The sequence below is a fragment of the Rhinopithecus roxellana genome, chromosome 12 (assembly GCF_007565055.1).
Source record: "Rhinopithecus roxellana isolate Shanxi Qingling chromosome 12, ASM756505v1, whole genome shotgun sequence".
Taxonomy (NCBI): Eukaryota; Metazoa; Chordata; class Mammalia; order Primates; family Cercopithecidae; genus Rhinopithecus; species Rhinopithecus roxellana.
The window spans coordinates 127994432-128114149 of NC_044560.1; the positions used below are offsets into that span (position 1 = coordinate 127994432).

The following is a 119718-nucleotide window of genomic DNA, read 5'->3' on the forward strand; positions in this document are numbered from 1 at the left end:
AGGCGGGCAGATCACCTGAGGTAAGGAGTTTGAGACCAGCCTGGCCAACATGGTGAAACCCCGTCTCTACCAAAAATACAAAAAATAGCTGGGTATGGTGGTGGGTGCCTGTAATCCCAGCTACTTGGGAGGCTGAGGCAGGAGAATCACTTGAACCCAGGAGGCAGAGATTGCAGTGAGCCAAGATTGTGCCACTGCACTCCATCCTTGACGACAAGAGCAAGACTTCGTCTCAAAAAAAAAAAAGCAAAGCAAAATTAACAAAAAATGTTCCATAGCCTACCTGACTACTCACATAAGCGATTCGATTATGGAATATACATTTGTAGTTCTTCAAGAATAAAAAGTCAAATAAGTTTGTGATTAAATATATAGTATAGTAATGGACCCATAATTTCAGAAAGCTAAAAGATTGCCCTTTTTAAAAAAAAAAAAATGGTAGATTATACCCCATAAGTACTGCTTTAGTGGCATGCTGTAAATCCTGATTTACTGTGTTTTCATTTTATTTGTTGAAAATATTTTTTTATTTTCCTTTGAGACTTCCTCTTTAGAGTAATGATTATTTAGAAATGTGTTATTTAGAAGTTATGACAGTTTTCAACGATTTCTCTGTCTTAGATAATGTATCATGTGCACTTGAAAAGAATATGCATTCTGCGCTTGTTGGGTTGAATGTTCTATAAATGTCCATTAGATCCAGTTGACTGACGGTGGTAACATCAATATGTGGCTTCCAAGGTTTCCCTGGGGATCATCTCCACCCCCGTCAGCCCAAAGGGAGAAAGATCATGAAGAAAACTGCGTGGAATGTTTTTATGACATCACTTCCACTCAAATTCTATTGGTTAGAACTCAGTCATATGGCTTCACCTAAAGGTATGAGAAGCTGGATCATGTAGTCTGACTTTTTGCCTGGGAAGAAGAGGAAAATATATTTAGACGAACAACCAGAAATCTCTTTCTATTCTCTGGAAGAGCTTGTATAAGATAAGAAATACTTGAATCATGGGTATACAGTAGAAATTGTAAAGTTATTGGGGCTTTCTATTTTCTTTGGGGGAAATTTTGTAACTACTGATTCAGTTTAATGGATACCGTTCATATATGTTTTCTATTACTTCTTGAGTCACTTTTTGTTACTTTTTAGGTATACATTATTTTGTATAAGTTTTCAAATATATTAGCATAAATTCATTGAAAGTATTTTAACCTCTGCTCTATCTGTAATTATGTTCTTTCTTCATTTTTAATATTATTTATTTAGACCTTCTATTTTTTTATTTTTTAATTTTACTAGAGATTTGTCCATTTTATTAGTCTCTTTACCAAGAATCATAAATTTTATTTCATTAATTTCTGTTCTTTATTATTTTCTTCCTCTACTTTCTTTGGGTTTATTTTGCTGATCTTTTTCAATTTGTAATTTGTATGCTAAGCTCATTAGTTTTCAAACTTCTTTTCTAATATAAGCATTTAGGGCCATATATTTTCCTTAAATTTGGCTCCAGCTGTGTTCCTATGAGTATTTATGCATAGTATTTTCATTATTGTCTAGTCCTGTGTATTTTCTAGGTTCTACTGATTTCTTCTTTAATCAATGAGTTATTTACAATGTGATTTTAAACTTCCCCAAGCACGGGAGCTTTTCTTAGGGTATATTTTAGGTTATTAATGTAGAGATTAATTGCATTATTGTCAGAGAACATGGTATATATAATAATGATATTATAAAACTTGTTGAGTCTTAACCAGGTACAGTGGCTCACACTTGGAATTCCAGCACTTTGAGAGGCCGAGGTGGGAGGATCCCTTGAGGCCAGGAGCTCAAGACGAACCTGGGCAACATAGGGAGACTCCCTCTCGACAGAAAAATTAAAAATTAGCCAGGGATGGTGGCACACATGTGTAGTCCTAGATACTTAGGAGGCTGAGGTGGGAGGATGAGTTGAGCCCAGGACTTCAAGACTATAATGAGCTACGATCATGCCACCGCACTCCAGCCTGGGCAACAGAGTGAGATCTTGTCTCAAAAGAAAAAAAAAAAAACACAAAAACCACGAAACAAACAAAAACTTGTTGAGTCTTGCTTTATGGCCTGATATTATATGCATGTTAAGTTTCAGATGTCTTTCCCTTTTTTTTTTTTTGACTGAGTCTCTCTCAGTCACTCAGGCTGCAATGCAGTGGTGCAATCTCTGCTCACTGCAACCTCTGCCTCCTGGGTTCAAACAACTCTCCTGCCTCAGCTGCTCTGATAACTGGGATCACAGGTGCGCACCATCACACCTGGCTAATCTTGTGTATTTTTAGTAGAGATGGGATTTCACCATATTGGCCATGCTGGTCTTGAATTCCTGACCTCAGGTGATCTGCCTGCCTTGGCCTCCCAAACTGCTGGGATTACAGGCATGAGCCACTCTGCCCAGCCATTATGTTGTTAATTTCTTATAACGTTATCTTATTTATTCCTTCCTGTAGTTCTGTGAGATAGTATGATTCTCATTTTTCTTTTTTTCTTTTTTTTTGAGACGGAGTCTCGCTCTGTCGCCCAGGCTGGAGTGCAGTGGCCGGATCCCAGCTCACTGCAAGCTCCGCCTCCCAGGTTTACGGCCATTCTCCTGCCTCAGCCTCCCTAGTAGCCGGGACTACAGGCACCCGCCACCTCACCCGGCTAGTTTTTTGTATGTTTTTTTAGTAGAGACGAGGTTTCACCGTGTTAGCCAGGATGGTCTCGATCTCCTAACTTTGTGATCCGCCCGTCTCGGCCTCCCAAAGTGCTGGGATTACAGACTTGAGCCACCGTGCCCGGCCGATTCTCGTTTGTCAAGTGAGAGCATTAAGATCCACCCAATATCATGAGTAGCTTTTCAAAGTTCAGGAACCAGTTAGGCTTTTTTTTTTTTTTTTTTTTTTTTTGAGACGGAGTCTCGCTCTGTCACCCAGGCTGGAGTGCAGTGGCACAATCTCAGCTCACTGCAAGCTCCGCCTCCCGGGTTCACGCCATTCTCCTGCCTCAGCCTCCCGTATAGCTGGGACTACAGGCACCCGCCACCGCACCCGGCTAATTTTTTGTATTTTTAGTAGAGACAGGGTTTCACCGTGTTAGCCAGGATGGTCTTGATCTCCTGACCTCGTGATCCGCCCGTCTCGGCCTCCCAAAGTGCTGGGATTACAGGCGTGAGCCACCCCGCCCGGCCTCAGTTAGGCTTATATCAGATCAAAGCAGACACCAATTATAAACAATCAGTATGGTCCACTTTACATACTGGCTGCGTATCAGCCCAGCATATATTTCATTATAGATTTTTAAATCTCAGAGTGAGGATTATTCTTATTTTAAACAGCTTTTTATCCCCCGTTGGTCCCTCATGCAATGTTTCACATATATTTGCTGTTCAACAGGTATTTGTTGATTGGGCTAAACCACTTATATATAGCATAAACCTAAGAATGAAATCTGGCAAAACTCAAGAAGAGCAAAATAAACAGGTAGTTTGTGAATACTCAAAAATAAAAGCAGGACTTACAGTTCTGGAAACATTGCCAAAAATAATCTGAAAATACTCCTGGTACAAATACTAGGTACTTCTGATTTAATATATAGGCCTATAACATATAAATATATAACACATAATTATATAAATATGTGAATATAGATGGGCTGAGGAAGAAGGACCTACAAATGCAATTATAGACATAGAATTGGGAGGAAAACCAAGTGAATTTAAGTTATAGACATTAAGGCAAGAGAGGGAGAAAAGTCAATAGTGACCTTTGGATTTTGTGTTAATGAAGTTCTTCATCACTGTGGAAATAGAACTTGTATGGAAGTAGAAATTTTTATTTTAATAAGTTTGGCTATAAATGATAAGAAAAGGGCCATTGTAAGCTGGAGGGTGCTGTAGTGACAGAGTTTTATTTATTTTCATATGGAAAAGTCATAATCAGGTTTAAGACTTAATCCCTTTGACTAGGCTATTTCTTACAGTCTAAATCTTAAGATTCGGCTCAAGTATCATTTCTAGAAAACTGTTTTTGCATTGGGTCAAACTGCCTCTGTTGTTACAGCACTGTAAACAGGTTATTCTCATAGCACTCAGGACATTTTAAGGAACAGATACGTTTAAATTACTTGTCCCCTTCTAGAGTGTATGCTCCATAATCATGTGTTACTCCCCTTCCCCTTCCCCTTCCCCTCCCCCCCCAGCCCCCTCCTCCTCCCCCTCTCCCCCCTCCCCCTCCTTCTCCTTCTCCTTCTTCTTTTTCTCCAATGGAGTCTTGTTCTGTCACCCAGGCTGGAGTGCAGCACTGCAATCTCGGCTCACTGCAATCTCCGCCTCTCGGGTTCAAGCTATTCTCCTGTCTCAGCCTCCCAAGTAGCTGGGATTACAGATGTGCACAACAACGTCTGGCTAATTTTTTGTTTTGTTTTGTTTTTAGTAGAGATGGGGTTTCACCATGTTGGCCAGGCTGGTCTCGAACTCCTCATCTCAGATGATCTGCCTGACTCAGCCTCCCAAAGTGCTGGGATTACTGGTGTGAGCCACCATGCCCCACCTGTTACTTATCTTTGAATCACCAGTTCTTGACTAGTATTTGGCAATAGAAAATTATCAGGCAATGTTTAACTATGCAGCCTTGAAAGAAAAAAAACAACTTTCTCCTATCTTTCTGTAGATCTTCCTATGTCTTTATTTTGTATTATTCTTCCATTATAACACCCATAATACTTTTAAATTGAACTTAAAAAACATGTATGTCCTTCCTACTAAGCAGCATACTTCTTGAGGGGAAGAACCTTATATTATCCATTTTTTAATACTAGCATCTATCATTTATCCATTGAATATTTAATCATTTATTGAGTAGCCAGTCATTATTCTAAACTCTGAGAATACTATAGTGGGAAAGACTTATGTTCTATTGGCTCTGAGAAGACAAACAGTAGACAATAAACCAATAAATAAAGAATATTATTAATGATTATTATTAAAGACAAAGAAATAGAGTGATATAATAGAGTAACTATTGAAAGTGGGGAATGACTTTAGATAGGATACTTAAGAGTGGAGTCAAAAAAAGTAAAAATACTATCTTTGTATATAATATGACTTTATGATATATATTGACTAAACCTTCAGAGTAGGAGCAGAACTTAGTGATCGCACAGTCAAGCCTTCTCATTTTACAAATTGATTTAAACAGAAAGCAAGACTTGTTGAAGATATTAGCAAATATGTAATTTTTCCTTCCCATAGTAAAATGTTTTACAAACTTTCATGTTCTTTATATCTCATTGAAATTCCCCTGAGAGGTAAATGATTGATTTAAACCAGGGGCTGGAATGGTGTACTAATCACACCTATTTTCTGTCCTAATAGAGAATTTTTAAGGAGAGGAAAGGTAGGAGGGCAGAGATTCTCAGAGCTGAAAGTTAAGTGGGCTATAAACACAGCAATAAAAATATAGGTTCTACAAGGAGACTTGTAATGTCTGAATAGATGAGTCAGGAATTATATATGAAGTCTAAAAAATTTTTTTCTGATTTTTCTAAGATATTCGTGGTAGAAAATTTGATATACAGAAAGGTCTAGAGTGAAAATTGTACCTATAAGCCCTTACCCCAGGAATAATCAATGTTGATTATTTTCTTTATACAAATAATTTTTCATCTCTCTTTCCCTCTCTCTCTCTTTTTTTTTTTTTTAACAAAATTGAGATTATATTATGTCTATAGTTTTTAAATATTTGAGAAAAGGAAACCTGCCTTGGCAAAAAAAGTGAGACTCTGTCTCTAAAAAAAATTAAAAAGATTAGCCAGGAATGCTGGCATGTGCATGTAGTCCTAGTTACTTGGGAGGCCAAGGCAGGAGGATCAGAGGATCACTTGAGCCCCAGGAGTTCAAGGCTATAGTGAGCAATGATTGTGCCACTGCATTCCAGCCTGGGCAACAAAGTCAGGCCTTGTCTCCAATACATATTGGAGAAAAGCAGAAAAATGAAAAGGAAGAAGATTAGTAAACACCCATGTAATCTCCTCATAAATGAACATTTTTTTGCTCATGTAAGCTTCAGATCTGTAATTTTTTTTTTTTTTTTTTAGACAGAGTCTTGCTCTGTTGCCAGGCTGTAGTGCAATGGTGCAATCTCGGCTCACTGCAACCTCCAACTCCCTGGTTCAAGCGATTCCCCTGCCTCAGCCTCCCGAGTAGCTGGGATTACAGGCACATGCCACCACGCTCAGCTAATTTTTTGTATTTTTAGTACAGATGGGGTTTCACCGTGTCGGCCAGGATGGTTTCGATCTCCTGACCTCATGGTCCGCCCACCTCAGCCTCCCAAAATGAGCCACCGTGTCTTGCCCAGATCTGTAATTTTTTTAGAAAAATCAAATATCAGGCATGGTGGTTCATGCCTGTAATCTCAGCTACTCAGGAAGCTGAGATGGGAGAATCACTTGAGACCAGGAGTTCAAGACCAGCCTGGGCAATATAGGGAGACCCCCCCAACTTACCCACCACTCCATAAAGGCTGCTGCGAAGGTAGTGAGTCTTAATTGATTGTGCACAGTCAGTTGCAGATCAAACTCCTTGTTCAGTTCTTTCTTCTCTTATCACTACTGCACTTGGCTAGTCTAAAAAAGTGTTTAAAAAAAGAAAAAGCAATGAAATGTTATAGATAAAGTCTAAGTTTGTGTTCTATTCACAGTGCCATCCATCGCTTTTCCCACCGAAAGACAACTAATATTAAAAGTTGGTGTACTTTAATACTTTTTAAATATTTAATTGTTAAAAATACTATTATTCTGTGTTTTCTTTAAATGTGCATAAATGAAATCAGTACATAGTTGGAATCATTGAATATACATTTATAGAACTTGCCTTTTTATATTATTTTTTCAGTTTTATTCATACTGACACATATAGATCTAGTTTTTGATAAGTCATAAGTGGTAAGTTTGATGAAGTTTCAGTCAACAGACCTATAGAAGCAACACCCAGATCAAGAAACAGAACATTACCAACATCCCAGAATTCCCCCTGATGGCGGTGTTTGAACTTTATGTCTGCCTTCTTTTGCTCCACATTACGTTTATAAAATTTATCCGTTTTGTTGTGCATAGTTGTAGTTTATTCTTTCTCATTGCAGTAAATATTTTGTTTTCTTTAATTAATTCAACTTTTAAATTTATCCATTCAACTATTGATTGGCATTTGGACAGTTTCCAATTTGTGGGCTATGTCAAGTAGTGCTCCTACAAATATTTTAGTACGTGTTTTTGGGAACACATGTATGCTCCTCAGTTGGGTATTTGTCTAAGAGTTGAATTGCTGGATCATAAGTATGCATGTGTTCAGCTTTCATAATAGGCATAAACCATTTTTTAAAGTATTTTACCAAATTACATTCTCACCACCAGTGAATGAGAGTTCAGGCTACTCTGCCTCCTTGCCAGCACTTCATATTCTCTTTTTCATTTTAGGCACTGTATATAGTGGTCATAGTATCTCATTGTGGTTTAATTTTCACTTACTTAATGATTAATAACATTTTTACATGTTTATCGGCCATTTAGATTCTCTTTTATGATACTCTTAAAATTTTGGTTGTTTTGGTTTTTTTTAATTGACATAATTATGCACATTTATGGGGTACAGTGTGATATTTTGATACATGTGTACAATGTGTAATACTCAAATCAGGGTTATTGGGCTATCCCTCACCTCACACATTTATCTTTGTATTTAGAATATTACCATTCTTTTCTTCTAGCTATTTTGAAATATATAATACATTACTGTTAACTGTTGTCACCCTACTCTGCCATTAAACATTAGAGAACATATTCCTTCTAACTGTGTGTTTGTACCCATTAACCAACTTCTCATCATCCTCCCCTCCACCACTCCCTTCCCAGTCTCTGGTAACCACCATTTTACTCTCTTCTTCATGAGATCCCCTTTTTAAGCTCCTACATTTGAATGAGAATGTACAATTTTTGTCTTTCTGTTCCTGGCTTATTTCACTTATGACTTCCAGTCCCATCCATGTTGCTGCAAATGTTTTATTTGTTTTTAGGACTGAATAATATTCCATTGTGTATATATACCACATTTTCTTCATTCATTTATTGATGGACACCCTAGGTTGATTCCATATCTTGGCTATTGTGAATAATGCTGCAACAAATACAGGGGTACAGATGTCACTTTGGTATACTGATTTCCTTTCCTTTCCTTTGAATATATATGCAGAAGTGGAATTGCTGAATCATATGGTAGTTTTATTTTTAGGTTTTTGAGAAAACTCCATATTGTTTTCCATAATGGCTATAGTATTTTGCATTCTCACCAACAGTCTATAAGGGTTCCCCTTTCTCTACATCCTTGCCAGCATTTGTTATTTTTTGTCTTTTTGATAATAGCTATTGTAACTAGGGTAAGATAATATCTCATTGTGGTTTTGATTTGCATTTCCCTGACGACAGTGATGCTGAACATTTTTTCATATACCTACCTGTTGGTCATTTGTGTATCTTTTGAGAAATGTCTATTCAGATCATCTTCCCATTTTTAATCAGATTATATTTCTTTGATACTGAGTTGAGTTCCTTGTATATTTTAAATATTAATCCCTTGTCAGACTAATAGTTTGCAAATATTTTCTGCCATTCTACCGGTTGTCTCTTTGCTTTGTTGATTGTTTCCTTTGCTGTGCAGAAGCTTTTTAGTTTGATATAATCTCATTTATCTATTTTTGCTTTTGTTACTTGTGCTTTGGAGGTCTTATTCATAAAACCTTTTCTCAAACCATTGTCCTGAAGCATTTCCCCTATTTTTTTTTTCTAGTTGTTTTATAGTTTGGGCTCTTACATTTAAGTCTTTAATCCGTTTTGAGTTGATTTTTGTATATGGTGAGAGATAAGGGTCTTCTGCAGATGGAGAGCCAGTTTTCCCTGCAAGAGGTTGTTCTTTCCCCAGTGAGTGTTCCTGGCACTTTGGCAAAAATCAGTTGGCTGTAGACATGTAGATTTATTTCTGGGTTCTCTATCCTGTTCCATTGGTCTATGTTTCTGTTTTTTATGCCAATGCTATGCTGTTTTGGTTATTATAGCATTGCAGTATATTTTGAAGTCAGATAGTGTGATACCTCCAACTTTTTTTTTTTTTTTTCCTCAGGATTGCTTTAGCTATTCAGGGTGTTTTGTGGTTTCATACACATTGTATAATTTTTTCCTATTTCTGTGAAGAATTTCATTGTTATTTTGATATGGATTGTATTGAATCTGTAGATTGCTTTGGTTACCCTTAAATTTTTAACATCTATACTTAACTGTTTTTCTAAAAAACAATCTAAAGATATTCACTGCCTGTATTCCTTACCCAATCTAGATGATAAAGTACCTTAGCAACATTTAAATTACTACTATTCCCCCACTTACCAGTTCTATTCTTTTGGGAAAGTTATTTAGCCTCAATTTGCCTCATCTGTTTTCTCATATGTAAAGTGCAGAAATCATAGTATTTAACTTATAGAATTTGGAGAAGTAAATAAGTTAATGTTTATAAAGCACTTTGAATAGTGCCTGGCATATAGTATTTGCAGTGTAAATGTTAGATATATTTTTCATATATAGCATCGTTATAACTTATTTAATTGATTTCCCAATTTGGGGCGTTTGGAGTTTTTGTATTAAAAGTATCACTTTCAGAAATAATCTTATATAACCTTTTTGTACCACTAATTAATTCCTGAATGTAGACATTTCTAATCTCAAAGAAAACCAAGATTTGACAGGCACTATCTTGAAGTTGGAAATTACTTAGGAAACAAGAAAAACATAGAAACGACAAAAGACTTTATCATGTCATATTCTTAGTGGAACTTGATAATATATTCACATAAAGATCTTCAATTAGTTTTATACTCAGTCTTTTCCCAAAATAATATACTCCTCAGTTGTCTTAAGGTTCAAGTTCTATAAAGCCTCCTAAGAAAGTTTTCTTTCTCAGCTGGGCGCGATGGCTTACTCCTGTAATCCCAGCACTGTGCGAGGCCAAGGCGGGTGAATCACTTGAGGTCAGGAGTTAGAGACCAGCCTGGCCAACACAGTAAAACCCCATGTCTACTAAAAATACAAAAATTAGCCAGGCATGGTGGTGTGCACCTGTAGTCCCAGCTACTTGGGAGGGTGAGGCAGGAGAACCGCTTGAACCCGGGAGTCGGAGGTTGCAGTGAGCTGAGATCTTACCACTGTACTCCAGCCTGGGTGACAGAGTGTCTTGCTCAAAACAAAAAAACAAAAACAAAAACAGAAATCTTTCTTTCCGTCTTTCGCTTTTTGAAAGCTTTCTACGGTTTACTTTATGCAGATTTCAGAATCTTAATGAAGACTTGACCAACCTATAATTACTCCATGCCTTCTTCATTCCTAATTATTTTTAATACATACCAGAATTATGATAATTTGTAGCAGGGATAAGATAATAGGAAAAAAACAAACAAACAGAAGTCTGGCTTTAATTTGCTGCATAATCTTAATTTATTACTTTTCTTTCATGGACCTCAGTTATACCATCTGTAAAATGAAGGGTAATACCATATAATTCCTATAGGCTTTTCCAATTATAAAATTGGCGATATACTTTTACTTTATATTACTTTCATTTAGCTTTTTTTTTTTTTGAGAGACAAGTTTTGCTTTGTTGCCCAGGCTAGAGTACTGTGGGGCAATTTTAGTTCACTGTAACCTCAAATTCCTGGGCTCAAGCAATCCTCCCGCCTCAGCCTCCCAAGTAGCTGGAACTAACAGGCGAGTGCCATCACACCTGGCTATTTTTTTTTTCTTTTCTTTTTTTTTTTTTTTTTTTTTTTGAGATGGAGTCTCGCAGTGTCGCCCATGCTTGAGTGCAGTGGTACTGTCTCGGATTACTAAAACTTCCACCTCCTGGGTTCCAGTGATTCTCCTGCCTCAGCCTACTGAGTAGCTGGGACTATAGGCATGTACCACCATGCCTGGCTAATTTCTGTATTTTTAGTAGAGACGGAGTTTCACCATGTTGGCCAGGCTGGTCTCAAACTCCTGACCTCAGGTGCTCCGCTGGTCTCAGCCTCCTAAAGTGCTGGGATTACAGACTTGAACCACAGCGCCCGACCCCTGGTTAATTGTTTTTTAATTTTTTTGTAGAGATGGTGTTTCACTCTGTGGCCGGGCTTGTATCCAACTCCTGGCTTCAAGATCCTTCCACCTCAGCCTCCCAAAGTGTTGGGATTACAGGCATGAGCCGCCACACCCATCCTCATTTTACCTTTTAGACAAAACTTGTAAAGATTTCTAAGATCTTAATATTTGTTACTTTATTACCCTTATCTGCCTCCTTATAGAGATTGATAACACAAATCTTAAAATGAAAATCTTAAAAAGTCTTATGTTGGAGGGCTGCCAGTAATGATACTGGAGAAAAAAAAAAGCTAGACTGAGAAGGAAGAAAAACAGATAACAACGTGGTGGCAGCTGTACAAACACAAATGAAACCTAGGTTTCCAATACTGGCATCATCAAAGAAATGTGCCCTGGGCCATAATCATCAGGAAGCCCTGTGTAATTCTCCAGTCCAGGGTCGTGGAGTTGATTAGAATTGCACAGGACTAGAATTCCCATCTCCCAATCTCCTAGTTAATGTCTTAACACTACAACATGCTATATCATTTGAAGTATATCATTTAATTTTACCTAGAGAATAAAAACACACGTGTGAAATAATCTTTTGTAATTTATTTGTATAGGTTTTTTTCATTACTTCACCTATTTTCTGGCTGCTGGTGCTGTTACTTTGGGAATTGGTTTCTTTGCTTTGGCATCAGCTTTGTGGTTCCTGATTTGCAAACGAAGGTAAGGTTTATTCGAATATTTCTTTAACCTTTTTTTCTTTTAAAAATTCAATAAAGGACTTTTTCAAATGGTAGTAAACTTAAATAACTATGACAGTATTGATTGTGTAGTTTGGGATTTGGTTGTAGACCCTTTGGTTGGGGATGGAAGGTTTTACATTTTTTAAGTAGCCTGAAAAAAGAATTACTGGTAATAGGAATGTTCATGCATTAAAATTTTAAAGGATAACAAGATCTACTTTCTTTTTCTTTTCTTTTTTTTTTTTTTTTTCCTTTTCTTGAGACAGAGTCTTGCTCTGTCGCCCAGGCTGGAGTGCAGTGTCACAATCTTGGCTCACTGCAAACTCCACCTCCTGGGTTCAAGGGATTCTCCTGTCTTAGCCTCCTGAGTAGCTGGGATTACAGGCTCACTACACCATGCCCATCTATTTTTGTATTTTTAGTAGACACGGAGTTTCACCATGTTGGCCAGGCTGGTCTCGAACTCCTGACCTCAGATGATCCGCCCACCTGAGCCTCCCAAAGTGCTGGGATTACAGGCGTGAGCTACTGCGCCGAGCCTTTAATTTCTAGAAGACATGGGTTTGATTGTAAGGGAAGGTGAAAATGTTTTTTTAAATTGACTCCCAATTTTAGAGATTGAAAACATTACAGAAAAGGAAAGAAACTTTTTCTTTAGGAGATATTTAAGAAAAAAGCTGACAAAATGCCCTGGTATGGTCTGAAAGTAGTCTTTTGCTAGAAACAGAAAAAAGATCATTTGACACCTTAATTCCTTTCAACTGTAAAACTTGGTGTTTCTAATTATTTAATCATTTCAGGCCGGGTTCTGTGGCTCACGCCTGTAATCCCAGCACTTTGGGAGGCCAAGGTGGGCGGATCAGCTGGGGTCAGGAGTTTGAGACTAGCCTGGCCAAAATGGTGAAGCCCTGTCTCTATTAACGATAAAAAAATTAGTCAGATGTAGTGGCACACACCTGTAGTCCCAGCTGCTCAGGAGGCAAAGACAGGAGAATCGCTTGAACCCAGGAGGCAGAGGTTGCAGTGAGCCGAGATCGTGCCATTACACTCCAGCCGGGGTGAAAAGAGTGAAACTCTGTCTCAAAAATACATACATACATACATACATAAATTCAGTGTTTGAATTGTCTAATGTTTAAAATATATAAATTGTAACATAATCTTCCCACACAGTCTCCCAGTGCTCCCTGTTTCAAATGAATACACACTACCCATCTACATTCAGAAGTCAGAAACCGAGAAATTATTCAATTATTCATTCTTGCAACAAATATTTATTAGGTGCTTGCCATTGTTCCAGGTATTGAGGATACAACTGTGAACAAGTTAAACAGGTTTCTGTTTCATAGATTTGCAATGCCACTAGCAGGGGACAGATAATGAATAAATAAAGTAGTCAGGATATGTGTGTACTAAGGTAGGTTGTATTTAATCTAAGATCTGAGTTAGAAGGAACCAGACATATGAAGACTTTGTGCAAGAACTGTCTAAACTGAAAGCAGAGCAAATACAAAGACCCTAAGGAATGGTCTTTAACACACAGAAAGAAGGCCAATGTGAATAATCTGCAGTGAGAAAGGGAAACAATCATGAGACTGAAGAGACATGTAAGGGCCAGATCAGTTAAGAATTTGTAGGCTAGAATATGAAGTTTATTTGTGCCATTGGCAGTTTCTAAACAAGGGGAATAGCACTGTCATCGTAATAGCCAACACTGACTGCTTTCTACATAGGCACTGTTATAAGTGCTTCATACGTTATCTCATTCAGACTTAACCCCATGAAGTAGAAGTAATATTGTCTCCATTTTAAAGACTATTCTAGGCCAGGTGCGGTGACTCATGCCTGTAATCCCAGCACTTTGGGAGTCCAAGGCGGATGGCTCACTTGAGGCTGAGAGTTCGAGACCAGCCTGGCCATCATGGCAAAACTTTGTCTCTACTAAAAACACAAAAATTAGCCGGGTGTGGTGGTGCGTGCCTGTAACCCCAGCTACCCGGGAGGCTGAGCTATGAGAATTGCTTGAACCCTGAAGGCAGAGATTGCAGTGAACCAAGATTGCACCACTGCACTCCAGCCTGGGTGATACAGCGAGACTCTGTCTCAAAAATAAATAAGTAAATAAAGATTATCCTATAGCTGATTTACTTTTTAATAACTGTTTAAAATTGAGGTGTAGTTTACATACAAGAAACTGCATAGATTTGAAATGTACAGCTATCAGTTTCAACAAATATACACCTGTGTAACCACCACTCTATCAAGATATAGAGATTTTCATTGCCCTAGAAAGTTCCCTCATGCTCCTTTCCAGGCATGACTCCTGACCTCCTACCTCAGAGACAAGAATTATCCAGGTTTCTATCACCACAGATTAATTTTGCCTGTTCTTGGATCATATGGACTTTTTATGTCTGTTTTTTTCACTCATAATATTTTTGAGGCCGGGCACAGTGGCTCACATCTGCAATCCCAGCATTTTGGGAGGCTGAGGTGGGCAGATCTCTTGAGGTCAGGAGCTGGAGACCAGTGAACAGTGAAACCTGGTCTCTACTAAAAATACAAAAATTAATCGGGTATGGTGGCGCATGCCTGTAATCCCAACTACTTGGGAGGCTGAGGCACTAGAATCACTTAAACCCAGATGGCAGAGGTTGCAGTGAGCCGAGATTGTGCCACTGCACTCGAGCCTGGGCAACAGAGCAAGACTCTGTCTCAAAATAATAATATTTTTTAGATTCATTTATATTGCATGTACCCATCCATAGTTCATTGTTTTATTGAGTAATATTCCATCTTATGAATGTACCTTGGTTTATCTATTCTTTTGTTAATGGACATTGGGGTCATTTTGCTTTTAGCTCTTAGAAAAATGGCTGCCATAAACATTCTTGTATAAATCTTTTGTACACGTACTTTCACTTTTCTTAGGTAAATACCTAAAACTAGAATTGTTGGATCATATGATTCGCTTTATTAGAAACTGCCAAACACTTTTCCAAAGTGTATATACTCTCCCACCATAAATGTACAAGAGTTCTGATTTACACTTTTAAAGATATTTTTAAAATATGTCTCTATGAAGCCTGAATTTTAATGGAGCAAGAGTGAAAGCAGAGAGACAAGTCAGGAGACTATTGCAAAGTCCGGATGAGAGTTTACAGTGTCTTGCACTAACATGGAAGTAGAGGAGATGAAAAGATGGAGTTGGAGGATCTGGGATAGGTTTTGCAGGTAGAGTCAGCAGATCTTGTTGACAGATTGGATGAAAATGGCAGAGTTAATGCTGACACATAACTTTTTACCGTAAGCAGATACGTAGTTTATACTTTACTCAGCTCAGTTAAGCTCAGCCATTTACTGAGATAAGGAGATGATGAAAGGGAGGAGCAATTTAGGGGGCTGGTGATAAAAATGAAAGACATTCTTGAATCTCCCCACTCCCACTAAACTTGAACTATCACTAAATTCTACTTACTTTACTTCGTATGTTGCTCATATCTATTCATTTATCTCCTTTACCACTGCCACCATCCTATCCAAGTTCTCATTATCCCCCACAGAGACTACTGCAAAATGAGTTATAATTGACTCCTACCTTCAGTATCATACTCATTTAATCTTTTCTCCACATTTCTACCAGATATTCTCCAAGGGCAAATCTGATCAAGTCACCCTACCCTTTTTTTTTGGAACGGAGTCTCGCTCTGATCTGATCAAGTCACCCTACCCTTTTATTTTGTGTGTTTGGAACAGAGTCTCACTCTGATCTGACCAAGTCACCCTACCCTTTTTTGTTTTTTGGTTTTTTTTGAAAGGGAGTCTTGATCTGTTACCAGGCTGGAGTGCAGTGGCGTGATCTTGGCTCACTACAACCTCTGCCTCCCAGGTTCAAAAATTCTCCTGCCACAGCCTCCTGAGTAGCTGGGACTACAGGTTCATGCCACCACATCCAGCTAATTTTTGTATTTTTAGTAGAGACAGGGTTTCGCTATGTTGACCAGGTTGGTCTTGAACTCCTGACCTTAGGTGATCTGCCCTCCTCGGCCTCCCAAAGTGCTGGGATTACAAGCGTGAACCACTGCGCCCAGCCCAACCTATCCTTCTACCCCACGCTCACTATATTGTAAAGGACTTTTCATTGCCTTTGGGATAAATATAAAACTTTTAAGGGCTTACATGGTCTACCCCTGCACATATTCCCCAGTCCCATCTCTCATTTTCCCTCTTGCTTTCTGTGTTTCTGTTACATTGTCCTAATCTGACCAGTAGGTCTTTGTGTATGATATTCTCTCCGTCTAGAATATACTTACTTTTACATGTCCCCTCTTCCACCACATTCTACCTAATAACTACTGCTTTTTCTTCAGATGCCCAGTTAAATCATCCCTTCCTTAGTAATAAAGCCTTCCCTGACCTCTCTAACCAGGTTAATTCCCTTAGTTACATCCACAACACCAGGTAGCTTTTCTTGACAGCAATTTCCACTGTTGTAATTTTTCGTTTTCTTGTGATTACGTTATTAATGTCTGTCTTCTTTTCTAGTATTTAAGCTCGATGGAAGCAATTAAAGTTCCATGAGGGCAGGGGCTGTTCTTTTTCCTCTTACCACTATATATACAACACCCAGCATAATGCCTGGCACATAGTAAATACTCAATAAATATTTGTTGAGAATTGAATTCAATGAATAAGTGAATCCTAATTGTTAATGCCTCATTAACATAATATGATATCTTGAATTAATTTGGAAATATTCTAGTACCTCTGAAAGAAGAAATGGCAGTGAGCATTATTGTTGTTTGGGAGGACTTTACAGTTGATGAATCTACATTGACACATCACTGTCACCCATATCTTACAGTTTACATTAGGGTTCACTCTTGATGTTGTATATTCTGTGGGTTTCAATGAATGTTAATGGCATGTATCCACCATTATAGTATCATACAGAGTATTTCACTGCCCTGAAAATCCTTTGTGGTCCATCTATTCATCCCTCCCTCCCCCTAACTCCTGGCAACCAGTGATCCTTTTACTGTCTCCATAGTTTTGCCTTTTCTAGAACGTCATATAGTTGGAATCACACAGTATGTAGCTTTTAAGATTGACCTCTTCTACTTTAGTAATACATATTTAAGTTTCCTCCATGTCTTTTCCTACCTTAATAGTTCATTTCTTTCTTTTCAATGCTGAAAAATATTCCACTGTTCTTTAAATTCTTTTTTTTTTTTTTTTGAGACGGAGTCTTGCTCTGCCGCCCAGGCTGGAGTGCAGTGGCCGGATCTCCGCTCACTGCAAGCTCCGCCTCCCGGGTTTACACCATTCTCCTGCCTCAGGCTCCCGAGTAGCTGGGACTACAGGTGCCCACCACCTCGCCCAGCTAGTTTTTTGTATTTTTTAGTAGAGACGGGGTTTCACCGGGTTAGCCAGGATGGTCTCGATCTCCTGACCTCGTGATCCGCCTGTCTCGGCCTCCCAAAGTGCTGGGATTACAGGCTTGAGCCACCGCGCCCGGCCTGTTCTTTAAATTCTTAAGTTGAGAATGACTGTTTGAAACTGCATTCCCTTATACTTAACTGTCTTTGATAATCTGAGATTTTACTTGCTGCTTTCTTTTCTTTAACTCTCACTTATTTTGTGGTTGCATGGATAAGAAAAGATTACAGGTACTCTTCCATTGTGAGTCAATTCAGTTTTCTTCCTCTTATTTATTTATTTTGAGGCAGGGTCTCACCCTGTCTCCCAGGCTGGAGTGCAGTGGTGCAATCTAGGCTTACTGCAACCTCTACCTCCTGAGTTCAAGCAACTCTCCTGCCTCAGCCACCCTAGTAGCTGGGATTAGGGGCATGTGCTACCATGCCCAGCTAATTTTTGTGTGTGTGTTTTTAGTAGAGACAGGGTTTCACCATGTTGGCCAGGCTGGTCTTGAACTCTTGACCGCAAGTGATCCACCTGCCTTGACCTCCCAAAGTACTGGGATTATAGGCATAAGCTACCTCACCAGCCCCTCTTACTTTTTGCCAGAAATATGATTAAATACCAAAATTGACCAATGAGTTGCATTTTATTTAATTTTCTTCACCATTAAGGATAATTTTATGAAAAGGCTAATTAACGCTAAAGTCAACTAATTTTCTCACAACCAGAAAGAAATATATCAAAGACTCCTGGCTAGTATTCAAACTGAAAATAATAACCCTGCATACATAGCTTAATTTACATTTCATGAATAAAATAAGTGGTTTAATTTATATTCTATGAATAAAACAGATTTAATGAAATCTAACATATGAGTAGGGAGTATGTAAACTGACTTGTGCTTTTAAAAATAAACATGCTATAATGTATTTATTCTGATTTTAAAACTTTATGTATCAATAATGGAAATAATGATTTTAATTTATAATCTAGTTCAGGTTTAATAATATTCTTTATAAAATATTTTTCAGAGAAATATTTCAAAATTCCAAATTTAAAGCAATTGATGAGAGATGCAGGCAAAGACCATCAACGGCAAAGATTAAATCTCATTCTCACTGTGTTTTTATTTCTCGAAATTTTCATACTGGGAGATTCCAATTACAGGTAGGGTGTAATATTTCATAGCAACCTTTCCAAATAATTTCTTTTGATACCATGTTATTAGCATTGCTGTCTTAAAATCTGAAGGACAGAGAATCCTCTGTTATTTTTTAATTTGAGGGACAAACTAGTTAGTTTATACTATAGGAAAACTGAAAAGCTAAACAAAAATGTATCACCTTCTATGGTTGTTTCTTCATATCTCTAGCCCAACAACCTACATTCCACATACTGGGATTGCTATAGGGATAAAGATAAATGGCATAAGTAAAACTGAAAGCAAAATTATCAGGCTTTCAAAGGAAAAAGATCTGGAGATAAGAGATACTCAGATAGCCTAACCATACCAGCTAATTGAAATTAAATTCACTTTGACAAAGATGTACTAAGCCTTTACTATATTCCAAGCTCCCCTGGACCCCTTTATTGGAGATAGTAAGATATGGCACCTACCTTCAAGGTATATGTGTAGTACAAGTGAGAAAGGCAGACACCTAATTAACTTTGTGTGATATGGTGTCAACACAATGCTAAATGAACAAAGGTAAAAAAGGCAGAGACTAAAACGATAACAGCTAAGCAAAACAGTGTTTGCTTTGTAGATAGATAAATAGTGACAAACTGATAGATTGTCAAAGTTACACTATATATCTTGAGTATTCAACTCAAGTTGTACTTGGTATTCATTGATTTATCAAACATTTGTTGGCTGGCTGTGGCAGCTCACGCCTGTAATCCCAGAACTTTGGGAGGCCAAGGCAGGAGGATTGCTTGAGCCCAGGAACTGGGAACCAGCCCAGGCAACATAGCAAGACCCCATCTCCATAAAAATTTTAAAAATAAAAAAGTAGTTGGATGTAGTGGCTCACGCCTGTAGTCCTGCTTGTTCAGGAGGCTGAGGCAGGAGGATCCTTTAAGTACAGGAGTTTGAAGTTGCGGTGAGCTATGACTGCGCCACTGTACTCCAGCCTGGGTGACAGAGCAAGACCCTGTCTCAAAAACAAACACTTTTGTTGAGTACTTTGTATACGTCAGCACTAGTTTTGCCACTGAGGCTATATAAACAAATAAGATATGAACCCAGCCCTAGATGAGCTCAAAATCAGTAGAGAAGAAAAACATATAAACTAAATAAGTACAACATCATATGATAAGAGCTCACAAAGCTGAAGAAGTGCAGACAAAAGAGGCTGAATTGAGGAAGGCTTCACAGAGAAGACATTTCAAACTGGGTTTTAAGAAATGAAGAGAAGTTTGTCAGGAAGAAAGAGAACAAAGGACATCTCATGTTCAAAGACTTGTGGCTATGAAAGGAAGCAATATATTCAGTAAAAGTGTTATAATGTTTGAAGCCTAGGATTCAGAAGAGAGTGGTGGAAAAAGATGCTGGGGATGAGATCGCGATGAGCTTCATTTGCATCCTAAGGATTTTGGATTTTACCCCTTAGGCTGCACAGAACCACTGAGGATTGTAGGATTATAGGAATATGGTCAAGAGCATTGTCTGTAGAGCCAGATTACAGATTTCAATTCTGGCTGTACCACCAATAGCTGTATAATGTTAGGCGAGTTACTTAACTTCTCTGTGTCTGTTTCCTCATCTGCAAAATAAAGATAATATCACCTCCATAGAGTTGTTGTGGGATTAAAGAAATTATTATGTGAAAAGGCACTCAGAATAGTGCCTGGTCCTATAGTGAGCAGCGTACAATTCTGCTATTATTTTTACTGGAAGATTTTAAGCAGGTGGATATAAACATCGAATTAATTCTAAAGGTTATTTCCTCCGACTTTCGAATGAAGGACAGTTTGCAATAGAGATGCCATTGCAGAGAAAACTTGTTTCTGTGTATGCATTTAATATTAATTTATTCAGTACTCATCATGTACTAGGCATTTTGCTAAATACTAATGATATAATAATACCACCATACTTAACGATGTATAGACAAAAACAGACAACTACAAGTGTCATGAGTGCAATTTTAATTAGGTTGTTTATTATTCATTCAACAAATATGTAAGAAGTGCTTATATGCCAAGCATTGTATTAGGCCACTGGGAATTTGGAGGTGAACAAGGGAGATAGTAGCCCCTGCTTTTATGAAATTTTTAGTGTAGTAGGAGAGAGAAATAATGCACAAATATTATTCAGGATTCTTTTTAATTATTTATTTTTTAATTGATAAACATTGTATATATTTATCACGTACAACATGATGTTTTGAAATATATGTACTTTGTGGAATGGCTAAATCATGTTAATTAACACGTGTGTTACCTCAAATACTTGTCATTTTTTTGTGGTGAGAACGCTTAAAATCTACTCTCTTAGTGATTTTCAACACTACAATACATTATTAACTATAATCACCATGTTATACAATAGATTCCTTGAATCTGTTCCTCCTAACTAACTGAAATTTTGTATCCTTTGACCGACATCTCCTCTGTCACCCTGCCACCCCCAGCCCCTGGTATCCTGCCACCCCAGCCCACCATTCTACTGTCTGCTTCTACGAGTTCAACTTTTTTAGATTCCACATAGGAGTGAAATCATAGGGTATTTGTCTTTCTGTGCCTGGTTTCTTTCGCTTAATGTGATGTCCTCCAGGTTCATCCAGGTTGTCACAAATGACAAAGTTTCCTTCTTTCTTAAGGCTGTTATTCAGGATCCTTGATACTCAGTGACAGGGACCTCATTCAAACTACAATGAGAAAAAAAGTAGTATAAAAAGGATAAGGTAGTGTCCACCTCAGCCAGGCAATTCCAGTATGAAAGAACTCTTTCGTATTGTCCCTCTTTTTATTAATTCCTGCCTCTGTATTGGCTTCTTCCTCTTCTACTACAGGCAGACTTCTACGGGGCAGGAGGATAAAATTATAACAAAAATAGGTTTAATATAATAAAAAATTAGAGATTGATTTCTAACAAAAACTTTTATTGTGAAATATGACATACATGCAGAAGAATACATATACACATACACACATACACAGGCAATTTAAATAATACATGGATTTTTTATACTCACTACCCAGAATAAAAATAGAATATTACCAGTACCTTTGAGATATTCTGAGTCTTATGTATCTGTCACACCTCCAACTCCCACCCTCCACTAAAGGAACCACTATCCTGTAATTGCAGTTAATTATTTCCTTACTTTTCCCTATAGTTTTGCTATAAATGTTACAGAATAATATATTATTAAATTTCATGTGTTTTGAACTCCATATCTAATCTTTCCTTTTTTGTGCAGTATTGCATTTCTGAGATTCATCCAGTTGATGTACATAGCCATAGTTCATTGCTTTTACTGTTATTTGGTATCCCATTGTGTGAAAATAGCAACTTTTCTGTGATTTACATTAAGTTTGAGGTTGTTTTAAGTTGTTCCTCTATGAAATCTTTATAGGGGCTACACTTAAGAGTAGAATTGCTGCATTATGGGGTCAGTGTATATCCAACCTTATTAGATAATCTCAAATTGTTTTCCAAAGTAGCTGTGTCAATACATGTCCCCCCAACACATATGTAAGTGCACAGATTACTTCATATTTTCAACAATCTTGGCATTTTCAAGCTTCTACATTTTTGACAGTCTAATGGATGTGTAATGGTATCTGTAGCCTTCATACCTAATTTTTTTCAAGCCATTGTATATTCACAGCAAAATTGAGCAGAAAGTGCAGAGTCCCCTTGTATTCTTTCCCCCCACACAGGCACAGCCTCCCCAGCTATCCACATCCTGCACCAGAGAGGTGCATATGCTACCATTGATGAACCCACATTGATACATAATAATCCAAAATTCATAGGTTACAATAATGTTCACTTTTGATATTATGTAGTCTATGGGTTTTGACAAATGTACAATCATGTCGTTATTAGTATCATACAGAATAGTTTCATTATCCTAAAAGTCCTCTGTGCTTCTCTGATTTATCCCTCCCTCTACTCTAACCCCTGGCAACCCCTGATCCTTTTAGTGTTTCCATAGTTTTTGCCTTTCCTAGAATAAGCACATTTGTCATGTAGTTGGAATCACACAGTACATAGTCTTCATATTGGCTTCTTTCACTTAGCAATGTGCGTTTAAGCTTTCTCCATGTATTTTCATGGCTCGATGGCCTGTCTTAGTCTGTTTTCTGTTGCTTATACCAGAATACCTGAAACTGGGTAATTTGTAAAAAATGAAATGTATTTCTTACAGTCTGGAGTTTGGAAGTCTAAGGTCAAGGAGGGGCACATCTGGTGAGAGCCTTCTTGCTGGTAGGATTTCTGCAAAGTCCTGAGGTGGCATAGGGCATCACATGGTCAAGGGGCTGAGTGTGCTAGTTCGAGTCTTTGTCTTCTTAGAAAGCCACTAGTCTCACTCCTGGGATAACCCATTAATCTATTAATCCATTAAACCATTAATGGATTAATCTATTTATGACCCAATCACTTCTTAAAGTCCCCACCTTCTGAATACTGCCACATTGTGGATTAAGTTTCAACATGAGTTTTAGAAGGACAAACATTGAAACTATAGCCTAGCCTATTTCTTTTTAGCATGGAATAATATTCCATTTGTGTGGGTATGCCATAGTTTATTTATCCACTCACCTGTGGAAGGACATTTTGTTTTTTTCCAAGTTTTGGCAATTATGAATAAAGTTACTATAAACATATGTGTGGAGGTTTTTGTATAAACATAAATTTTCAACTTATTTGCATAAATACCAGGGAACACAATTATGGATCTTATGGTACGAATGTGTGTAGTTCTATAAGAAAATGCCAATTTTTCTTTTTCTCCCAAACTATATCAATCTGCATTTCTACCTGCAATGTATGAGAGTTCCCGTTGCTCCACATTCTCACCAGCATTTGTTGTCAGTGTTTTGGAGTTTCACCATTCTAACAGATGTGTAGTGGTATCTGATTTTAATTTGCAATTCCCTCGTAACATGTGATGTTGAACATCTTTTCATGTGCTTATTTGCTATCTGTATATCTTCTTTGATGAGACGTCTGTTCAGATCTTTCATTTATTTTTAATTGGGTTATTCATTTTCTTATTGCTGAATTTTAAAGAACATAAGTATATTTAAGTTATAAAGAACTTATATATAACAAGTTTAAAATATATATTTTATACACATACACACATATATACACACACGCATCATATATATATAAAGAGCAGTAATCCTTTATCGGATATGTCCTTTGCAAATATTTTTTCCCAGCCCATGGCTTGTATCTCTTGGTATTTCACTGCAGTTTGGATTTGTATTTTTCTGCTAATAAATGAGATGATTGTCTTTTCAAAAGTTCAAAAGTACATCAGGGCTAGGCGCGGTGGTTCACATCTATAATCCTAGCACTTTGGAAGGCAGAGGCAGGCAGATCCCTTGAGCTCAGGAGTTCGAGACCAGCCTAGCCAACATAGCAAGAGCCTGTCTCCAAAAAAAAAAGTGTATTGGCCATTTTGGTTGCCTCTTATGTGAAATGCTTGTTGTCTTTTATTATTAGATTATTTGCCTGTTTATTATGAAACTTTGAAAGAGTTATTTATTTGGGATATCTAATCCTCTTTCACTTATGTAAATTTAAACCTTTTCATCCATTTTTTTACTGCTCTTTGCATTTTTTTTTTTTTTTTTTTTTTTTTTTTTTTTTTTTTCCCTGAGATGGAGTTTCACTCTTTTCTCCCAGGCTGGAATGCAGTAGTGTGATCTTGGCTCACTGCAACCTCCACCTCCCGGGTTCATGCAATTCTTCTGCTTCAGCCTCCCGAGTATCTGGGATTACAGGCTCCCGCCACCACGCCCAGCTAATTTTTGTATTTTTAGTTGAGACAGAGTTTCACCATGTTGGCCAGGCTGGTCTGGAACTCCTGACCTCAGGTGATCCACCTGCCTTGGCCTCCCAAAGTCCTGGGATTGCTTACAGGTGTGAGCCACCAAGTCCAGTCAATTTTTCTTTTCTTTTCTTTTCTTTTTTTTTTTTTGAGACGGATCTCACTCTGTTGCCCAGGTAACTGCACTCCAGCCTCCAGAGTTCACATGATTCTCCTGCCTCAGCTTCTGGAGTAGCTGGGATTATAGGTGCCCACCACCATGCCCTGCTAATTTTTGTATTTTTAGTGGAGATGGGGTTTTGCCATGTTGGCCAGCCTGGTCTTGAACTCCTGGCCTCAAGTGATCCGCCCACCTTGGCCTTCCAAAGTGCTGGGATTATAGGCATGAGCCTCTGTACCTGGCCTCTTTGCACTATTTTTAAGGTGTGTTTTTGTTGCAGGGCAGCCACCTCAAAACTGGGGCTTAGCCTAGGAGGAAGCCAGGAAAGAATTCAAGGGCAAACTGGTGGTATTGGACAGTAAACTTTTGTTGAACATTACCGCTCTTTGCAGAGCAGGGCTAATTCATAGGCAGCACATCCAGAGACAGCAACCTATGGGCTCTTATCAACTGTGATTATACTCAGTAAACCGACATTCAATTACATGCAAATTAAGGGATGGATCAATGCAAATGGAAGAATGGATTACTTAGAACTTTCTAGGAAAGGGGCAGTAATATCTGAGTCATTGCCATGGAAAGTGGTGATAACTTCTGGGTCACTGCCATGGCACTGGTGGTAGTATCTTATGTTAATGAGCAATGAAGGCAGATAGGGATGGCTTTTGTCACCATCTGCTGGTTCCTGTGCATTTCTTCACTTTATTCTGTCTGGACAAGATCCTGTTTTGGTCAGCAGTATTGTGACCAGAAAACAAGTCCTGCCAGTTTCCTAACCTCATCCCACCTTAGAGATTACTCTTCCTTAATCTTAAAGGGCCTGTGGAAGGGCAGAGGCCCATCTTCTGTAACTGCTTCAATCTTGTTTTATGGGTATAGGCCCTGCCTAGCATTGGAGGAGTAAAAATCTCTGGATACCTTATCCAAGGGGCCCAACGGTAAGGTGTTTTTATTTTCCAGGTCAAAAGATGGGATGGGTTGGAAGCCTTGTGCCAGCATCATCTTTATGTGGAATCTAGAAAGTATAAACTTTACTAGGACGTTAAACAAGAAAAGAAATTGGAAGGAAGAGAAAAAATAATGCTCCTATGCCCACCCATGGCATCACATTATCTATTTATGCATTTGTGAAATAATAGTTTTCAGTCTTTTAGGGGGTTACAAACATAAGTCTGGTATCCTCCTCCTAGGCTTGTGAGGACTTATAAGAAACAGGCTTAATCCTGGACATATATCCAGGTAGTGATTCCCTTGAAGTTTAATAGCAGTAGGGTTTTTAGTTTTAAGTTTTTAGTAAGACTAAGTCTTCCAGGAGGAGGCAATACTTTATTTCTATATTCTTGAAGGGCCTTGTGAACCTATCCTAAGTTATAAAGGAGGCATAGTGCTGGATTATAGGAATGAGTCACCATGACCAGCTTATAATTAACTTTATAGAAGCCTTGCACATCTTATTTTGTTACCAATGTATGGGCATTCTGTCTGACATGAATAGAAGCCAGTACTATGGCACCAGCTTTTGAGAAAAGAAAAAGCTTCATTGCAAGATCGACTGGGCAAGGAGTTAGAAGGCAATGCTCAAATATGCCACCCTAAGCTGGGGTCTGGGAGCAGATCTGAAAGGCAGACAGTAACTATGAAGGAGATAGAAAAATGTAACAAGGCTTGATCTGATTGGGTCCCAAAGAGGAGGTGCCAGGTCCTTGGGTTTTAAATTTGTACTTCAGCAAAACAGGAGCTAGATGCAGTGGCTCATACTTGTAATCCTAGCACTTTGGGATGCTGAGGTGGGTGGATCGCTTGAGCTCAGGAGTTCAAGACCAGCCTGGACAACATAGCGAGACCTCAACTCTAAAAACAAAAAACAAAAATAGGGCACCCTTTCACTTCTTAATTGGGTCCCTGTTCCTCAACTCAAGTTACTTAGATTCTGCACGTGGTTAACTTTCCATTCTAATCAGCTCTGGGTCACCTATCAGGCATGATTGGTTCATCTAGGCATGCTCAAGTGTGACTTGCAACCTGGGCCCACTGCAACTGAGAAACTCAATTTTTTGTTATAATTGCTACTGACAAAGTTTAACCGGAGTGAACTGGCTCTATGATTACATTGTTAGTTTTTATTACTGGAATTTTTTTGAGACAGGGTCTTGCTCTGTTGCCCAGGCTGGAGTGCAGTGGCACAATCACAGGTCACTGTAATCTTGAACTCCTGGACTCAAAGGATCCTCCCACCTCAGCCTCCTGAGTAGCTGGAGCTATAGATACACACCACCATGTCCACTTTTTAAAAAAAAAAGTTGTAGAGATAGAGTCTTGCTGTGTTGCCCAGGCTAATCTCGAACTCCTGGGCTCAAGTGAGCCTCCTGCCTCAGTCTCCCAATGTGCTGATGACAGGTGTGAGCCACTGCACCCAACTCCTATTACTGAAAAATTTATATACTTGTGCTTTTGTGAAATGATTTTAAGTAAACTTTTAATTTTAGAATAATCTATGATTTATAGAAAAGTCATAAAGATAATATAAAATTTTCCTATACCCTTCACCCAGTTTTCCTCCAGTGCTAAAATCTTAAGTTACCATAGTACATTTGTCAAAACTAAGAAACCAACACTGGTACATTATTATTAACTAAACTCCAGATGTTATTTAGATTTCACCAGTTTTTACATGAATGTACTTTTGCTATTTCAGGACCTAATCCAGGATCCTACATTGCCTTTGTCTCTTTAATTTCCTCTGCTCTGTGACTGTATCTCCATCTTTCTTGTTTAATCTGACCTTTACAGTTTTGAGGAGTGCTGGTCATGTTTGTAAAATGTCCCTTAATTGGGGTTTGTTTAATTTTTTTTCGTTATTTATAACTTGGGTTATGGATTTTGTAGAAGAATACCACTAAAGTGAAATTAATGTGATTTAAAAAATATTTTATTGATACAATTTTTTAAATATTTTGAGATTAACTACCTATAATAGAATGCAAAGAATTTAGATACTCCATTTAATGAACATTGACATCTGTGTATACATTCAACCAACACCTAAAACAAACTACAGAACAATTTTATCATCTAAGAAAATTCTCTCTTGTCTCCTTTCCAGTCAATTCCTCTACCCATCCCAGGTATCAGCTTTCTGATTTTTTGTCTGTGTTTTTTTTTTTTTTTGAGATGGAGTTTTTCTCTTGTCCCCCAGGCTGGAGTGCAGTGGCGCCATCTCAGCTCACTGCAACTTCTGCCTCCTGGGTTCAAGCGATTCTCCTGCCTCAGCCTCCAGAGTAGCTAGGACTATAGACACATGTCACCAAACCCAGCTAATTTTGTATTTTTAATAGAGATGGGGTTTCACCATGTTGGCCAGGCTGGTCTCGACGACCTGACCTCAGGTGATCCACCTGCCTCGGCCTTCCAAAGTGCTGGGATTACAGGCATGAGCCACTGCACCCAGCAACTTTCTGATTTCTGACAATGTTTAGTTTTTATCTGTTCCAAAATTACATATAAACTAAATTAGATCTTTTATGTCTGACTACTCTCACTTAATAAAAGTTTTGGGGTTCACCCATGTTATTGTGTGTGTTAGAACTTCGTTCTTTCTATTGATAAGTGGTAGTTCATTATAAGAACATTTTATTTATGCATTCTCTTGTTGATGGATATTGGGTTGTTTTTAGTTTTTGACTACTATGAATAAGGCTACTCTAAACAACCACATACTTTTAGTGAACATATATTTTCATTTATTTTATTATTATTATTATTTTTATTGAGACGGAGCCTCGCTCTGTCGCCCAGGCTGGAGTGCAGTGACCTGATCTCAGCTCACTGCAAGCTCCCGGGTTCATGCCATTTTGCTGCCTCAGCCTTCTCAGTAGCTGGGACTATAGGCGCCTGCCACTGCGCCCAGCTAATTTTTTGTATTTTTAATAGAGACGGGGTTTCACTGTGTTAGCCAGGATGGTCTCGATCTCCTGACCTCGTGATCTGCCTCCCAAAGTGCTGGGATTACAGGCATGAACCATGGCGCCTGGGCCATTTCTTTCTTTCTTTCTTTCTTTCTTTCTTTCTTTCTTTCTTTCTTTCTTTCTTTCTTTCTTTCTTTCTTTCTTTCTTTCTTTCTCTCTCTCTCTCTCTCTCTCTCTCTCTCTCTCTCTCTTTCTTTCTTTCTTTCTTTCTTTCTTTTTTTATTTTCTGAGACAGAGTTTTACTCAGTCACCCAGGCTGGAATGTAGTTGCATGATATCAGCTCACTGCAACCTCCACCTCCCAGGTTCAAGCGATTCTCCTGCCTCAGCCTCCCGAGTAGCCTCCCGAGTAGCCTCCCAGGTGCGTGCCACCACGCCCGGCAAATTTTTTGTATTTTTAGTAAAGATCAGGTTTCACCATGTTGGCCAGAATGGACTAGAACTCTTGACCTCCAGTGATCTGCCCACCTTGGCCTCCCAAAGTGCTGGAATTACAGGCGTGAGCCTCTGTGCCCAGCCTATATTTTCATTTTTCATGGGAAAGTATCTGAACATGGAATTGTCAAGGCGTGGGAAGACATATGTGTAACTTTATAAAAACTGCTGAGCAGGTTTCCAAAGTGATTGTAACTTATTTCACTCCCACCAGCAATAAGTGAGAGTTTCAATTGTTCCATGTACTTGCCAACAAATGGTGTTGTTATTAGTGTTTTTAATTTTAGCTATTTTAGTGGGTATAAAATGGAATTTAAATGTGCTTTTAGGCCAGGCACAGTGGCTCACTCCTGTAATCCCTGCACTTTGGGAGGCCAAGGTGGGCAGATCACCTGAGGTCGGGAATTGAAGATCAGCCTGGCTGGTATGGCAAACTCCCATCTCTACTGAAAACAAAACAAACAAACAAAAATTATCTGAGTGTGGTGGTGCTTGCCTGTAATCCCAGCTACTTGGGAGGCTGAGGCAGGAGAATTGCTTGAATTTGGGAGGCAGAGGTTGCAGTGAGCAGAGATTGCGCCGCTGCACTCCAGCCTGGGTGACAGAGCAAGACTTCGTCTCAAAAAATTAAATTAAAATAAAATAAATAGCTTTTAATTTATATTTCCCTGATGACTAAAGACGCTGAGCTTGTTGGCTAGCTGAATATATTTGTATATATGACCTGCTTGTTTCAGTCTTTCATCCACTTTTTAAACTGGAATGTTGATTTTGTTTTGTTTGCTTTTTTTTTTTTTTTTTTTTTGAGATGAAGTCTGGCTCTGTCACCCAGGCTTGAGTGCAGTGGCACGATCTTGGCTTACTGCAACATCTGCTTTCCCAGTTCAAGTGATTCTCTTGCCTCAGCCTCTCGTGTAGCTGGAATTACAGGAGCCTACCACCACACCTTGCTAATTTTTGCATTTTTAGTAGAGGCGGGGTTTCACCATGTTGGCCAGGCTGATCTCAAACTCCTGACCTCAGTTGATCCACCTGCCTCAGCCTTCCAAAGTGCTGGGATTATAGGTGTGAGCCACTGTGACCGGCCGCACAGCAAAATTTTTAAATTTTTTGTAGAGATGGGATCTCAAACTCCTGGCCTCAAGTGATCCTCTTCAGCCTCCCAGAGCACTGGGATTGAGTGTGAGCCACTGCACCTGGCCCATGGTACTCTTTATACTCACTCTCTTCCTCCCTTTCCCTAGCTCCTGGCAACCAGTAATCTGTTGCCCATCTCTATAATTTTATCATTTCCAGAATGTTATATAAATGGAGTCATGTAGCATGTGGACTTTTGACTTTTCTTTGGAGATTGTGCAGTGGCACAATCATATGTCACTGTAACCTTGAACTCATGGACTCAAAGGATCCTTCCACCTCAGCCTCCTGAGTAGCTAGGACTGCAGACATGTGCCACCATACCCCAAGAGACCCTGTTTAATACTTGTCTTATTCATTTCAGGCTGCTATAGCAAAATTAACATAGATTGGGTGGCTTAAACAACATTTAATTCCCTCAGTTTTGGAGGCTGAGAAGTCCAAGATCAAGAAGCTGAAAGATCTGGTTCCGGTGAAGGCCCTCTTCCTGGTTTGAAGACGGCCTTTTTCTTGCTGTGTTTCCATATGGCAGGGAGCAGAGAGAGTAAGAGCACACTTTCACATCTCTTCTTATAAAGGCACGAATTCCATTCATTAGAGTCCAAGTCCTCATGTCTTAATTACTTCCCAAAGGCTCCAACTCCTAATATCATCACACTGGGGGTTAAGATTTCAGTGCATGAATTTTGAGCTGACACATACATTCAGTTCGTAATAATATCAACACAATCTCTCCAAGTTGCTGCATCAATAGTTGGTTCTTTTTCATGACTGAGTAGTGTAACATTGTGTGTTATACTAATGATTAAACCACAAAGTTTAATCATTTATGCATTGAGGGATATTTGAGATAATTCCAGTTTGGAGCTTGCAAATAAAGGTGCCACAAACATTCATGTACAGGTTTTTCTGTAGAGATAAGTTTTCATTTCTCCAGAATAAATGCCCAGGAATGCAGTTTCTGGGTCATATGGTGAGACCCAGAACCTGGCAGAGACACAAAACAAAAAGAAAACTTCAGGCCTATATCTTTGATGAACATTGATGCAAAAATCCTCAACAAAATACTGGCAAACCAAATCCAGAAGCACATGAGAAAGTTTATTCACCACAATCAAGTAGGCTTTATTCCTGGGATGCAAGGTTGGTTCACCCTATACAAATCAATAAATGTTATTCATCATATAAACAGAACTAAAGACAAAAACCACTATGCACTGAGTTTTTTAAGAAACTGTCAGCCTTTATTCCAGAATAACTGTCCCATTTTACATTTCCAACAGTAATGTATGAGAGATTCAGTTTCTTTCTTTCTTTTTTTTTAAGAGACAAGGGCCTTGCTATGTTGCCCAGGCTGGACTCTTCACTCCTGCTCTCAAGTGACCCTCCCACTTCAGTCCCCTGAGTAGCTAAGACTACAGACGTGTGCCACTACACTCCAAGATATGCAATTTCTAAGCATCCTTGCCAGCATTTGATACTATGTATATTATGTTAGTCATTTAAAAATATGTGTTTTCATGTATGGTATATGTGTCCAACTTCATTCACTTGCAATAGATATCTCATTGTCCCAACACCATTTGTAGAAAAGTCTTTTTTCCCCATTCCATTGTCTCAGCACACTTACCGAAAATCAGTTGACTGCAAGTGTGAGTGTTTATTTCTGGACTCTCAGTTCTATGTCATTGATTTATATGTCTCATACCAATACCATACTGTCTTGATTATTGTAGCTTTGTAGTAAATTTTAATATCAGGAAGTGTGAGCCTTCCAGTTTTGTTCTTTTTCAAGATTATTTTGACTATCATAGTTTTACATCTTACATTTCTATGTTTAGTCCATTTTTAGTTAATTTTTTTTTCTTTTTTGAAACGGAGTTTTACTCTTCTCGCCCAGGCTGGAGTGCAATGGTGCTCTCTTGGCTCACTGCAACCTCCGTCTCCCAGGTTCAAGTGATTCTCCTGCCTCAGCCTCCTGAGTAGCTGGGATTACAGGCATGCGCCACCATGACTGGCTAATTTTGTATTTTTAGTAGAGACGGGGCTTTCTCCATGTTGGTCAGGCTGGTCTCAAACTCCTGACCTGAGGTGATATGCCCACCTTGGCCTCCCAAAATGCTGGGATTACAGGTGTGAGCCACCAAGTCCAACCATTAATTGTTTTGAATAAGGTGTGAGGTTTAGGTCAAGGTTCATTTTTGGCAGTACCTATGTCTAATTGTTCCAGTATTATTTGTTGAAAAAGTAAACACATTGAATTGCTTTGCTTTGCATCTGTGAATTGCTTTTGCAATTCTTCTCCCATTTATGGCAGTTCCTCCTCCTCCTCCTCCTTTCTCCATTTTAGTCAGTGGTAAGAGCTACTGTAGATGTCGTCTCTCTTATGAAGGGTTTGTCACTTTCTGAAGTTTAGCTTTTTGTTTTATTTTTAAAAGATGATTATTGGCCAGGCTTGGTGGCTCACACCTGTAATCCTAGCACTGTGAGAAGCTGAGGCGGGAAGATCATTTGAGTGCAGGAGTCTGAGACCAGCCTAGACAACAAAGCAAGACATCATCTCTAGCAAAAAGAAAGAGTAAGAAAGAGGAAGAAAGGAAGGAACAAAAAAAAATTTTTTTTTTTTTTTGAGACGGAGTCTGGCTCTGTCTCCCAGGCTGGAGTGCGGTGGCCAGATCTCAGCTCACTGCAAGCTCCGCCTCCCGGGTTCACGCCATTCTCCTGCCTCAGCCTCCCGAGTAGCTGGGACTACAGGTGCCTGCCACCTCGCCCAGCTAGTTTTTTTTTTGTATTTTTTTTAGTAGAGATGGGGTTTCACTGTGTTAGCCAGGATGGTCTGGATCTCCTGACCTCGTGATCCACCTGTCTCGGCCTCCCAAAGTGCTGGGATTACAGGCTTGAGCCACCGCGCCCGGCCTAGAACAAAAAATTTTTTTAAAAGATAGTTAAGCTTATCCATATTGCTTGTGTCATTACAGTAAGAGCAATGGTCTTTTACAACTTTCTACTTTTAAACCTAAAATAAACAATGATTGGCCATGGATTGCTGGCCTGTTGAAATAGTCATTTTCTGGCTAGTTTATAGAAATGATCTCACTGCTGCCACACTACTAAATGCTTTGGTTGACACCACCCATTGGAGTGTAGTGACCAGTGGTCCAAGAGCACCTCAGTTCCCCCAGCAAAGTGAATTCCCAACCTTGAGCCAGAGAGCAAAGTCAGGGCCCAGTACAAGTCCCTTAGAGTTAGAGCACACAGTCTAGGAATTGGGAGCTGAGGATTGGCCCCTTAAAATATTCCAGAAATGAAGCCAGTTAGTTGAATCTACCTTATACCACAATCAAACCCTCAAGGTCATCAAATAGGAGAAAGGGATAAAGAAAACATCCACAGGTCAGCAACCTCAGAGATTGATGGTAGATAAACCCACAGTGCATAAACCCTGACAATTCAAAAAGCCAGAGAGCCTTCTTGCCTCCAAATGACCACATCACCTCTCCAGCAAAGGTTCTGAACCAGGCTGAGATGGCTGAGATGACAGCGATAGAATTCAGAATATGAATAGTAATGAAGATTACTGAGCTACAGAAGTGCATTGAAACCCAGTGCAAGGAAGCTAAAAGTCATGATAAAATGATGCAGGAGCTGACAGACAAAATAGCCAGTATAGAAAAGAACCTCACAAACCTGATAGAGCTGAAAAACACACTACATGAATTTCATAATGCAATCACAAGTATTAATAGCAGAATAGACTAAGCAGAGGAAAGAATCTCAGAGCTTGAAGATGGGCTTTCTGAAATTAGTCAACAAGAATAGAGAAAAAAGAATGAATAAAACTTCTGAGAAATATGGGATTATGTAAAGAGACCTAATTTATGACTCATTGGTATCCCCAAAAGAGATGGGGAGAATGGAACCAATGTGGAAAATATATTTCAAGATATCATCCATCTCTTTCAGGGAAATACAGAGAACTCTAGTAAGATACTTCACAAGAATATTATCCCTGAGACACATAATCATTGAATTCTCCAAGGTCTAAATGAAAGAAAAAATGTTAAAGGCAGCTAGAGAGAAAGGTCAAGCCACCTACAAAGGGAAGCCCATCAGACTAACTGCAGACCTCTCAAAAGAAACCCTACAAGTCAGAAGAGATTGGGAGCCAATATTCAGCATTCTCAAAGACAAGAAATTCCAACCCAGAATTTCATATCTGGCCAAATTAAGCTTCACAAGCAAAGGAGAAATAAGATCCTTTTCAGACAAGCAAATTCTGAGAGAATTTGTTACCACCATATCTGCCTTACAAAAGCTCCTGGAGGAAGCACCAAATATGGAAAGGAAAGACCCTTACCAGCCACTATAAAAACACTGAAGTATACAGACCAGTGACACTATAAAGCAACCACGTAAGCAAGTCTGCAAAATAACCAGCTAACATAATTACGACAGGACAAATCCACACATATCAATATTAACCTTGAATGCAACTTGGTTACATGTCTTAATTAGAAGACACAGTAGCAAGCGGGAAAAAGAAGCACGACCCATTGATATGCTGTCTTCAAGAGACCCATCTCACATGCAACGATACACATAGGCTCAAAATAAGAGAATGATGAAAAATCTACCAAGCAAATGGAAAACAGAAAAAGCAGGGGTTGTAATCCTAGTTTCAGACAAAACAGACTTCAAACCAGCAAATGTTTAAAAAAGACAAAGAAAGGCATTACTTAATAGTAAAGGGTTCAATTTAACAAGAAGACCTAACTATTCTAAATATCTATGCACCCAACACAAGAGCATCCAGATTCATAAAGCAAGTTCTTAGACACCTTCAAAGAGACTTAGACTCCCACACAATAGTAGTGGGAGAGTTTTACACCCCACTGACAATATTTGACAGATCAATGAGACAGAAAATTAGCAAAGATATTCGGGACCTGAACTCAGCACTGAATCAAATGGACTTGATAGACATCTGCAGAACTCTTCACCCAAAAACAACAGAATATACATTCTTCTCATTGCCACATGGCACGTATTCTAAAATCAATTACATAATCAGAAGTAAAACACTCTGGCTGGGTACAGTCGCTCATGCCTGTAATCCTAGCACTTTAGGAGGCCAAAGCAGACAGTTTGAGACCAGCCTGGCCAACATGGTGAAACCCTGTCTCTACTAAAAATACAAAAATTAGCCAGGCATGGTGGCATGTGCCTATAATCCCATCTACTCAGGAGGTTGAGGCAGAAGAATCACTTGAACCTGGGAGTCAGAGGTTACAGTGAGCTGAGATGGCACCACTGCACTCCAGCCTGGATGACACAGTAAGACTCTGTCAAAAAAAGAAAGAAAGAAAAAAAAAAGTAGAACACTCCTCAGCAAATGCAAAAGAACAGAAATCCTAACAATCTATCTCTCAGACCAAAACACAATCAGATTAGAAACAAAGACTAAGAAATTCACTCAAAACTATATAATTACATGGAGATTAAATAAACTGCTCCTGAATGTCTTTTGGGTAAACAATGAAATTAAGGTAGAAATCAAGAAGTTCTTTGAAACTAATGAGATCAAAGGTGCAACATACCAGAATCTCTGGGACATAGCTAAGGCAGTATTAAAAGGGAAACTTATAGCACTAAATGCCCACATCAGCAAGTTAGAAAGATATGAAGTTAACAACCTAACATCAAACTAAAAGAACTAGAGAACCAAGAGCAAACAAATCCCAAAGCTAGCAGAAGACAAGAAAGAACCAAAATCAGAGCTGAACTGAAGGAGAATGAGACACACACACACAAAAAAAAATTCAAAAGATCAATGAATCCAGGAGTTGGTTTTCTGAAAAAAATAATAAAATAGACTGCTAGCTAGACTAGTAGAGAAGAAAAGAGATTGTTCAAATAAATACAACCATAAATGACAAGAGGGATATTACCAATGACCCATAGAAATACAAATAACCATCAGAGAATATTATGGACACCTCTATGCACATAACTAGAAAATCTAGAAGAAATGGATAAATTCCTGGATACATACACCTTCCTAAGACAACCAAGAAGAAATTTAATCACTGAACAGACCAATAATAAGTTGTGAAATTCAGTCAGTGATAAACAGGCTACCAACCAGAAAAAAACCAGGACCAGATGGATTCATAGCTGAATTCTACCAGATGTGCAAAGAAGAGCTAGTACCATTCCTTTTAAAATTATTCCAAAAAATTAAGGAGGAGGGACTCCTCCCTAACTCATTCTATGAGGCCAGCATCATCTTGATGCCAAAACCTGGCAGAGACACAAAACAAAAAGAAAACTTCAGGCCTATATCTTTGATGAACATTGATGCAAAATCCTCAACAAAATACTGGCAAACCAAATCCAGCAGCACATAAGAAAACTTATTCACTGTGATCAAGTAGGCTTTATTCCTGGGATGCAAGGTTGGGTCAACATAAATCAATAAATGTGATTCATCATATAAACAGAACTAAAGAAAGAAAACCACATGATTGGACCGGGCACAGTGGCTCACACCTGTAATCTCAACACTTTGGGAGGCCAAGGAGGGCAGATAACCTGAGGTTGGGAGTTCGAGACCAGCCTGACCAACATGGAGAAACCCCATCTCTACTAAAAATACAAAATTAGCCGGGCGTGGTGGCATATGCCTGTAATCCCAGCTACTCGGGAGGCTGAGGCAGGAGAATCACTTGAACCTGGGAGGCGGAGGTTGTGGTGAGCCGAGATCACACCATTGCACTCCAGCCTGGGCAACGAGAGTGAAACTGTCAAAAAAACAAAACAAAACAAAACATGATTATCTCATTCAATGCAGAAAAGGCTTTAAATAAAATTCAACACAACTTCATGTTAAAAAGTCTTAATAAACTAGGAATTGAAGGAACATACTTTAAAACAATGAGAGCCATCTATGACAAACCCATACTCAGCATCATACTGAATGGGCAGAAGCTGGAAGCATTCCCCTTGAAAACAGGCACAAGACAAGAATGCCCTCTCTCACCACTGCTACTCAACATAGTACAGGAAGTCCTGGCTAGGGCAATCAGGCAAGAAAAAGAAATAAAGGGCATCCAAATAGGAAGAGAGGAAGTCAAACTATCCCTGTTTGCAGATGACATGATCCACTATCTGGAAAACCCCATTGTCTCAGCCCAAAAGCTCCTTAAGCTGATAAACAACTTTGGCAAAGTCTCAGGATACAATATTAATGTGCAAAAATTACTAACATTCCTATACGCCAACAACAGTCAAGTTGAGAACCAAATCAGGAATGCAATCCCATTCACAATTGCCACAAAAAATATAAAATACCTACAAATACAGCTAATCAGAGAGGTGAAATAACTCTATAAGAAGAACTAGAAAACACTGCTCAAAGAAATCAGAGATGACACAAACAAATGGAAAAACCTTCCATGCTCATGGATAGGAAGAATCACTATTGTTTAAATGGCCATACTGCCCAAAACAATTTATAGATTCAATGCTATTTCTATTAAACTACCATTGACATTCTTCATAAAACTAGAAAAAAATTTTTATTTTATTATTTCTATTTTGATTTTGATTTTTTTTTTTTTTTTGAGATGGAGTCTTGCTCTGTCACCCAGGCTGGAGTGCAGTGGTGTGATCTGAGCTCACTGGAACAAAAAAGAGCCTGAGTAGCCAAGGAAATCCTAAGCAAAAAGAACAAAGCTGGAAGCATCACACTACTCCACTTCAAACTATACTATAGAGTTACAGTAACCAAAACAGCATGGTACTGGTACAAAAACAGACACATAGACCAATGGAACAGAACCCAGAACCCAGAACCCAGAAGTAAGGCCACACACCTACAATGATCTGATCTTTGACAAACCTGACAAAAACAAGCAATGGGGGAAGGATTCTCTATTCAACAAATGGTGTTGGGATAACTGGCTAGCCACATGCAGAAGACTGAAACTGGACCCCTTCCTTATACCATATACAAAAATTAACTCAAGATAGATTAAAGACTTAAATGTAAATAAAACCCAAATGTATAAAAACCCTGGAAGACCACCTAGGCAATACCATTCTGGACATAGAAATGGGCAAAGATTTCATAATGAAGATGCCAATAGCAATTGCAACAAAAGCAAAAATTGACAAATGGTATCTAATTGAACGAAAGAGCTTATTCACAGCAAAGGAAATTATCAACAGAGTGAACAGACAACCTATAAATGGGAGAAAATGTTTGCAAACTATGCATCTGACAAAGGTCTAATATCCAGCATCTATCTGGAACTTAAACAAATTTACAAGAAAAAAACAAGCAACCCCATTAAAAAGTGAGCAAAGGACATGAACAGACATTTCTCAAAAGAAGACATACCTGTGGCCAAGAATCATTTGAAAAAAAGCTCAATATCACTGATTATTAGAGAAATGCAAATTAAAACCACAATGAGATACCATCTCACCAGTCAAAATGGCTATTACTAAAATGGTGGCTCATGCCTGTAATCCCATCACTTTGGGAGGTGAGGCAGGTGGATCACTTGAGGTCAGGAGTTAGAGACCAGCCTGGCCAACATGACAAAACACCATCTCTACTAAAAAATACAAAAATTAGCTGGGTGTGGTGGTGCACACATGTAATTCCAGCTACTTGGGAGGCTGAGGCAGGATAATCACTTGAACCCCAGAGGCAGTGGTTGCAGTGAGCTGAGATCATGCCACTGCACTCCAGCCTGGGCGACAGAGACTCTGTCTCAAAAAAATAAAAAACAATAAAAAAATTTAAAAACATGCTGGTGATGCTACAGAGAAAAAGGAATTCTTACACACTGTTATGAGAATGCAAATGAGTTCAATCATTGTGGAAGACAGTGTGGCAATTCCTCAATTCTTAAAAACAGAAATACCATTTGACCCCGCAATCCCATTACTGGCTATTACCCAAAGGAATATAAATTGTTCAGTTATAAAGACACATGTGTGTGTATGTTCACTGCAGCATTATTCACTATAGCAAAGACATGGAATCAACCTAAATGCCCATCAGTAGTAGACTGGATAAAGAAGATATGGTACATATACATTATGGAATACTACACAGCCATAAAAAAGAATGAGATCATACCCATTGCAGGAACATGGATGGAACTGGAGGTCATTATCTTTAGCAAATTAACACAGGAACAGAAAACCAAATACTGCATGTTCTCATTTATATGTGAGAGCCAAATGTTGAAAACACATGGACACATAGAGGGGAACAACACACACTGGGGGCTATAAGAAGGTGGAGGGTGGGAGAAGGGAGAGAATCAGGACAAAATAACTAATGGGTACTAGGCTTAATACCTGGGTGATGAAATAATCTGTACAATAAACCCCCATGACACAGGTTTACCTGTGTAACAAACCTGCACATGTACCCCTGAACCTAAAAGTTAAAAAATATATATATTTAAATCAAAAATAAATCTTATTTATGTTTGTACATAACTTATTTTTATTTTAAAAATTGTAATAAAATACACATAACAAAATTTACTGTTTTAACCATTTTGAAGTGTACAATTCAGTGGCATTAAGTGCATTCACGTTGTGCAACCATCATCACCATTCATCTTCAGAGTTCGTTTGTTTGTTTGTTTGAGACGGAGTCTCACTCTGTCACCCAGGCTGGAGTGCAGTGCTGCGATCTCGGCTCACTGCAAGCTCCGCCTCCCGGGTTCATGCCAGTCTCCTGCCTCAGCCTCCCTAGTAGCTGGGATTACAGGCGCCCGTCATCACGCCCGGCTGATTTTTTGTATTGTTAGTAGAGACGGGGTTTCACCGTATTAGCTAGGATGCTTTCAGTCTCCTGACTTCGTGATCCGCCTGCCTCCACCTCCCAAAGTGCTGGGATTACAGGCATGAGCCACCATGCCGGCCCAGAATTTTATTTTTTTAAGACAGAGTCTTGGTCTATCGCCCAGGCAGTGGTGCAATCTCGGCTCACTGCAACCTCCTCCTCCCAGGTTCAAACAAGTCTCCTGTCCCAGCCTCCCAAGCAGCTGGGATTACAGGTGTGCACCCCCATGCCCAGCTAATTTTTGTATTTTTAGCAGAGGTGGGGTTTCGCCATGTTGGCCAGGCTGATCTTGAACTCCTGACCTCAAGTGGTCCGCCTGTCTCGGCCTCCCAAAGTACTGGGATTACAGGCATGATGCACTGTGCTCAGGCCATGATGTCTTTTCTTTTACATGTGGATGATTTGATTGCTAATATTTTACTTACTTTTTTACATGTCTGTAAATGAATGAAATCAGCCTCAAATTTCCTTTCTTTCTTTCTTTCTTTTTTTTTTTTTTTTCTTTTTTTCCCAGAGACAGAGACTCACTGTTGCCAACCAGGTTACAGTGGAATGGTGTGATTATAGCTCACTATAACCTCGAGCCACACCTGGCTAATTTTTGTATTTTTAGTAGAGACGGGCTTTCACCATGTTGGCCAAGCTGGTCTCAAACGCTTGGCCTCAAATAACCCTCCCACCTTGGCCTCCCCAAAGCACTGGAATTATAGACATGAGTTACTGCAGCTGGCCAAATCTTCTTTCCTATATTGTACTGTCAGACCTTTGTATCAAGGTTATGCTAGGCTCATAAAATGATTGGGGAGGGTTTCTTCTTTTTCTATACTCTGAATAGTTTGTAAAAGAGTAACTATTTGTTTTTTGAATGTCTATTAGGCTCAAATAGTCTTGGATTTAAACTGCCCTTGCAGGAAAATATTTAACTATTAAATCTATTACTTCACAGTGTTGTGTGACAAGGATAATTATTTGTATGAAATACAATATAAATGGCGCCCCCTAGAGTTGCTATTGTTGTCTTAGATTTTCATTCATTTTTTAAAACTTGTACAAACCATTATCATCATTTTTGTATTTTTCTCAGTAACACTTCAGTAACACACAAACCCAAACTCTGAGTGTGTTATAACAACAAAGGTTTATTTCTCACATTACATATCATCTGTGGGTCAGCATTGGCTCTACTTGGCATGTTCTTTCCATTCTGGTATCCAGGCTGAAGGGATAGTCTCTATCCTAGCACATCCTTTCCTTGTGACAGAAGAGAGATGTGGAATCACAGTGTTGGCCCTTAAAGCTTCTATCTAGTCACTTCTGCTCATATTTTATTGGCCAAAGCAAATTTCTTAGTCAAGCTTGATGTCCGTGATACAAAAAAAGTATAATTAGCTCACTGAGAATGGCAAATAATTAGCAGCAGTAATGCTGTCTACTACATACAGGTACCATACAGTCAATGTTTACTTAGATTTACCAACAAATTGATCACTTTCATTGTCTTTCATGCCTTCAACATCAAACTGTTATTCTGGGATGACTTTTCTTTTTGTGCAAATTACATCCTTCAGAATTTATTTTAGTGGGTATCTTTTGTTTCCAAGCTCACTTGGTTTTGGTCATCTGAAAATGACCTTTTTTATTCTCCTTCTTTCAATGGATTCTAGGTTGACACTCCTTTTCTTTTAGTAAAGGGAAAATATGCCTTCTGGCTTTCATAGTTGCCACTGAAATAATACTAGCAGTCTAATTATAGTTCATTTTTGTTCAGTTTTTCTAATATGTATCTTAGGTTTAGATTGCTTTATTTATGTTTAATGTTGGTTGTGATTTGTTTGGCTCTTTGAATCTATGGATTTTTGCCTTTTTCAATTGTGTGGAATTGGTATCATTTATTCTCCACATGGTTGGTATAATTCACTAGTCATCTAGAGTGTCCTTTATGGAAATGTTTTTAGCCATGAATGTAAATTCTTTGGTAGACATAGGGCTATTCATGTTACTATCTCTCCTTGAATGAGTTTTAGTAATTTGTGCCTTTCGAGGGATTTTCCACTTCATCTAAGTTGTCTAATTATTGGCATAAAGTTGTTAATAATATTCCCTTATTACTTATTTAATGTATCTGGTACCTGTAGTGATATTCTCTTGCTCACTTCTGATATTTATTTGTGTTTTCTCCCTTTTTCCCCCCTAATTGTTCTGGCTAGAGTTTTATCAATTTTATTAATATTTTCAAAGAGCTATATACTTGTTTTATTGATTTTCTTTGTTGTTTTCTATTTTATTGATTTCTGCTCTAGTTGCATTATTTCTGAGCTCAGACTTTTGATAGGTTAGCCCCATCCAATTCAAAGGCATCAGTGATCAGACTCACCCAAAGTAAATTATTGTATCTCAGTAAGGAGAAATGGAGAAGAGAACACAAATATTTAAAGGAAATAAATTTTCCTCTAGGAAACTAGAGAAATGGGAAGAACTCTACTGAAGTTTTGCTATGTTCAACAGACGTGTGCAGTGATATTAAGAAGAGATAAGGCCAGGGATGGTGGCTCATGTCTATAACCCTCGTACTTTGGAAGGCCAAAACAGCAGGATCACTTAAGCCCAAGAGTTAAAGACTAGCCTTGGCAACACAGACAGACTCCATCTCTACACCTCCAAAAAAAATTAGCTGAGTGTGGAGGCACATGCCTATGGTTCTAGCCACTTGGGAGGCTGAGGTGGGAAGATCAGCTTAAGCCTAGGAGGTTGAGGCTGCCATGAACCCGTGATTGCACCACTGCATTCCAGCCTGGACGAGACAGTGAAACCCCATCTTAAAAAAAAAAAATCAAGTACTTGTAATTAGCCCTGAAGTACTCCAAACTTTAGAGGTTAAGCACTAGTCAGTGTGGTAGAAAGAGAACCAAGAGGTGTCCCAAAAGCCTAGTGAAGAAGGTGTTTAAGAGGTGGGAGTTATGAACTGCGTCAAATGGGTGTATGTGTGTGTATATTTTTTCTGAACCACTTGAAAGTAGAATGCATATTCTTTTCCTTCACTCCTTAATACTTCAGTGTACATACTAAGAATGAAGACACTCTCTCAATTATTATAGCTTAGTTTTCAAATTAGGGAAATTTAATATTGATTCAAATACTCTCATACATATATAATTTTTTTTTCTTTTGAAACGGAGTATCGCTCTGTTGCCCAGGCTGGAGTGCAGTGACGCAATCTAGGCTCACTGCAACCTCCGCCTCCCGGGTTCAAGCGATTCTCCTGCCTCAGCCTCTGAAGTAGCTGTGATTACAGGCATGTGCCACCACGCCCAGCTAATTTTTGTACTTTTAGTAGAGACAGGGTTTCACCATGTTGGCCAGTCTGGTCTCAAACTCCAGACCTCAAGTGATCTGCCTGCTTCAGCCTCCCAAAGTGCAAGTGCGGGATTACAGGTGTGAGCCACCGCGCCCAGCCCAAATACTCTCTTATATTTTTGTAGCTTAGTTTTCAAATTGGGGAAATTTAATACTGATTCAATGTTTTCATAAAATCTAAAATCCATATTCCATTTTTGTCTGTTATCCCAATCATATCCTTTATAGAATTGTTTCCCTTTAGTACAGGATCCAGCCCAGAATCACATTTGCATTTAGTTGTCATGTCTCTTCAGTCTTCCTTATTTAGGGACAATTCCTCAGCCTTTCTTTGTCTTTCATGATATTGGCATTTTTGAACAATCCACAACAGTTATTTTATACATAATAGGTGGCTCCTCAATTTGGTTTTTCCTTGTGATCAGATTTAGTTTATCACATCTGAAGGCATATACAGTGTTTATCTGTGGATTTTTGCCTTTTTCAATTGTCTATAGAATTGGTATAAATTATTCATCAAATGGTTGGTATAATTCACTAGTGAAGTCATCTAGAGTTTCCACTGTGGAACAGTTTTTAGCTATGAATTCAATTTCTTTGGTAGACATAGGGCTATTCATGTTACTGTCTCTCCTTGAATGAGTTTTGGTAATTTGTGCCTTTCAAGGGATTTTCCACATCATCTAAGTTGTCTAATTTATTGGTATAAAGTTGTTCATAATATGTCCTTATTATTTATTTAATGTACCTGGTAGCTATAGTGATATTCTCTGGTTTACTCCTGCTACTATTTTTTGTTTTTTTGTTTTTAGGCAGAGTCACTCTGTGGCCCAGGCTAGAGTGGCATGGTGCAATCTTGGCTCACTGCAACCTCCACCTCCCAGATTCTCATGCCTCAGCCTCCCAAGTAGCTGGGATTACAGGTGTGCACCATCATGCCTGGCTAATTTTTGTATTTTTAGTAGAGATGGGGCTTCACCATGTTGGCCAGGCTGGTCTCAAACTCCTGGCCTCAGGTGATCCACCTGCCTCAGCCTCCCAAAGTACTAGGATTACAGGTGTGAGCCACCGTGCCAGCCTCACTCCTGAGTATTATTAATTAGAGATTATAGATTGATCACACAATCAAGATGTTTGTTTTTTGTTTTTGCCACACTGTATTATTCCTATTTTTTACCCTTGCGATAAATAAACGACCTGTGTGAAGACACTTTGAAACCACACAGATATCCTTCTCTTTGTCAAACTTTACTCTCTAGCTATAAAAATTATTTGTGCTTGAGTAAATCTTAACTAAACTGTAGCAAAATGGTGATTTTCCAACTCTGCCATTCCCATCCACAATTGTCATTTAGCATTCTGTGAATGTAAGGAAGCAGCTGTCCCTTCTCTGTTGTTTTATTACCACTGTGGATTTGTGGATTTCTATTTCATTCAGTAGATTATAATCCATCACTACCATTATTTAGATGCCCAAATTTTCCCAAATCTAGTTAGTATGTACGACTTCGAGATTGTTCTTCTGTCTTTTTTGATACATTCCCACCATTTTCTGAATTTTTTCATAACTGCTGACATATAGCATCATTTTTAACAGTTGAAAGAATATGCATTGTATTAATATCTATGTATCATAATACATTTAACTATTTCCTTACTCTTGGAATTTTTAAAAAATTAATTAATTAATTAATTATTTTGAGACAAGGCCTTGCTTTGTCACCCAGGCTGGAATGTAGTGGCACGATCATGGCTCACTGCAGGCATGACTTTCTGGGCTCAAGAGATCCTTGCGCCTCAACCCCCAGAGTAGCTGGCTCTACAGGCATGCACCATCATGCCCAGCTAATTTTTGTATTTTTGTAGAGATAGGGTTTTATTATGTTGCTCAGGCTGGTCTCTAACTCCTGGACTCAAGGGATCCACCCATCTTGGCCTCCCAAAGTGCTAGGATTACAGGCGTGAGCCACTGCACCCAGCCATATGCTTGGGATTTGAAATTGCGGGTTTTAAAAAACAGTGTTGGATGAATATTCTGGTAGCTGAATGTTTATACAAAACCTAAATTATTTACTTGGCATAATAAATTTCTAGAAGTGGGTTTATTAAGTTTCACTAGAAAAAATTCTACCTGTGTACATGTAGCAGTATATAAGAATGCCCATTTGTCATTCCCTTATTTTGGGTAGAATTTTAATCAGTCTAGGGCCTTAGTCTTTGGTTCGCAGATCAGCAATATCAACATTACCTAGGTGAGCCTATTAGAAGTGCAGACTCTTATACCCCAACACAGACCTACCGAGTCAGAATCTGCATTTTAACAAGCTCCCAGGGTAATCTGTCAGCACATCAAAGTCTGAGAAGGAATATTCTAAAGTAATTTATACAGGAGTCACAGAATGCATTGGTCTTAAATCTAGACAAGGTAAGGTCAGGAAGCCCATACTGGCATTTGTTAATAAAAGGTGAAAGTGACAAAGAATTAAAGTTGTCTTTGTAAAAAGTGCTGGTTGGGTGCAGCGGCTCATGCCTGTAATCCCAGCACTTTGGGAGGCTACGGTGGGAGAATCACTTAAGCCCAGGAGTTTGAGACCAGCCTGGGCAACAAAGTGAGACCCCACCTGTACAAAAAATTTTAAAAATTAACCAGACATGGTGGGTATGCACCTGTTGTTCCAGCTACTCAGGAGGCTGAGGCAGGAGGATCACTTGGGCCCAGGAACTTGAGGCTGCAGTGAGCTGTGATCATGCCACTGCACCCCAGCCTGGGTGACAGAATGAGACCCTGTCTCAAAAAAAAAAAAAGAGGTTTATTCTAATAAAATGAATATAAGTATCCCAAATAAGCTTTTTTGGGAGACAGGCAAATGCAGATCAGCACAGAGCACTGACACATTTTCTCCCACAACATAAGACATGACACTATTATCTCTCCAGCTTCATCTTCACTCACTCCATCCCAAACGCTCTATGCTTTAGCCTGTTGTTTATCTAGTTATCTAAGAAAAATCTGAATTAGAATCACTTGCAGAATGTGTTACAATGCATACTCCCAGCCCCATTTCTAGAGAATCTGTTTCAGAAGGGTCTGATATTACAATCAAGAATTAGAATTTTAGCATGCACATCAGGTAATTCTAATGCCCTAAAGTTTGAGAACTACTACACCACTACACTTCCCAGAACATATCTGGAATGTATTGTTTAAACAATGTTTTATTTGCTATTAAAAAAAATTCCCAAGCCAGGCATGGTGGCGCGCACCTGTAGTCCAGCTACTCAGGAGGCTGTGACAGGAAGATCGCTTGAGCCCAGGAGTTCGAGGCTGCAGTGAGCTATGATCATGCCACTGCACTCCGGACTGGGTGACAGAGCAAGTCTCTGTCTCTAAAAAAATAAAAATAAAAATAATATTCCTATTTCTATAAAGACCTTCAACCAGAATTCACTTTTTTGTTATTATTGCTGTTAGTTCATTAAACAAGTCTAGGGATTCTAATTATTTTTTAGCCTTCTCTAGTTCTGACCAAGTTGCTGAGGATGGAGAGAACGAATCCTATTTGAACTGTTATTCCTTATTCTGAAGACTGCCTTTTTGGACCAATCCAAATTCATTTCAGATGATACTTCAACTTTTTCTTTTCTCTCAATATATTTTGGTGAAAGAAATTCATGCTGTGGAAAGAAACATTTTCCATTAAAAAATTATAATGTCAAAATGTGTTACTCTTATATAAAATATATGAAAGAAGTTATATAAAAAATATTCTGATTTTAAAATACAAATAACTTTTTTTAATGTAGGAGGAGCAAAGAAAAAAGGAAGCAGCACATATAAAAGGTATTTTTTCTCAATAATTTATTAGAAGAAATCTTAATGAACTTAGGCAATTCACATCTTGAAGAATCAAGAGGTTATCCTAAATGTCATCTAAGTATCTTAATGGTATGAAAATGTTAGGGAAACATTAATTTATTATTATGTAAAAGGGCATAAATTTTTTAGAAAAAATGGAACTTGCAATATCATATCTTAAACTAAAATGTGAGGTTTTAATTTTTATCTCTTATTTGTACCCAAAGTTACCATAGTCAGTGTCTAACAGTAATGCTTGAGAATAAAAAGATATTGCATATCACGTCTTAGTACCTCAAAACATTACCTCCTACATAAGTTTAGAGATGCTGAATATAAAAGATAACAAGATATTTTACAGAGCTTTAAAAATGTAGAAAATATAAAAGTTAATATGTTTAGACCAAGCGTGGTGGCTCGTGCCTGTAATCCTGGCACTTTGGGAGGCCGAGGTGGGCAGATCACTTAAGGCCAGGAGTTCAAGACCAGCCTGGCCAATATGGTGAAACTCTGTCTCTACCAAAAATACAAAAATTAGCTGGATGTGGTGGTGCAGGCCTGTAATCCCAGCTACTTGGGAGGCTGGGTCAGGAGAATCGCTTGAACCTGGGAGGCAGAGGTTGCAATGAGTCAAGACTATGCCAATGCACTCCAGCCTGGGTGACAGAGCAAGACTGTGTCTCAAAGAAAAAAAAAAAGATATGTTTGCAAGAATGGCCTTATACAGAAGTTTTTTAAAAAGAAAAGTTAATATGTGAACTATTATAAAAGGTATTATAGAATATTTTATAGATATTGTATTTTCTAAAACAGCATATCTTAATGGCAAATGTACAGCATAAATATTATAATGGGAAAAGCATGAGACAAAGAATGAGAATCTAGGCTAAAATCTATTTTGTATCTGATCTGTAATGCGTCATTTATCTAAGTCTGTTTATTATTTTCATGAAGTGGTGCTAACAGTAACTACCTTGAAGAATTATTAAGAGTATAAATAAGATATAGAAGTATATCAAAATGCTTTGTAAATTGAAAGTCTCTACAGGAAGGTTTGTTACTATTATTGGTATAAAGCCAATTCATACACCCTTCCCAATGCAGACCAAGTATTTTCTAATACATGCCTAAGGAAGCATGTACTTTTCTTTTTTGATGTTGAGTTGTCCTTATTTTATTTTATTTTATTTTATTTTATTTTATTTTATTTTATTTTATTTTATTTTGAGACGGAGTCTTGCTCTGCCGCCCAGGCTGGAGTGCAGTGGCCGGCTCTCAGCTCACTGCAAGCTCCGCCTCCCGGGTTCACGCCATTCTCCTGTCTCAGCCTCCGGAGTAGCTGGGACTACAGGCGCCCGCCTCGTCGCCCGGCTAGTTTTTTGTATTTTTTAGTAGAGACGGGGTTTCACCATGTTAGCCAGGATGGTCTCGATCTCCTGACCTCGTGATCCGCCCGTCTCGGCCTCCCAAAGTGCTGGGATTACAGGCTTGAGCCACCGCGCCCCGGCCGAGTTGTCCTTATTTTAAAATGAAACAAATTAGTTATAAAATCCTTTGCTCCAAGTAGAAACTATGTATCTTACAAATGTTTTTTGCTTGGTTTTGAGTTTTAAAGATTACTGTAGTAGTTATTTCTACTATCATAAATAATTATTTCTTTCTCAGAAAGTTGAATTTGTAATGCAATATTTACACAGATTGACTAAGCAAGAAATGATAGTTTATTAATTATACCAGTATTGTTAAAATTTATTTCTAAAACAAGGCAATCAGTCTTTTCTGATTTTAAGGAATATTTTGAAACATTTCTAGCCTAATTAGTCTTTTTCTGTTTAAGCAGGTTGATTTCATTTAGAATAGTCTTTTCTATTCTTGATTATCATGAAAATATTGCTAATTCCTAATTACATATAACACTGTGTGGATGATGATAGCAACTCAGAATTTCTTTATAGCATTATCCTGCCCACTCTGACATTGTCCTTATGATTAAGAGTTGGCTCATGAATATATAATATTCATGGTAAATCTATGTTTTTACAGCAATTAAAGATCATTCTAAAGATGAATCCCGCCTTGCAACAAAAAGTGTCATTTGTGATCCCTCAGAGACCAGCTCTGCAACAAATCGCAGCAATGTTACATTAAGCTTATCAACATTGCCATCTGATTCTTATTACAGCCGAAGTGTAGAAGCAGCTGATGACTGGTTTTCTGATGATTCTCTAGTGAAAAGGAACTCTCCAATGCCTTCTCTCGGGGAACCTCTAATGGAAAAAGTATTTGCATACCTGTCAACCATTTCATTAGAAGAGGGTGCTGAAAATGTACTGAATGACACTTTATGATCATCAAAAAGATGACCACATTAAGGGAAAATGTTCATGAAGAAATATAGAGGTTGAAATACAAAACTTTCCACATAATACTGAGTGACTTTTTCTTTTGAAACCTTGTATACACTGAAATCGGGTAAAGTTGAAACTGAATTATCAGCTTCTGAGTCTCTTAACATGTCCATACTAATATTACTATTTTTCTTCTTTACAATAGAGTGGCTCTACTTCCCTTACTGGTTCTTATTTCTAGAAACAAAATTAGGAAGAACTAGAGTGATGTCATGAATATTAAGCTTAACTTAATGTTAAGCTTAACTCTCATCCAAAGACGTATTAAGTAAAATGAGTGTATGTCAACAAATAGGAGAAAAACATTTAAAATTTTTCAGCACAAAAATAATATATTTTTTTTTCTTTGAGACTGAGTCTCGCTCTATTGCCCAGGCTAGAGTGCAGTGGCGTGATCTCAGTTCACTGCAACCTCTGCTTCCAGGGTTCAAGCAATTCTCCTGCTTCAGCCTCCTGAGTAGCTGGGATTACAGGCGCCTACCACCACACCCAGCTAATTTTTGTATTTTTAGTAGAGATGAGGTTTCACCATGTTGGCCAGGCTAGTCTAGAACTCCTGACCTCAAGTGATTCACCCGCCTCGGCCTTCCAAAGTGCTGGGATTACAGGCATGAGCCACCACGCCTGGCCAGAAAAAGTATATATTTTTGAATAAAATATCCACAGCACTTCCTTATACTTTTGATGTTTTCAGTTTTATTTCGATGTGGGTAGGGCTGGGTGGAATATCTCTATTAGTTTTTCTGAATTTAAAACACATAAATTACTTATAATTCAAATATTACCATGTTATGCTTTTAGTAAGCAGTATAATTTTCCTCCTGCAAGATAGCTTGAAATGCTGAATCCAGAAAATAGACCAGGCACAGTGGCTCATGCCTGTAGTCCCAGCAGTTTAGGAGGCTGAGGTGGGCAGATTGCTTGAGCCCAGGACTTTGAGACCAGCCTGGACAACATAGTGAGACCCTGTCTCTACAGAAAATGCAAAAATTAGCCTGGTGTGGTTGCACATACCTGTAGTCCCAGCTACTTGGGAGGCTAAGGTGGGAGGACCATTTGACCCCTGAAGGTTGAGGCTGCAATGAGTGGAGAATATGCCACTGCACTCCAGCAGCCTGGGCAACAAAGTGAGACCCTGCCTCAAAAAAAAAAAAAAAAAAAAGAATTCAGAAAATAATTTTATTTTTCCTTTCCTATCTTTATTTCTCAGAATGTTCCTCACCCTCACCCTACTATGATAAAAATGCTTACAGGCACCTGACTCACGCTAGATGATTTAGAGTTTCTCTCCAGTCTATAAGACCCTTGGTCAAATTTCTATATACAGTTCTGAGGGATGTCTGACACTTACTATGTAATCTTTTTCTTTTTCTTCCTAAACATTCTCCATGTAATTAGTATTTTTCTTCCCCTTGGGAAAAAATGACTCATTAACAAGCATATTAGCTTTTGTGCTTAAATTACCCATACTAAGACCTATTCACACCTTCCTGAGAGATAAATCATACCTCCTACAATAAATGCAAAGAACTCTCCCTCAAATAAGTTTATAGCATTACCCAGGCCTGTCATTCCTATCCCAAGGGCAATTGTAAAAGGAGTTAGAACTGCTCTCTCTTTTGAAGCACCTGGTCGTTTTCACACAGTGTGCCATGGGTTCCAGCACATCTACAGCTATCCTCACCTAAATCTAAGTAAGTTCAAGCTCTATAAGAGGCAGTAAAAACAAAAATTTTAACTGTCCTCTGTCTCTTGGTGTCCTGAAACTTCTGTTTTACTTCCAATCCCAGAGAAGGGAGTTATTTCTAATTTTGGTGATGTCCTAAAACTTCCCTAGGAATTTGGGGTTAGAGGTAAGAGATTCTGGCTTTCATCTGACTCTTCTCTGGAATAGAGGAAATACAAACTGGGGAGCTATGGGTTGCCATGCCTACCGTGTGGCTTAGGAAGGGAAAAAAACCAAAAACACCAAATATGCAGTGAGGGAGCAATGAAACATTTGCAAAGTGAAAACTGGAGACGAGAGATTAGAAGAGTGTGATTTCTGACTATCTAACAATGCTCTCTTCCCTTGTCCCAGCCCTTCATGAAGTATGGCTATAATGCCTACTCTTGGTTTGGTAGGGTATTCTTGTATCCTAATTATAAAATCTCCTTTTTGTTTAAGCTAGCAAGATTCGATTTGTATTACTGGCCACAGTCCCTAAGGCCTCACTTCAACTGTTGTTCTTTGCTTTGTTAAGGTATCCTTGTAATTTTATAAGAAATCCCCCTTTTGGCATAAACTAGAAAGACATTTGTTTCTATTACTACAATCAAAGCATCCTGCCTGACCAAATTATTGTTTATATTACAAATTATAAATAGATTTATGCATATAAAGTAATTGTTATTCCATAATAATATAATCAGTTGAATTTCTTTCTTTTTTCTTTTCCTTTTTTTTTTTTTTTTTTTTTGAGACAGAGTCTCACTCTGTCACCCAGGCTGGAGTGCAAAATGGCACTATCTCGGCTCATTGCAACCTCCGCCTCCTGGGTTCAAGCGATTCTCCTGCCTCCGCCTCCTGAGTAGCTGGGACTACAGACATGTGCCAACACATCCAGCTAATTTTTGTATTTTTAATAGAGACGGGGTTTCACCATGTTGGCCAGGCTGGTCTTGAACTGCTGACCTCAAGTGATCCACCCACCTCGGCCTCCCAAAGTGCTGGGATTACAGACGTGAGTCACTGCACCCGGCCATAAATGGAATGTATTTCTTAAAAACTTAACACATTTACTCATTTATTAAAATCTTACTCCACATCATAGGTATATACACTGTTCTATTTGAAAAGTCCTGTGAACAATACTTATGAAATTATGCCAGTCTAGAGTAATCTCATTTTCAAGAACTATAAAGGATCTGAGATTTCACTCTTTATGCAAGCTGACAAGGTATCATGCAACAGTTTCGGGTCTTTTGGGTTAGAAACAAGGGGCAGCCTATTGTTCATAGCAATAACAGTAGTCAGAGTATCATCATTTTTGACATCCTTTTGCGTTATTTCCTGGGCCCGCAGTTCCTGCAGGCTGGTATGAAAGAGGGTCAAGATAATGCCTGCACCAACAGTGGGCTGCATTACAGGAAGGAGTTTAGGGAACCAAATATTTTCAAATGGACAGTAATGCATACCTGCCCTTTGTACCAGAGGGAGCCACTGTCTCTCTTCCAGGGTTGTTCACTATATGAACATCCTTGAAAAGATAATTTGGAACATAGGCAGTCTGTTTCTGCTCACAGACATGCAGGCATGTAAGAGACCCACAATTGACACTGACATGGGGTATTAATTACAGATCTTTTGATTACATATACCTGAAAACCAACTCAAATTGGCTTGAGGAGAAAAGTTTTGTTTCATAAACAGAATCCAAATAATGTTTGAACAATTAAATGTAGGAAGTACAAAGTTGTAACTGGGTCTCAGGAACAGGTGTAACAGGTTCAAATTTCATCAGGACTTTCCCTATTTCTACCAGTCAGGGTTCAGTGAGGGAAGAACTACTTTTAGGATTGGGGTAAGAGATTTATTATTGGAATTATTATATCTTACACAATTGTAAGAGGAGCCAAGGAAGTGAAGTTTAAGGAGAGAAATTGGAGAATCAGAGGAGTCACCAGCAAGATAACCTGAAACTCTGACCAAGAGATCTTTTGAAAATGAATAAATAAATAAAAATAAAAAGTAAAACTTTTTTTTAAAGTGAATAACTAGAGAAACCACTTTGTTCAACTGCCACAGTAAGGCTGTAGAGGAAAGGTTTGTGGGAATGTCTACAGGAAGCTGTGCCTCAGCAGCAACTGCCTTTGGGTGTACAACGTAGTTCCATGTTTCCTAGCCTGGAAATATGGAATGACATTTAAAAATGTATTTTATTTTTATTTATTTATTTTATTTCTATTTTTTGAGATGGAGTCTTGCTGTCGCCCAGGCTGGAGTGCAGTGGCACGGTCTTGGCTCACTGCAACCTCCACCTCCTGGGTTCAAGCAATTCTTTGCCTCAGCCTCCCACATAGCTGGGATTACAGGCACCAGCTACCACGCCCGGATAATTTTTTTTGTATTTTTAGTAGAGATGGGATTTCACCATCTTGGCCAGGCTGTTCTCAAACTCCTGACCTCGTGATCCACCTGTCTCAGCCTCCCAAAGTGCTGGGATTACAGGTGTGAGCCACTGCGTCCAGCCTATTTTATTTTTATTTTATTTTATTGAGACAGAGTCACACTATTCTACTTGGGTTACAATTTAATTCCTGGACTCAAGCCAGGACTCAATTTAATTCCTGCCTCAGCCTCCCAAATAGCTGGGACTACAGGAGCACATCACTGCACCCAGCTTGCAACTGCCTTTGACTCTGTGCTGCCAAACATCTGGTGGCAGACCCAGGGCCACTGTTTGCCAACAGGGTCAGCAGTTGGGAGGGAGAACTGGACACTGAAAAGAACTGGACATAGGGCAGAGAAGTGAGGACAAACTGGAATCCACTGGCCTCTCTATAGTGTGTTTCCACATCTAAGCAGACTACCTCTGCTTAGATTCTTCTTTCCAAATATTGCACAAATTCCTCTTTAGGCCATCTTCAGCCAAGAACTATACATAGAAAAAGATTCTGAGAAACATAATTCTAGCTTAACTAAGTTAATACAGTACAAACCACAGTCTACTCATTATCGATTTAGCATTCACTTACACACTTTTTTTTTTTTTTTTTTTTTTGAGATGGAGTCTTACTCTGTTGCCCAGGCTACAGTACAGTGGCACGATCTCGGCTCACTGCAACCTCCACATCCCAGGTTCAAGTGTTTCTCCTGCCTCAGACTCCCAAGTAGCTGAGATCACAGGCACAGGCCACCACACCTGGCTAATTGTTGTATTTTTAGTAGAGATAGGTTTCACCATGTTGGCCAGGCTGGTCTTGAACTCCTGACCCCAGGTGATCCACCAGCCTTGGCCTCCCAAAGTGCTGGGATTACAAGTGTGAGGCACTGTACCCAACCTTATTTACACTTTAACTATACTTAAAACCTCCAAATAAAAACAATAACGGAGTGATGCTGACAAACTATCCCTCCATAGCAATAGTAATTTAACAGGCATCCACAGACAAAAGTGCCTTTGTTAAGCTTTGGGATCCAGGTAGGAGTTTGTGAAATGCTGATGCAGCCCAAGACCAAGAGGGTCTTTTCTTTTTTTTCTTTGAGACAGAGTCTTGCCCTGCCACCCAGGCTGGAGTGCAGTGGCATGATCACAGCTCACTGCAGCCTCAAACTCCTGGGTTCAAGCAATCCTCCTATCTCAGCCTCTTAAGTAGCTAGGCTACGATGTGTTCCACCATGCCCAGCTAATGTTTTCATTTTTTTGTAGAGACAGGGTCTCCCTTTGTTTCTAGGCTGGTCTTGAAACTGGGCTCAAGCAAGCCTCCCAAAGTACTGAGATTACAGGTATGAGCAACTGCACCTGGCCTAAAGAGGGCCTTTTGAGAGGGCAGAAATGCCCTTGTTGGCCCATCTGGAAATGACTCATTTTCCCTATTGACTCAGCTCTGAGTCATGTTTGGCCCTAATCCTGCTACTAGACCCATTAACCTAGGGACCTGGGAGGAGTCACACCCATTTATGCTTCAAGGTGACAGACCTGCTGACCTCAGTCCCCACCATGTACTCACAAATGGCTCTGAAACTTGACTGTAGCCCCTCTCAGCAATGGTCAGAAATCAGAAGTGGCATAGGGTCCCAGAAGGAGACATACCCACCTGAGTCCCCAGGGCCACTTTGCCAACCTCACTTCCACAGCAGACTCTGAAATAGTTGTGACACTTGGCTCCAGCACCTCCCAATAATGGTCAGAGATTGGTACTGCTTATGACACAGGAACCCAGAGAGAGATGTGCCTGTCTGAGTCTGTGGAAAAGGCTTGCTGACCTGTCTGGCTGTGGACACTGAAATACCCCTGTGACTTCATTCTGTTCTCTCTCAGCCATGGACCAGGATAGTATTGCCTGCCAAGAGACCTAGTAAGTGACCCAGCAGGAAGTTTCCCAGGGATACAGAGGAAGCTATACACAGTTGTATACCTAGCATTAGGCCCACTGTCTGTAGACCTGAAGTGGATCTTCATCCCAGCACAAGCCCTGTGGAATAAGGTCTTAGACACATTCTAATCTCCTCAGGGACCAGAAAGGATCCATACCCACTAGAGCTCCTGGTAACAGGCCTGCCATCTGCAGACCTCACTGCAGACACAGAAGCAACCATGCAATCCAGCTCCAACCCCATTTGACCATGATCCCAGAGGCAATCTTATTAATTTGAGAGCCTAATAGGAGAAGTTCTTAACCTACTGAAACCAATCTATAAAGACTAGAAGTGGTGCTTTTGCCTTCAAATGCAGATGCCAAAGCAAACTATATGGATAATGAAGAATCAGGCACACATAACACCACCAAAGGAAACTAATAAAGCTCCAGCAACTGAACTGAAATGAATGAAGATCTACAAATTGCCTGAAAGAGAATTCAAAATAATTAAATGAGCATAATGAGATGTAAGAAAATTCAATTATCCTTTTCACAAGATGGCGCCGAAAGCAAAGAAGGAAGCTCCTGCCCCTCCTAAAGCCGAAGCCAAAGCGAAGGCTTTAAAGGCCAAGAAAGCAGTGTTGAAAGGTGTCCACAGCCACAAAAAAAAGAAGATCCGCATGTCACCCACCTTCCAGCAGCCCAAGACACTGCGACTCCGGAGGCAGCCCAAATATCCTCGGAAGAGCGCCCCCAGGAGAAACAAGCTTGACCACTATGCTATCATCAAGTTTCCGCTGACCACTGAGTCTGCCATGAAGAAGATAGAAGACAACAACACACTTGTGTTCATTGTGGATGTTAAAGCCAACAAGCACCAGATTAAACAGGCTGTGAAGAAGCTCTATGACATTGATGTGGCCAAGGTCAACACCCTGATTCGGCCTGATGGAAAGAAAAAGACATATGTTCGACTAGCTCCTGATTACGACGCTTTGGATGTTGCCAACAAAATTGGGATCATCTAAACTGAGTCCAGCTGCCTAATTCTAAATATATATATATATATGTTTTCAACATTAAAAAAAAAAAAGAAAATTCGATTATACAACTAAATAAAATTAGGAAAACACTGCATGAACAAAATGAGACTTTAATAAAGAAATAGTAACCATGAAAAAGGAACCTAACAATTCCAGGAGCCGAAGGATACAATAAAGAAAAGTGTAATAGAGAGCTTCAACAGCAGACTCAAACATGCAGAATAAGCAGTTAGAAAACTCAAAGACAGGACATTCAATATTAACCAATTAGAGGAACAACAACAACAAAAGGAATGAAGAAAGCATCGGGAACCTTGGGGACACCCTCAAGTGTATGAATGCACAGATTTTGAGAATCCAAGAAGGAGAAAGAGGCCTGTCTGAAACTCCCCAAATCTTGGGAAGGAGATGAACATCTGGATTCATGAAGCTCAAAGAAACCCAAGAAAGATAAACCCAAAGAAGAATACGCTGAGGAATAGTACAGTCAAATTGTCAAGAATTACAGAGAATTTTGAAACTAGCAAAAGAAAATAAACTTATACAAGGGAAACTCCATAAGGCTAACAGACTTCTCAGCATAGACTTGCAAGCCAGGAGGGAGGGGATTGATACATTCAAGGTGCTGAAAGAAACAACTTCTGGCCATGAATACTATAACCAGCAAAGCTTTCCTTCCGAAATAAAGGAAACATAAAACTTTCCTAGACAAAGAAAAGCTGAGGGAATTTATCACCACTAGACCAGCCTTAGAAGAATTGCTAAATGGAGTTATTTGAGTTAAAACAAAGGATGCTTGTTAACAAAATGCAAATATATGGGCTGGGCACTCATACCTGTAATCCCAGCTCTTTGTGAGGCCAAGGCGGGTGAACCACCTGAAGTCGGGAGTTTGAGACCAGCCTGGCCAACATGGTGAAATGCAGTCCTTCTAAAAATACAAAAATTAGCTAGGCATGGAAGTGCGCCTGTAATCCCGGCTACTTGGGAGGCTGAGGCAGGAAAATCATTTGAACCTGGGAGGCAGAAGTTGCAGTGAGCCGAGATCACACTACTGTATTCCAGCCTCAGCAACAGAGCAAAACTCCATCAAAAAAAGAAAGAAAGAAAGAAAGAAAGAAAGAAAGAAAGAAAGAAAGAAAGAAAGAAAGAAAGAAAGAAAGAAAGAAAGAAAGAAAGAAAGAAAGAAAGAAAGAAAGAAAGAGAGACATATGAAAGAAAAAAACTCAATAGTAAATATATAGTCAAGTTCAGAATACTCTAGTACTATAACGGTGGTATGTAAATCATTTTTAGCTATACTATAAAAGTTAAAAGACAGAAGTATTTAAAAAACTATAGCTAAAATAATTTGTTACCAAATACACAATTTTAAAAGATGTAGTCTGGGTATGGTGGCTCACATCTGTAATCCTAGCACTTTTGGAGGCCAAGGTAGGAGGATTGCTTGAGGCCAGCATTTGAGACTAGTCTGGGCAACACAGTGAGACCCTGTATCTACAAAAAAAAAAATTCAAAAACAAAAAAAGATGTAAATTGTGACACTGTTCTGCAGTGGCAGGCATATGCAAACCTACCCCAAATTCCAAAGAAGCTGAGAGGCTGAAGAAAGAGACTGGCATATCCAGTGTCTCAGAGAGAAACATTTAATAGACTCTTACAAGCAGAAGCCATGTCCCAGCAGCCACAGATGAGATGGTGGATCTCCACACCATTACTCTCCAGACCCAGGGCTTATATACCACAGGGAAGGAATGTGTAGGACAATTGAAGTAAACCCCTCAGGGAAAGGTAAGAATGCTATGTGAATCTGCCTAAGGGCAAAATTTATGATCAAGGTTGTTTTGACTTAAGGCCAGGATTTACAGTAGTTAAGGTAGAGCTCTTAGAGGCATTCCTCTGATTAACAAGGCTTAATCAGAAGACAGCATGGCAGATTAGCATCCAGGATGAAGTTGCTTTAACCTCTACAAATATCATAAACAAAATTTGAGAGGAAGGAGTAAAAGTGTACAGTTTTAAAGATGTGATCAAAGTTAAGTTGTTTTTAGCTCAAAATAACTTGTTATAACTATAAGATATATGTAAGCCTCACAGTACTCACAAAGAAACACCTATACAAATACACAAAAGATAAAGAGAAAGGAATCAAAGCATATCACTATTGAAAATCGTCAAGTGACAAAGGAAAACAGCAAAAGAAAAAGAAGAAAGCAGAAGATCGATGAAGTAATCAGAAACACCAGGCACGGTAGCTCACAACTGTAATCCCGTCACTTTGGGAGGTAAAGGTGGGTGAATTGCTTAAGCTCAGGAGTTTGAGACCCGCCTGGGCAACATGGCAAACCTTATCTCTACAAAATATTTAAAAATTAGCCAGGCATAGTGGCACACACCTGGAGTCCCAGATACTCAGGGGCTGAGGCAGGAGGATCACTTGAGCCCAGGAGGTCAAGGCTCCAGTGAGCCAAGGTCATGCCACTGCACTCCAGCCTGGGCAACAGAGCAAGAACCTGTCTCAAAAAAGAAAGAAAAGAAAACCAAAGTAACCAGAAAACAACTAATAAAACAGCAGTAGCAGGTCCTTATCTATCAATAATTACCTTGAATATAAATGGATTAAATTCTACAGAGTGGCTGAATGAATTTAAAAGAAACACAAGATTCAACTATATGCTACATACAAGAAAATCACTTTGGCTTTAAGGACACCCATAGACTGAAAGTGAAAAGATGGAAAAAAATTTTCTATGAAAATGGAAACTAAAGAGAAAAGGGGTAGCTATACTAAAATCTGACAAAATAGACTTTGAGTCAAAAAACTGTAAAAAGAGACAAAGAAGGATATTATATAATGATAAAAAGGATTCAATTCAGTGAGAGTATATAACAATTATAAATATCTATGCACCCAGTACTGGAGCACCCAAGTATATAAAGCAAACGTTAATAGAATTAAAGGAAGAGATAGACTTCAGTATAATAACAGTACGTGACTTCAGTACCCCACTCTCAGTAATGAACAGACCATCCAGACAGAAAATCAACAAAGTTAAACTACACGCTAGACCAAATAGACCTAACTGACAGTTACAGACCATTTCACCCAACTGCTGCAAAATACACATTCTCTTCATCAGCACATTGAACATTGAATATGTTTGGCCACAAAACAAGTCTTAACGTCTTTTTTTATTTTTTTATTTTTTTTATTTTTTTTTATCGAAGGTCCCTTACTGGCCCTGCTTCCATGACTAGCAATGACCAGGGGAAAAGTGAGAGAAACCAGCCAGCACAGGGAGGGGTCATCTCCACAACATTCTATTTATGCATAGAACTAAACAGACAAGCACAGAGTCACTATTGCGGTTAGGAGTTGGCAGCACGGAAATGGGGAGGAACAGGTAGGGAGTGGGGATGTTGTTAAAAAAAAATACAGGTCACTCCACAACTGGAGTTCCTGGGGAAGACCTGGTCTGCTTCAACCAAAGAGGAATCAGAAGATCAAAAGCAGTTTGGGAAGGCCAGAACCGTCAGGGATGGAAGGAGGAGGGAAATCCAGGGGGTGTGTGATCTGTTTGGAAACTGGGGTGAAGGGATTGCCCTCCCTCTGCTGGGATCCCCCCAGCCCCTCCAGTCTGGCAGGAAGCGGGCAGCCTGCAACCCCCGAGGGGAAGTGTGGGGCTGCCAGATGCTCCAGGTAGGGGGCCAGAAGGGGCTCACAAAGGCTTGCCCTCCAGGGATGTGACGGCACTGCCCCCCAGCTTCTGTGGCAGGGGGCAGCGGTCCTTGACCTCCTCTTAGCAGTTTGCTTATAATTCATGCTTGATCCTGTCAGCTTCTTCTTGATGACGTCCTTGGAGCTAGGATAGATTATTTTGCTCTTAAGGGGCACAGACTCAGGGGCCCAGAAGATAAACACCAGGTCCTCCTCCTTGCTCTCCTTGGTCTTGTAGGTTGCACATAGAGGGCGTAGCGGCTGTCCTTATCTGGCAGCATCCTGACAAAGGTGGCGTAGGGGTTGTCGACAGTCTGGCCCACATCGCCCACCAGGATCTCCTTGCCCTTCTCCAGGATGATGTTCTTCTTGTCCTCACTCAGGCAGAAGAACACCGCCTTCTTGTGCTTCTTCACCTCCTCTGGTGTTGAAGACTTACGCACTTTCATGTCACTGAACACCCTGATGACACCATCAGAGACCAGCCACCACTGAGGCCATGTTTCCGGAAGTGAAAAGAAGAGGGCACGGAGAGCCTCAGAAGACACCACTGCTAGGACCCAACTGAACCAAGTCTTAACATCTTTAAGAAGATTTGAATCAAATCAAGTATATTTTCTGGACAAAATGGCATGAAACTAGAAATCAACAAACAGGAGTAAATTTGGAAAATTCACAACTATGTGTAAATTAAACAATGTGCTCCTGAACAACCAATGCGTCAAAGAAGAAATCAAAATGGAAATACAAAAATATCCTGAGAAGAGCTAAATAGAAACAAAATATCCCCAAAATTATGGGATTCAACAAAAGCAGTTCTAAGCGGGAAGATTATAGCAATAAACACCTACATTAAAATGGAAGAAAGATCTCAAATAAGCTAATGTTATACCTCAAGGAACTAGAAAAAGAACAAGCTAAGCCCAAAGTTAGTAGAAGAAATGAAATAAAGATCAGAGAAGAAATAAATCAATACTAGAAAAACAATAGAAAAGATTACCAAAACTAAAACTTGGAATTTTTGTATTATATTTATTAATACATAATTATTATACATATTTGGGGGTATTTTAGTATTTTGATACATGTATACAATGTGTAATGATTAAATTAAAATTATTGAGACATCCCTCACCTCAAACGTTTATCTTTTCTTTGTGCTGGGAACATTATACTTCTTCTCTTCTAGCTATTTTGAAATGCATAATACATTGTTGTTAACTATAGTCACTCTTCTCTACTAGCAAACATTTTAACTTATTCCTTCTATCTGACTGTATGTTAGTAACCATTAACCAACTTCTCTTCATCCCCCTTTCCACAATTCCGTTCCTACCCTCTGGTAACCACCATTCCAGTCTCTACCTCCGTTAGATCCACTTTTTAAGCTCTCACATATGACTGAGAACATAAAATGTTGTCTCTCTGTGCCTGGTTTATTTCACTTAACATAATGACTTCCAGTTCCATCCATGTTGCTGGAATGACAGGATTTTATTCTTTTTATGGCTGAATAATATTCCACTGTGTATATATACCACATTTTCTTATTTATTCATCCTTTGACACCTAGGTTGATTCCATATCTTGGCTATTGTGAATAGTGCTAGTGCTGCAATAAACACAGGAGTGCAGGTAGTCCTCAGCATACAGATGTCCCATCTTTTGGATATATCCCTAGCAGTGGAATTGTTGGATCATATGGTAGTTCTGTCTTTAAGTTTTGGAGGAACCACCATCCTCTTTTTCATAGTGCTTGTACTACTTTACATTCGTACTACAGTCTACAATAGTTCTCCTTTCTCTGCATTTTCACCAGCATGTGTTATTTTTTGTCTTTTTTATAATAGCCATTCTAACTGTGGTGAGATAATATCTCATTGTGGTTGTGATTAGCATTTTCCTGATGATAAGTGATACTGAGCATTTTTAAATATACCTGTTGGCCATTTGTATGTTTTGAGAAATATCTTTTCAGGTCTTTGGCTCATTTTTTAATCCCTTTTTTCTTTTACTGTTGAGTTGTTTGGGTTTCTTACATATTCTGGTTATTAATCCCTTGTTGGATTGATAGCTTACAATGTTTTTTCACATTTTGTAGGTTGTCTTTTCACTTTTGATTGTTTCATTTACTGCAACAGAACCTTTTTAGCTTAATGTAATCCCATTTGCCTATTTGTGCTTTTGTTGCCTGTGCTTTTGAGGTCTTACCCAAAAAAAATCTTTGCTTAGACCAGTGTCCTAGAATGTTTCTCCAATGTTTTTGCCTATTAGTTTCATAGTTTTAAGTCTTCCCTTTAAGCCTTTAATCCAAGAGTCCCAACCCCCAGGCCGTGAACCAGTACCGGTCAATGCAATCTCTATCAAAATCTCAATATCGCTTTTCACAAAAAAAGAAAAAAAAAAACAAAATTAATATGGAATCACAAAAGACCCCTAATAACCAAGGCAATCCTTTTTCTTTCTTTCTTTCTTTTTTTAAATAGGGTCTCGCTCTGTCACCCAGGCTGGAGTGCAGTGGCACGATCCCAGCTCACTACAACCTTCACCTCCCTGGCTCAAATGATCCTCCTGCCTCAATTTACAGAGAAGCTGGGCCCACAGGCATGTACCAGCAGACTGGCTAATTTTTGTATTTTTAGTAGAGATGGGGTTTCTCCATGTTGCCCAGGTTGTCTCAAACTCCTGAGCCCAAGTGATCTACCCACCTTGGCCTCCTGATGTGCTGGGATTACAAGTGTGTACCACTGCGCCTGGTCAACCAAGACAGTCTTTAGCAAAATGAACAAAGCTGGATGCATTACCTTGCCTTACCTCAAAATCTACCATCAAACTATAACAATCCAAAAAAAATGGTACTGGCATAAAAACAGACACATAAACAAATGGAAGAGAATAGAGAGAGCTAATAAATAAACCCAGGCATATATGGTCAACTAGTTTTCAACAAGGGCACTAAGAAGACACCGTGGGGGAATGGATAGTTTCTTTAATAAATGATGTTGGGAAAACTAGATATCCACACGCAAAAGAATAAAACTGAATCTTTATCTTACATCATATATAAAAATCAACTTAAAATGTATTAAAGATGTAAACATTAGACCTAAAATTGTAAAACTCCTAAAAGAAAACATAGAGGGAAAACTCCTTGGCATTGTTCTCAGCAATGATTTTGTGGCTAGGTCACCATAGGCACAAGCAGCAAAAGCAAAAGTAAACAAATGGGACTACAACAAACTTAAAAGCTTTTACACAGCAAGGGAAATAATCAGCCAAATTAAAAGGCAGCCTGTGGATTGGGAGAAAATATTTGCAAACCATATATCAGATAAGAGGTTAATATCCAAAATATATAAGGAACTTACACAGTTCAATCGCCAAGAATAAAAAAAGAATAATATTTAAAAATGGGTAAAGGACTGGAATAGACTTTCTTCAAAGGAGGCATAAAATGGCCAACGGGTATAAGAAAAGGTGCTCAACATCACTAATCATCAAGGAAATGCAAATTAAAACCACAGTGAAATATCATCGTATGCTTGTTAGGATGACTTTTATCAAAAAGACAAAAGGTAAGTGTTGGCTGAGGTACAGGGAAAGGGGAAACCTTGTATGCTATTAGTGGGAATGCAGATTGGTGCAGCCAGGGTGAAAAACAGTATGGAGACTCCTTTAAAAACTGAAAATAGAACTATTATGTGATCCAGCGATGCCTCTTCTGGGTATATACCCAAAGGAAATGAAATCACCCCTAGTAAAAATATCTGCACCCCCATGTTCATTACAAACATTATTTATAATAACCAATATATGGAAACAGCCAAAGTGCCCATTGACAAATGAAAGGGTAAAAAAATGAAACTGGACATATTACAACTGCTACCACAGAAATGCAAAAGATTATCCGAGTCTACTATGAACACCTTTATGTGCACAAACTAGAAAATCTAGAGAAGACGGATGTGTTCCTTGAAATATACAACCCTCCTAGATTAAATGAGGAAGAAATAGAAACCCTGAACAGACCAATAACAAGCAGCAAGATTGAATCAGTAGTTTTTTTAAAATATTGCCTGCCAGCTGCAGTGCCTCACATCTGTAATCACAGCACTTTGGGAGGCTGAGGCAGGCGGATCACAAAGTCAGGAGTTCAAGACCAGCCCAGCCAACATAGTGAAACCCTGTCTCACTAAAAATACAAAAAAATTAGCCAGGCATAGTGGCAGGTACCTGTAATCCCAGCTACTTGGGAGGCTGAGGCAGGAGAATTGCTTGAACCCAGGAGGCAGAGGTTGCAATGAGCCGAGATCACACTACTGCACTCCAGTTCAGGTGACAGTGTGGACTCTGTCTCAAAAACAAAAAAAAAAAAAATTGCCTACAACAAAAAAAATGTTCAGGACCAAATGGATGCACAGCTGAATTCTATCAGATATTCAAAGAAGAATTGATACCAATCCCACAAAAACTATTCCAAAGGATAAAGAGGAAAACCTCCCTAAATCATCCTATGAAGCCGGTATCACCCTAATACCAAAACCAGGAAAGGACATGACAAAATAAGAAAACTACAGACCAATATCCCTGATGAACATAGATGCAGAAAATCAGCAACAAAATACTAGCTAACAGAATCCAACAGCATATCAAAAAGATAATACATCATGATCAAGTGGGTTTTACACCAGTGATGCAGGGATTGTTCACTATATGCAAATCAATAAATGTGATATATCACATAAACATAATTAAAAACACAAATCATATGATCATCTCAATAGATGCAGAAAAAACATTCGATAAAATCCAACATCCTTTCATGATAAAAACCCTCAAAAAATTGGCATAGGGCAGGGCGCAGTGCCTCAGCCTATAATCCCAGCACTTTGGGAAGCTGAGGCAGGCAGATCACAAGGTCAAGAGATCAGGACCATCCTGGTCAACATGGTGAAATCCCATCTCTACTAAAAATACAAAAAATTAGCTGGGCGTGGTGGTGTGTGCCTGTAGTCCTATTCACTCAGGAGGCTAAGGCAGGAGGATCACTTGAACCCAGGAGGCAGAGGTTGCAGTGAGCCGAGATCACGCCACTGCACTCCAGCCTGATGACAGTGAGACTCTGTCAAAAATATACATATATATTGGCATAGAAGGGACATACCTCAAAGTAATAAAAGCCGTCTATGACAGACCCACAGCCAACATCATACTGAATGGGGAAAAGTTAAAAGTATTCCCCTGAGAACTGGAACACAACAAGGACGCCCACTTTCACCACTTCCATTCAAGATAGTACTAGAAGTCCTAGCCAGAGCAATCAGACAATAGAAAGAAATAAAGGGATTCCAAATTGGAAAAGAGGAAGTCAAACTGTCACTATCTGCCAATGATATGATTGTATACCTAGATAACCTGGGTAGGGCATAGTGGCTCATGCCCGTAACCCCAGCACTTTGGGAGGCTGAGGCGGGTGGATCACCTGAGGTCAGGAGGTCTACAAGCCTGGCCAACATGGTGAAACCCCATCTCTACTGAAAATACAAAAACTTAGTCAGGCATTGTGGCATGCACCTGTAGTCCCAGCTACTTGGGAGACTGAGGCAGGAGGACAGCTTGAACCTGGGAGGCAAAGGTTGCAGTGAGCCAAGATCATGCCACTGCACTCCAGCCTGGGCAACAGAGTAAGACTCCATCTCCTAAAAACAAAACAAAACAACAAAACAAAACCAAAACAACCCTGAAGACTCATCCAAAAAGCTCCTAGACCCAAGAAATGAAGTCAGTAAAGTCTCAGGATTCAAAATCAATGTACAGGCCAGGTGCGGTGGCTCATGCCTGTAATCCCAGCACTTTGGGAGGTTGAGGCAGGCGGGTCACTTGCAGTCAGAAGTTCGAGACCAGTGGGCCAACATGGTAAAACCCCATCTCTACTAAAAATACAACAAAAGTAGCCAGGTGTGGTGGCAGACACTTGTAATCCCAGCTACTTGGGAGACTGAGACAAGAGAATTGCTTGAACCCAGGAGGCAGAGGTTGCAGTGAGCAACAGGGTGAGACCCTGTCTCAAAAAAACAAATCAATGTACACAAATCAGTAACACTGCTATACACAAACAGCAACCAAGCTGAGAATCAGATCAAGAACTCAATCCCTTTTAAAACAGCTGAAAAAAAAATTAAAATACTTAGGAATATACTTAACCAAAGAGGTGAAAGATCTCTATAAAGAAAACTACAAAACACTGCTGAAAGAAACCATAGATTACACAAACAAATGGAAATACACCCCATGCTCATGGATGGATAGAATCAATATCGTGAAAATGACCATATGGCCCAAAGCAATCTACAGATTCAATGCAATTTTCATCAGAATACCATCATCATTCTTCACAGAACTAGAAAAAACAATCCTAAAATTCATATGGAACCAGGCTGGGCACAGTGGCTCATGCCTGTAATCCTAGCACTTTGTGAAGCCAAGGTGGGCGGATCACTTGACATCAGGAGTTTGAGACCAGCCTGGACAACTTGGTAAAATCCTGTCTCTACTAAAAATACAAAAATTAGCCAGGTATGGTGGTGTAAGCCTGTAGTCCCAAATACTTGGGAGGATCAGGTGGGAGAATCACTTGAATCCGGGAGGCAGAGGTTGCAGTGAGCCAAGACTGAGACACTGCATTCCACCCTGGGTGACAGAGCAAGACTCTGTCTCAAAAAAAGGAAAGACAGAAAAAAAATTCCCATGGAAACAAAAAAGAGCCCACACAGCCAAAGCAAAACTAAGCAAAAAGAACAAATCTGGAAGCATTCATTACGTCACCCAGCTTCAAATTATACTACAAGGCTATAGTTAACAAAACAGCATGGTACTGGTATAAAAATAGGCATGTAGACCAGTGGAACAGAATTGAGAACCCCAGAAATAAAGCCAAATATGTACAGCCAACTTATCTTTGACAAAACATACAAAAACATAAAATGGGGAAAGGACACCCTATTCAATAAATGGTGCTGGGAATACTGGCAAGCCACACACAGAAGAATGAAACTGAATACATAAGTATATAATATGTATATTATATAGGAATATTAGGTATATTATGTAAGGAATATTATTCAGCTTTTAAAAAGGAGGAGAGCCTACCATTTACCACAACATGGATGGATTTGGAGGACACTATGCCAAGTGAAATAAGGCAGTTACAGAAAGAAAAATACTACATGATCTCACTTATATATGGAATATTAAACAAACAAATACATACAAACAAAGAGTAGAATGGCGGTTACCAGTGGCAGGGGTGGGTCATGGGAAGACATATATCAAAGGGTACAAAGTTGCAGTTATGTGTGATGAATAAGTCTACAGATCTAATGTACAACATGAGGACTATAGTTAATAATATTGTATACTGGTAATTTGCCAAAAGAGTAGATTTTAAGTACTCTTACCATAACAAGAAAAAAAAAGGAGAAAAGGTAAATGTATGAGATAATGAGTATATTAATTTGTTTGACTGTGGTAATCCCTTCACTATGTATATGTAGATCAAGATAAGTACAGCAAAACATCATGTTGTACATTCTAAAAATATACAATAAAAAATAGCAAAATCATGCTTTTATCATATATGATACAGTACCTTTTTTTTGTTTTGTTTTGGATCTCACTCTGTTGCCCAGGCTGGGGTGCAGTGGCACTATCTCAGCTCACTGCAACCTCTTCCTCCTGGGTTCGAGTGATTCTCCTGCCTCAGCCTCCCGAGTAGCTGGGATTACAGGCATGGGCCACTATGCCTGGCTAATTTTTGTATTTTTAGTAGAGATGAGGTTTCACCATGTTGGCCAGGCTGGTCTCAAACTCCTGACCTCAGGTGATCTGCCCGCCTTGGCCTCCCAAAGTACTGGAATTATAGGTGTGAGCCACCATGCCTGGCCTCAGAACCTCTTTTATAACAAAAAAAAAGTATCAACTCTCTTGCTAAAAGAGGATACAAAGTCCCTTTATCTGTCTTTGGGTGATGTTTGTTTCTCACCTAGTGAGTCACAGATCTCTGCATTCTGTTAACCTAAATAATGAGATGTTTGGTTAACCAGTATTAACAGATGTTAGATAGTAGGGAAATGACATAGGAGAAGAAAAGAAAAAGAATTGGTTAACATATATACAAATACATTTACTTCAAAGTAAGACTGAAATACCTATAACTGCTGCCATCATTATTTCTGTAACTGGTCACATAGCTGAGACAGAAAGCAAAAAGTTCACTACTGGATTATTAGGAGTCACAGTAAGAGGAGTCACCCTTGTGTCTTGGGCCTGAGAATGCTGGCCATGAGACAGTCAGCACTGTATCTTGGTAGCTGAGCATGTACCACATCCTGGAGGACATTTCCTGGCCCCTGCAAAGTATTGCCAGCTAGCCGGCACTATAACTGAGTCTTCAAAACTCCTTTTACTATTGTATTAGGCTATTGCTTCAGGGCAATGGGAAACAAGTGAAACCTGTGAGCATTAACCCACTGACACACCTCATTTGATGTAAAGTAAAATTATTTTCTGGTCAGAAGCAATCCTTTCAAAATACCATGATGGTGAATGAAGGGCTCTGAAGTCCATGGAATGTGGTCTTGGAAGGCAAATCCATTTCCAAAGTATGGGTATATCCCAGTGAGAATAAAGATGCCTTTGCATGGTGGAAGCAGTCCAATATAATCAACCTGGCCGCAGGTGGCTGACTCAACTCCCCCACCCCCTCCACATCCTCAGGAAGTGGAGAACCAGTGTTGGTGTCCGCTGTTGGCAGGTTGGGCACTCAGAAGTGGCCACAGTCATATCAGTTTTAGAGAGTGGAGGTTCACATTGCTAACCCATGAGTAATCGCCATCCCTTCCACCATGGCCATGTAGTTCAGGAGTCTATTGAACAAGGACAAGGGTAACTGTTGAAAGAACGTAACTGACTTCATGGACTGGATCATCTTATCTACCTGACTATTAACATCTTCTGATGTTCCGCATTGAGGAACTTCTAAATGGGGCTCAAATTTATCTTCACATTCTGTACCTAATCAGAGAAATTTATCTACATACATCTTCCTCAGATTCCTCGTCACTGATTTTCTTTTTTTATTTTATTTTATTGATTGATTGATTGATTGATTGAGATAGAGTCTGACCCTGTCACCCAGGCTGGAGTGCAATGGCACAATCTCAGCTCACTGCAACCTCCACCTTCCAGGTTCAAGCAATTCTCCTGCATCAGCCTTCCGAGTAGCTGGGATTACAGGCGCTCGCCACCATGCCCAGCTAACTTTCGTATTTTTAGTAGAGACAGGGTTTTGCCACACTGGTCAGGCTGGTCTCAAACTCCTGAACTCAGGTAATCTGCCTGCCTCGGCCTCCCAAAGTGCTGGGATTATAGGCATGAGCCACTGCGCCTGTCACTGATTTTCTAATAGTACTTTTTACAAGTCTCCAACCCTCAGCCAAACCATTAGCTATGCTAATCAGTAGAGATCTGTATCTCTGAATATTCATCCTTTCAGGCTATACCAAGTGCACTGCTCAAAGTTATGCCTACTGAGAAGATTTTCTTTCACCAATGCCCATCAGGGCCATACCTTAGCAGGGCTGTGGTGTCCCAGCTATGAACTTTCAGAAGATGCTGGCATATCATACAGAACCATCTGTAAACCAAGCTCAAGTATTTTCTTCTTCAGTCAGCTGGTGACAAGAAACTACTTGATGACATTGATATGTGTTGAGAAAGAGAAGGTCATATAATAGGACCAAGAGCCATGGATCTCTTAACCATTTCCTTGTGCAATTTGTTTGTGCCTTCAGAATATGCTCAAAGCCAATCATGTCCCAATTCCACTTATTGACTGAGTGCATATCTGCCTGCCTAACTTTATGTCTTGATGGATCAGACAACATTCACTTCATGGTAAACAGCTCAACTCATGTAGCAACTAGGTGACCATGGTCATATGTTAAGTTTCTAGTAGTTTAATAGCAAGCCATAAGGATAACAATTATTGGCAGAAGAGAACATAGCTTCGCTTCAAATTCTATAGGCTCTGATTAACCTATAGTGGTCTGCAAAAGTCTCCATTATAGCATCCCTATTTGCTATAGACATTTCAAGTAGCATGGATATGCTGGGTCATATGGCCCACGTGGCAGAACTACTGACACGGCAGCCTGGACCTGTTGCAAAGTGTTCTATTCTTCTGGGCCCCACACACAACTAGAAGAACTCTTTCAGGTTACTCAGTAAATGAGTCAGAGTAGCACACTTAAAAAGGTATATGTTACCTCTCATATCCAAAAAAACCCACTATACATTGCACCTCTTGGTGCCTAAAGAGGTATATGTTGTCCCTAATATCCAAAGCAGCCCACTGAACATTGTGCCTCTTGGTGGTTGGAGGAGTCAGATGCAGCAACTGGTCTTTCACCTTGGAAGGGATATCTGAACTGAGAAACAGTCCCTTGAATTTTGTGGTATTTATTTCCACCCTTTGGCACACATTATATTATTGACTTGTTTAGAGTAGCTAGTAATTCTTGCTCACCAGGTTCAGTCAGGATGATCTCAAAAATATGCTATGGTATCCTGTGCAGTAGAGAGGATCCAGGCCCATTTGGACTAGATTATAACATAACGGAGGGTTAGAGGGGTAATACAGTCCTGAGGTAGAACAGTGAAGGTGCAGTGCTGATCCTTCCGGGTGAAATAAAACTACTTCTTCTAGTCTATAATAACAGGAAGAGAGAGAAAAGCAACAATCCACTTTCATTTTCTAAGATCTATTTTCTGCACAAGAGTAGGCAAGTTGAAAGAAGATGTGGCAAAAATCACCACCTCTGCATCCTTTAAGCAATATTAACCGCTACAATCTATGTGGTATTGCTTTTGGTTTACTATTGTGAAAGGGAAAACTATTCTAGTGGCTTCCATTTGGCATTTGCTACCACAATAACCCTCATTCCATGGGTCAGAGAACCTGTGTGGATATTTTACCATTTGCTAAGTATGTTTATCTCAAATATGCATTCTGGAACTGGAGTAATAACCATGGGCCCACCGAGATGAACCCAAACCAAAACTCCATTAATAACCTGACCTCCATAAGCCTCTGTTTTGACTAGTAGACCACTGTGACATTTTAGGTCTCCAAGAATTATGTCAGTCCACAGCCTTTATCTATTAATCCAGAAGACAGATCTAGTTTTAATTTCCCTTAGCCTAATATACTGTTGCTGTCGTAAATGGCTGCAAAGCTTTTGTGGAGAGCCTAGGAGAAAGATTTACAGTGTAAATTTTCAACAGAGCAGCAGGGTCTTTCTTCAAAACCCATTCTTTATCCAAAGGGATCTGGGTCTGTGAACTGGCTCAAATCTGTGAAGCGGTTGAGGAGCCACAGTTCTGTATTGTGGTAGCTCAAGTCAGACATATTTGTCAGAGCTAGAGCTTTTCCTCTTATTCAAGTCAAGTAAGTCTTTAAAGATTAAAGTCTGTCTCCACTGTGGTAGGCAACAGCTGAAGCGTCTGCTTGGCTCTTTCAGTCCCCAGCTGTTGTTTTCTCCAGATCCCTTGGATTTTCACCCATGCATGTACCGTTCAAAAGTGAGCCAAGGATTTGAGGGGCATTTATATACAAATTTGGGGCTCTGACGTCCACATTTCCCTCCTTTCTAGGATGTTCTCCATTCCTTAATTTCCAGGCACTCTTGCAGTTTGAAATTCCTTTTCTAACTCCTCAGATCGATAAGACTCTGGCTTTCTGCTTTCAGATCTAGCCTCCAGGTACTACAGAAAGTCAGGAATATCCTAAGTGAGAAAGCCTATTAAACACATATCTTACGTGACATATTATTGTTTCCTGCTTTCAAATGCCAAATCTCCAGCTCCTGCTCTGTTTTAGTGACCCTCCAGTTTATAATTGTTGTCTGCAGGAGAATTTATTCAGCATAAGCAATTATGTCATTACCAGAATTTTCTACTTTGTTCAGTAGTTTTTCCATTATTTCTCAAGTATATTATTGAGGGCAACTGTCATATGTAATCAGCCTACTATCTTTTTTTTTTTTAGATGGAGTTTTGCTAGGCTGGAGTGCAGTGGCACAATCTCGGCTGACCGCAACCTTCTCCTCCCGGGTTCAAATGATTCTCCTGCCTCAGCCTCCCGAGTAGCTGGGATTACAGGCGTGCATCACCACGCCTGATCAGCCTACTATCTTAAAAGCAATGTTCCAGTTTTATAGTCTCTAAAGGCCTCCTACCATTGATCAAACCAGTATCTAAAAATTTTGCCCTTCTAGGTCCTAGCAAGCAAGGAGGGTGGTAAATTTATCTAATGGTTGGATTTCAGGCAAGAGAAAATCTATGATGCCTTGTTCTTATTTCAATACTGATTGGCCTCACAGCAGATGTGGAAACTAAGAAAGAGAATTGAAAAGAATGACCTATCACCATAATTTTATGATATGTCTTTAAGTTATAGTAGTTTACCTTAAAATGCTATTATAGTATATTTGCATATATTTCGTGTACAGTAATGCACCATATAATTTTTCAGTCAACAATGGACCACATATATGACCATGGTCCCATAAGATTACAATGGAGCTGAAAAATTCCTGTTGCCTAGTGATGTTGTACCCCTCATAACATAGCAGCACAACATATTACATTTTCTATGTTTAGATACATTTAGATACACCAATACTTACCATTGTGCTACAGTTTTGGAAAGTATGCAGTACATTAACAGGCCTTACAGTTTTGTAACTTAGGAGTTATAGGTTATATGCTATATAGCCTAGGTTATGTAGTAGGTTATATCATCTAGGTTCGTGTAAGTACACTCCATGATGTTTGCACAATGATGAAATCACCTAATGACACATTTCTCAAACCATATACCTGTTAAGCAATGCATGACTGTATCTAGTGCATATAGTATATTGTGTAAGTATCTTACAAGAGTACACATCATTCCCCCCCACCATTCTTTGCGCTTTGTTGTCATGCATTTTACTGTTACTTTTGTTTAAAACACCACACTACATGCTTATTGCATGTATTATTTTTACTTGAAATCGTAAATTATTTTTTAAAAGAATAAAAGCGAGGGCCAGGCACAGTGGCTCATGCCTGTAATCCCAGTACTTCAGGAGGCCAAGGCAGGCAGATCACTTGAGGCCAGGAGTTCGAGACCAGCCTGGCCAACATAGTGAAATCCTGTTTCTACTAAAAATACAAAAAAAAAAAAAAAAAAAAAGAGCCGGCTGTGTTGTTGCACGCCTGTAATCCTAGCTACTCAAGAGTCGGAGGCATGAGAATCGCTTGAATCTAAGAGGTAGAGGCTGCAGTGAGCCGAGATCACACCACTGCACTCCAGCCTTGGCAACAGAGTGAGACTGTGTTTCAAAAAGTAAATACATAAATAAACTTTTTTTTTTAAAGAATGAAAGTGAGGAAAAAGTATTTTCCACTTACCTGTATATTTATAATTTCCAGTGCACTGAACTTTTTCATGTAGATTCTACTTTCCATCTTGTATCATTTTCTTTCTGCTTGAAGAATTTTCTTTAACATGGTGCAGTTCTGCTGGTGAGGAATTCTCTTAGCTTTTGTTTGTCTGAAAATAATCTTTATTTTGCCTTCAATTTTGAAAGATATTTTCACTGTGATAGAATTTTAGTTGGTAGAGTTTTTCTATCAGTACATTAAAGATGTTGTTCCATTGAATTTTGCAGTTTCTGATAAGAAGCATACATTTATTCTTATCTTTGTTCCTGTACATAATATGGCTGCTCTTTTAAAAGTCTCTTTTTTTTTTACTGGTTTCTAGCATTTTGTTTATGATGTTCCTCCAAGCAGTTTTCTAATGTTTATTGTACTTGGATCTGTGAATATATAGTTTTCATCAAATTTAGAATACTTTGACTATAATTTCTTGAATTTTCCCCTACTATTTTCCCCCTTAAACTCCAATTACACATACATTAGACCAGTTTATTTTCACAAGTTACTGATGCTCTATTCATGTGTTCTTTTTTTTTCTTGAAATGTATCATTTTACAATGTTTCACACAGACAAATTCAAGTTTGAAGATACCCTAAATTAAAATACTATATATTTCTTTTTTTTTTTTTTTGAGATGGAGTCTTGCTCTGTCGCCCAGGCTGGAGTACAGTGGCGCGATCTCTGCTCACTGCAAGCTCCACCTCCTGGGTTCACGCCATTCTCCTGCCTCAGCCTCCCGAGTAGCTGGGACTACAGGCACACACCACCATGCCCGGCTAATTTTTTGTATTTTTAGTAGAGACGGGGTTTCACCATGTTAGCCAGGATGGTCTCCATTTCCTGACCTCGTGATCTGTCTGCCTCGGCCTCCCAGAGTGCTGGGATTACAGGTGTGAGCCAACGCACCCAGTCAAAATAGTATATATTTCTTCAAAATTCACTATGTATTAGAATATGTGGGAAAAAGCAATAACAAAAATAAGAAAAAAAAATTTTTAATCACAATGTACTATTGAAGTGTAAACAAGTTTTGCAAAGTACTGGTTATATAGGTTATAGAAAACACTTTCACAGGACCTGAAATCAGTTTAAGAAAAATGTCTGAGCCTTAAGCATTGAAGGCACTTGACTTTATACCAGCAACAGCACAATTACAAGAAATGCAGTGTCATAGATGATTCCACTTCTCTGAAGTACAAATGGGGTACATACACAGCAAGTAGAGTTCAGGAACCTTTATCTTTCAGCCACCCCATCTAAGAGCAGGATTTCGCCTGCCGATATAACCCAGATACACAGTCATATCCAGATACATACAATGAAGCCTCCAGAGCTTATCTGACATAGACAGAACTCACATAAGCACACAAACACAAACTGAAATCATAACAGTCTCTTGGACCACAGTGCAATCAAATTAGAATTTAAGATTAAGAAATTCACTCAGTTGGCTGGGTGTGGTGGCTCACGCCTATAATCCCAACACTTTGGGAGGCAGAGGCAGGTGGATCACCTGAGGTCAGGAGTTCAAGACCAGCTTGGCCAACATGGTGAAACCCCGTCTCTACTAATAACACAAAAATTAGTGGGACATGGTGCCACATGCCTGTAATCCCAGCTACTCGGGAGGCTGAGGCAGGAGGATCACTTGAATGCGGGAGGCAGAGGTTGCAGTGAACCAAGTTCATGCCTGAGTGACAAGAGTGAAACTCTGTCTTCAAAAAAAAAAAAAAGAATCCTGAATGACTTTCAGGGTAAATAATGAAATTAAGGCAGAAATCAAAAAGTTCTTTGAAACTAATGAGAACAAAGATACAATGTACCAGAGCCTCTGGGATATAGCTAAAGCAGTGTTATGAGGACAATTTATAGCTTTAAATGGCCACATCAGAAAGCTAGAAAGATCTCAAGTTAACAAGCTAACATCACACAAACACAAGAGGGTATTTCAAGACACACACTTGCAAGTACTCCTTCTACAGAAATAGCCAAAGTATTATACTATTCAGAATATGGAAGACTGACACACAGTATGAGGATTTTTTTTTTTAGATGGAGTCTTGCTCTGTTGTCCAGGCTGGAGTGCAGTGGTGCAATCTTGGCTCACTGCAACCTCCACCTCCCAGGTTCAAGCGATTCTCCTGCCTCAGCCTCCTGAGTAGCTGGGACTACAGGCGCCCACCACCACACCCAGCTAATTTTTTGTATTTATAGTGGAGATGGGGTTTCACCGTGTTAGCCAGGATGGTCTCCATCTCCTGACCTCGTGATCTGCCTACCTTGGCCTCCCAAAGTGCTGGGATTACAGGCGTGAGCCACCACACCCAGCCAGTGTGAGGATTTTTTAGAGGAAAAAAAAAATAAAAGGCTTGACAATATGATAACTACATAACAGATATGGCAATCTACAGGACAAAAAGCATTTCGTAAAACATTGTTCATACAATGCTCTTCATGGAAAACAGTAAAACACCTTTTAGCAGAGTGTGTGTTAACTCTTTTAGTAAGATTATCTGTAATGAGGTTTGAAAGTAAATCACTTAGTAGACAAAGTAAACCATTGCAGAACCAGGAAATAGCACCCATCACTGCTGCTTTAATCATAACTACAGAAAGCTGAAAGTCAATGTAACAATTTTTTAAAAGGCAAAAAACATTTCCCTTTGAATTCAGTCCTAAGATAAAAACATGAATGTTTTATAATTAATTTCAAAATAAGTATCTTTCAAGTGTATTTGAAACATTTTTCCCTAAGAGGCAAATTCAACATTATGAAAACACATATTTTGCCAAGGAGTTACTGAGAAATGTCAATCCTTCAATTACACAGAGAAAATGACACATGGATGTCGTCTCTGAATCCCACAGCCACTTCCGTGTTCACTGCTTCTACTTTACGTTCTGCATCAATCTCTTAAAGCAGAGATAGAAGTATGATGCTCATTCCTAGAATGTTAACAGCAAATCAAAAGAAAAACCCAGTAAAGGATGGCAGGTGTGGCCGGGCGCGGTGGCTCAAGCCTGTAATCCCAGCACTTTGGGAGGCCGAGATGGGCGGATCACGAGGTCAGAAGATCGAGACCATCCTGGCTAACACGGTGAAACCCCTTCTCTACTAAAAACATACAAAAAATCTAGCCGGGCGATGTGGCGGGCGCCTGTAGTCCCAGTTACTCGGGAGGCTGAGGCAGGAGAATGGCCTAAACCCGGGAGGCGGAGCTTGCAGTGAGCCGAGATCGCACCACTGTACTCCAGCCTGGGCGACAGAGCGAGACTCCGTCTCAAAAAAAAAAAAAAAAAAAAAAAAAAGGATGGCAGGTGTAATAAAAACAGTTTCTGAGGAAGCAAAAACAAGAATTAGGTAGTTTTACAAATAATTCTATAAAAAGACTTAAATATAAAAAACTCACTAAAAATCCTTAAAGCCTAATGGATTATTGCAATGTCAAGTTAGCTTAGGTCTACAGACATGTTGCTAGAAACAAAACTAATGGGGACATGTGAGAATATGTTTCAAATAATTTCTGCCTTTCATGATGTTATTTTTTTCCTTAGAAGCCATAGGTAACTTTGAACTTAAATTATTCACCAAAATCACAAAACCAAAACAATAGTATAAGAAAAAGACCAACAGTGTCATTAAGAAACTTGAATCTCCTCTTTTTGCTTTAGCATCTAAATGGTAGTTACCTAAATTTAACACGTAACAGGCACTGGAAGTGGTGATTGTCTAAACAGCCTGATTATCCATGGCCTCAAAAGGAGATCTGGTATTTTTGTGATTTGGTTCTCATTAAATTCCTATACCAAGTAAAATGCCAGTTCCTGTGGCCTACATTTTAAGATAGATAGATAATTGATTGGTAGATAGATAGATAGATAGATAGATAGATAGATAGATAGATAGATAGATATACATTTATATAAATATGCTTATTTCTGAGCGCAACCTTACTCCGACTTATGAAGTGTATTTGCGATAGTTGTTCTAAAATCTGTGTCTGCGAATACCATCGTCTCTGTTATTTCTGTGTTTCTTTTGATTGATTTTTTTCCTGGTTAAAGGTCATATTTTTCTGCTTCTCCATTTGCCTGGTAATTTCTTATTTGATACTAGACATTGTGGAATATTTTGGTTTTTTGTTTTCTTGAGACAGGGTCTCACTCTATCACCCAGGCTGGAATACAGTGGTGCCATCCTGGCTCACTACAACCTCTGCCTCCCAGGTTGAAGTAGTTCTTGTGCCTCAGCTACCCAAGTAGCTGGGATTACAGGTGTGGGCCACCACCCCCAGCTCATGTTTGTATTTTTAGTAGAGACGGGGTTTTGCTATGTTGGCCAGGCTGGTCTTGAATTCCTGGCCTCAAGCGGTCCACATGCCTCAGCCTCCCAAAGTGCTGGATTACAGGCATGAGCCACTGCGCCTGGCCGACAATGTGGTTTTTACATTGTTGAGTGTATTTGCTTATAACAACAACAACAAAAATTCATCATTGGTGGATTTTTTAAAATTATTTAAATAATGTTGGACTTTGTCACACATGTAAAGGACATAGAATCAGTGTGATCCTTTTGAGTCTTACTTTTAAGATTTATTAGATCGGGGCTGGGTGCGGTAGCTCACACATGTAATCCCAGCACTTTGGGAGGCCAAGGTGGAAGAATCACTTGAGGTCAGGAGCTCAAGAGCAGCCTGACCAACATGGTAAAACCCCTTCTCTACTAAATATGCAAAAATTAGTCAGGTGTGGTAGCATACACCTGTAATCCCAGCCACTCGGGAGGTTGAGGCAGGAGAATCGCTTGAACCCCAGAGGAGGAGGTTGCAGTGAGCCAAGATACCGCCACTGCACTCCAGCCTGGGCAACAGAGAAAAAAAAAATTATTAGATTGGGTCCAGATCAGCCTTGAATCTAAGCAAAATTTAGCTCCACTACTAAGGTGTTCCCCTTCTGAAGACTCTATCTGATCCCCTATATATTATTTTGTCTTCCCACTCCGGCTTTGCACACAAAATATTCCCAGCCCTGGGTAAGCTATGGGAATTGTTTGGCCTGCTGCTTTTCAATATTTAGCTTCAGATAATTTCCTCATACATGTGCACAGATCAGTCCTCAGCCAAAGATTCAGGGAGAATCCTCTGCAGCTCTCCAAAGCTCTTTCTTCTTGCAGTTCCCTCCTCTTTGACACTCTGCCTCACCAGTACTGGCTACCTTAGCCTCCCCAAACTCCAGTGATTGTCTCCTCCACTCAACAAGACTACCAGACTCTTTAAATTCCTCTTTCCTTATCTGCAGTGTGGAAACTTCCTCCAGTCAGTTAAGTCGGGAACGCAAGGGTTCACTTCATTTATTTCCCGTATCTTAGGGTTGATAGTCCTGCAATGTCTGTTACCCAATGTCCAGAAACATTGCTTCATAATTTTGTCTGGGTTTCTAATTAAGTAGAATAGTCCCTGTTATTACATGGTGGCTGGAAGTGGAAGTTCCTCCTACCTCTGGTTTTGTGTTCCTCAAATCTATCGTTTTCCTTATAAGGTCAGAGTGATATTTTATAAATGCAAATCTAATATTACCATTTCTCACTTAAACCTCCTCAATTGCTTCCACCTAAGACTAAACTCATTCTTAAATTCTAGGTTTCATTCATCCTAAGGGTTTTTGGAATTCACCAAGCTGTTTCATGCACCTATACCTATTTTACTTTCTGCCTTTTTATCCTGTAAAAGACAGCTCTCTGTTCCTTTGTGAAGATTTCTGTAACTCTCCCTGCATTCAGGCAGTAAATTCCTTCCTCTTTTGGACCTGCATTTTACCTTATACTTAATTCTGTGTTCATCATACAGTATTGTAATTATTTGCATATCTATCCCCTCTACTGTTTTATGAGCTCCTTAAAAGTAAGGCTTGCATCTTTTTAATGTTTCTATCCCCAGAATTTAGCACAATTCATAGCACATAGTAGATATACGAATTCAAAATTCATTTGAATTTTCAGAATTCATTTGAGAATTCAGTTAGTCCAACCATCTCTACCTCCAAAATATATCCCAGATTTGTTCTCTTCTATCTCATCTCTGTTACCCTAATTCAAGTCATTATTTTATCTTGCCTAGATTACTGTAAGTCTTATAAGTATCTCCCTGCTTTTTCTTCAACAATTCATTCCCTATTCAATGGCCAAATTAATCTTTTGAAACATAAATCAGGTCACCACAATCTCCTCAAAACCTTCCAATGCCTCCCTATTGTACTAAACACGCCTGCAATCCCAAAATTTTGGGAGGCTGAAGTGGGGGGATTGCTTGAGGCCAGGAGTTCAAGATCATCCTGAGCCACATAGTGAAACACCATCCATACAAAACATAAAAAAATTAGTCGGGTATGGTTGCCTGCTCCTATAATCCCAGCTACTCAGGAGGCTGAGGCAGGCGATCCCTTGAACCTAAGGGGTCAAGGCTGCAGTAAGCTATGATTGTGCCCCTGCACTCTAGCCTGGGAGACAGAGCAAGACCCTATCTGTCGAAATAAATAAGTAAATAAATTTCAAATTCTTCATTATGTCCTGTACAGTTTTGTATGCAGCAAGTCTTTCCTGCCTCACTAATTTCATTTCAAACCCTTCTCCCCAGTAACTCAATACATTCCAGCCTCACTGGCTGTTAACGGTTTTTTGTTTGTTTGTTTGTTTTTAAGACAGAATTTTGCTCTTATTGCCCAGGCTGGAGTCCAATGGCACAATCTCAGGTCACCACAACCTCCGCCTCCCGGGTTCAAGCGATTCTCCTGCCTCAGCCTCCCCAGTACCTAGGATTACAGGCATGTGTCACTACACCTGGCTAATTTTGCATTTTTAGTGAGACGGGGGTTTCTCCATGTTGATCAGACTGGTCTCAAACTCCTGACCTCAGGTGATCCTCCCACCTCGGCCTCTCAAAGTGCTGGGATTACAGGCATGAGCCACCACACCCAGCCAGCTGTTACGTTTCTTGAACATACCACACTTAATTCTGTCTTAAGTTTTTGTATTTCTTCCTTCTGACTGTAAGGGTCTATTTCCAAATTTGGGCATGGCTGACTCTTAAATATTCTTCAGATTTCATCTCAAATATCACTTCCTTAGAAGGGCCTTAGCTGGCCTACATGTAGAGTAGAACCCCAGAAGGGGAAAAAGAACCCTGTAGTGTGGTACAGAATTGGAATTAGAGGTATAATTATGTATGTATGTATATGCATAGTGTGTGTGTTAATTTAGACTGATACCTCTAACATCATATATTCATACTATATATATTTATATTGACAACTCATCCCAGTAGCAATGAACACAGTTAATGCCCAGATCTTGGTGTCTAAAAACTATTCCCCACTCAAAGGAACAACACTCCTTGGAAAAATGGCTGATTTCAGGGCCAGGGCAAAGAAAATATGAAGAGATTCTGGAACATTTTCTTGTACCTAAAGTAAAGCAGTGCTTATAAATTGATGACACCATGCCAAGAGGACATCTAAACCAGCTTGACGGGGCTTCCCTGGTCAAATTAGGGAATATTTGAAATTAAAATGAATGATGACTATATATGTTATATGTAATGTAACAGATTATAATATATTGAATAAAAAATAATCCAGTCAAATGTGGTGGCTCATGCATGTAATCCTAACACTTTGGGAGGCTGAGGCAGGAGGATCACTTGAGTCCGGGAGTTCAAGGCTACAGTGAGCTATGACTGAGCCACTGTGCTCCAGCCTGGGTGACAGAGTGAGACCCTGACTCAAAAAAACAGCAAAAAAAAATGAGTCCATACTGATAGCAACTATCACCATGAACAGCTTTAGAACATTTTCATCACTACAAAAAGAAATCTTATACCCATTAGAAATCACTCCCCATTTCTCCCCTAGTCTCTGCAACCATCAGTCCCAGACAACCACTAATGTACTTTCTGTCTCTCTAGATTTACGTATTCTGGATATCCCATATATATGGAATTACACAATATGTGGTCTTCTGGGGCTGACTTTCTTCACTTAGGTTGTTTTCAAGGTTTGTCCATGTTACAGCATGTATCAGGACTTCATTCCTTTTTATTGCTGAATGAATATTCCATTGTACAAACATACCAAATTCTGCTTATCCATTCATCAGCTGATGAACATTAGGGTTGAGACTAAGTTTTAATGTAAGTTGTTAGTGATACTGACACAAGATAGCAAACTAAGTTACCTGTGTAATATATTCTGAAATGTTACTGACTCTGAAGAGAGTCAGAGAAGAGAAAAGGTGGAAAATAGGCTGAATATGTAAAAGTATTCATCTCAGCCAAAGCTATAGCCCAGTTATTTAAACTATAGAGTTAGGCTTTAGCAATGCCATCATGAGCCATGTTGAAATCTAAGATAAAGGGGAAAATATACATGTTTTCATGTATTTTTAGTGGTTAATTTTTTTCATAAGTAAATCATGAGTATTTTAAATATTAAAATATTTTTAAAATACTAATGAATTTGTTTCAATTAAAACCAGAAAAGTAGGCCAGGCATGGTAGCTCACACCTGTAATCCAAGCACTTTGGGAGGCTGAAGCAGGAGGATCGCTTGAGCCCAGGAGATTGAAGTCACCCTGGGCAGCATAATGAGACCATGTCTCTACAAAAAAAATAGAAAAAAATTAGCTGGTGGTACACACCTTTAGTCCCAGCTACTCAGGAAGCCAAAGTGGAAGGATAGCTTGAGCCCAGGAGGTTGAGGCTGCAGTGAGCCATGATCATGCCACTGCACTCCAGTCTGGGCAAAGAGCAAGACCCCATCTCAAGAAAACAAAAACACAGGACTGGGGCAGTGGCTCATGCCTGTAATCCCAGCACTTTGGGAGACCGAGGTGGTTGGATCACCTGAGATCAGGAGTTCAAGACCAGCCTGGTCAACGTAGCGAAACCCCGTCTCTACTGAAAATACAAAAATTAGCCGGGCGTGGTGGCGGGCGCCTGTAATCCCAGCTACTCAGGAGACTGAGGTAAGAGAATTGCTTGAACGCAGGAAGCAGAGGTTGCAGTGAGCCGAGACCACACCACTGCACTCCAGCCTGGGCAATAGAGTGAGACTCCATTTCAAAAAAACAAAAACAAACAAACAAACAAACAAAACAGAAACCCCAAAAAGTAAAGTTATACTAAACTCTGGTCTGTGTATACACAAAATATTTAAACCTGAAATAATGTGAAATAATGTGAGTTTTGAAACACCTACTTTTCAGTATTTTTCAACCACTTTAATGTTCTGATAAGTAAATAACCAGCACGTAGTAGCTTCATAAAATTAGTTAAGGAGTCCTCTCAATTTCTCAGGAATAGCAAGGTTATCTGTACCTTAGAAGATGTGCTAAAACTGACCTGAAACATTTTTGTGAGTAAACTTTTTAAATTACTGATGCTTTTTGTTTGTTTGTCTTTTTTTGTTGTTTTGTTTTGTTTTGTTTTGTTTTGTTTTGTTTTGAGATGCGGTCTTGCTTATGTTGCTCAAGCTGGTCTCAAACTCCTAGGCACAATCAATCCTCTCACCTCAGTTTCCCAAGTAGCTGAGATTAGAGATGTGAGCCACAGCAACAAGCTTGATTCTTTTTTTTTTTTTTTTTTTAAGACAGGATCTCACTCTTTCACCCAGGATGGAGTGCAGTCACGTGATTGTGGCTCACTGCAGCCTTGACCTCCTGCACTCAAGTGATACTCTCACCTCAGCCTCCTGCGTATTGGGACTACAGATTCACACCACCATGCCTGAATAATTTTTTTTTTATGCAGATGGGTCTTGCTATGTTGACCAAACTGGTCTCAGCCTCCCAAAGTGCTGGGATTATAGGCGTGAGCCACTGAACTCAGCTCAGTTCAATTTGTTATCCATATGGTATTAGCCAGGTTTCCAACCTCTTCTTGAGTTAATCCTGTTGATTTATACTTTTCTAAGTAATTACCCTTTTTCATGTAAGCTTTCAAATTTACTGGCATAAGGTTATAGTTACTCACTTAAGATTTTTCATCTCAACTGGGCCTAGTGGCTCATGCCAGTAATCCCAATATTTTGGGAGCCCAAGGTGAGCAGATCACCTGAGGTCAGGAGTTCAAGACCAGTCTGGCTAACATGGTGAAACCCCATCTCTACTGAAACTACAAAAATTAGCCAGGCATGGTGACGGGTGCCTGTGATCCCAGCTACTCGGGAGGCTGAGGCAGGAGAATCGCTTGAACCCGGGAGGCAGAGGTTGCAGTGAGCCAAGATCACACCACTGCACTCCAGCCTGGGCAACAAAAGTGAGACTCCATCTCAAAAAAGATTTTTCATCTCTACTATACAGGTATTTGTTGTTCATTTTTAATTCTTATATTATTTATTTGTGCCTTTGCTTCTTTTCCCTAAAACGATGTTACCAGGATTTCTTTCACTATCTCTTTTCATAGAGCCAGCTTTCAGTTTGCTGAGGCCCTTAAATGTTTGCTTCCCGCTGCAGGACATTGTTCTAGGCAAAGATTTTATGGCTAAGATCCCAAAAGCACAAACAACAAAAACAAAAATAGACAAACGGGACTATATTAAACTAGAAACCTTATGCATAGCAAAGGAAACAATCAACAGGGTGAGCAGATAAACTGTTGAATAGGGGAAAACAGTTTCAAAACTATTAATATCCAGAATATGCAAGGAACCCAAACAACTCAACAGTAAAAACAAACAAATAAACCCCATAAATAATTCCATTAAAAAGTAGGCAAAGGATCTGAATAGATATTGCTCCAAGGAGGATGTATAAATGGCAAACAGGTATATGAAAAAAGGCTCAACACCACTGATCATCAGAGAAATTCAAATCAAAATCATAATGAGACATTATCTTACCCTAGTTAGAATGACTATTATCAAAAAGACAAAAAATAACAGATGCTGGTAAGGACACTGAGAAATGAAAATACCTATACACTGTTGGTGGGAATGTAAATTAGTATAGCCATTTTGGAAAAAAATTACGGAGATTTCTCAAAAAAACAGAAATAGAGCTACCATATGACCCAGCAAGCCCACTACCAGGTATTTAATCAAAGGAAAGGAAATCAGTACGTTACAGAGATACTTGCACCCACATGTTTATTCCAGCACTATTCACAATAGCTAAGATACGGAATGTCCAATCTAAATATATCCATCATGGGCCGGGTGCAGTGGCTCACCTCTGTAACACCAGCACTTTGGGAGGCCGAGGTGGGTGGATCACCTGAGGTCAGGAGTTTGAGACCAGCCTGGCCAACATGGTGAAACCATGTCTCTACTAAAAATGCTAAAAAAAAAAAAATTAGCTGGGCATGGTGGCAGGCATCTGTAATCCCAGCTACTGGGGAGGCTGAGGCAGAAGAATGGCTTGAATCCGGGAGGCGGAGGTTGCAGTGAGCCGAGATCGTGCCACTATACTCCAGCCTGGGCGACAGAGCAAGACTCTCAAAAACAAAAACCATCACGAATAAATACATAATGGAATACTATTCATTCATACAAAATAATGAAATAGGGCCAGGCGCGGTGGCTCACACCTGTAATCCCAGCACTTTGGGAGGCTGAGGTGAGTGGATCACCTGAGGTCAGAAGTTCGAGACCAGCCTGGCCAACATGGCGAAACCTCATCTCCACTAAAAATGCAAAAATTAGCCAGGTGTGGTGGTATATGACTATAGTTACTCAGGAGGCTGAGGTGGGAGAATTGCTTGAACTTAGGAGGCAGAGGCTGCAGTAAGCCAAGATTGTGCCACTGCACTCCAGCTTGGGCAACAGAGCAAGACTCTGTTGCAAAAAAAAAAAAAAAAAAAAAAGGAATGAAATAGCCAGGCACAGTAGCTCACACCTATAGTCCCAGGTACCCAGGAGGCTGAAGTGGGAGGATCACTTGAGCCCAGAAGTTTGAGACCAGCCTGGGCAACATAGCAAGACCCTGTCTCTACTTTAAAAAAAAAAAATTCAATCTTTTTTTCATGTTAATGAGGAACAGTATTTTTAAACTTTTAATAATATTGCAAATAACAGAAAGCAAAATACTAAAAATATTCTTTTAAAAGGCACTTCAATCAAAGTGTTCTTTTAATCAAAGACCAGGTCAGTCTTCCTCGGGGGTGGGAAAAAAAACAGAGGAATTAGATGAAAGTACTCTTTGATTTATCTGAAAAGGATTTAAGCATTTTTAATTTCCATATGCTTTTACAACCTTTTGATTCATTTAGTTTTAAGTTTCTTGGCATAATTGAAACTTTCATTGTGGCTCCTCATCAGAAGTATATGCCTACATTAAAAAGATAAAGGAAGATGTATTAAAGAACTACCACATCAATTTTCTATTTTGAATACTTTTTAAGAAGGTGAATGAGGCTTTTTTCTTTATTCAACAACTTTTAGGAAGAAATTTTGCACTTTTTTTATTTTTCAAAGGTTTAAAATAGCAACTTGCATGAAAAGTTTGAATAATGTAATAAATAATGCCAGGTTTTCAGAGCCTGAAGCAAAAGCCAGCTGCTGGGACCTAGGGAATAAGGGACAACAGTATTCCTCGAATACAGAGAGGAATCGGCTACTGTTGGATCTTCTAAGATCTTTATTGACCCAAAGAGTCTGTCACTGTCCTCAGTCACAAAAACTAAAACATATGCTCCTTTCATTTTGGCATTCTCCATTGCCTCCAGTGAGAACTTCCAGGACTATCCCTTCTGCAGATTTGGGGAACGGGAAGGGAGGCATTTGTTAGGGGATTGGGAGACAGAGCAGGTTGCTCTCATCTAGTTTCTCCTAGTATGTTGCTACAGTGAGGACCTCCTGGAGAGGGAGACAGAAAATCCCCCTTCTCAACTGAGGCGCAATATGGGTATAGTAAATATGTTTGTGTGACTGCCCTGTCCTAGCCTCCTTCTTTGAAATCACTCCCCAGCAACAACCCATGCAGTAGGGTCTTGGTGGCCATAACCACACTAGGTGATGACACTGTTTTGACTATAGCAGAATGGATGGGGGTTTACACCTGCTCCAAGTTAAGTTAAATTATTTTTCTCTCACAAATTTGGATTTTTTTTCTTTTTTGAGATAGAGTATTGCTCTATCACCTGGGCTGGAGTGTAGTGGTGCAATCTTGGCTCACTGCAGCCCAACTCCTGGGCTGAAGTGCTCCTCCTACCTCAGCCCCAAGAAGCTGGGACTACAGGTGTGTGTCACCTCACTTCGCCTGGCCTAAATTTGGAATTTTAATCTTCTCCTTCTAAGGCTGAGAAAAAAGAAGAGATAATAATAATAAAAGAAAAAATTGGAATTGATATTTAGAGGTGATAGGATTTAACTGGGAAAACCAGAGGTTGTCTGAATGAATTCCAAATTGGAGGGTTGCTAAGCTTTCACAAAACGTCTATGTGATGATGGTGAAGGTAGGGAAGGGTCAGCACCATTTAAGGCCAGGCATTTGGAGTTTGAATTCCACCTCTGCCACTTACTCAACCTGTAACATTGGGCACATTACTTAATCTTCCCCAAGGTTAAATTTCCAAATAAGAAAAATGCAGTTAAAAGTGCTTACCTTGCAGCTTCGGTATGAGGATTAAATAAGATAAATGATATAGATAGTTATCATAATTACTGAAATATAACAGATATTCAATAAATATCAACACCATGCCCAGACATGGTGGCTCATGCCTGTAATCCTAGCACTTCAGGAGGCTGAGGTGGGAGAACTGTTTGAGGCCAGGAGTTCAAGACCAACCTGGCCAACATAGTGAGACCCTGTCTCTATTTTTTTAAATAAAAATACAAAAAGAATTTTAATCAATACCTTATTGCTAGAAAATTTATCCACAAGTTTCCACTTAAAAAATTCTGCAAGTTTAAAAATCTGTTTGAGGCCAGGCACAGCAGCCCATGTCTATAATCCCAGCAGTTTGGGAAGCCAAGGCGGGCAGATCACCTGAGGTCAGGAGTTCGAAACCTGCTTGGCCAACATGGAGAAACCTCATCTCTGCTAAATGTACCAAAAATTAGCCAGGCATGATGGTACATGTCTGTGATCTCAGCTACTCAGGAGGCTGAGGCAGGAGAATTGCTTGAACCCGGGAGGCGGAGGTTGCAATGAGCCGAGATGGCACCATTGCATTCCAGCCTGGGCAACAAGAGAGAAACTCAAGTCTCCAAAAAAAAAAAGAAGTCTGTTTGATTTGACTTAGAATTAATGATACCTATAGATTTGACTTTGAGCAGCATTGTCTAGACCATGTTTTTAAAGGCAGTGACCCATTAGTCAGTTGTGAAATGAATGTGGTTGGTCATGGGCAATATTTGTGTAAATAAATATTTTGAGTAACATAGCATCTATCAGTGCTACATTAGTATCCTGATATTTTGGTTGGTCTGAGAGGTTTTGATGCATTTGACGTCCTGTTTACAAAAGACAACTATAAACTGTAAGGCAGGAATTCCCAACCACTATGCCTCAAGGATTTTACAAAGTTTCCCATATGTCCTCCACCAGCTCTCAGAAAGTTAAGAGAAGCTGCCTATATTTACCCGGTGTGTTAGTTTGGAAAGCACTGCCAAAGGAAGGAGATGGTTAAAATTTTTATAATTAACATTGTATACAGCATGGAGTTTAAAACATTTTTGCCATTAATAGTCAAATGTGGATTAGAATTCATACACCCTAAAGCCTCCTACTCAAAATGTGTTCCTCAGACCAGAAGCACCATCATCATCTGGAAGTTTGTTGGAAATGCAGAATTTCAGGCCCTTCCAGACCTATGTTAAAGTTTGAATACCATTGTACTGAAGGAAACATACAGTCAGTTACTTAACTTATTTTTTCTTTCTCTCTTTTTTTTTTTTCAGACAGGGTCTCACTATTTTGCCCAAGCTGGTCTCAAACTTCTGGGTTTAAGCAATCCTCCTACTCTGACCTCCCAAAGCATTGAGATTACAAGCGTGAGCCACAGCACCCAGCCAGGTTACTTAGCTCTTGTTAACAACTTCATGCAAAGATAATAATTTTCTGAAAAATAATTGTTAAAGTATAACCACTGCCAGACGGGCATGGTGGCTCACACCTGTAATCCCAGCACTTTGAGAGGCCGAGATGGACAGATTACTTGAGGTCAGGAGTTCGAGACCAGCCTGGCCAACATGGCAAAAACCCCTCTCTACTAAAAATACAAAAATCAGCCAGGCATGGTGGTGAATGCCTGTAGTCTACTCAAGAGGCTGAGGCAGGTGAATCGCTTGAACCTAGGAGGTGGAGGTTGCAGTGAGCTGAGATGGCACCACTGCACTCCAGCCTGGGTGACAGAGCAAGACTCTATCACAAAAAAAAATAAAATAAAATAAGGCTAGGCATGGTGGTTAACGCCTGTAATCTCAGCACTTTGGGAGGCAGAGGCAGGTGGATCACTTGAGGTTTGGAGTTCAAGACCAGCCTGGCCAACATGGTGAAACCTCATCTGTACCAAAAATATAAAAACATTAGCCTGGTGTGGTAGTGCGTGCCTGTAATCCCAGATACTCGGGAGGCTGAGGCAGGAGAATCGCTTGAACCCGGGAGGTGGAGGTTGCAGTGAGGTTAGATCATGCCACTGCATTCTAGCCTAGGCAACAGAGTGAGACTCTGTCTCAAAATAAATAAATGAATTAATTAGTTAAAAGACAAATACAAAAATTAGCCAGGCATGGTGGTGTGTGCCTGTAATCCCAGCTACTTGGGAGGCTGAGGCACAAGAATCACTTGAACTTGGTAGGCAGAGGTTGTAGTGAGCCAAGATCCCACCACTGCACTCCAGCCTGGGCGACAAAGTGAGACTCTGTCTCAAAAAAATAAATAAATAAATGAAGTATACCCACTGCCACATTAGCATAAAGATTAGTGTTTTGTAGCTCTTGCTGGCTGCCTATAAAATCATACAATCATTGTAGAGAGTTTTCAAAATGCAGAAAGTGGGAAAAACGCTCCATAATTGAAAAGTTCACAATTGCATTCACTTTTCTTCTCTTAAGCATAAAAATATACATATTTACAAAATTGGGATTATGCCATATATAAGATTTATATCTTACTTTTTACTTATTTATCATGACTATTTTCAGCAGTGCTTTTTAAAAAAATTAGAATGGTGACTATTTAAGATTTCCTGAGTATACAGTAAAATGATGAGTGTAAGCAGGCAATAAATGTGACATTCAGTTATAAAACATCAGAGTTGGACTGGATGTGGTGGCTCATACCTGTAATCCAGCACTTTGAGAGGCCAAGGCAGGAAGATTGCTTGAGCCTAGGAGTTCAAGACCAGCCTAGGCAATGGAGCAAGACCCCATCTCTAAAAATAATTAAAAGGCCAGGTGTGATGGTTCATGCCTGTAACCCCAGCACTTTGGGAGGCCAAGGCAGTAGGATAGCTTGAGGCCAGGAGTTTAAGGCTGAAGTGAGCTATGATCCTGCCACTGAACTCCAGCTGGGTGACAGAGTGAGATCTTATCTTTAAAAAAATGGGGGGAGCTGGGTGCGGTGGCTCATGCTTGTAATCCCAGCACTTTGAAAGGCCAAGGTAGGTGGATCACCTGAGGTCAGGAGTTTGAGACTAGCCTGGCCAACATGGTGAAACTCCTTCTGTACCAAAAATACAAAAGCAAGCCAGGCAGTGTGGTGGTGGGTGCCTATAATCCTAGCTACTCAGGGGCCTGAGGCAGGAGAATTGCTTAAACCCAGGAGGCAGGGTTGCAGTGAGCTGAGCTCATGCCACTTGCACCACAACCTAGGTGACAGAGCAAGACTTTGTCTCAAAATATAAAAAATAAATTTAAAAAAAATTAGCCAAATGTGGTGTTACTGCACATATAGTCCTAGCTACTCAGGAGGCTGAAGCGGGAGGATCACTCGAGCCTAGGAGACTGAAGTTGCAGTGAGCTATAATCACAGCTCTGCACTCCAGCCTAGGTGACAGAGTGAGAATATCTCCCTAAGAAATAATAATAATAATAGTTAATAAATAAAATAAAATATCAGAGTTGAAATAGCCCTTAGACATTATCTTGTTTAAAATTTTTGGTTATAATTGGACAGACTTAAGCCCAGGAAGCAAAACTGACTCATCAAAGATAATTTGCTTAGGTAAACAAATTTATTGATTGAACTTTTATTATGTATCAGAATCTATGGTAGGGTGACCAGTTGTCCTAGTTTGCCTGAAACTGAGGGGTTCCAGGGACGTAGGATTTTCAATGCTAAAACTAGAACAGTCAGGGTAATCACTCTATGGTTCTCCCCATGTACATGTTAATAAATTTGCATGAGCTGGGCGCAGTGGCTAATGCATGTAACCCCAGCACTTTGGGAGGTCAAGGCAGGTGGATCCCTTGAGCTGAATTCAAGACAAGCCTGGGCAACATAGCAAGACCTCGTTTCTACAAAAAAAAAAAAAAAATTAATAATTATGTGTGCCTTTTTTCCAAAAAACAAAACTAAAAAACCAAAAATAGCCTGGGGTCTAGTGGTGTGTGCCCATAATCCCAGCTACTTGGGAGGCTAAGGCAGAAGGACTGCTTGAGCCCAGCCCTGTGCAACATAGCAAGACCCCGTCTCAAAAAAAAAAAAAAACTGGAATAATCCCAAGAAAACCTGGACAGTTGGTTGCTCTATTACTAGGCCCTGGAGACAGAACAGCTTACAAGATATGACTTCTGCTCTCAAGTAGGAGAGACATGTGAGCAAATCATTACAATATGATATGTACCAAAAGAGCTCCTGCACTGTAAGTGAGGCAAGATTTCTGAGGTCCTGAAACCTCTAGGACAAGAAGGGAGTTAAGCAGATTAAAGCCAGAGTAGGAATGGGGCCATTTGGAAAGCATCGAGTCTGAAGGATCAGTGCAATAAAAGACACAGTAGTGAAAAATAATAGCTAAGAATTTACTGAGAATTTAGCTATGCGCCAGGGACTATGTTATATATTATCTGCTTTAATCTTTACAACCCCATAAGGTTGGATTTGTCATACGAGTGATGAAGACACCACTGAAGAGTTTTAAGCAGAAGAGTAATGTAATTGTGTGCTTTAAAGATAAATGATCACTACAGCAGTATGTAAAGAGCTTTTTAAAAATCCAATACACATATACACTCTTTTGAAATATCTGTAATCCCCCAAACCCAGTTTCATAAAAGCGATTCCAGATTCACCATACAGTTTAAAACCAAATTGTTTAATATCTTAACTCCTCTATTCTTTTTATGTCTTCTGTTCTTCCATTGGCTTTCTACCAATGTACAAACTCTGTAAGGAAGTTATTAGGTTCTATGGCAAGGGCTCCCTCTGTTGGTTGTGTAGCAACAAAACAGCAATCATTTGACATCCAGCAGAAATAACTGCTTTGGGTTTTTACAGTAATTCTTTTTTAAAAAAAATCAGAGATCTTGCCTCTAAATTTCAATAATTTGTGAAATATTCAAACTAATATAAGACCAAGTTATTCAGTCTTAGAAGTTTAAACCAACAAAAAATTTTCATACTTGCAGTCACCATTTTCATTGGCATCATTCCACTTCTTCATCAAAGAGCCATTTACATTCATTAAACTGGACAGCTATTTGAATTTCATAATAGAATTATCCAGACCTTCATTTCCTATTGTGCCCATAGTCATACAAACGAACTTTGTTATCACTTATCAGTGATAATCACTCATTGGGAATGTCATTTCTATACAGCTCCCAGATCACCTAAGCCCATGACAGATTGGCTCCCAATTCCTCCAAATGAATGCCTGGCAGCAGCTGCAGTAAAAGCTCCACCATGTAGGACTAATGCCTTCCGGCTGTAGACAGAATAATTTGTTCATTCAACCAAGATCCACTGCTACTTTCTCCAAATCAATTCTGTTCTTGGGAGACAGTTTGATAACGTAGACACTAAACTCAAGAACCCCTTGGTGTAGTGAGGGAGACATTTAACATCTGAAGCATGGCTCCAACTTGAAGCAGACTATGATAAATGTCATTAACGTAGTACAATGTGCCATAAAAGTAGAAGGAAACAGCAAGTATGATTGAGAGATTTCAGGCAGACATCTTGGAGAAGGTACTATCTGGCTTGAATAGGACAAAAGATCCATGGATCTTTTCAGGAATGTTTGTCTGTTTTGTTCATCACTGTATCCTAAGTTTCTATAACTTTCACTGGAACATGGTAAGTGCTTAGTAAATAGTTACTGAATTAATGAGTAGATTTTTGAAATCAATAGGAATTTTACTTACAGGAAAAGTCAGAGAAAAAGAATTTCCCTTTTGAAAATGCTTATCCTCAAAACCTAAACAAACCCTTTGTTTGTTTAGCCTGCCAAAACCCTTCCCTTGGCTCTCTATTTTCTTTAGGATGAAATACTATCCCTGTCTGCCAAGCATGGTGGCTGATGCCTATAATCCCAGCACTTTGGGAGGCCGAGGCAGGAGAATCACTTGGGGCCAGGAGGTCACCAACCTGGGCAATATGGCAAGACCAGGTCTCTCTATATTTTTATTATTATTAATAGAGTGTGGTGGCACATACCCCAAGTCCCAGTTACTCAGGCAGCTGAGGTGGAAGGATAGCTTGAGCCCTGGAGTTTGAGGCTACAATGAGTTGTGATGGAGCCACAGCATCCATCACAGAGTGGACAACCCAGTCTCAAAAAAAACAAAAAAAGAAAAAAAGAAAAGAAAAAAGGCCCACGTATTTTCCCTTTATCTGCAATCTTCACCGTTAGCTTCATCTTCAGGCTGGTAACAGGATGGCTACAGAGGTTTCAAGCATCACAAAATCCAGAGGAAGAAGAGGAACTTCCTCTCCCTGTAGAATAAGGAAATATTTTTCAGAAGCTCCCCACAATACTTTCCCTTGTCCACTCGGCCATCCTTAAATCAGTCACTAGCAAGGGGGATGATGTTCCCATAAATAGTTTGGCTGATCACTTAAGGTAGAGTGGAAGTTGGTGAACTTTGATGTTAGTTACTGCAGTAAGGTCTTGCTGTCACTCCTCAGCCCCCAGAATTGGATACCTTATGTCTCTGTGCATCTGCTTTTGTGACCCTGCCCTGAAACTCACTGCCATGTTCATACCCTAGACCTTGGCCCTATCAATAAATGTGTCTCTCCATAATTTCAATTTCAAGGATCCCACCCTCTGACTTTCTATATTTCCAGCTCACATTATTTAATATCAACTCCAACAATCTTTCAATCCCACAGGGACCTATATTCCTCTGATGATCCTACCACATTCCTTTTCACAATCTTCCATCCCCTTCTTGTTCTTAGTTCTTCTGTACCCTGCTTAAATATCATGGTCAATCATTATAATCACTCCCTTGCATATCCCCTGAACTCCCTTGCTCCCTTCACTTCATGGTACTCTCTTGGCAAATCTGCAGTCCTGCTTATATCCAACTCTGTCCTTACTCAGTACCTGGACCAATATCTGGAGTAGGACTGGAGAAAAATATATACCAACGTTAATTAGTCTTATTCTACTCTCAATGGGTCTTTACTGCTGAATAGTAAAGCTGCTTAGCAATTACAATGTATTTCTCCAGTCCATTTTATGTCTCATTCTCTGAGATGACCTTCTTCAGATCTCCTGTCTCCTAAAACTTAAATACCTCCTTTTGATTTTTTTGTTTTTTCCTGCAAATGCTATGGTGATTTACCTCCTTTTCAGTGCTTGTTTTCCAGCTGCTTACTTTGCTTATTTTACTGAGAAAACAAAGGCAACTAGAGGAGAACTTCCATATGTTCCCACCACCCCATCTAGCCCCTAGCTACATCAGTGCTCACACCTCTGCTTTCTCTGTTAATGTGGATGTAGTCTGTGATCTAGTAGACTCATTCTTCTTATTATGCAGTAGATTCCATCCTTTTCCATCAACTCAAAGAAATTTTCCCCAGCAATTCTTCCATTCTATATTCTGCATCACCAATATTTTTATTTTTATTTGCCTTTTTTTTTTTTTTTTTAACAAGATCAGGAATAATTTTGCCATTCTCCTTCCACAAGAGACATTTGGCAATGTCTGGAGACTTGTGGTTATCACAACCCAGGAAAGAGGCAGGGCGCGCTACTGGCCTCTAGTGGACAGAATGCTAGGAATCTTTCTAAACATCTTGCAATGCAAAGGATGGCCCTTCATAACAAAGAATTATTCTCCCTAAAATGTCAGTCCCAAACTGAGAAATCCTGTACTAGGTCATTCCTATAAGCACACAAACACACACACACACACACACACACACACACACACAAGTGTTACTATTTCTTCCATTTTAAAAATCACCCTCCCGTGACTCCACATACCCTTCCAATTTCAATCCTATTTCCTGCTCCCCTTTACTGAAAAGTCCTCAAAAGTCTTATCTAATCTCACTGCGTCCACTTCCTTTCCTCTAAGTCTCATTTAGATTTCCCAATCTGGCTGTGACCCAGTATCCTATTGGAATTGCTTTTGTCAAGACCACAAATGGTCTCCATGTTGTTAAGTCCCAGGGTCAATTCTCAGCAGCACATGACTGAATTGATTACTCCCTTTTCCTAGAAGTGCCTCCTTCATTTGACTGCTAGAATCTACCCTCTCCTTGTTTGCCTTCTATTTTGTTTTTTAGGTTTGTGCTAATTACTTTTTTTACTTTTTTATTGATACATAATAATTGTACATGTTTGTGTGGTACATGTCATACTTTGATATATGCATACAATGTGTAATGATCAAATCAGGGTATTTAGGATATGCATCACCTCAAATATTTATCATTTACTTTTGTCAATAACATTTCAAATCTTCTCTTCTAGCTATTTTGAAATATACAGTACATTGGTGTTAACTATATTCACCCTACTGTTCTACCAAACTCTAGAACTTATTCCTTCTCTCTAACCTTATGTTTGTATCTGTTAACAAATCTCTCTGCATCCTCCTACCCCCACCCAGCCTCTGGTAACTATCATTCCACTCTTTACCTCTATGAGATCAACAGTTTACAGCTCTCACTGTATATGAGAGAGAACATGCAATATTTGTCTTTCTGTGCCTGGCTTTTTTCACTTAATCTAATTTGAATAATTCCCCCTCAGTCTCCCTTTCTGGTTGCCCATATACTGACCTCTAAATATTGGAGTTCATGATGCTCATTCCTTGCCCTTTTCTCTTGTATGTACTCGCTCCCTGAGTGGCTTCATTCAGTCCTGTGACTTCAAATATCATCTACGTACTGATAAATCTCACATTTTTATTTCTAGCCTGGATCTCTCCCCTGAACTACAACTCATGTATCAAATTGCCTAATTAGCAGCTCCACCTGAATATTTAAAATGCATATAAAGCTTAACATGTCCAAACTGAGACTCAGATCTTTCCCTTAAATCCTGCTTCTTCCTCAGTCTCATTCTTCAAAGTAAACAATTCCAGTCTTTCATTTCCCTATGGTTAAATCTTGGTATAACCTTTGACTCTACTCTTTCACGCCTGAATTTGACCTGTCAGCAAAATCTTACTAAGCTCTACCTTTAAAATATGGTATAGAGACATACCTCAAAGATATTGTAGGTTCAGTTCCAGACCACCACAATAAAGCAAATATTACAATAAAGTGAATATTGCAATGAAGTGGGTCACACAAATTTTTTGGTTTCCCAGTACATAGAAAACTTCTGTTTACACTATACTATAGTCTATTAATTACACAACAGCATTCTGTCTTTAAAAATGTACTTACTGGCCGGGCACAGTAGCTCACACCTGTAATCTCAGCACTCTGGGAGGCTGAGGCAGATGGATCACTTGAGGTCAGGAGTTCGAGACCAGCCTGGTCAACATGGTGAAACCCCGTCTATACTAAAAATATAAAAATGAGCCAGGTGTGGTGGTGGGCGCCTGTAATTCCAACTACTTGGGAGGCTGAGGCAGGGGAATCGCTTGAACCCAGGAGGCAATGGTTGCAGTGAGCCAAGATCATGCCACTGCACTCCTGCCTGGGCAACAAAAGCAAAATTCTATTTCAAAAAAAAAAAAAAGGAAAGAAAAAATGTACTTATCGTAATTTTAAAATACTTTCTTTTGGTCATTGTTGTTGTTGTTGTTGAGAAAGGGTCTAGCTCTGTTACCCAGACTGGAGTGCAGTGGTTTGATCTTGGCTCACTGCAGCCTCCACCTTCTGGACTCAAGTGATCCTCCCACCTCAGCCTCCCAAGCAGCTGGGATCACAGGTGTGCACCACCACACTAGGCTAATTTTGATATTTTTTGTAGAGGTTTTTTTTTTTTGAGACAGAGTCTCACTCTGTCGCCCAGGCTGAAGTACAGTGGCACAATCTTAGCTCACTGCAACCTCCACCTCCCAGGTTCAAGCAATTCTCCTGCCTCAGCCTCCTGAGTAGCTGGGATTACAGGCACGTGCCACCACATCTGGCTAATATTTGCATTTTTAGTAGAGACGGTGTTTTGCCATGTTGGCCAGGCTGGTCTTAAACGCCTGACCTCAAGTGATCCACCCACCTCAGCCTCCCAAAGTGCTGGGATTACAGGCATGAGCCACCACTCCCAGCCTGAGATGGTGTTTTGCCATGTTGCCCAAGCTGGTCTCAAACTCCCGAGCTCAAGTGATCTGCCCACCTCGGCCTCTCAAAGTGCTTACAGGTGTGAGCCACTGTATCTGGCCCCAAAATACTTTATGCCTAAAAAAAAAAAAAAAAGGCTAACAATCATCTGAGCCTTCAGCAAGTCATAATCTTTATGCTGGTGGAGGCTCCATGTTGATGGTTGCTGACTAATCAGGGTGGTATTTGCTAAGGGGTGGGGTGGCTGTGACAATTTCTTTTTTTTTTTTTTTTTTTTTTTTTTTCCTGAGATGGAGTCTCCCTCTTGTTGCCCAGCCTGGAGTGCAGTGGCATGATCTCGTCTCACTGCAACCTCCACCTCCTGGGTTCAAGCAATTCTCCTGCCTCAGCCTCCCGAGTAGCTGAGATTACAGGCATGCCCCACCATGCCCAGGTAATTTTTGTATTTTTAGTAGAGATGGGGTTTCCCCATGTTGGCCAGGCTGGTCTTGAACTCCTGACCTCAAGTAATCTGCCTGCCTCGGCCTCCCAAAGTGCTAGGATTAGAGGCATGAGCCACTGTGCTCAGCAGTTTTTTGTTTGTTTGTTTTTTTGGTGACAGAGTCTCGCTCTGTTGCCCAGGCTGGAGTGCAGTGGTATGATCTTGGCTTGCTGCAACCTCTGCCTCCCGGGTTCAAGCGATTCTCCTGCCTCAGCCTCCCAAGTAGTTGGGATTACAGCCGTATGCCACCATGCCAGCTGTGATAATTTCTTAAAATAAGACTATATAGCATTTGCCACATGAATTGACACTTCCTTTCATGAAAGATTTATCTGTAGTATGCAGTACTATTTGATAGCATTTTACCCATAGTAGAATATCTTCCAAAATTGGACTCAGTCCTCTCAAACCCTGCTGCTTCTTTATCAACTAAGTTTATGTTGTATCCTAAATCCTTTGTTGTCATTTCTACCATGTTCACAGTATCTTCATCAGGAGTAGATTCCATCTCAAGAAACCACTTTCTGGCTAGGCACAATGGCACACACCTGTAATCCCAGAACTTTGGGAGGCCAAAGTGAGAGAACCACTTGAGCTTGGGCATTCTAAACCAGCCCGGGCAACATAGTGAGACCCCCATCTCCTCACAAAAATTCTTTTTAATTAGCTGAGCATGGTGGCGCACATGTGTAGTACTAGTTACTTGGAAGGTTGAAGCAGGAGGATGGCTTGAGCCTGGGAGGTCAAGGTTGCAGTGAGCCATGATTGCCAACCTAGGCAACACAGTGAGACTCTGTCCCTATTTTTTATAAAAAAAAAAAAAAAAAAAAAAAAAAAAAAAGAGGCTGGGCATGGTAGCTCACACCTGTAATCCCAGCACTTTGGGAGGTCAAGGCAGGAGGATCACTTGAGGTCAGGAGTCCGAGACCAACCTAGTCAGCATGGTGAAACCCTGTCTCCACTAAAAATACAAAAATTAGCCAGTCATGGTGGTGGACACCTGTAATCCCAGCTACTTGGGAAGCTGAGGCAGGACAATCACTTGAGGTTGTTGGGAAGTTAAGGTTGCAGGGAACAGAGATCGTGTCACTGCAAAAAAAAAAAAAAGAAAGAAAGAAAGAAAAGAAAAGAAAATCAACGACCTCAGCCAGATCTTCTGGATAACTTGCTGTAGCTTCTACATCAGCACTTGCTGCTTCACCTTGTACTTTTATGTCATAGATATGGTTTCTTTTCTTAACCCTCATGGACCGACCTCTTCTAGCTTAAAACTTGTCTCCTGAAGCTTCCTCATCTCCCTTAGCCTTCATAGAATTGCTCTGGATTAGGCTTCAACTTAAAGGAATGTTATAGCTGGTTGGATCTTCTATCCAGATCACTCTTACTTTCTCCATATCAGCAATAAGGCAGTTTTGCTTTCTTATTATTCATATGTTCACTGGAGTAGCATGTTATTTATTTATTTATTTATTTATTTATTTGAGTCTCAAATAATTTACAGAGTCTCAAATAAATAACAATAAATGTTGCCCAGGCTGGTCTCAAAATCCTGGGCTCAAGCAATCCTCTGGCCTGTCTTCCAAGTAGCTGGGATTACACGTGTGCATCATGCCCACCAACACTTTTTTTTTTTTTTTTTGAGACAGAGTTTCATTCTCGTTGCCCGGGCTGGAGTGCAATGGCATGATCTCAGTTCACTGCAACCTCCGCCTCCTAGGTTCAAGCAATTCTCCTTCCTCAGCCTCCCTAGTAGCTGGAATTACAGGCACCTGCCACCACACCCAGCTAATTTTTTATATTTTTAGTAGAGACGGGGTTTCACTATGTTGGCCAGGCTGGTCTTGAACTCCTAACCACAGGTGATCCACCCGCCTTGGCCTCCCACAGTGTTGGGATTACAGGAGTGAGCCACCGCGCCCAGCCAACACTTTTAATTTCCTTCAAGAACTTTTCCTTTGCATTCACAACTTAGGAAACTGGCACAAGAGGCCTAGTTTTCAGCCTATCTCTGCTTTTGACATACCTTCCTCACTAAAGAATAATTACTAGCTTTCGATTTACAGTGAGAAATGGCCAGGCACAGTGGCTCACTCCTGTAATCCCAGCGCTTTGGGAGACCAAGTCAAGAGGATTACTTGAGGCAAGGAGTTCAAGACCAGCTTGGGCAAAATAGCAAGACCCCCCCCCCCCCCACCCCATCTCTACAAAACATTAAATAGGCTGGGCACAGCGGCTCATGCTTGTAGTCCCAGCACTTTGGGAAGCCGAAGCAGGAGGATCAGTTGAGCTCAGAAGTTCAAGAACAGACTGGGCAACACAGTGAGGCCTCATCTCTAAAAAACAAATAAATAAATATGGCCGGGAGCAGTGGTTCATGCCTGTAATCCCAGCACTTCGGGAGGCTGAGGCAGGTGGATCACCTGAGATCAGGAGTTCTGAGACCAACCTGGCCAACATGGTGAAACCCCATCTCTACTAATAATACAAAAAACTAGCCAGGTGCGATGGCAGGTGCCTGTAATCCCAGCTACTTGGAAGGCTGAGGCAAGAGAATTGCTTGAACTCGGGAGGTGGAGGTTGTGGTGAGACGAGATTGTGCCATTGCACTTCGGCCTGGGTGACAGAGCAAGACTCTGTCTCAAAAATAAATAAATAAATGAATAAATAAATATCAAAAATTTAAAAATAAGTAATAAAAACAAAGTGAGAGACATGCGACTCTTCCTTTCACTTGAACACTTAGACACCATTGTAAGGTTATTGATTGGCCTAATTTCAATATTGTCATGTCTCAGGGAATAGGTAGGCCTGAGGAGAGACAGACACAAGGGAATGCTGGTTGGTGGAGCAGTCAGAACGCATACAACATTTACTGATTATATTCACCATTTTACATGGGCACAGCTTGTAGCACTCTCAAAACAATTTCAATAGTAGCATCAAAGATCACTGATCACCAATCACTGTAACAGATAATAATAAGGACAAAGTTGTATTAGATTTTTTGTATGTTTGGTTTTCTTTTCTTTTTTTTTAATAAATTGATATGGGGTCTTACTATGTTGCACAGGCTGGTTTCAAACTCCTGAGCTCAAGTAATCCATCCTCCTTTGCCTCCCAAAGTGCTGGGACTACAGGCGTGAGCCTCCGCACTCAGCTGTTTGGTTTTCTTCAGAGACAGAGTCTCACTGTGTCACCCAGGCTGGGGTGAAGCAGCATAATCACAGCTTACTGCAGCCTCAAACTCCTGGACTCAAGCAATTCCCCAGCTTCAGCCTCTGAGCAGCTGGGACTACAGGTGCATGCCACCACACCCAGCTAAGACCAAGTTTTAAATATTGTGAGAATTACTAAAATGTGACACAAAGACATGAAGTGAGCACGTGCTGCTGGAAAAATGACACCAATAGACTTGCTGGATACAGGGTTACCACAAACCTTCAATTTGAGGGGAAAAAAAAAACAACATCTACAAAGCACAATAAAGTGAAGCACAATAAAAACAAGGTATGCGGCTGGGCATGGTGACTCACTCCTATAATCCCAGCACTTTGGGAGGCCAAGGCAGGCAGATCACGAGGTCCAGAGTTCAAGACCAGCCTGGTCAATATGGTGAAACCTCATCTCTACTAAAAATACAGAAATTAGCCGGGCATGGTGGTGCATGCCTGTCATCCCAGCTACTCAGGAGGCTGAGGCAGGAGAATTGCTTGAACCTGGGAGGCGGAGGTTGTGGTGAGCCAAGATCACGCCACTGCACTGTAGACTGGGCAACAGAGCAAGACATCTCAAAAAAAAAAAAAAAAAAAAGGTATGCTTGTATCTGTCATCTGTAATCAGACCACTTACTACCTTTACTGATATCACCCTGAACCCAGCCACCATCATCTCTGTCCTGGACCATTGTAATTGCTTCCTAACTGATCTCCCTACTTCCTTCCACTTTTTTCCTCCTACAGTCTATTATCAACACAAAAAACACAACGAAATGTGATATCATAAAGTAGACCATAAGACTTCTTGGTTCAAAACCTTCCAATGGCTACCCATTTCTTTTGGAAGAAAAGTCAAAATTCCTTTTTTTTTTTTTTTTTTTTTTTTGAGATGGAGTCTCACTCTGTCACCTAGGCTGGAGTGCAATGGCACGATCTCAGCTCACTGCAACCTCTGCCTCCCAGGCTCAGGCGATTCTCCTGCCTCAGCCTCCCAAATAGCTAGGATTACAGGCCCAGGTAATTTTTGTATTTTTAGTAGGAACGGGGTTTTACAATGTTGGCCAGGCTAGTCTCAAACTCTTGACCTCTGGTGATCCACCCACCTAGGCCTCCCAAAATGCTGGGATTATTGACATGAGCCACCGCACCAGCCTCAAAATTATTATATTTACTCTGCTCCAGTTAAACAGCCTCCTTGCTGTTTCCAAATTACACCAAGCACACTCCAGCCACAGGGTCTTTGCACTCATTCTTCTCTGTACATGAAATGCTTTGCTCTTTTTGAAAATACAAGGTCTTTGCTTAAATATAAACTTTCAGAGGGGTCTTCCTGGACTTCTCTATCTCACTGATACTTCCTATCCTCCTTTCTTGCTTTATTTTTTTTTTTTTTTCTGGCTCTTCTCACCATCTAATATAATATATATGTTCTTTCTTTATGCATGATCTGCCTGTTTCTTCCTAGCAGAATCTAAGCTTCATGAAGGCAATTTCAGTTCTGTTCACTGATGTATCCTCAGTGCCTAGAACAATGCCTCACACATAGTAAGTTCTCCATACGTGTTTATAGAAAGAATGCGTCAACCTCAATGACCACGACAGGGAGGGACTGAGTCTGACTCTTCTCTGAATCCCTAGTGCCCACCTGAGGGCTGGCACAGGATAGGAACTAGCAGAATAAATGAATTGTTATTGTTGTTTTAAGGAGTTGTGCCTGTTTTGTCCTTCAGTGCTGTCTTGATTCTCATGGGATAACAATTTCTACTCTTTCCTCGGCTCTCAAAGATTCCTGTGGAGAGACAGAGTTCTTCCTGGGGCACTCTCTCTAAGTCACTTGATAATGGATCTCACTGAATCTCTCCTCTTTTCCCATACTTTTGGACTGAGACCCTGTGTCCCAGCTATGTCCTGGACATGTATGTCACCATTACTCCTGCTGGCTCCATTTCTAGAACACCTGTGCTTTCTACCTAATTTTAGGTGTCTGATTTCTCCTTCAGGGCAGAAATGATATTTGACTTCTCTGTGTCCCTAGGACTAGCCATAGGGCCCAGCACATATCGGCACTCTATCAGTGGTTCTTGGACTAAACCTTTGCCTATTTCCATCTGTTTCCTGTCATTTCATAGTTCTCATTCTCTCCGTAAGTCCACTTTAGCCACCCAAATGCCTTAGTAAATGTATTAGTATACATGTCTCTGTAGTGTTGTAATTAAGAGCACAGGCTTTGGAATCCAATAGACTTAGTTTTGGCTCTGTTACTTACTGGTTATGACTTTGAGCAAGATATTGTACTTCTCTGAGCCTCTCTTTCATCATTGGTAAAATGAAAATAACAATGCCACAAGAGGTTATAGTGAAGATTAAACTCAATAGTGTATACAAAGCCCTAGCACTCTAGCACATAATAGCTACATGAATGATAACAGTGGTATCCACTAGCCAACAACAATAAAACTATGAGTATTTTGAGGGTCAGGGACTGTATCTCTAGCATCTAGAGAATATAGACTTTGTCAGGGAAGGAAATGATTAGAGATGGGGCTGGTGAAGTCAGATGGAGCCATATTATGAAGGGTTAAGCAGTTTAGCCTTTATTCTTTAGATAATGAAGACTAATAAAAGAATTATGGTAACACCTAAAGCTAAGAGCAAGTCAAAGATGATATTTTTGAGTACCAAATGAGGAAGACCAGGAGAGCTGCCTGGGGCCATGTTAGCAATTCATTGAACCTTATGGTAACTGACATCAGTTATGAACTCGGCTATAGTTGGATGATGTCAGCCTTTCAGATGAAAATGAAAACTTCAGTCAAACATCTCGTTGTTTAGTCTACCCAACATCAAAGACCTGGCTGTTCTGAAACTTTCAGAACAGATGTTTGGCTTAACGGTTTAGTTTTCATCTTCATCTTAGGGGCCTGGTAGGCACAATCACTATGATTTTTGCCAGCTTTGGGCTTGAGATTTTTTTTTTTTTATCTTTTAATTATGGAAACATTTCTATAACAACATAAAAGGATTTTTTTAAAAAAGAAAAACAATGGGGGTGGGGGTTAGGGTGGGAGGATTGCTTCAGGACAGGAGTTCAAGCCCAGCCTGGACAACATAGGGAGGCCCTGTCTTTACCAAAAAAAAAAAAAAAAAAAAAAAAAATTGGCTGGGTGTAGTGGCATGCACCTGTAGTCTCAGCTACTCAGAAGGCTAAGGCAAAAGAATCCCTTGAGCCTAGGAGTTTGAAGTTATGGCGAGCTATGATCGCACCACTGCATTCCAGCCTGGGTGACAGAGCAAGACCCCGTTTCAAAAAAAAAAGAAACAAAGAAAAATAAAAATAAAACCTCCTTAATTCTACCTTGTTAAAACAACTGGTTTTATTTTTGCATGCTCCCTTAATAGAAATATAAAGTTTACATTGCTTATCTACAGGAACATATGTTTTTGCCCTTTTCATTGCACTTACTGTTATGTTTGATTTAAATGTAATTCATATTTTTTGTATTTTTTTTATAGCAACAAGGTCTTACTATGTTGCCCCGGCTGGTCTAAAACTCCTGAGTTCAAGCCATCCTCCTGCCTTAGCCTCCCCAAGTGCTAGGATTACAGGCATGAGGCACTGCACCTGGCCTCATATTTTTAAATAATTGCTATGTAATATTATCAGTTGGATATGCTAGAATCTACTGAATTTGAACATTCTGGGACTGGTGTAAATTTTTGTGCCTCTTGGCCGGGCGCGGTGGCTCACGCCTGTAATCCCAGCACTTTATGAGGCTGAGGCAGGTGGATCACGAGGTCAGGAGATCGAGACCATCTTGGCTAACATGGTGAAACCCTGTCTCTACTAAAAATACAAAAAAATTAGCCGGACGTAGTGGCAGGCGCCTGTAGTCCCAGCTACTCAGCAGGCTGAGGCAGAATTGCATGAACCCAGGAGGAGGAGCTTGCAGTGAGCCAAAATCGCACCACTGCACTCCAGCCTGAGCAACAGAGCTAGACTCCATCTCAAAAAAACATTTTTTGTGCCTCTAATTTTTCATTAAGATAAACAACCACCTAGGAACAGTGGCTCATGCCTGTAATCCCAGCACTTTGGGAGGCCAAGGCAGGTGGATCACGAAGTCAGGAGTTTGAGACCAGCCTAGCCAACATGGTGAAACCCTGTCTCTACTAGAAATACAAAAATTAGCTAGGTGTGGTGGTGGGTGCCTGTAATCCCTGCTACTTGGGAGGCTGAGACAGGAGAATCTTTTGAATCCAGGCCACCACACCCGGACCCAGTGAGAACAAATGATTGTTTTAAAGGTATAAACTCAGCTGGGCATGGTGGCTCACATCTGTAATTCCAGCACTTTGGGAGGCTGAAGCAGAAGCCTCACTCAAGGCCAGGAGTTTGAGACCAGGCTGAGCAACATAGTAAGACCCCATTTAAAAAGACAGAAACCGACTGGGCATGGTGGCTCATGCCTGTAATCCCAGCACTTTGGGAGGCAGAGGTAGGAGGATCATTTGAGGTCAGGAGTTCAAGATCAGCCTGGCCAACATAGTGAAACCCCATCTCTACTAAAAAAAACACAAAAATTACCCCAGTGTGGTGGCAGGAGCCTGTAATCCCAGCTACTCAGGAGGCTGAGGGAGGAGAATGGCTTGAACCCGGGAGGTGGAGCTTTAGTGAGTTAAGATGGCACCACTGCACTCCAGCTTGGACAACAGAGCAAGATCCTGTCTCAAAAAAACAAACAAACAAACAAACAAACAAACAAAAAAAACAGAAAAAAAAAAAAAAAAAAAAACAGAAAAGAAAAGAAAAAGAACACTAGGAGATAAAGAAAGTATGCTCCAGGTTTAGGGGGACAATAATAGTATCATACAAGGGACAGAGAGATAATTTGAATGATATTAAATATCTTAACAACAAACACTAGGAATATAGAGTAGTAATGCCTTAAACATCCTGTGTAAAACTTTTTTTCAACTTAGAATTCTACATCTGGAAAACTACCAATCAAGTATGAAATGAAAATTAAGACATACTGAGACTTGTAAAGTCTCCAAAAAATTACTTTGTATAACTTTGTTTTGGGAAGCTACTACAGGATGTGTGCCACCAAAATGAGAGAGTAAACCCAGGCCACGCCCAGTGGCTCACACATGTAGGCACAGCACTTTGGGAATCCAAAGCGGGAGCATCACTAGAACCCAGGAGTTCGAGACCAGCCTGAGCAACATAGGGAGACACCGGGTTCTATAACAACAACAACAAAAAATTAGCTGGTCATGGTGGTATGTGCCAGTAGTTCCAGTTACTCAGGAGGCTGAGGCAGGAGGATCCCATCAGTCCAAGAGTTGGAGGTGTCAGTGAGCTATGATTGCACCACTGTACTCCAGCCTGGGCAACACAGCAAAACCCTGTCTCAAAAAAAAAAGGGGCCGGGCGTGGTGGCTCAAACCTGTAATCCCAGCACTTTGGGAGGCCGAGACGGGCGGATCACGAGGTCAGGAGATCGAGACCATCCTGGCTAACACGGTGAAACCCCGTCTCTACTAAAAATACAAAAACTAGCCGGGCGAAGTGGCGGGCGCCTGTAGTCCCAGCTACTCGGGAGGCTGAGGCAGGAGAATGGTGTAAACCCGGGAGGCGGAGCTTGCAGTGAGCTGAGATCGCACCACTGCACTCCAGCGTGGGCGACAGAGCTAGACTCCGTCTCAAAAAAAAAAAAAAGGAAAAGGAAAACAGAGAGTAAACCCAGAAAAGAGGAAGACCTGAGATTCTTAAAAGAGGAAATACATTTTTTCATGGAGATATAAACTAGAAAAAATAAAAAATAAATAAAAAGATAAAAAGGAAATACACGGCCGGGCGCGGTGGCTCAAGCCTGTAATCCCAGCACTTTGGGAGGCCGAGACGGGCGGATCACGAGGTCAGGAGATCGAGACCATCCTGGCTAACACGGTGAAACCCCGTCTCTACTAAAAATACAAAAACTAGCCGGGCGAAGTGGCGGGCGCCTGTAGTCCCAGCTACTCGGGAGGCTGAGGCAGGAGAATGGCGTAAACCCGGGAGGCGGAGCTTGCAGTGAGCTGAGATCCGGCCACTGCACTCCAGCCCCGGCGACAGAGTGAGACTCTGCCTCAAAAAAAAAAAAAAAAAAAAAAAAAAAAAAAGGAAATACACAACAGAGTCAATCACAATGGTGATAAAGGGTAATCCTAGAATGACAGCTGTCCAGCATGCATCAAGATTGGACTAGGAGAGTAGAGGGCTTTGGGAGCTATATGTTCAGGACAATAAATGGAATAGATAAATTATCTGACATATTTAATCATGTAGAAAATAGTGACATAGAGAATTAAGCAAATTGGCAGAGCGTGGTGGCTCACACCTGTAATCTCAGCACTTTGAGAGGCCAAGGCAGTGGATCACCTGAGATCAGGAGTTCGAGCCCAGCCTGGCTGACATGGCGAAACCCCATTTCTACTAAAAAGACAAAAATTAGCCAGGCATGGTGGTGTGCGCCTGTAATCCCAGCTGTTTGGGAGGCTGAGGCTGGAGAATTGCTTGAACCTGGGAGGTGGAGGTGGCAGTGGGCCAAGATTGCGCCACTGCACTCCAGTCTGGGCAACAGAGTAAGACTCTGTCCAAAAAAAGGTGGGGGGGGGGGCAGAGAGAGAAAATTTAGCAAATAAAAAAAATTAATATCTCCAGCAAGAAAAATATACATGAGGAAATGTAATTATGGTATATCATTTAGCTTAGCAGTAAACAACATTCATAATAACTCAGTAAATTTTGATTTAGTCAAAAAAATATATCTTAACTAGATTAGGGGAAAAAATAGAGATCTAGAGTGATGAAAGAGGGCTAAATCCTCATCTTTCATAGCAGAAATTCAAAAGATAATGTCTAAAATTGATAGGTCGAAAAAAGTAAGTATACAAGCAAATTGTCTATTTAAAGGAAGTAAATACCAGAATGGCTAAAATGTTTGGGGAGGGGGGTTGAGGTTAAAGATGAGCAAGGATAGGGAATCACACTTTTTAATCATAAGCCTTATGGTATTATCTGACTTTTTAAACAATGTGAGTATATCACTTTGATTGATTTTTAAACTTTTTTTTTTTTAATTTTTTTTTTGAGATGAAGTCTCACTCTGTCACCCAGGCTGGAGTGAAGTGGTACAATCTCCACTCACTGCAAGCTCTGCCTCCTGGGTTCAAGCAATTCTCCTGCCTCAGCCTCCCAAGTAGCTGGGATTATAGGCGCCCACCACCATGTCCAGCTAATTTTTGTATTTTAGTAGAGATGGGGTTTCACCAGATTGGCCAGGCTGGTCTCGAACTCCTGACCTCAGGTGATCCACCCGCCTCAGCCTCCCAAAGTGCTGGGATAACAGGCGTGAGCCATCGTCTCTGGCAACTTTTAAGCTTTAAAAATAACTTTTTTTTTTTTTTGAGACGGAGTCTCGCTCTGTCGCCCAAGCTGGAGTGCAGTGGCCGGATCTCAGCTCACTGCAAGCTCCGCCTCCCGGGTTCACGCCATTCTCCTGCCTCAGCCTCCCCAGTAGCTGGGACTACAGGCGCCCACCACCTCGCCCGGCTAGTTTTTTGTACTTTTTAGTAGAGACGGGGTTTCACCGTGTTAGCCAGGATGGTCTCGATCTCCTGACCTTGTGATCCGCCCGCCTCGGCCTCCCAAAGTGCTGGGATTACAGGCTTGAGCCACCGCGCCCGGCCTAAAAATAACTTTTAAATGTTATATCATTATCATTTGAATTTGCTTAACTGAAGATTTTTACCATGTGTTTACATACTGACTGTAAATTACTTAACAAGCATTTATGTATCTATTAGTTGTTTTGCCCAGCATGGGAGATAATTAAATGAGCAAAAGTAAATCTTTACCCTTAAATAATTCACAGTACAGGTGGGAGAGAATAAGTAATCAAATAATTATTAAACAGATGACAAGTGCTGTAATAGAGAAATATGTAGGGCACTACAGGAGCAGAAAGGAAGACCTATAAGGCTTTACCTTGGGATAGATGGATCTGAGCTACATCTTAGAGGAGGACAAGCTTCGCTTAGCTCTCTAAGCTCTTAGGGAGAGCTCCCTAGGCAAATGGACTTGATGTGGAAAGACTTGGAGGGGTCAGCAAGTTTCCTTTGCCAAGTTTGTGAAGGCCAAAAGGCAGGATTTACGTGGGATTTATCTCATCTGTTGTTCAGCTTTGAGTTGAGCCAAGTTTTGTGGCCTTCTGTGCTATGTAGGAAAAATGATCTCAAACTACGTTTTCCCTCTGCTCTCACACCACCACAATAATTATCAACATAGAAGACTTCTGTGACCCAAAATGTGTGAGGGGTTTCCCCACACACCAAACAGCAGACACCAGCTGGGTATCCTGAGATACTGTCTACCCAGATACAGTGTCAGGTCCCACAGATTGAGGGCTCAGTCCCACAAAACTGTCCTCTCCTTCCCCCTAGTTGTACATCCAGATCTCTGAAACTTCTGACTGACCAGTTTCAAGTTGGGGTTCCCACAACCTCCAATCTGGGTTTGATTAATTTGCTAGAGTGGCTCACAGAACTCAGGGAAACACATTTACCAGTTTATTAGGAAGGATATTTTAAAGGATACGAATAAACAGCTAGATGAAGACACACACAGAGTGAGGTCTGGAAGGGTCCTGAGCACAGGAGCTTTTGTCCCCATGGAGTTGGTGTTGATCACCCTCCCGGCACATGGATAAATTCTTCTGCATCTTCCTGTCAGCCTCCACATGTTCGGCTCTCTGGAAGCTCCCTGAACCTTGTCCTTTGGGCCTTTTATGGAGACTTCATTAGTTGTCCATGACTGAAGCATGTCAAAATGTGATTGGACAAAAAGGATATGCTCTAAATCCAGCAATGCCTATCTGTTTAGATTCTTCTTGGCCTCTCTGTGCAGTATTCCTTCCTCCCTCCAGAGTATGGGACATGACCCTCTCTGAAATGAGGGTCTTAAGAGCCACAATCAGAAAGGTAGGGGAATATTAGAGTCCTGTCTAGGGGCAGGTGAAAGGAGGGCGAAGAAAGAAAGATTGTTTCCTGAAACACCCAACATTATGTGTCCTCTAATGGCTAAGAGCAAAGATTTTCACTTTTTAAAATCTTTGACCGAGCACTTTGGGGACCGAGGCGGGCAGATCACCTGAGGTCAGGAGTTCGAGACCAGCCTGGCCAACAAGGCAAAACCCTGTCTCTACAAAACTACAAAGACATTAGCTGGGCATGGTGGTGCGCACTTGTAATCCCAACTACTCAGGAGGCTGAGGTGGGAGAATCGCTTGAACCCAGGAGGCAAAGTTTGCAGTAAGCTGAGATTGTGCCACTGCACCCCAGCCTGGGCACCAGAGTGAGACTCTGTCTCAAAACACACACACACACCACACACACACACACACACACACACACACACACACAAACTGAATTATCACCTTGGCTAAATGAATCACTATCATTTTACAGTAACTTGTGATCCTATTTTGAGCAAATGTCTTAAACCTTTGCTATTTGACAAACTTTTTAAAATCAAAATTTCAAAATTCATACTTTTGACCTCAGGCTAATTTTGGGGGATATTAGAGCCCCAGAAGTCCATATGAGGCTTATTTGGTATGTAAAAATCATACAGGAAGCATTGTCAAATATGAAATGGTGTTTAACTTTCTTCAGGCTGGCCAGGCACGGTGGCTCATGCCTTGTTATTCCAGTCCTTTGGGAGGCCAAGGTGGGTGGATTACCTGAGGTCAGGAGATTGAGAGCAGCCTGGCCAACATGGTAAAACCCCATTGCTACTAAAAATACAAAAATTAGCCAAAAATTACAAAAAAAAAAAAAATGGTGGGAGGTGCCTGTAATCCCAGCTACTCGGGAGGCTGAGGCAGGAGAATTGCTTGAACCAGGTAGGCGGAGGTTGCAGTGAGCCAAGATCGTGCCATCGCACTCCAGCCTGGGTGACAGAGCGAGATTACATCTCAAAACAAACAAACAAACAAAACAAAACAGGGCTGGGCGCCATGGCTCACGCCTGTTATCCCAACCCTTTAAGAGGCCAAGGCGGGCAGATCACGAGGTCAGGAGTTCGAGACCAGCCTGGTCAACATGGTGAAACCCCATCTCTGCTAAAAGTACAAAAATTAGCTGGGTGTGGTGGCGGGCACCTGTAATCCCAGCTACTCGGGAGGGTGAAGCAGGAGAATCATCTGAACCTGGGAGGCGGAGGTTGCAGTGAACCAAGATCGCATCATTGCACTCCAACCTGGTGGGGAAGGCGAGACTCCACTCGCCCCCGCCAAAAAAAAAAAAAAAAAAAACTTTCTTCAGGTTATATTTATATAAATGCATTATTAATATATGTTCCAAAATTCCATGAGATTCCTAAAATTCTGGTATGTCTTAAATCAGTAATAATTATGATTATTGTTAAATTTTTATATGCCACAGAGATAACCAAATTTCTTTTTTTTTTTCTTTGAGACAGAGTCTGGCTCTATTGCCCAGGCTGGAGTGCAGTGGCACCATCTCGGTTCACTGCAACTTCTGCCTCCTGGGTTCAAGCAATTCTCCATGCCTCAGTCTCCTGAGTAGCTGGGATTATAGGTGCCTGCCACCACACCTGGCTAATTTTTGTATTTTTTTTTTAGCAGAGAGGGGTTTCATCATGTTGGCCAGTCTGGTCTTGAACTCCTGACCTCCAGTGATCCACTCGCCTTGGCCTCCCAAAGTGCTGGGATTACAGGTGTGAGCCACCATGCCTGGCCAAGATAACCAAATTTCTTAATCGTGTCTTTAACTATAGCTATTCTAAGACTTTTGTCATCCATAGACAATTATAGTTTTACTTGTTTTGTTTTGTTTTTGTTTTTTTGGAGATGGAGTTTCACTCTGTTGCCCAGGCTGGAGTGCAGTGGCGCCACCTCAGCTCTCTGCAACCTCACTCTTCCAGGGTTCAAGCAATTCTCCTGCCTCAGCCTCCCAAGTAGCTGGGATTTTTTTTTTTTTTTTTTTTTTTTTTTTTTTGAGATGGAATCTTACTGTGCTGCCGAGGCCGGAATGCAATGGCACAATGTTTGCTCACTGCAACCTCCACCTCCCGGGTTCAAGCAATTCTCCTGCCTCAGCCTCCCAAGTAGCTAGGATTACAGGTGCCCACCACCACGCCCAGCTAATTTTTGTATTTTTAGTAGAGACGAGGCTTCACCATACTGGCCAGGGTTGGCTCAAACTCCTGACCTCAGGTGATCCACCCACCCTGGCCTCCCAAAGTGCTGGGATTACAGGTGTGAGCCACTGCACCGGGCTCCAAGTAGTTGGAATTACAGGCACCAGCCACCTCATCTGGCCAATTTTTGTATTTTTAGTAGAGACGGGGTTTCACCATGTTGGCCAGGCTGGTCTCCAACTCCTGGCCTCAAGTGATCCTCCCACTTTGGCATCACAAAGTGCTGGGATTATAGGCATGAGCCACCATGCCCAGTCAATTATTGCTTTACTTTGGTTCTTCTCCAGAAGTGGCTTAAAATCAGCTACAGTCCAAACTTTGCTTCTTCTTCAAGGATAGTCATCAAAAGAACTCCGAGAAGTACTCTTGAATACAAGCTTCTGATAACTTTGAAGATCATACCACTGAAGTAGGACAAAAAACTTCCAGAACTCTAATTAAAAAGCTGATGTGGGCCAGGCATGGTGGCTCACACCTGTAATCCCAGCACTTCGGGAGGCAGAGGCAGGTGGATGACTTGAGTCCAGGAGTTCAAGCCAGCCTGGTCAACATGGCAAAACCCCATCTCTATTTTATAAAAATATTTAAAAAAATTAAAAAGAAATAAAAGAAAGAAAAACTGATGTGTTCATGAGGATTGCTAACACAGCATCAAGCAGAACAAGAGTTAATTACATGGGACTGAACTGATAGAAAACAAAAAAAAAAAAAGTTTTTAATGACTTTTTGTTTGAGACATTGCTGATTCTTTTATTTTCCAGAAGTCAAGAATTTTTTTTCTTTTGAGCTATTTATAGCTTACAATAAATTGGGTAAAGTATACTTTTGTGAACAAAAATTTGAAGCATTTATCTTTCTATTAGATTTCTCCAGAAAGTGGAAACTATTTGTCAGTATTCTTTTATTTATTTAGTTAGTTAGTTAGTTAGTTAGTTAGTTAGTTATTTGGAGATGGAGTCTCCCTCTTGTTGCCCAGGCTGGAGTGCAGTGGCACAATCTTGGCTAACTGCAACCTCCACTTTCCAGGTTCAAGTGATTCTTCTGCCTCAGCCTCCTGAGTAGCTGGGATTACAGACACACGCCAGCATACCTGGCTAATTTTTGTATTTTTAGTAGAGACAGGGTTTCACCGTGTTGGCCAGGCTGGTCTCAAACTCCTAACCTCAGGTGATCTACCTGCCTCGGCCTCCCAAAGTACTGGGATTATAGGCATGAGCCACCACACCTGGCCATGAGTATTCTTAATTTATTGCAATATAGTTATTTGCATAAACTCAATAGAATCTGTTTTATTTTGTAATAGGACACAATTGGAGACACTGGATTTATCAAGGCTTTGACAGGAATATCGTATTTTCAGATATGCCCAGTCTGCTTTAAGGAATAGAGGTTAAGGCCAGGCATGGGCCCATGCCTGTAATCCCTTTGGGAGTCTGAGGCAGGACAATCACTTGAGATCAGGAGTTCAAGACCAGCCTGAGCAACATAGTAAGACCACATGTCTACTCAAAAAATAATTTAGGCTGGGCATGATGGCTCATACCTATAATCCCAGCACTTTAGGAGGTCAAGCAGGATTATCACTGGAGCCCAGGAGTTTGAGACCAGCCTGGGCAACAAAATGAAATCTCATCTCTACAAAAAATTTTAAAAAATAGCTGAGCATGGTGGTGCATTCCTATGGTCCCAGCTACTCAGGAGGCAGAGGTAGGAGCATCACTTGAGCCTGGGAGTTTGAGGCTGCAGTGAACCACGATCATGCTACTGCACTCCAGCCTGGGTGACAGAGTGAGACCCTGTCTCAAAAAGAAAAATAAGTCTGGACGCAGTGGCTCATGCCTGTAATCCTAGCACTTTGGGAGGCCAAGGCAGGCAGATCACTTGAGATCAGGAGTGCAGGACCAGTATGGGCAACATGGTGAAACCCTGTCTCTATTAAAAATACAAAAATTAGCCAGGTGTGGTGGCAGGCGCCTGTAATCCCAGCTACTAGGAGGCTGAGGCAGGAGAATCGCTTGAACCCTGGAGGTGGAGGTTGCAGTGAGCCGAAATCACACCACTGCACTCCAGCCTGGGCGACAGAGCAAGACTCCATCTCAAAAAGAAAAGAAAAGAAAACTAATAATTTTTTTTTTTTTTTGAGATGGAGTTTCACTCTGTCGTCCAGGCTGGCGTGCAGTGGCCGGATCTCAGCTCACTGCAAGCTCCGCCTCCCGGGTTTACGCCATTCTCCTGCCTCAGCCTCCCGAGTAGCTGGGACTACAGGCGCCCGCCACCTCGCCCGGCTAGTTTTTTGTATTTTTTAGTAGAGACGGGGTTTCACCGTGTTAGCCAGGTCTCCTAACCTCGTGATCCGCCCATCTCGGCCTCCCAAAGTGCTGGGATTACAGGCTTGAGCCACCGCGCCCGGCCGAAAACTAATAATTTTTTAAATAATTTTTAAAATATTTTAAAGGAATAGAAGTTGACTTTATAGAGCTAATAAAACGTCTGTAAAGACTGGCATGGTAACTTGTCTGTGCAACTTCTTTACAAGTTTTCTGTCCTTGCAGCAAGAAAAGAATGTCACTTTCTAGCTAAGCACAGTGGCTAGCGCCTGTAATCCCAGCACTTTGGGAGGCCAGGGTGGGTGAGCGTAGGAGTTTGAGATCAGCCTGGCCAACATGGTGAAACCCTGTCTCTAAAAATACAAAACTTAGGAGCGTGGTTGTGCATGCCTGTAATTCCAGGTACTTGGGAGGTTGAGGCAGGAGAGTCGCTTGAACTCGGTAGGCAGAGGTTGCAGTGAGCCAAGATCGTTCCACTGCACTCCAGCCTGGTGACAGGAAAGACTGTCTCAAAAAAAAAAAAAAAAAAAGTTCTAGCAAAGCCAATTTAGAAGAACCTATATGGCCAATCACCATTCTTGCTGCACTTTATGCAAATAATCAAGCCAAGTATATTAAGACTAAAACTTATTTTGCAAATTAATTGGTCCTGCTATGATTTATCCTTGCTAAAAATGGGAAACTAGAAAGAGAAAAATTATGTTTTAGAAGAAAACTATAGTCCACCCACCATTTTATTCTAGCCCTGTTCATTGTTAGTGAGTTTTTGTTACTTGCCTATAATATGGACGAAATCATAAATTCTTTCCTGGCTACAAATCCCTATACTAATGTTTGCAAATTTTTCTTCCACTTTTCTGACTTGGACGCAATACAATCGTGGTTTATAGATTGTGCCAAACATTAACCTTTGTTTTTCTTCCGTTTGAAAGCCCATCTGCGATGCCATATTCTGATATGAGCAGCTTTTAGTGTGTGAAACTTCTAGGGAAGTTTCAGACAGGGTAATGTTGGGGCCAGAAAACCAATACCACAAAATATGGCGTTTTGACATGCTGAGCTGAAGATGCCTCAAGGTCTTTCTGACCTTTCCCAACATGCACATATACTGTCTCACCCAAAGTCCCTATCTACCTAACATCCAGACTTCCCAAAAGGAACAATTATTTTTTCTTCCCTTCCCTATAAGACCAAGACTGCAACCACACCTGAAGCAACCCCTTCACAAGATAACGTACAAGTTAATCTCTGTTCCCTGATCCATTTATTCTCCCTAGTAATGCCCTCAACGGAATTCCTCTTCCCCCTCTCACAACCTGTTTTGCCAGAATAGCACACAAGCTTCTGAATCACACTGCGGGATGGCCAATTACCCTATGATTCTCCCCATGTATGCACATTAAATAAATGTGTATGCCTTTTCTCCAATTAATCTGCCTTTTGTGAGCTGATTCTTCAGTGAACCTTTGGAGGGCAGAGGGGAGGTTTCCCTTGACCCCTAAAGCCTCAGGGTATCTGATTTACTCTGTGAGAAGGACCACTGAGTTGCAGGCAGAGTTCCTGACCCTCCAAATAAAAAAAAAACAAAAACAAAAACAAACAAACAAAAAAAAACACGAGCTTTTTAATCCAAGCCTCTCCAAGCCAAAAAAACAGCCATCATTGAATAATCTTTCAAAATAGAATGTCCTATCGGAAATATATATTTGCTATAAAAATAACCACTAGGCCATGCATTCCTTGGTTCCCACTGCCACCATCCTAGTTCAGGCTCCAATATTAGACTATCGCAACTGAGTCTTAACTACCTTTTCTCTGCCTCCAGTCTCTTCCATTAGTCCATTTCCCCTTGCCACCAGATTGCTGTTTCTGAAACACAGAGCTAATCATATCACTCTCTTGATTAAGAAAAACAGAAAACAACTTCAGTGGCTCCTCACAGCCTACTGGATCAAGTACAAACTCCTTTGTCTAGTATTCAAGGTCCTCCGTTAACCGGCCCCAAACTACCTCCCACCACACACATGCACACACACATTCTTTCTCTAAATTTCAGTTTCCCTGAATGCTATTCTTAGAACAGTGAACTTTTATGTCATCAAATATTTGCATGTGTTTTTCTCTCTAAAATGCCCTTTGGCCTGCCAGTCTTCTCTCTCTTTTTTTTTTTTTTTTTGAGACAGGTCTCACTCTGTCACCCAGGATGGAATGCAGTGGTGCCATCTCGGCTCCCTGGAACCTCCACCTCCCAGATTCAAGTGATTCTCCCACCTCAGCCTCCCAAGTAGCTGAGAGTACAGGTATACGCCACCATGCCCGGCTAATTTTTTTTTTTTTTTTTTTTAGCAGAGTCACGGTTTCGCCATGTTGGCCAGGCTGGTCTTGAACTCTTGCCCTCAAGTGATCTGCCAGCCTCAGCCTCTCAAAGTGTTGGAATTACAGTGAGTCACTGATCCTGGCCCAAGTCTTGTCTTTTTAAGAACCAGTTTAGGCTGGGCACTAATATAAAAATTAGCCAGGCATGGTAGCCTGCGCCTGCAGTCCCAGTTACTCCGAAGACCGAGGCGGGGAGATAGCTTGAACCTGAGAGGTAGAGGTTGCAGTGAGCAGAGATCACGCCACTGCACTTCAGTCTGGGCGACAGAGTGAGACCTGTCTAAAAAAAAAAAAAAAAAAAAAAGACTCAGTTTATTTTACTGCAGTTTCAGAGTGAGAAAAAAAGAAAAAGGAAAAGGAAAAGATCCAGTTTAAATGTTCCTCCTAATGGTTAAACGCATGATGTCTGATCCACCTGGGTCCAATCCAGGATTACTTAATGGGTGACCTCGAGCAAGTTACCTAAACTCTTTTTCCTTTATTTTCCTCATTTATATAATGTGGGAAATAATAGTAACTACTTCTTAGAGTTTTAGGTCATAAACCAAATAATACATGTGAAACACTGAGAACAATGCCAGGTATCTGATTAGAGCTCAATGAATGTTAGCTCTGATTTAAAATAATGATAAATTAATAATGAATAAAGAAATAATACATAGATGTCCTATTTCCTGAGAAGCTTTTCTTATTTCTCCAAAGAAATGTAATCATTTCTGGCCGGGCGCGGTGGCTCAAGCCTGTAATCCCAGCACTTTGGGAGGCCGAGACGGGCGGATCACGAGGTCAGGAGATCGAGACCCTCCTGGCTAACACGGTGAAACCTCGTCTCTACTAAAAAATACAAAAAACTAGCCGGGCGAGGTGGCAGGCGCCTGTAGTCCCAGCTACTCGGGAGGCTGAGGCAGGAGAATGGCTTAAACCCGGGAGGCGGAGCTTGCAGTGAGCTGAGATCCGGCCACTGCACTCCAGCCTGGGCGACAGAGCGAGACTCTGTCTCAAAAAAAAAAAAAAAAAAAAAGAAATGTAATCATTTCTACCACAATACATTCATAGTTTATATTGCTTACAACATTTACTTTCACATCTCTTCATACGATTTCTGGAAGATAGAATGTGTTCAAAAATTATTTGTTTAAAATGAGGTCATTTTTACTATTCAAGGTGTTTTTTTGTTTGTTTGTTTGTTTGTTTTTGTTTTTAGAGATAAGGTCTCACTGTGTCAGCCAGGCTAGAATGGAGTGACATGATCATAGCTCACAGTAGCCTCAAGCTCCAGGGCTCAAGCAATCCTCCTACCCCAGCCTCCCAAACTGCTGGGTAGGTCTATGCACCACACTGGATTTTTTTTTTTTTTTTTTCTAGAGACAGGGTCCCACTATGTTGACCAGGCTAGTCTCAATCTTCTGGCCCCAAGTGATCCTCCCGTCTTGGCCTCCCAAAGTGTTGGAATTATAAGCATGAGTCACCATGCCTGGCCAAGTTTTTTTTTGTTTTGTTTTGTTTTGTTTTTTTTTGAGAGGGAGTCTCGCTCTGTCACACCCCAGGCTGGAGTGCAGAGGTGCAATCTCAGCTCACTGCAACCTCCGACTCCCAAGTTCAAGTGATTCTTCTGCCTCAGCCTCCTGAGTAGCTGGGATTACAGGCGCCTACCACCATGCCCAGATAATTTTTGTATTATTAGTAGAAACAGGGTTTTACCATGTTGGCCAGGCTGGTCACAAACTCTTGACCTCAAATGATCCACCCACCTCAGCCTCCCAAAGTGCTGGGATTACAGGTGTGAGCCACCATGCCCAGCCTCTGGCCAAGTTGTTGTGTTTTGTTTTGTTTTGTTTTGTTTTGTTTTTGAGACGGAGTCTTACTCTGTCGCCCAGGCTGGAGTGCAGTAGCACGATCTTGACTTACTGCAAGCTCCACCTCCCAGGTTCACGCCATTCTCCTGCCTCAGCTCCGGAGTAGCTGGGACTACAGGCACCCGCCACCAGGCCCGGCTAATTTTTTTGTATATTTTTAGTAGAGACAGGGTTTCATCGTGTTAGCCAGGATGGTCTCGATCTCCTGACCTCGTGATCCACCTGTCTTGGCCTCCCAAAGTGCTGGGATTACAGACGTGAGTCACCGCACCTGACCCTACCTCTGGCCAAGTGTTTTAAGCTCACTGCAACCTCTACCTCCTGGGTTCAAGCAATTCTCCTGCCTCAGCCTCCTGAGTAGCTGGGATTACAGGTGCCTGTCACCATGCCCCGCTAATTTTTTGTATTTTTAGTAGAGACAGGGTTTCGCCATGTTGGTCAGGCTAGTCTGGAGCTCCTACTAGTTATGTGATCTTGGACAGGTGACAAAACCTGCAAAAGCCTCATTTTCCATATCTATAAAAAAAGGGATAAGATTACTTATCTGGCTGTCTGAGTCCAGTGGTCTTTACAACTAATGTCACAACCAATTAGAGCTTTATTTATTCTTTATCCACTCCAGTTGCTTCATTTGACTAGCAAAAAAAAAAAAAAAAAAAAAC

At 40.3% G+C, this 119718-nt stretch overlaps 1 protein-coding gene and 2 pseudogenes across 2 annotated transcripts; 2 read left to right on the forward strand and 1 right to left on the reverse strand.

Annotated features, from left to right (window-relative positions):
- Positions 1 to 863: 863 nt before the first annotated feature.
- On the forward strand, positions 864 to 49555 carry C12H1orf185 (chromosome 12 C1orf185 homolog). Its single transcript, XM_010370395.2, has 5 exons — positions 864 to 879; positions 11791 to 11896; positions 18369 to 18504; positions 47080 to 47116; positions 49175 to 49555. The coding sequence occupies exons 1-5, from the start codon at positions 864 to 866 to the stop codon at positions 49477 to 49479; spliced, it is 600 nt and encodes a 199-aa protein (XP_010368697.1). The 3' UTR covers positions 49480 to 49555.
- A 6598-nt stretch (positions 49556 to 56153) lies between these two features.
- LOC104667830 lies at positions 56154 to 56682 on the forward strand (annotated as a pseudogene). Its single transcript, XR_004060314.1, has one exon. The product of XR_004060314.1 is annotated as a 60S ribosomal protein L23a pseudogene (transcript).
- A 3682-nt stretch (positions 56683 to 60364) lies between these two features.
- Positions 60365 to 71017, reverse strand: LOC104667829 (annotated as a pseudogene).
- Positions 71018 to 119718: the final 48701 nt, after the last annotated feature.

Coding starts and splice junctions, on each gene's coding strand:
- C12H1orf185 (XM_010370395.2), top strand. Junction 11,897..18,368: donor TTCCTGATTTGCAAACGAAG/GTAAGGTTTATT, acceptor AATATTTTTCAG/AGAAATATTTCAAAATTCCA. Junction 47,117..49,174: donor GGAAGCAGCACATATAAAAG/GTATTTTTTCTC, acceptor ATGTTTTTACAG/CAATTAAAGATCATTCTAAA.